The sequence below is a fragment of the Rhinopithecus roxellana genome, chromosome 17 (assembly GCF_007565055.1).
Source record: "Rhinopithecus roxellana isolate Shanxi Qingling chromosome 17, ASM756505v1, whole genome shotgun sequence".
Taxonomy (NCBI): Eukaryota; Metazoa; Chordata; class Mammalia; order Primates; family Cercopithecidae; genus Rhinopithecus; species Rhinopithecus roxellana.
In genome coordinates, this window is record NC_044565.1 from 35383657 (window position 1) to 35527835 (window position 144179).

A 144179-nucleotide genomic window follows, 5' to 3' on the forward strand; every position below is an offset into this window, starting at 1 on the left:
CCAGAAGAGCAACTCCAAGACACATCATTGCCAGATTCACCAAAGTTGAAATGAAGGAAAAAATCTTAAGGGCAGCCAGAGAGAAAGGTCGGGTCACCCACAAAGGGAAGCCCATCAGACTAACAGCAGATCTCTCGGCAGAAACTCTACAAGCCAGAAGAGAGTGGGGGCCAATATTCAACGTTCTTAAAGAAAAGAATTTTAAACCCAGAATTTCATATCCAGCCAAACTAAGTTTCATAAGTGAAGGAGAAATAAAATCCTTTACAGATAAGCAAATGCTTAGAGATTTTGTCACCACCAGGCCTGCCTTACAAGAGACCCTGAAGGAAGCCCTAAACATGGAAAGGAACAACCGGTACCAGCCATCGCAAAAACTTGGCAAAATGTAAAGACCATCGAGGCTAGGAAGAAACTGCATCAACTAACGAGCAAAATAACCAGTTAATATCATAATGGCAGGATCAAGTTCACACATAACAATATTAACCTTAAATGTTAATGGACTAAATGCTCCAATGAAAAGACACAGACTGGCAAACTGGATTAAGAGTCAAGACCCATCAGTCTGCTGTATTCAGGAGACCCATCTCACATGCAGAGACATACATAGGCTCAAAATAAAGGGATGGAGGAAGATCTACCAAGCAAATGGAGAACAAAAAAAAGCAGGGGTTGCAATCCTAGTCTCTGATAAAACAGACTTTAAACCATCAAAGATCAAAAGAGACAAAGAAGGCCATTACATAATGGTAAAGGGATCAATTCAACAGGAAGAGCTAACTCTCCTAAATATATATGCACCCAATACAGGAGCACCCAGATTCATAAAGCAAGTCCTTAGAGACTTACAAAGAGACTTAGACTCCCATACAATAATAATGGGGGACTTCAACACTCCGCTGTCAACATTAGACAGATCAACGAGACAGAAAGTTAACAAGGATATCCAGGAATTGAACTCATCTCTGCACCAAGCGGACCTAATAGACATCTATAGAACTCTCCACCCCAAATCAACAGAATATACATTCTTCTCAGCACCACATCGCACTTATTCCAAAATTGACCACATAATTGGAAGTAAAGCACTCCTCAGCAAATGTAAAAGAACAGAAATTATAACAAACTGTCTCTCAGACCACAGTGCAATCAAACTAGAACTCAGGACTAAGAAACTCAATCAAAACCGCTCAACTACATGGAAACTGAACAACCTGCTCCTGAATGACTACTGGGTACATAACGAAATGAAAGCGGAAATAAAGATGTTCTTTGAAACCAATGAGAACAAAGATACAACATACCAGAATCTCTGGGACACATTTAAAGCAGTGTGTAGAGGGAAATTTATAGCACTAAATGCCCACAAGAGAAAGCAGGAAAGATCTAAAATTGACACTCTAACATCACAATTAAAAGAACTAGAGAGGCAAGAGCAATCACATTCAAAAGCTAGCAGAAGGCAAGAAATAACTAAGATCAGAGCAGAACTGAAGGAGATAGAGACACAAAAAACCCTCCAAAAAATCAATGAATCCAGGAGTTGGTTTTTTGAAAAGATCAACAAAATTGACAGACCGCTAGCAAGGCTAATAAAGAAAAAAAGAGAGAGGAATCAAATAGATGCAATAAAAAATGATAAAGGGGATATCACCACTGACCCCACAGAAATACAAACTACCATCAGAGAATACTATAAACGCCTCTACGCAAATCAACTAGAAAATCTAGAAGAAATGGATAATTTCCTGGACACTTACACTCTCCCAAGGCTAAACCAGGAAGAAGTTGAATCCCTGAATAGACCAATAGCAGGCTCTGAAATTGAGGCAACAATTAATAGCCTACCCACCAAAAAAAGTCCAGGACCAGATGGATTCACAGCTGAATTCTACCAGAGGTACAAGGAGGAGCTGGTACCATTCCTTCTGAAACTATTCCAATCAATAGAAAAAGAGGGAATCCTCCCTAACTCATTTTATGAGGCCAACATCATCCTGATACCAAAGCCTGGCAGAGACAAAACAAAAAAAGAGAATTTTAGACCAATATCCCTGATGAACATTGATGCAAAAATCCTCAATAAAATACTGGCAAACCGGATTCAGCAGCACATCAAAAAGCTTATCCACCATGATCAAGTGGGCTTCATCCCTGGGATGCAAGGCTGGTTCAACATTCGCAAATCAATAAACGTAATCCAGCATATAAACAGAACCAAAGACAAGAACCACATGATTATCTCAATAGATGCAGAAAAGGCTTTTGACAAAATTCAACAGCCCTTCATGCTAAAAACGCTCAATAAATTCGGTATTGATGGAACGTACCTCAAAATAATAAGAGCTATTTATGACAAACCCACAGCTAATATCATACTGAATGGGCAAAAACTGGAAAAATTCCCTTTGAAAACTGGCACAAGACAGGGATGCCCTCTCTCACCACTCCTATTCAACATAGTGTTGGAAGTTCTGGCTAGGGCAATCAGGCAAGAGAAAGAAATCAAGGGTATCCAGTTAGGAAAAGAAGAAGTCAAATTGTCCCTGTTTGCAGATGACATGATTGTATATTTAGAAAACCCCATCGTCTCAGCCCAAAATCTCCTTAAGCTGATAAGCAACTTCAGCAAAGTCTCAGGATACAAAATTAATGTGCAAAAGTCACAAGCATTCTTATACACCAGCAACAGACAAGCAGAGAGCCAAATCAGGAATGAACTTCCATTCACAATTGCTTCAAAGAGAATCAAATACCTAGGAATCCAGCTTACAAGGGATGTAAAGGACCTCTTCAAGGAGAACTACAAACCACTGCTCAGTGAAATCAAAGAGGACACAAACAAATGGAAGAACATACCATGCTCATGGATAGGAAGAATCAATATCGTGAAAATGGCCATACTCCCCAAGGTTATTTATAGATTCAATGCCATCCCCATCAAGCTACCAATGAGTTTCTTCACAGAATTGGAAAAAACTGCTTTAAAGTTCATATGGAACCAAAAAAGAGCCCGCATTGCCAAGACAATCCTAAGTCAAAAGGACAAAGCTGGAGGCGTCACGCTACCTGACTTCAAACTATACTACAAGGCTACAGTAACCAAAACAGCATGGTACTGGTACCAAAACAGAGCTATAGACCAATGGAACAGAACAGAGTCCTCAGAAATAATACCGCACATCTACAGCCATCTGATCTTTGACAAACCTGAGAGAAACAAGAAATGGGGAAAGGATTCCCTATTTAATAAATGGTGCTGGGAAAATTGGCTAGCCATAAGTAGAAAGCTGAAACTGGATCCTTTCCTTACCCCTTATACGAAGATTAATTCAAGATGGATTAGAGACTTAAATGTTAGACCTAATACCATAAAAACCCTAGAAGAAAATCTAGGTAGTACCATTCAGGACATAGGCATGGGCAAGGACTTCATGTCTAAAACACCAAAAGCAACGGCAGCAAAAGCAAAAATTGACAAATGGGATCTAATTAAACTAAAGAGCTTTTGCACAGCAAAAGAAACTACCATCAGAGTGAACAGGCAACCTACAGAATGGGAGAAAATTTTTGCAACCTACTCATCTGACAAAGGGCTAATATCCAGAATCTACAAAGAACTCAAACAAATATACGAGAAAAAAACAAACAACCCCATCAAAAGTGGGGAAAGGATATGAACAGACATTTCTCAAAAGAAGATATTCATACAGCCAACAGACACATGAAAAAATGCTCATCATCACTGGCCATCAGAGAAATGCAAATCAAAACCACAATGAGATACCATCTCACACCAGTTAGAATGGCAATCATTAAGAAGTCAGGAAACAACAGGTGTTGGAGAGGATGTGGAGAAATAGGAACACTTTTACACTGTTGGTGGGATTGTAAACTAGTTCAACCATTATGGAAAAGAGTATGGCAATTCCTCAAGGATCTAGAACTAGATGTACCATATGACCCAGCCATCCCACTACTGGGTATATACCCAAAGGATTATAAATTAGTCTACTACAAAGACACATGTACACGTATGTTTATTGCGGCACTATTCACAATAGCAAAGACTTGGAATCAACCCAAATGTCCATCTGTGACAGACTGGATTAAGAAAATGTGGCACATATACACCATGGAATACTATGCAGCCATAAAAAAGGATGAGTTTGCGTCCTTTGTAGGGACATGGATGCAGCTGGAAACCATCATTCTTAGCAAACTATCACAAGAAGAGAAAACCAAACACCGCATGTTCTCACTCATAGGTGGGAACTGAACAATGAGATCACTTGGACTCGGGAAGGGGAACATCACACACTGGGGTCTATCATGGGGAGGGGGGAGGGGGGAGGAGGGAGGGATTGCATTGGGGAGTTATACATGATATAAATGATGAATTGATGGGTGCTGACGAGTTGATGGGTGCAGCACCCCAACATGGCATAAGTATACATATGTAACAAACCTGCACGTTATGCACATGTACCCTAGAACTTAAAGTATAATAAAAAAAAAAAAGGTTAAAAAAAAAAAAAAAAAAAAAAAAAAAAAAGAAACCTTTAATTCCATCCATACCAACTTTGAAATATGTCTCAAAGTCAAAGGTAAGCAAGTGAAACCATAAACTTGGCTAGAGGTTCTGTTCTCAGGAAGCTAAAAATAATCTTGCAAAGATCTTAACTCTACTTTGTCTTGCATGTGTAACCTTTAATAATCTAATTCTATCATACCATGTGTCTTATGATTTTCTTCTTTTCTTTCACAAGTGAACACACTCATTTACCTGATGTAATAGGCTGAATAAAAGAGAGTAGGGTCTCCACTTACAACATGGCAAAAGTGCTTCAACCCATCTCATTTATATTCACTCGATAAAAGTCACACATTTGCATTCTCCTGTTTTTGACATTTGCTTTAACTAATCAGGGGAAACATTAGATAAAATATCTAAATAATTGCATAGGCAAACATATTTACAGCTAGAGATTGAAACTGTTAAGACACTGGCAGGCAACATCAAAATTTTGAAAGTTCCTATTGGCTCTTGTAAGAAAGGCTAAGTTTGACCCACAAAAGAGAGTTTAGGGGAATCGACTACAATGTGCAGAAGTGCGAGGCTGCAAAAGCTGGGACTCACTGATGCTGTTCGCCCAACATTCAGGCTCATGTCCTGATGCCTCGGTAATTCCACTGCAGAGTGAAGAGGAAGCAGCTCAAGATCTCACACATGGTAGTTCTGGGTTTTCACAGAACTGAGAAATAACATTTAAAATGGTCTTCACTTGTATTGTTTCAACTACATAAGGGGCTAAAGAAGCTTTTGTTGTCTTGCCTAGGATTATGATAGTATTTTGTAAACAATAAAGTGTTATATAATTGCAATGTGTTAGAGCCTTGCTTATATTGCAAATTCATTCCAAATTTCAAATGACTTCAAAATGCATTTTAAAATGTGTTTCACTGTAAGCTCCTAGAAGGTTGGACCCATTTCTTATTTATCTTTGCATCCTATCTCCCATAATATTTTTAATATAAATGCTCAAAAGTTCTTGTTTTAAGCATGACAAAATGAATTGATATAGAAGAAGGAAAGCCGGAATTAACCAACAACAAGTCTCTGAAAATGTAATCACTTGGCATTACATTAAGCCTTTCTAAGTTACTTGAAATGGGACTATTTAAATCAGACTCCAAATAAGAAACAGAAAGCCTACAGATAAGAAAACAATTGTGTACATTTACATCTTCATCAGATTATATTTCCTCTCATGCAAATCAGCAGAATCAACTTGCATGGAATTTGACAGCAAGTCTTTCGGCAAAGGAAAATTATTCAGCCTCCTTGGCACAAACGCAAATTTGAGCTATGGCTAGAATAGAGAGGAAATAAAAGGCCAGAGAAGGCATCCATAGAATGTGGGTCCCTTTCACTTGGGGTTTTCATTCATTCCCTCACACTGGCCAATATGACAGCAGGAAAATATTTAACTCATGCCTTAAAATTATGCCTTCATTGGTACTCCCTGCGCTTGCTATTCAGGAAATCACCTAGCTTGAGACCTCTGTGTCCTCACTGAATGAGTATTATTCACACACTACACACACACACACACACACACACACACACACACACACACACACAACCATTTAAACCATCACTGTTTCTTCTGAATCCAGAGCTGGCTTCTCTACTGAGAATCTCGCCCCTGGGAGAGACATCAATGGAGCAAGGAAATTGCCTCTACCTCTGGGCCTGTTACCAGGGCTCCCTCTTTTCAAGGCTCGCCACAGCCATGCTCTGAGAAACATTGATCTATGCTCCCCTCATTGTCCCGCTGCACCAGAAACAAGGAGCAGTAAAAAAGAACAGTCATTATTTGTATTTGGCAAGAAAGGCGGCAGTAAAAACTGAGAGGCACTGGATATGTAAATGTCAAAGTGAGGATGTGAAGGAAGCAGGGACAGGAAGCACTGCGGAGCTGTCTCAGTGGAGAGGAGCTTCAGTTACAGAGAGATAAGTAATTGATGGGGAAGGAAGGAAAGAGGGAGAGAGAGAAAGATGGAGGAGTCTACTACACCTCAGAGCAAACAAACTTCAGATTCAGATGCTGTTTCCACCTCCCAAGATGAATGGCATAATGGCCAAGAGCCACGGAGGCACTGGAGCTGAAGGTCTGCAGTTCAAATCCTGACTCTGCCATTTGCAATTTCTATGATTTATATTGGTTAATTTTTTAATCTCTTTGTGCCTCCATTTCCTCATCTGTAAAACAGTGATGATGATAATAACTACCTAATAAAACTGTCATGAGGCTCAAATGAGCTAATACTTAGAATGGTTAATGTTAGAGCAGTGTCTTATTTCATCTTTTGTAGCAATGGGGGTCTCACTATGTCACCCACACTGGTCTCAAACTCCTGGCCTCAAGCAGTCCTCCAGCTTCAGCCTCTCAAAGTGCTGAGATTGCAGGCATACGCCACCACACCTGGCCATTTTTTTTTCCCCAAAGTGACAAGCTAAAAGAATTTTAATTTGTGAGCTACGCTTTAACTAGAAAATACATTAGATATAAAAACATGTTAGGCAGACTACAAGAAAATTGGCATGGAAACCAGCCTTATCCAAATATAAATGAAATAATGATGAGTAGAGTAGAATATTATGTGAGCTGCTATTATGATGATGATCTGATAAGTCATTTCAACACTTCTGGCTTCCTTCCCTTATTAAGAAAAAGAAAAGCAGCTAAACCGGGTACTTGTATCTTTAAGCTTCTATCACTCTGCCCACCAAGTATGAATAATTTGCCATATAACTTGGGAAAACAGTCACATGAGCATGTGGGTGAGAAGGCTCTGGATTTTCAGCATGCTGTTAAGTTGAGACCCTTGGTATCATTTAATACAAAACAAACCCTCTCTGGTGGCCAGAGTTGTCCTCACTCAGCAGTTATTGCCTTGGGGGTCTCCAGTGGACCAGATTCCTGCCTGGGGACTGCATTCAAGTCCCTGGGGAAGAAGGTTCTAGGAGGAGGAGTCACTCCCAAAATAGCACTTACTTCCACTAAGTGCGAATGCTACTACATGAAATAAGTATTGAGTGCGTTTTTTTCCTTCAAATTTGGCTTCAAGATGGGTCGTTTGTCAAATCAAGTAGAGATGAACTCTGTGATCGCTGAGCCTCCTTTGGTACCCTACTCCAAACCCATTTTAAGTAGAGGTGGATTAAGAGAAGGTAGACTGCAGGGACTGATTTGTAAAGTGTACTAAAGTATCACCAGGACACAGAATGTTGCTAGAAATGTTATGAAATGGCTAAAAATGTGCTTGTCAAAACTCTTTTTGGAAAGACTATTGTATGTGATCAGAAGAATACAGTAATTCAATGGTTCTTATCTGGGGTTTGATGCTCTCCGGAGATGTCTGAAATTGAGTGGAGAGAAGGATTTGGGTAGTCACAACTATTGGGAGATCAAAAATGGCATTTAGCATGTAATGGTTGGGGCCAGGAACAAGAATGCATAAAATAGAAATTTTCTATCTAAAATGCCATTGGATGTCTTGCTGAGAAACATACCATTAAGTGCTCCCAGAGATCTTGCACCTTCTGAGGAGGGCAGTCTAGCTAGCCCCTGGTTGCCCACTCCTACCTCCAGTACTGAGTAAAGTGAGCTGAATCTTCACATAATAGAGAAGCTGTGGCCTCTTCCACTCTCTGACCACTCTTTACTGGCTCCCAGGTCCCTGTACCTGGAATACAAGTCCCCAGGCACCTGGTTTGTGGAATGCAGAAGTGTACTTTGACAAGTATGCTATAACTGACTTGCACATGGTATCATATGTAATTCTCATGGCAACTCCTTGATAAGAGAGTAATGTTCACAGAATCTCTAGTGGAGAAGAGAAGACTGGGAGGCTATGTGCCTAGGAACCGCATTCAATATCTCACCCAGTCCTGGTCCACCTGGACCACCCTCGCAACCCTGGGGTCTGGAGCTTGCTGTGGGACTGCCATTCCCGCTGAGCCCAGAAACTACAGGCAGCTCCTCAGAGACCCCTTCTTGGCATCACTAATCCCCAAGCCCAAGTCCCACGAAGATGTATCTGCTGGGCAAACCACAGTCACATATTTGCACCCTAGAAGCAAACGGGTTTCAGTCAAAAGTGGGGAATAGTCCCTGACTCCTAACAAGATCCATCAGGCGCCAAATTCCTCAAACATGGCTGGGAAGCTCAGATTCCCAACAGTCAAAAGGAAAGGCAAACATCGGAACACAGGACTGTGGGAGAGGCTTCATCTTCAGGGACCTTGACTGCAATCCTTCACTAAAGCTAAGGCGACCGTGTGACCTGTTTGCCAAGCACGGTCTCGTGCATGGCTATTGTCCTGGCTTAAATACTAATAACATCTTTTCACTCTCAGAAGTGTTGCATGGATTTGCATGTGTGTATGCATACGTGTGTGCATAACTGTACTTTTGTGTGAATGTACCCAAACTGTCACAAATTGTGCTGCAGACACCAGGCTCCTGATAAAGCGGGCATTACCTCCTCTTCCAGGAACTGCTCAGTACAATCTGAGACTCTGACTTAAGAACGATTCGAAGGAACCACTTCCCTAATAACAGCATTGCCTTGACTTGGTATATGATTTGTTGCTTTGCAGTTGGAAAACCGGGAAGTGATAATTCCTGGAAAAGATTCTTTCCACTGTGTCTGTTCTGTTAAGTGCATTTCTCAGACTCCGTTATTTTATCTCACTTCCCTCAGGACTCTGCCCTTAGCTGGCTTCCAAGTAGCAATATAATTCACCTTTTTGCTTTAACTTTACAATGCCAGCATATTTTCAGTATTGTAGCTCTTTGGGGAAGAGTGACTGGGGAGGAATTAAAAAAAGAAAAAGAGAAAACCAAAAAAGAAGATTGAAAAATAAAGTAGAGAAAGGATGGGGTTAGAGGGAAGAAACAGAAAGTTAGAAGAGAAAGGAAGTAAAAAGGAAAAAGGAAATTAAATGAGAGGAAAAGAGAGAAGGAAGAAAAGAGAATCATTTTACATGATATATTATTCATATATTTATTTCTCTTGACCTGGAACACGTGTGGGTAAAAGCAAGCAATTCGGCAAGCTTGGTGGTCTCCACCGGATTCCAGTGGGTTTCTCCGGCTAAACTCAGTCCCAGTGTCTGAGCCAATAAGAGCTTCTGCCCCATGTTGCACCATCCAGCAAACAGTGCTATAGAGTGGAAGCAATGGATAGCTGGGTTTATTCAAGCTGAGGTTCAAAACAAACCCTGCACATGACCCCCCGTGATGTACTTCCCAAGGAGAAGCATGCCCAAGAATAATCTAAACCCCCATTTTTAGCCCCAGCAAAATTAAGACCCTTCCCAAGCTACAGATCAACTTTATCTGAAATACCACCTTCTTGAGAAATACTTTTCTCTTTTTGAAAAATCCTTGTATCAATTCCATTTGAGCATTCTGCTATTCCCAGTGATGTTTTAAAACAATGGTACCCAAATACATATTCCTAAACTGATAGATGGAGAAATCACACTTTGCAAATTAAGACAATGTCACTTCTTAAAATAAAACACACCCTATAACCCTGCTATGTCACTGGGTAGCAGAATCAGCATTTTCTCTTCCTGTTTACAGGTAATTAAGACCTTCTGGCATGTTATAATCACTATATACTGAAAGATTTTAAAGCATCTGTTTTAACCCACAACCTCATTCTAATTTGTACATGTCTACAAGGATAGATATGGGAAAAAAATATCACTTCTTCTGAATGATCCAACCTCACAATTAATAATTGAGAATCTCTTTTTCTCTTTCTCCCTTGCCTTTTTTCTCTCCGAACTAGAGTGCACTCTTCAGCTTGTTAAGCTCAGTTCACTCCCACTGATAATTCACTAGAGATCATAATTTATGGACAATTGAAGCTGCAGAAACATCTCTTAGAAGGAATAGAGCAGATCCATAGCAACAATTCTTCAGGGGAATATTAATCCCCGGCTTTATGTAGTGCTAAGTGTACAATAGTAATCAGAACTTGAGTAGAAGCTGCTAATCATTGAGGGAAAAGGCTGTATAAAGAATTCATAATGGAATTAGCCTGCGGCAAACAAAGAAAGACAAAATTAAATCAGCCATCAAATTGCACCAAGGAATTTTAATTTACAGGTTAATGTAGGATTATGTAACTAATCACAGCTAACATTTTCAATGAACAACCAATAAAATTCTGCTCTTTTTTTCCTTTCTAATCTTACTAATGGTATTCCAATAACATGCTTTTATTACCCTATAATATGTTGGAAATGATTCTCAAAAATTCTAAGTCTTCCAATTGTCAGAATCAGTGTAAAAATGGAGCTTTGAAATAATCCGTCAAAAGTGTGGATCTAGGAATATCCACCCCTCCGTTCAGCCCAGACCTAATAATGTGTGGGTAAGTTTGCGTAAAATAGATTTACATAACCATATAGCTTTAAAGTATATGCATGTTTTTCATGCAGTGCAAGGAGCTAAAATAAGGCAAAAGAGACTAAATTAAATATGTGAAACTAATTTGAAGCACAAAGTTTATCAGCTAATTCTAAATAAAACCACTGCCATAGACTTATATGTCAATATTGCAGACATATCCAATGACATACACACCAAGGACTGCTCTAACAGAGTTTTCATGGTTTATAAATGTGAACATCATAAAAAGAAATAAGGTTTCTAGGATAAAAAGTTGATTAGCATTTCCCATGGGAGGGGGTCAGAATCCTGTATCCTCCCCAGTTATATTTTGATTTCAACCAATGAATGGCAAAGACAGAAAAAAAAATACCCTCTACACAATTTGAAAAATTATATGAAATCCAACTGCTTCATAAATATAAATATATAAAAAGACAGCATAACTCTTTGCACATTGGCAAGGAGAAACTCCAAAATTATACTGTATGCTTAAAAAGACATCAGTTTAATCAAAAAGATCTTTTTCCAACATATGGCAGAAGGAAAATTATTATAAATGGAGTAAAAAGTATGTTCATAAGCTTTACTTCACAAGGGAAGAATGCTGGGAAGAAAGGCGATGGCATTCTTCTTGCATATGTTTTTCTTGTCGAGAACAATGTGGGAAAGTCTCATTTTCCTTTAATCTAAATGTTCATTTTATGGAAGCAGCAACATTCGGCCCAGTTATTAGCAAAGGAGTTTTGTTGCTTTATAAAGTCTAATTTTAAGATGCGCACTTCCAAAAAAACATTATGGTGTCAATTGCACTACCCTTCAGCAATCCTGTAATAACTTTATTCAACCATTTCTAATTATAATTATATTTTCAATTCCTTTTAGCTATAGAAACTCTTTATCAATCAGAGCACAAGACAGAAAATTACTTTATTACAGCTACAGCTCGTTAGGCTGAGTGCTCTTAATGAAGCAGCCTCATAATCAGATGAAAATCATGCTGGAGAAAACTTGCATCATTAGTCTGGGCCTTAATTACCAAGAAATATAGTCACTAACAATGATATTCCATTTCATGATATGGTGCATGCACCTTCTACACTAGTTGCAATTAATAATTCCACCGGCTGCTACAGAATCTTTTCTATTTATTCATAACAATGGAGGGGGGGAAATTCTAAATTTAATTGAGCGCTTCAGATTGTGCTCTCTTTCTCCCTCGCTCTTGCGTTCAGATTAAAATGTCACAAGGCTAATATTCTATCTTACAATAATTCATCATTTTAATTACATATTTTATGTATGTGAAATGTCTTTTTCAGCTTTATAGTTGAGGCTGACATTTTTGGGGATGCATGTAGGAAAATGGGTGATCTCTTGTAAAGGTGGTTCCTACCACCCAAGACCACATCAAGGAAATAAAAAAAAAATCACTGCCGTCAGCTCATCAACACCATCCATGTTGGGAAAAGCTGCCAACAAGAACAGGGACATTCACTGAAATTAATGTCAGCATCTTCTGATAGGCTTTGGATGGTAGAATGGCGATGTTCTGGGGGGAACAAGGCTGTGTCACTGGCCTCTTTGTTAAGCGTGATTGATCACAGAGAGAATCAGCAAATTTCCTTTGTGAAAGCCTGCTTTCTTCTACTCTGTTTCTTTTCACCCTTTCCTTGCCTTCCCTTCTCACAACATTCTTGCTTCTGACCTGAGAAATACCTTCGGTGGCTGGGGAAGGAGATCTGACCTCCTGCCATCTTCTGCACTCTGCTGAATCCCAGCAGATGCCCACCCAAATTCTTGATGCACTCTCCAGGCTGGCTGAAGGCTGGAATTCAAGGTGCTGTTGCAACTGCTGCTCTTTTTCAAATGCAAATTAGGTTACTGGGTGAGGGCAAAGAGCACTTGCAGGAGGGCAGAGGGCAGTGGGGTTGGCATAGATAAATGACACCCCCATTTGATCTCCAAACCCAAGTGTGCCTAGAGCTGAACTTCCTGCCTGACATCACCTCTCATAGCAAGAGTTGTGCCAAACAGCTGATTTGATTAATCAGGGCTGCACTTCCCTCAATCATCTGCCTTATGGACACCAAGCAGTTTGATAAGTGAAATTGATAGAAGAATGGCTTGGAAAAATCCATAAGCCACAGGAGGAAGAGTTGGCGCTGATATAAGAGAATGCCAAGTTTTTAAAGATCTTAGCATCGGATTTCTATGTCATGAATGTAGAGATCCCCTACTTAAAGATCACTGGCTTCACACTGATTAGGATTTAGCATGGGGTGTCACAGTTCTTGAGGCAGCATAAAGAAGAATACATTCTCCCCACCCAAGTGAGGTCCCTAAATAGATAAGCAAATGACTGAATAAATTAATCATTGAAAACTCTCCACAAAACCACCAGATGAGAATTAGCCTGAGGATGGTAAAGAACTGACTGTATCATTAGTGATTTATTTGTTTCTCCTGTCATGACTAAGGTTTGGAGGAAAGTAGTGGCAAGTTGTATTGTATATCACAGATTTCATAGGGGAAGTGGGTGTGGAGGAGGAATGTCTAAGTAAGAGTCAGTGGGACCGGGAGCAACATGGGACAGAGCAGGAAAATGGGGGTACCACCTAGAGAATAATACTAGGTGAACAAGAGGAGGTAGGCCTGGACCAATGACCAGAGATGTAGGAAGCAGCAGGAAATGAAAAGCAGCCCAAGAAGGCATTAAGCAGAAGAGAGGGCATTAATCAGAACCATACAGAGCACATTTCCATAAGAAAAATGCTTGGCATTTTGGACAGCCCAACAGCTTGCAAAACAACATGAGATGTGCAGTGATCCCCAAAGACAACGGGTTTGCAAAGTCCAGCCTGATACCCTTAGAAGCAGCCACAGGAGAGCCAAGGAAGAGTTAAAGGGAACCGGCTGAGTTTCCACATTCTCCTATTAATGCAATGCCCGGAAAAGACCTCAGCATTATTGTTCTTGCCTTCAATCACTCCTTAATGTTTCCTCCTAACAGCACTTCATTTAAGTTCAGAAGTCATTGCAGGTATTTCCATCTGGCAGGGGCTACCAACACAGACACAGTAGAGGCCCCTGGTAAAGCTCTAGACCTTTGGAGCTATGCCCTGCATTCTGATGTGCCCATTCTCTGTGTCTGGCAATGTCCACATCCAGTTCCACAATGGAAGAGAGACAAGAGCATACAATGCTGTATCTGAGGAGACTGGGGGCTCCTGCACCTTGGAGGGTTTTCAGAGGGAGGCACCCATATAACAGCCTAATCATCTTTCATGGGTACAGTGGCTACAGCATAGGATCTTCCTGGGCTGAGCCACATACTAGCAGGGTGACCTTAGGAGAGTGACTTACCTCCTCTGTGCCTCAGTTTCCACATGCCTGGAATAACGATAATAATAGAATCCACTTTATAATATTGTGGCAAAGGTAATCTGAGATGATTACCTTTGTGCTCATAACCAGATCTGGCACATAGTAAGTTTCGATAAATGTTAGCTTTGATCAACAACATCATTGTCATCATTATAATCACCAGCACAGATTTCAAACAGTGGTTTTCAAACCTGGCTACATATTAAAGTCAGCTGCCCTGGATTCCCCAACCCTGGACCAATTAGATCAGAATCTCCCAGGTGATATTGTTTAAAGCTCTTTACATGATTCCAGTGTGCTACTAGGGTTGAGACTCACTGATGTAGAGTCTTGAGGCTAATGCATGATATTTGAAACAATAAATGGCCAGCTACAAGGCCTGCATCTTGACACATGGCAAAGCCTTCATATGGGTCACCCGGAGAGCAATGGGAATCTGGAAGCTCCACTTTGAGATGTGAGAGTTTGGAGCATTTATGGCCCATGGATGAGCAGACACAGCTTTGGCTGAAACAATGTGCCTGGTGGCTTTTCCAGCTGACAAAGTAGTCCATTTCCAAGATACAGAATACACTGCATGCAGCCAAATGTTCCCACAGGATGACCACCAGTGACTTGCAAACACTTCTGTCTGGGGCCAGGACATGCACATGCCACAAGGCACAAGATCACCCATGAGCACCAGCACAAGGATTGCCTTCCCCCATGGTTTAGTGAAGGCAGCCCATGCAAAACCTGCCCAGAGGGATCCTGGGAAGGCCAGAGGGAGGAAATGCTTGCCATTCAGGTCTCTGAAAGTAAAGATTAACCTGTCAGAATGTACAAAGTTAGATTCAGGCTAACCCTGAATGAATGTGACAAATCTAACTGGTTAAATCCTTAGCTAGCTTGATGACTTTGGCAGCTGTTTGACATTTGCATTTACAGGATCTAGGAAAACTAGAAATTTTAACTACTTAGATTCCTTAAATCTAAACAAAGCCTCCAGGTGCTCAAAAGATAATCCTTTATTTATTTATTTGCTTTTAATATTTAAGACACTTCCGCCATAGAGCGGCCTCTGAGAGTGTATATGAAATGATAGAAAACCACAATTTAGAAAAAAATTAAGAATACTAAGCAGTATCTAAATTCATCATTCAATTTAACTCATATTTTCTTCCGGCAGGAAGGGATTTACTTAGACTGTGGTGGTTAACAGAAAACCGAAAGGGGCCTGGTTCTTTCTACGGTGTCTAGTGAGCACAGTCATCCCGTGGGTCCTCTCAGGGATCCGGAAAGCAGAGGAAGGGTCCATTGCCCTCCCATTCAGAGATAGCAAGTCCCCTTCTTTGCTTGCTGCTGGCTGCTTTTTCACCCTACAAAAGGATCCTGTGAGACAGACAAGAGTAACAAAGAAGAAAAAATTACCAACAGTTAGTCGGAAATACTCGAAGACTCCTTTACAACCACGAAGTTTAGAATGGAAACTTAAAAGTCAGAACCAACACACCAAAGAACTTAAAATCAAACACTGAAAAGGACAAGTATTAAGATTCCACTTACAGGAGGTACCAAGAACTGTCAGATTCCTGGAGACAGAAAGTGGGGACTGGGAAAGGGGAAATGATGAGTTATTGAATGGGAACAGAGTTATGGGGTTGTGCTTCAGGGATTTTTAAAAATCAATACAGATAAATAAATAAATAAATCAAGAGCCTAAGCTCTTCCTTAAAATGCTGAAAGCAGATCAGAAAAGAAAGATTTGAGGCATGAGAAACAGACTGAGTCGCTGAAGATTCTGACAGAGTGACCTAGGCCAAGTTACAGCACCTCTTAAAGCTTGGTTTCTTCATCACTAAAACAAAGGAGTTAAAGATGATCACTAAGTCCACAACAGTTCTAAGGTCCACAGTTACATATTTTCTTTCTTCTGCATCATTTTTTAATTCCACCTTGGTATCCATGGAAATTTTTTTTTTGAGATGGAGTCTCGCTCAGTTGCCCAGGCTGGAGTGCATTGGTGCAATCTCGGCTCACTGCAAGCTCCGCCTCCCGGGTTCACACCATTCTCCTGCCTCAGCCTCCCGAGTAGCTGGGACTATAGGCGCCCACTGCCATGCCCGGCTAATTTTTTTGCATTTTTAGTAGAGACGGGGTTTCACCATGTTAGCCAGGATGGTCTCGATCTCCTGACCTCGTGATCCGCCCACCTGGGCCTCCCAAAGTGCTGAGATTACAGGCGTGAGCCACCGCACCCGGCCTCATGGAAATATTTTTATAGAAAAGCCACACTAGCCATTACAGGCAAACATCAGTATTATTTTCCCTATTGGTTATAAGAGGAAGGAGTTGGGAAAGATTTGATAAAAATAACTCTTCGTTGTCAAATCTGCAGGTGGGGAACCCATAATATGCAAATGCAATGTTATTTTTTAATGTTTTAGTCTTCTATCAAAAGATATTTTTATCTAATGAAAGTGATCTTTTTTTCATGAGTATAGAATATCTGGTTAGAAGTCATTGAATCTAGGCCTGACCTTGAATTCGTGGCTGAGCCTGTCCGTTAAATCAGGAGACAGATGTGTTCAGGATCATGAACAGTACAAGTTATTACCACAACATGAATCACTCTTCCTGTGGCTCTATTTTCCCCCTGGTCTTTACTTCCAGTTTTCTTGAGGTCTCTCTCATTTTTGGGTTATTTCTAAACTCTCCTACCATCCAACAATCTTGGCATTCAATGCCATGGTTTCGAGGAACCAGTATCCTAACTGTAATCTGCATTCTGTATCTATTCATCCGACATTGTCCCTTTTTCCACTTTGACTCTAAAATGTCAAGAAAGCAGAAACTCTGCTATGCACCTCCTTTCCAAGCCCCATGGCATCTAGGAGAAGGTAAGCAGTTAGCCTCAACCAACCTCTGAGTGCTACGAGCCATGCAACCTGCATTCAATTTTTTAGGCCAGTGTTTCTCATTGTGGGACAATTTGCCCCCTCATCCTCCCCCAGGACATTTGGCAATGCCTGGATCCATTTGTGGTTGTCATGAATGAGGAAAGGGTTACTGCTGGTATTTAATGGGAAGAGGCCAGTGATGCTGCTGAACATCCCACAGTGCACAGGACAGCCCCCTACACAACAAAGAATTATTTGACCAAAAATGCAAACAGTGCTGAGAAACCTGCCTTATACCATTGAAAACTTCACAGAAGTTATGAAATAGGTTTTCTCATCCTCATTTTGCAGATAAAGGTCAAAGAGATTAATTTCTTCAGTCACCTAGTAGGAAAGTAGAAAAGCTAGGATTGGATCTCAAGTATCTGGGTCCAAAGCCCCACTGCTGCTTCTAGAAGGAGGGAGGGTGGGAGAATGAGCAGAGAATGAATATAGTCAGATCACTGCTCTTAGGTGGGAAAGCCAGAAGAAGAAGGGCAGATTGCACTGGAGGGAGACCTGAGACTGCCTCTGGGTATCATTCCTGATGCTCCAGGCCACATGTTCAGGCAAGATGTGCTCACCATCTTTCCATCACTACAGCTTGGAACTTCCCACCCCAATGGAGTAGAGAGAGTGAGGTTGACCAGTAGGACAATGTGTCTCCACAACACTCTATCTTCAGGAACCATCTGGGAAAGACACAGTTATCTGTCCCCAGAGAAGCTCCTCAGAAAGCTGAAAATTAGGGCTGCAGAGCTGCACACACAGGCCAAGTTTCTGGTCACTTGGGGTAGCCTCTACCTGCTGAATGGCCCTCTTAGATCCTTTCTTTCAGGAAATGAAGATGGATGGGAGGACAGTGACTGGGAATGGTCCCTGAGTTTCCCCTTGGGGGAAAGCCACCTCTCCATCAGCTAACTGCCTTCAGTCCCTTTGAAGAGCAAACTGTTCACTCAGCAGAATCACGCACAAGACACTGATGGTTTAAAAAAATAATAACAATAGCTCTGGCTGGGCACAGTGGCTCAAGTCTGTAAACTCAACATTTAGGGAGGCCAAAGCAGGAGGATTGCTTGGGCCCAGGAGTTTAAGACCAGCCTAGGCAACATAGCAAGGCCCTGTCTCTACAAAAAAAAAAAATGAAAATTAGCCTGACATGATGGTTTACCCTCCTAGTTCCAGCTACCTGGGAGACAGATGCAGGAGGATCTCTTGAGCCCAAGAGTTTGAGGCTGCAGTGAGCTATAATCACACCACCGCACTCCAGGCTGGGTAACAGAGCAAGACCCTGTCTCAAAAAGAAAAGAAAAGAGAAAAGAGAAAATAAAAGAAAACAAAAACTCTGATTTTGTTCCCATAAAAAGCCTGCTTCTTACTACTCTCTGTGATCTCCAAACATCTACAACAAACACCAGCCTTTATGGTGAAGTAGGGTGGGGAAAATGTGTTTCTAAAACCTGGTTGCTGGGTTCCAGGCTAGGGAGGCCCCTGTCCCGGCAGTGCCTCCTACCCCTCCCATCTTACCAGCCTCCCTTGGAAACCTGGGTCCACTGTGTGAGGCATAGCAGACTAGCAAGATGGATGGGGTAATTTAGGGTTGCTCTGTCAATCATCTCTGCTAAAAAGTCTTAAGGATATTTAATTCCCTCAGTCCCTGTACATTAATTAAGCCCTTTTTATCTGCACTCTCCAATTGTTCTGGAAGCAGAAGACTGCAGGGTGAGAAGAGGAGAAGTCCTATTGTATGCCACACGACAGACATTGAAATCAATCCATCAGGGTTTTAGAAAGCACCTTCAAGGTACCCAGCACCTCATCCACCTTTGAAGGCCCCTTTCTTGGGGATCAGACCATGGGTAACAGAGATGGATTGGAGCCCGCAGCAGTGTAAAGGGACACCACAAGTTTATCTGTGGTTCTAAGGTAACCTCCAAAGCACCACGGCTGGTGGAGTATTTTCCCCACTACTGAACAGAAGAAACATTTATTAAATAACATGATTCGATATTTTGGGACAAGTGCAGTAGCTCACACCTGTAATCTCAACACTTTGGGAGGCTGAGATGAGTGCTTCACTTGAGCTCAGGAGTTTGAGACCAGCCTAGGCAACATAGTGAGACCTCATCTCTGCAAAAAATAAACAAAAAATTAGCCAGGTGTGGTGGTGTGTGCATGCAGTTTTAGCTACTTGGGAGGTTGAGATGGGAGGATTGCTTGAGCCCAGGAGGTTGAGGCTGCAGTGAGCCAAGATCATGTCACTGCACTCCAGCCTGGGTGACAGTGTGAGACCCTGTCTCAAAAAAAAGTGTTAAATAACATGATTCATTTTTCTTTTACTGTTGCTTATTCGGATTTCACTAGTTCTTCATTAACGTTCTTTTTTTTTTTTTTTTTTTTTAGACAGGGTCTTACTCTGTCACCCAGGCTGGAGTGCACTAGCACAATCTTGGCTCACTGCAACCTCTGCCTCTTGGGCTCAGGTGATCCTCAGCCTCAGAATAGTTGGGACTACAGGATGCACCACCACACCTGGCTAATTTTTTTTTTTTTTTTTTTTTTTTGTATTATTTGTAGAGACACAGTTTCACCACATTGCCCAGGCTGGTCTCAAATACTTGGACTCAAGTGAGCCACCTTCCTTGGCCTCCCAAAATGCTGGGATTACAGGCATGAGTCACTGCACCCAGCCTAATGTCCTTTTTCTGTTCCAAGATCCAGTCCAGGATAACTGACTGCATTGAGTTGTCTCGTTCATCTCCTCTTGTATAAGTTTTCTCAGTTTCCTGGCTTTCCAAGATCTTGTTACTTTTGAGTACTGGTCAGGTGTTTTATAGAATGGCCCTCCCTTTAGGTTTCCTTGTGATTAGACTGGGGTTTGGGGGAAGAATATCACAGAGGTGCGTGCCCTCTTCTCCCATTGCCTCAGGAGGTACAGGATAGAGATCCCACACAGCATCACTGAAGATGTTCCACCCATCACTTGGTTAAGGCAGTTTCTACCACTTTCCTCCTGTGCAAACTTAAGATTTTTCTCTCTATTCTTGCAAAGCAAGACACTAAGTCCAGCCAGTACTCAAGGGGGAGTGGAGCATTATCACATTCTGCCTTTGGACTGACTCCTTAACAGGAAGTAGAAATCCATTTTGAAAAAAGCACCTTGTGGAAGCCAGGGCTTTGGGCTCCAGTCTCAGCTGTGTGACCTAGACCACATCTGTCACTCAGTTGCTTAGAGTGGGTTACTGCAGTCTCCCCTCTGTAAGATGTGTAAGGTGGTCCTGCCTCCTCCAGATAGCTACTAAGGGCTTGGATGTGGGGAAGGACTTTCAGCAGCCATGCTCCACCTCATGGCACCCAATTTGAATACCTGTCATCTTCCTTACCTTTCCCGGGGGCAACCAGGCACATAGCCCTGGTATTCCTGGATGCACCCAACACTTGACTGGCCCACATTTGGCCTCTGTTGTGGCCAATCCCTCTGCTAGAAATGCTCCTCCCTCACTGTTAGCAAAATTCTCTTCCTCACTTCACCTGGGTCTCTGCTCGAATGTCACCTCTGAGAAAGGTCTTCCTTGACCCTTCTACCTGCCTGCAACCTCTCCATCCCTTCGCCTGGCTGTGGTTTTTTGTGGCTCTCAGCACTGCCTGACATTATATTCTGTATTTTTGTTTCTATTGTTTGTCCCTACACTAGCTTTTTTGCTCTGTGAAGGACAGGAACTTGGCATGTTTTATTCCCCCACTGAATCCCCAGTGCTGAGGGCAGAGCTTGGCAGATAGTAGGCTGAGTCTCAAGATACATGTATTGAATGAAGGAATGTATGGGAAGTATATTTATTTTTTGCATCTCTGCAATGGCTGGGGCTCCTGTAGCTTCACAAACCCTTGCAATAACTCTGTTCCACACAACCTCCCACCAGGCTGAGACTCAGTGGGTGGACCTATTAGTAACTAAGTTGATAACTTTGGATGGACTGGAAATACATTAGATAGGAGAAAGACTACACCATGGAGATGAAAAATTGGATTTCTCTTCAAAAGATCTCTTCACCACCCTTTCCTCTCCATCTCCCCCAAAAGCAACAAGATCTCTAGAAAAAAATAAAAATTATTATTCAGCCCTTGTTTAATCATCTGGCTTCCTGGTCTAGAGTCCATGGAGATTATATATATGTCAACATTTTCCGGCACTTTAAGATTTATCAGAAATGCCACCAGTCACCAAATGTTTCATTAATTATTGCAAACATGTTTAGAAAAAAAAATGCCACAGTGGGTTTCTTTCACTGAGTGATTTATTTCAGACATAATTTTAGTTTAATTAATAGGGGATTTTGTTGTGACCTGGAGGGTGGGCAAACCAACAGAGAGCCTGTGGCTTGGTTAAGAAAGAGCTAGAAACCTGTCTCTCTGTAAAAGGAAAATTTTGCGGGGGAAAAAAAAAGCTGGCATTATTCAGTTGTGAATATCCCGCCCATTCCCTCATTAAGGGTACTAATGGATTATCTTGAAAAAGCAAATTCAAAGGAGGTGGGGGTGGAGCTAAGGGGTACAAATTAGAAGGAAAAAAGTGAGATTTGACTCATTTATACTGTGCCTGAAAACAATTCCATTTCTTAGCTGTATTGTGATCTGTATCTGTGCCATATGTCCTTACAAAATCCTAAAACAACAAAAGCAACAAATCAACAGGATGATTGATTAGGCACTGCCTGGCACCATCCAGCAAAAGTCAAAAGACACAGTCCCTGCATTTGAGGAGCCAAGTCTTCCTTAAAGTGGCTTCATTTGAACTTCTGGCATTCTAAAAACGTTTAATCACTTATCCAAGCAATAAAGCTTATTTTTTGAGGGATACATTTGGAGAGGAGATGGTTGTTGTTTTCAATTACCAATAAGCAAAATGCCTCGTCCACATTTCCCAAAACACCAAGTTACATTAGTTTCAGTTTTAATATCCTGCCAAAGAGAAAAAAAAGTCCCCAATATGGAGCAAATACATCTGTCTAATATTGCTGTTCAAAATGCCACTGCATTAAATAAAATTCCATGCTGTAAAATTTTGCAAGGTGATAAAACAAAAATGATATAATAAATTTAAAACATCTGCGTTTTTTTTAACAAGACATTTGGAAACTGATTTCATTTCTATTTAAACTTGTTTTGAAGTGTCCCTAGTTTCGAAAAACATCCTAGTTAGAATATATTAGTTTTCTTTTCTCAGGCCAAAGATAAAAGAACTGATGCCCAAGTGAAGGAGGATAAGAGAGAAGAAACTCAAAAACCTTGTATTAGAGTCTTCAGCTGGCTATCAGTCATAAAGAGAGGGGTACATGCCCTCCATCAGCAGTCCTGGAAAATGGATTCTCACATACACACAAAAATGTGTTAAAACAACATTAAGTTTCTGGCAACAGCTTAAGCACATATACCCAGGGAAGGGGAGAGTTTAACAGCGTCTCTGACTCTCTCCATGTGCCTAGGTGGGGCAGTTCCCCAAACACTGAGAGGATGGTAAGACCACCCACTGCTTTTGGCTGAGGCAGGCTTTGGTGTGGAGGGGTAGGTCTCAAATACAGGGAACTTTGCCTCCAACATCAGGCTAGGAAACCCAGAATCGGAGTATCTGGGCATCAGACCTATAACAATCCCAATAGGTCTCAGGTTTCCTTTCAAAAACCAAAGGAACAAAGAAAAATGCCATTTGAGGGAGAGTAAAAGAGGACAAAACATGGATATCCATTTGTTCTCCTCATTCTCCATTGCTAGAGAGGAGAAAGCATGAGACCTGAATCCACAGACAGGAGCTCCACTATCACCTATCCACCCACAACACCATTTTATCTAACACCCATCTTTTGACCAAAAATTCAGCTCTAGGATTGGCAGATCAGGAGTGAGCTCTTTGTTCATTTCATTGCTCATGGCAGAACGGATAAATTGTGCCTGGAACAACCAAGAGAAGAGAATCTGGGCTGAAGACCCTTATCAATGAGTTTTCAATATTAATATTTGCTAACTTTTTATTGAGCACGCTTTTGTGCTAGCACTTTACCAGCACTGCCACATTTCATCTTCACAACCACATCTATGATAGGTAATCATTATCATCACCTTCTAAATGAGGAAACTGAACTGCAGCGAGGCCAAATAAATTGCCCAGGGTCACACAGCTACCAAGAGGCAGAACAGGAGACTGAACCCAAGTGTGGATGACTGGAACATCACTACCGTCATTCCTCAGCATCTGGTAAGTGGGAATAGACCACAGCCCGGGTTTTCCATAGAAAGTTTACTGATTTCAGCCACTGAAGAGAGGACCTCTGAATGGACAAAAGTTCTACTTAACACAGCATTTGAAGTAAAATTCAGTTCTTAATATTTTTCTGGTAAGACTATATTTGGAACTAGGTTAACCACATGTTGTCAAGTAGAAGATGTTGGTGCCATAATGCACTTTTTTTTCCTGTCCTTTTTTTATTTTATTATTATACTTTAATTTCTAGGGTACATGTGCACAACGTGCAGTTTGTTACATATGTATACATGTGCCATGTTGGTGTGCTACACCCATTAACTCGTCATTTACATTAGGTATATCTCCTAATGCTATCCCTCCCCCTTTCCCCCACCCACAACAGGCCCCAGTGTGTGATGTTCCCCACCCTGTGTCCAAGTGTTCTCATTGCACTTTGTGTACAACATATGACACCGACATATAAATACATCTTTTAAGGTCATTTGCAAAGAATTTGCTCTCATAAACTCAACCCTTTCTGTATTCTTATTTATTAATTAATTTAGGAAATCTTTTCCTCATAACTAGTTCAAAAGTGATCTTCATTTCAACCCCTATAAAATTCAGACAAAAATGCTTAATGCACATTTCTTCCAACACCATCCACATACACAACTGTTCACTAAAATTTTCATTGCATAATACATGCCATGACATTTTCTCCAATTACCTAAATAATTCAAGGCTTTGTATTTTGTTGTTTTGGGTTTCATTGTTTCATATGACCATGAGGGACCCTGTGATCACCTCCATAACATCTGTTCCACGCTCCCCATGAAGTTTGGGTGGACTGACCAGACCTCCAGCTCCAGGAATCTGTTTCAGGCTGGCACGGTAATCTTATTTCTCTTGACATTCAGTCAACCTAAGGCTAAACCAGCCAGTGTGGGGCTCAGAGGCTAATCAAGGTGAAGCTCAGGAATCCTGTTTGATTCTCCTAGGAGGGGACTTTCCCTGTTTCCCAGATTTAGACAAGGAAGCAGGTGGCTCTAGTCATGGCTGTCTACTCTTTCACTGTCAAGATAGGGACCACCTGAAAATGAACTGAGAATTATGCCCAGTCCTCACACAAAAAAAGAGAGTGGAGGAAACCTTAGACAAAGAGAGTCAGAGCCCTGCCTGAGCTGTATACTGCAGCTGTACTTCTAAGTATGTGCAGCAATTAATCTCTGTATTGTTTAGGCCCCTTTAGGCTGAATTTTCTTTTTCTTGCAAGTAAAAGAATTCTAACTGGCACCCTGAATTTTCTAGAGCACTTGAAGAATGTAGTAGGTAACATCCAGCACTAAGTCACTAGTGTCTACCCAGTAGAGTTGCATCTTAAGTCAAGAGAATTTACAGTTTAATGTCATGACGTGAGAAAAATCACACAGAGCAAAATTTACTATGAGGAAAAAAAACAAAAGACACATGCAGTAAATATAGTACAGTAATTCTTATGCACACTAACATTTCAAATTCAAATATAGCAAGAAACACTTAAACTTATTCTATTTGATGAATTTGTACCCGTGGATTAATATACCACAGCTCAGATTCAGAATTCCTACATTGAAACCTACTCCCTAAAGAGGTATTCAGGGTCCTTCTTAATCTAACCCCATCTACCGCACTTGCCTCAACACATCTCATGTCTTCATGCTCTTGCACATGCTGTTTCTGTTGAAGTTCACTTTGCATTTTTCTTTACCTGGAATATTCCTACTTGTACTTCAAGGCCCAACCCAAACACTGCTACCTGCCTTAAGTTTCCTATCTCTTCTTTAGAGACTTAATTGCTCTCTCCTCTGGACTCTCATAGCACTTTGTTCACATTTCTATTAAACCACTTACTGTGTGGCATGGAACTTTCCCATTCACACATCTACCTAACCCATAGAACAGGAACAATTCTAGAGTGGGGGCATGTCTTACCCATCATTGTATCTCTTGCCTTAGCACATGGGACTGGCTCAGAGTAGGCACTTATTGTGTCTGTTGAATAAATCCCCTTAATTCAATTGAAGACATACCCTAAGTTTACCCACTTCTCTCCATGTTCACTAGCCATGAATCCAAGTACCACCATCCTCTCTTACTTGGTGACTGCAAATGATCTGACTACTTCCATTTTTACCCTTTTTCAGTCTCATCAGGGCCAGAGGTAGCTTCATAAGAATTAGAAAAAAGCACCTCTCTGAGCGGACAAGTTAGGTAAAGATGCTCCTTCTAGGCTGATGTGACCTATTGAGAAATTATTTTAAAAGAGGCCTTCTTTTGTCACTGGGGTTACAAAATTAATAGAATGAAATCCTGGGTTGCTGGTGGTCACTTTGCTGCTGCATTGGTGGGGTGGAGCAGGGGGTATTCCTAAGATTGAAATCAACCAGGAGAAAGAAAGATGCAAAAGGTAAGATTTATGATGTGTTGCAAAGCATCTAGGTACAGCCATACCTGAAAGAGTTATCCTTGAACCTTCAGTTACCTCAGCTGATTCAGTCACCTACGTGCTCAGGCTAATTTGAGTTGTATCACAAATACCACCTAAGCAGCTCAGATTATATACCATTGCTAAATGTTAAGAGCTTAACATTAAAACATGACTCAGGGAAAGTGATTTTGCAAAGACCTAAACTACAGAGGACCAGACACTAGACTGACAGGTACAGGAAGTCCTCATTTAATGCCCTCAATAGGTTCTTGGAAACTGCAATTGTAAGGGAAACAAGGTATAATGAAACCAGTTTTATAATAGACTCATTGATATAAATAAGAGATAAGCTCCTGCAGCATATTCCTGGTCATAAAAAACATCACTAAACTTCTATATAAAGACCAAAACACTTCTAGTAGTAAACATTGAAATGAATACGAGTTATATATACATTAAGAAGCATCATTAATAAAAACAAGTAAGATTATTCCAGTTCAGGGTTGGGAGTAGATGAAGCCTGTCTCAGCAGCTCAGGGTGCAAGTCAGGAACCAGTCCTGGACAAGATGGCATGCCATTGCAAGGTGCTCTCAGCCTCACTCACACTGGGATCATGTAGACACACATAGTCACCTAAAGGGGAACAGTTCTGGGATGTGAGAGGAAACTGGAGTTCCCAGAGAAAACCCATGCAGACATAGTGGGGGAATGTGCAAACTCCACACAGACAGTGACTTCAGCCAGGAGTCAATTGTTCCTCATCAATGTTAGAAGGAAATGACGTTGAACAAAATAATGTTATTCAAGGAGCCACTACCAGGCCTAGAATCTCCAAGGTCTGTAATTCAAATCCGTTTGTAGAAACTACTTATGTCAGGACTTTACACTGTAGCTCTATGTTTTGGATTCAGTGCGAATGAGTCCCAAATCACATTACACTAATTCGCCTTTACTTTTCAAACTGTTTCACCATATACATCATAACCAAAAGGAGATTCTCATGACAGGTCATCATAGACATCCCTCTCTCTCCCTGTAGGTCTGCCCTTAAGTCATCCCCAAACCAGAGGTACCTAATACTTTCCTCAAAGAGGAAACTGCATGAGCTTCTGAAAAGCATTTTAATGTTCATATAGTTTTATATCATTTTTTTAAATGCTCAAAGATATGGATACAATCCTATGAAATACTGAGAACAGAGCCTTGCAGGCAAGTCAAAAAGCATCCAACAGCCGTGCACAGTGGCTCACACCTGTAATCCCAGCACTTTGGGAGGCCAGGGTAGGTGGATCACTTGAAGTGAGGAGTTCAAGACCAGCCTGGCCAACATGGTAAAACCCATCTCTACTAAAAATACAAAAATTAGCTGGGCGTGGTGGTGGGTGCCTGTAATCGCAGCTACTCGGGAGGCTGAGACAGGAGAATCACTTGAATCAGGGAGGTTGCAGTGAGCTGAGATCGCACCACTGCACTCTAGCCTGGGCAACAGAGCAAGACTCTGTCTCAAAAAAAAAAAAAATTAAAAATCCAGCATCATTAGATATCATGCCCTAGTCTGACCAAGGTTGTGTAACTATGCCTAAAAAGTGAGAAATTAGGTCAATGATTGATTGATTGATTGATTGGATTGATTAATTGATTTTCTGCTACAAGCACATTTGTTGCCACCTTCCCATTCATTCACTCACCCTCTGAATGACTTGATCTAAGAGGACTTGTGGCATGGTGGATGGACATTGGGCTCTTTTCCTGGCTCGGCCACTTATTTGCCAGGTGACATAGGCCAGTCAATTTCCATCTCTTATTCAAGTTCTTCCTCTGGACCAATAGGACCTTCGTGTACAGGATCTTGTGAGGAGCAAATGAAGCACCCAGTTCAGGGCACCAAGAGCAGCATCAGAAACAGACCAGATGCTCCAGACATATTTGTTCACTTGCTTTTCATTTAACCAATTGTGCTTGGGAAAAGTAGTCAGTTATTTTGGCATCAAATAGGGTAATTTCACCCCTTCTTGCCCAAAGTGTTCTCTGGCTGGGTGAATTGTACCAATATCCACCCAGTTGCTCCAGCTAAAAGCAAAGCACTATCTTGAGACTTCTGTCTCCTTACACCCACTGTTAATCTATCAGTAAGATCTGTTGATTACATGCCTATAAATATCTTAACTCTGACCATCTCTTTCCTCCTATTCCTACCCTGTCCATGTCATCATCTCTCAGAGGACTCTAGCTAAACAGTCTCCTAACTGGTCTCCCTGCCTCCCCTCTCCTATCCCCCCATCCCTACAGTGTCCACACAGCAACCAGAGTGACCTTTTCTGAAGTGCAAATCATATCTTATCACTCTTCTGCTAAAATGTTCCCATACTTTCCAATAATATTATTAATAATAATAATATTTCTAATTTATTGAGCGCTTAACTAAGTAGAAGGCACAGATCTGAGCACTTTGCACATACCAAATTATTTAATCTAAAACAGCTCTCCAAGATAGGTATGATCATAGCCCCACTTTTTTACATATAAAACTCACACTATTAGTGGTGCAAGAGCCAAGATGAAGCTCAAACCATTTCCTTTCCTAAGAGCTATAAGACCTAGCTCTGCCCTCTAAAAGACATAGCTCTGCCCTGTCTGCCTTCTCATGTCACCTCATAACACTCTCCTTCCCCTTGCTCCCTAAGCTCTAACCACTTGGCCTTTTTCTGTTCTCAAACATACCACAGCTCATTTCTTTCTCAGGTTCAAAGACTCTTTGTCCAGTTCTTCTTGAAGGTAACTATCTTGGAGAAACCACCCTTGACCACACCGATGGGTAGAATGGATGTGTGTGTTTTTACCAATGCCATTAAAACAACCACCATCTCACAAGCTCAGAATTCCTTGAGGACCTCTTATTCTTTTTGCTTGAAAATCCTGGGAACCTAAAAATACAGGGAAGATATTCATTCAAAGTGCTATGATTTATCATTTATATCAGGTAGTTCATAAATCCCCTTGCTTCTGAATTTGATTCTGAACAGAAAAATGCCTAGGAAAGGAATGGAAAGTCTATGGAGTATTTTTGCAAATTGCTTCTTAGAACCCTGAAAGTTTTTTTGCCCCCTTAGTGAATGAACTACTCTCTGAAAAATTCTGAAGGCTGAAAACTGACAGTACTGAAAACATTCTCTTAGAAAAAAAGGGCTTATTTTAACTTTTTAAAAAATATTTGTGTTTCTTCAAATATTCCTACAGTTTTTTTTAAGGCAATTCAATTTGGGGGGAACGTTATGACAATATGCTACTTCTTGCCAAAGAAAGCTTTTTATTGGCCTCTCTCGTCTTTCTAGCTTTCTTTTTCCAGCTGTTATATCAGATATAATCATCCAAAACTGCGATTTGTCATCTCCATCAAATTTGGCTTATAATTCTCGATGTTACAGTTTATGTGAAAACATTTATGAATTAAAACTCAGAGTGAAATAAAGATTTCACAAATTATGGACAAGGTTAATAATCCTCAAAAGGTTGGATTGCAAGCAGACCTGAGAAAACACTGGAGTTTATCCCAGATGCTGACACGCAGTACTGGCTTTCCACTGAAATGTGGTGGAGCAGTGAGACAGACACGATCCCCACTGCCAAGCCAGCCTGAGGAGTTGCTTCCCTCCATCATGTCATGGGACAATCTCAGGCAAGGCAGTGGATAAAAATGAGTTCTTAAATCACTTGATCTACCAATTAAAATAGAAAGATCACCTTTAGGCCTTGATGAAAGCTGACTGAATTGTCATCAGACTCTGTCCAACCCACACCCACTGCCCATGGTAAGTACACATTGATGAACATAGCTACCATTTATTGAATCATAATTATGTACCAGGCAGTGCAGTAGGCCAATTTGCATGCCCTATTTTCTTTAACAAATACTCATTGAATAAGTGGAGCTTCTTTATATTAGGATGAATTATATGAAACTGACATTGTTGTAGATTAAAACAGTCCAATAGCAGCAATTCCATGCAGTTCAAACTAATATTTGTTCTGTCTCTCCCTGGACGCAGCACAATGCTTATGATAAACACACACAGTAGAGTTCAGTAAACTTTTATTCAATTTATCAAGTATTTTTTGTAGAAACAGCCTCTGAGAGAGGGGGAAAGATGGCAATATTTCAAGCAAGAGTCAATCCAACCAACTCTGTTGCATTCATCTCTGTTGGTTTCCTCTGAAATGCCTCAGAGTGCCCACCTGCCTCCACCTCCCCAAAGCTCACGTAGGAAAACAGAAAAACCTGCCCATGTGCCTCAGCCCAGCATAATGGCAGGGAGCTATGGGACATTGCCAGCCTCCTCTAATTTCTGCTGTTCCCCTCTCTTTTCAGGCAACCTGCTTTTTCCTCTCCCAAAAGTCACCATTAAAGGCATTTTATGGTTAAATAACAGAGAGCAGCATCCCAGGAGAACTAAATTTGGTCCTGAGGTTAACCTTAAAAATTGAATTCTAGAATCATTATGTATCTGAATTAGTAAAATGTGCATCATTTTTTAGGGAGTGAAAAGAGATCATTAGAAATAAGTGACTTAAGAAAACAATTTCACTCCTAAAGGAGCTGTGGGGGAAACGGCTCAAGAGCCCCAACTGAAACCCAAGAAATTGAGACTAAATGTGAATTAAAAGCAGATGAAGCCATTCCAATAAGGAGATGGGAAGTTGCTCCATTTTAAACCATTGCCAGAGGGAGTGAGAGAGTGCTTTGCCCAGCCCCTTCTTACCAAGGTCTTTACACTCTCACACCCCAACCAAGAAACAAAACTAAAGAAAACCAAAACATGCCTGAATCAAGAGGTTTCATTTCACCCAGATGCTAAACTTAAACCAAAGACCAATGGCCGAACAACAGAGTACGTTTCCATGCCTCCCACTACCTACTTTAATAATTGTAGCTTAGTATCATAGAAAACAATGGTGATAGTCTCGATCTGGTGTGTTTCAAATGAGGAATAATTTGCCATTTGGGGTGGGGGAGTGGAGAGTGTCCCTAAGTCAATCTTTCTAGCCTGCTGGTTATAGAACTCATAGACAGGGAAACATCTGCTTGCCAGCTGTGACCATGAAGCAGATGATTTATCTACAGACATCAGAAGCCCAACTGCCCCGACTACTGAAGCAGGAAGTAGGGGAGAGGTGGGAAGGGGAGTAGACGGGTGAGGAGGGAAGGGAAAGAGAGAGGAGCTCTTTCCAAAAGGGGGAGGAAGAGAAGGAAGGGAGAGGAGCACTTTCTGGAACCTGGAGTCAGGAAAGTTTCTTTAAGGGCTCATTGTGGCCCGTGGATATTTCTACCTCTTTTCTCCTCTTCCCCACTCCATGCCCCCATCCTCATAAGTTAACCTATAAAATGGATACATTCCAGGTTTTTAACCATGAGAAAACCAAATAGGAGGTGTGTGTTCAGCCCAAATGACAACATGAGCAAAGCGTATTATCTTAATTTTGTGAAAGAAAGAAAGAAAAGAAATGCACCAGTTGTGGCATAAATCTGTGTGGAAATGTGATATAGGTTGAAAGTTTGCGTGCACTGAGTGCATCCCCAGAGCTCCCCATTCTTCTGTCTGGAGAGTGGGCACCCCCAGTGCAGACAGGGTTCACAATGGCACAGGTTAGAGTATATTCTCCACCATCTCAAATACAGAGCCAATACCACGTGGGTAGGCACCAGGCTGAAAAAGGGTGTGTTTTCTTTATTAGCAAAGCATTCTGCCTTGTGAGCTAGGAAGTTCCACAACAGGAATGGGGATGCAGCATTCCTGCACAGGGGCAGCTGTCTGCAGTTAAAAACTGTTCATACCTCTCAAGTTTTACCACTTACAACATCCTGAGCATTATACATAAGTCTGGAAAGGGTGGCACTAGAAGAAATTTCATTAAATACCCTCAGGTCAAGACTTTTATTCTGCAACCCAGCCCACCCCCAAAACTGACCAAAAGTGTAGGCTCAATCTTAGTCTCCTTCATGTTCAAGCAAGACATTCATGGCTTATTCCAATAACCATCAACAAGACTCGCATTGTGGTTAGGAGCATGAGCTTCAGAACCTGATAACCCATTATTGAATGCTGACCTACCTCTTACCTTAGGCAAGTTGCTTCACTTCTCTGTGCCTAGTTTCTTCATATGTAAGACGGGGATAATAACTGCTAGGGTTGTTGTAGGGATTCAATGAGTTAACCTATTTAAAGGATTTAGAAAAATCCCTGGCACCTAGTGAGCCATAAGAAATGTTAGCGGCAATCATCATCATCATTGTCCATATTCCATTTTCAAAAAAGTGAAAAACTGTTCTTGGTATCCTGTAGTTCACAATCTGTTGTAAAGACAAGGTTGACAACAAAAACAACAGGAAAATGAAGCCAACCCCAAGTCAGAGGCTGATGATGTGATAGAGACCATATGTTCCATAGGGGTCCAAACCAGGAGGAGGGGCTGGCAGGAGAGCTAGGGGAGGTTCCTGGGGTTGTGGGGGAGTCTGTGGGAGCCTTGCACAACAGTGACATTTTGATAGATAAAAAGAAAGACAACAGGGAGCTTGTAGAGGTTATTTCCTTTTAAACATTATTGGTAGGGGAGTCCTTCTGTTGTTTATAAGGAGTGAGAACTGTTTGAAAAGCTCTTCTCTCAACTACCTTTCTGCAAAACTTTTAATGTGGTAAAACTGCACATTTAACACAGGCCCAACTGCAAATAACCAAGGTAAATTCCCACAAAAGCATTCTCTCCTACCCCACCCCCGGTCTAGTCAACACTGTAAATAGAACTGCCACGTTATTATTGAGAAGGGGGGTAGCTCCCATGCAAACTACATATTTGATTAGGGTCTGAACTCTTTGCTGAACCATGAGTTTGAAATAATTTAGGTGATACATATAAATTTAATTTCTTTGTTCAAAAACTCCACATCTGAAATGATGCCCTGCAAATGCAGAGCTCTCACCAAGGTCTGCAAAATGAGTCTCCTTCTAACTCGTCTATACTGTGTGGAAATAATCTTCAAGGAAAGGAATAAACCTATTTTAAAAACAGCTGAGTCCTTTAGATCATATACCCTAACCAATTTATGGAGATAGATGAAATTCAGTATTAAAGAAATATATTTTTTCCACTCCTCCAGAAAATGTAAATGCCAGCTACAAAATGGAGAGGGGAAAAAAAGGACAAAGAAATCAAGACTAGAACAGCAAAAAAAAAAAAAAAAGCCAGAAAAAAACTATTCCAGGACAATTGAGGATTCTCCTACCTTATTATCCCTTCCTGCTTGCCCACCCCCACCTCCTCCCATTTCCCTACTGGCCCAAAGGAATTGTATACAGGAACATCACAGAGGAGAGGGACTTCAGGGGAAAACAACTTCTGAAGAAAACAAAATTCATTGGCACCATCTGGAATTAGAAAGGCATCGTTCTCTACAGAAACAAACCCCCCTCTCTACAATGGGGAAGGACCCACTATGGCTCTCTTTCCTGTACTGCATCCTATTTCAATAACTCTTACATTAACCCTGGGCTAATTACTAGGACTGATGAGAAAATAACAAAGGAGAAAGAGCAAAAAGGGAAAACAAAGTAACACTGAGCGATTGCTTGTGTCCTATTAATATAAATGAATACAAAATACTTAAAAAAAAACACATTAGGCAGATATTGGCTTATGATGGAGTCAATATCACGATTTATTTAACTCTGGGGACAATAAATCTTGATATTGACTAAAAACATAAGTCAATATGTGTACTGTTGTGTGCATTCTATTACAAAAATTAGGTTTTTAACTTTAATGGCCACTTTTGCAAAGAAGAAAAATAAAAGAACTCTCTCAAAGACCCTCAAACCACAGCCACACTAACACCTGCAGGAATGAACTCACTCTCTGGCCCAGCTTCTCAGAATTATCTTAGTCAACTGGTCAGTCGGTCAAGTTAATGTAATGGATTGAATTATCGGTCCTAATTCTTTACCCCTCCCATATCCACAACCTGTGCTGTGCCTCCTACACAAGGCAAAAACCACCCCTAGACTTTAGACATGACTTTTGATACTTTAGCCAACAGAATGTGGACAAAAATGTCTACAGTTCCCAGTTCCCAGCCTAATCTTATAGAGGCATCATATTCTCTGTCTGTTCTCTTTTGACTCTGTTATCACAATTTTAAAAGCTTCCCTTCAAGGAGATGCTGCCCCTTTGGAGCATACCCCAAAATAAATCCACATGGAGCAGACCAGAGCCCCTGCTACAGTGCTCAGCCCAGCTGAATCTACAACTGGAAGCAGAGTTACCCATACAAGCTCAGCCTAGATTATTGCCTTTCAAGACAATCTGCAGATGTGTGAAAAATGAATGCATAAAGTGAATGCCCCTGAGATTTTGTGGTTGTTTGTTATGCAGCAGGAGCTGACTGATACAGTTAGCACGCACTAAGTAATCATTATTTTTGGAACACTGTATGTTACTCCCTTTGGTGGAAGGGGTCAAAAAAAGTTGAAGAGGTATGCTCTGACTCTAGAAATTCACAGTATAATAGGGAAAGCAGGACACCTACCTGATGGGCTATCTCCCTTTAGAATATGTTCCCTGTAATCCAGACCACTGTCAGATGTCTCCCTATCCCCTTAGCCAGGTATACCAACCGTCTCAGCTCCACACATATCCAGATGCAGGTCTCAGCCCCCTTACCAGTCCAAGAAAAATGCAGTAATTCCAATTGGGAGATTTTTGTAGGTTTTTTTTTTTTTTTTTCTGGAGTTCAGGAAGACTTCATGAGAGTACTATAGAGGTTTGCTCCTGCCATTCTTTTAAACTCTACATTAGATCTTTTTTTTCCTCAAATCCCTCCTCTGTTACATCCTAAGAGGGCTTCTCTCTTTCTCCTCTTCTCTGACTCAGTAGCCAGCACCCTGTTAGTCCCTTTTCCTTTCAGATTACTTTCAAGAGCTTTAAGTTCCTCCCCTTCTTGCTATTCAGAAAAAGCCAGCTATGCCCACCTCATAACCTCGAACTTGCATTACTCATCCTATCAGCAAACACCAAATCCTTCAACAAATAGAATTGCTTCTTTAGAAGGCAGCTCAACTATTTGAAAAGGTTCTTCAGTGTCTCAAGCCCATTCTGGTGACTGATAAATGTCTTTTTAAAACATCTTTGGGGTATGTGTATGTGTGTGGACATTTCATATAAATGACTTTGTTTCATTTATAAGCATTCATTCACTTTTTTTCAATAAGTATGGGTTGAGCCAGTCACTGTTCTAAAGGCTGGGGTATAGCAGTGAATAAAAGAGAAACTCTTTGACCTCATGGAGTGTGGTCTCTAGGTAGAGAGACAGACATTGACAATAAACCCATAGATGAGGTCACACTGAGCAATGGGAAGTACTATGAAGAAGAAACAGAGAGAGGTTGTCACCAGGGGCTTGGGGGTGGAGTGGGATAGAGACATTGGTCAAAGAATACAACATTCCAATTAAATAAAAGAAATATGTTAAAGAGATCTATTGTACAATGTGGTGACTATAGTTAATAACTATGTGTTTTATTCCTGAAAATTGCTAAGAGAATAGATTTCGAGTGTTCTTACCACAAAAAATAAGTATATAAGGTAATCCATATGTTAAATAGCTCAATGTAGCCATTTCACAATGTATACATATTTCAAACCAATACATTGTAAATTATAAATCTATATAATTTTCTATTTTTGAAAAGGAAGTACTATGAAGAAAATTAATGTAGGTTGATCCCTATCCACATACTATTCTAGATAGGGTGGGCAGGGAAGGCCTCCCTGAGGAGGTGATGTTTGAGTAGCAACCTGAATTGAGCCTAAATCTCTGCCTGTTTACTTCATTCCTCCATCCAAAAAGTATTTATTATGTGCCTGTCATACTGAAGAGATGGTGTTTGGTTGCTGAGGGGCACAGAGAAAAAGAAAAAGTGGATATTCCCCTCAAGGAGATATAGTCAAATAAAAGAAATAAGATATACACTTGAAGAAAACTACACTATACCTTAAAATAGAAAATCACTTGTGCTGCATAGGTAAAACACCAGGGAAACCAGCAGGTATAAGAAATCACACTGAGGGGCACCCAAGATGGCCGAATAGGAACAGCTCCAGCCTCCAGCTCCCAGTATGAGCAACACAGAAGACGGGTGATTTCTGCATTTCCAACTGAGGTACCAGGTTCATCTCACTGGGGCGTGTAACACAGTGGGTGCAGGAGAGTGTGTGTAGCCCAACAAGTGAGAGCCAAAGCAGGGAGAGGCATCACCTCACCTAGGAAGTGCAAAGGGGAAGGATATTCCCTTTTCTAGCCAAGGGAAACCGTGACACACAACACCTGGAAAATCGGGTCCCTCCCACTGTAATACTGCACTTTACCAAGGGTCTTAGTAAACAGCACACCACAAGATTATATCCCGCACCTGGCTCAGAGGGTCCCACACCCATGGAGCCTCCCTCATTGCTAGCACAGCAGTCTGAGATCTAACTGCAAGGCAGCAGCGATGCTGGGGGAGGGGCACCCACCATTACCAAGGCTTGAGTAGGTAAATAAAGTTGCCAGGAAGCTCGAACTGAGTGGAGCCCACCACAGCTCAAGGAGGCCTGCCTGCCTCTGTAGACTCCACCTCTGGGGACAGGACATAGCTAAACAAAAAGCAGCAGAAACCTCGGCAGATGTAAATGTCCCTGTCTGACAGCTTTGAAGAGAGTAGTGATTCTCCCAGCACAGAGGTTGAGATCTGAGAAAGGATAGACTGCCTGCTCCTGTGGGTCCCTGACCCCCGAGTAGACTAACTGGGAGACATCCTCCACTAGGGGCAGACTGACACCTCACACTTCACAAGGCTGGGTACACCTCTGAGACGGAGCTTCCAGAGCAACAATCAGACAGCAACACTTCCTGTTCAGCACTATTCTCTCTTCTGCAGCCTCCACTGCAGATACCTAGGCAAACAGGGCCTGGAGTGGACCTCAAGCAAACTCCAACAGACCTACAGCTAAGGGTCCTGAGTGTTAGAAGGAAAACTAAAAAACAGAAAGGACATCCACACCAAAACCCCATCAGTACGTCACCATCATCAAAGACCAAAGGTAGATAAAACCACAAAGATGGGGAAAAAGCAGTGCAGAAAAGCTGAAAACTCTAAAAATTAGAGGGCCTCGCCCCCTCCAAAGGAACACAGCTCCTCGCCAGCAACAAAGCTGGACGGAGAATGACTTTGAAGAGTTGAGAGAAGAAGGCTTCAGTCGATCAAACTTCTCAGAGACAAAGTAGGAACTACGAACCCAGTGGAAAGAAACTAAAAACCTTGAGAAAAGATTTGACGACTGGATAACTAGAATAATCAATGCAGAGAAGTTCATAAACGACCTGACAGAGATGAAAACCATGACACAAAAACTACGTGACAAATGCACAAGCTTCAGTAACCAACTCAATCAACTGGAAGAAAGAGTATCAGTGATTGAAGATTAAATGAATGAAATGAAGTGAGAAGAGAAGGTTAGAGAAAAAAGAGTAAAAAGAAATGAACAAAGTCTCCAAGAAATACAGGATTATGTGAAAAGACCAAATCTACGTCTGACTGGTGTACCTGAAAGTGACGGGGAGAATGGAACCAAGTTAGAAAACGCTCTGCAGGATATTATCCAGGAGAACTTCCCCAACCTAGCAAGGCAGGCCAACATTCAAATTCACAAAATACAGAGAACACCACAAAGATGCTCCTCGAGAAGAGCAACTCCAAACACATAATTGTCAGGTTCACCAAAGTTGAAATGAAGGAAAACATGCTACGGACAGTCAGAGAGAAAGGTCAGATTACCCACAAAGGGAAGCCCATCGGACTAACAGCAGATCTCTTGGCAGAAACCTTACAAGCCTGAAGAGAGTGGGGGCCAATATTCAACATTCTTAAAGGAAAGAATTTTCAACCCAGAATTTCATATTCAGCCAAACTAAGTTTCATAAGTGAAGGAGAAATAAAATCCTTTACGGACAAGCAAATGCTGAGAGATTTTGTCACCACCAGGCCTGCCTTACAAGAGCTCCTGAAGGAAGCACTAAACATGGAAAGGAACAACGGTACCAGCCATTGCAAAAAAATGACAAAATGTAAAAACCATCAATGCTAGGAAGAAACTGCATCAACTAACAAGCAAAATAACCAGCTAACATCATAAAGACAGGATCAAGTTCACACATAACAATATTAACCTTAAATGTAAATGGGCTAAATATTCCAATTAAAAGACACAGACTGGCAAATGGGATAAAGAGTCAAGACCCATCAATTTGCTGTATTCAGGAGACCCATCTCACATGTAGAGACACACATAGGCTCAAAATAAAGGGATGGAGGAAGATCCACCAAGAAAATGGAAAACAAAAAAAGGCAGGGGTTGCAATCCTAGTCTCTGATAAAACAGACTTTAAACCAACAAAGATCAAAAGAGACAAAGAAGGCCATTACATAATGGTAAAGGGATCAATTCCACAGGAAGAGCTAACTATCCTAAATATATATGCACCCAATACAGGAGCACCCAGATTCATAAAGCAAGTCTTTAGAGACTTACAAAGAGACTTAGACTCCCAAACAATAATAATGGGAGACTATAACACCCCACCGTCAACATTAGACACATCAACGAGACAGAAAGTTAACAAGGATATCCAGGAATTGAACTCAACTCTGCACCAAAGAGACCTAATAGACATCTACAGAACTCTCCACCCCAAATCAACAGAATATACATTCTTCTCAGAACCACATCGTACTTATTCCATAATTGACCATATAGTTGGAGGTAAAGCACTCCTCAGCAAATGCAAAAGAACAGAAATTTTAACAAACCATCTCTCAGACCACAATGCTATCAAACTAGAACTCAGGACTAAGAAATTCAATCAAAACCACTCAACTACATGGAAACTGAACAACCTGCTCCTGAATGACTACTGAGTACATAATGAAATGAAGGCAGAAATAAAGATGTTCTTTGAAACCAATGAGAACAAAGATACAACATACTAGAATCTCTGGGACATATTTAAAGCAGTGTGTAGAGGGAAATTTATAGCACTAAATGCCCACAAGAGAAAGCAGGAAAGATCTAAAATTAACACCCTAACATCACAATTAAAAGAACTAGAGAAGCAAGAGCAAACACATTCAAAAGCTAGCAGAAGGTGAGAAATAACTAAGATCAGAGCAGAACTGAAGGAGATAGAGACACAAAAAACCCTCCAAAAAACCAATGAATCCAGGAGCTGGTTTTTTGAAAAGATCAACAAAATTGATTGACCACTAGCAAGACTAATAAAGAAGAAAAGAAAGAAGAATGAAATAGATGCAATAAAAATTGATAAAGGGGATATCACCACTGACCCCACAGAAATACAAACTACCATCAGAGAATACTATAAACACCTCTATGCAAAGAAACTGCAAAACCTAGAAGAAATGGATAAATTCCTGGACACATACATTCTCCAAGACTAAACCAGGAAGAAGGTGAACCCCTGAATAGAACAATAGCAGGCTCTGAAATTGAGGCAATAATTAATAGCCTACCAACCAAAAAAAAAAAAAAAAAAGTCCAGCACCAGACGGATTCACAGCCGAATACTACCAGAGGTACAAGGAGGAGCTGGTACCATTCCTTCTGAAAATATTCCAATCAATAGAAAAAGAGGGAATCCTCCCTAACTTGTTTTATGAGGCCAACATCATCCTGATATCAAAGCCTGGCAGAGACACCACAAAAAAAGAGAATTTTAGACCAATATCCCTCATGAACATCGATGCAAAAGTCCTCAATAAAATACTGGCAAACCCAATCCAGCAACACATCAAAAAGCTTATCCACCGTGATCAAGTGGGCTTCATCCCGGGGATGCAAGGCTGGTTCAACATACACAAATCAATAAATGTAATCCAGCATATAAACAGAACCAAAGAGAAAAACCACATGATTATCTCAATAGATGCTGAAAAGCCCTTTGACAAAATTCAGCAGACCTTCATGCTAAAAACTCTCAATAAATTTGGTATTGATGGAACGTATGTCAAAATAATAAGAGCTCTTTATGACAAAGCCACAGTCAATATCATACAGAATGGGCAAAAACTGGAAGCATTCCCTTTGAAAACTGGCACAAGACAGGGATGCCTTCTCTCACCACTCCTATTCAACACAGTGTTGGAATTTCTGGCCAGGGCAATCAGGCAAGAGAAAGAAATCAAGGGTATTCAATTAGGAAAAGAAGAAGTCAAATTGTCCCTGTTTGCAGATGACATGATTGTATATTTAGAAAACCCCATTTTCTCAGCCCAAAATCTCCTTAAGCTGATAAGCAACTTCAGCAAAGTCTCAGGATATAAAAATCAATGTGCAAAAATCAGAAGCATAATTATACACCAATAACAAACAAACAGAGAGCCAAAACATGAATGAACTTCCATTCACAATTGCTTCAAAGAAAATAAAATACCTAGGAATCCAACTTACAAGGGATGTGAAGGACCTCTTCAAGGAGAACTACAAACCACTGCTCAATGAAATAAAAGAGGACACAAACAAATGAAAGAACATACCATGCTCATGGATAGAAAGAATCAATATTGTGAAAATGGCCATACTGCCCAAGGTAATTTATAGATTCCATGCCATCCCCATTATAAGCTACCAATGACTTTCTTCACATAATTGGAGAAAACTACTTTAAAGTTCATATGGAAACAAAAAAGAGTCCGCATTGCCAAGACAATCCTAAGTCAAAGAAACAAAGCTGGAGGCATCACACTACCTGACTTCAAACTATACTACAAGGCTACAGTAACCAAAATAACATGGTACTGGTACCAAAACAGAGATATAGACCAATGGAACAGAACAGAGCCCTCAGAAATAATACCGCACATCTACAGCCATCTGATCTTTGACAAACCTGACAAAAACAAGAAATGGGGAAAGGATTCCCTATTTAATAAATGGTGCTGGCAAAACAGGCTAGTCATAACTAGAAAGCTGAAACTGGATCCTTTCCTTACTCCTTATACAAATATTAATTCAAGATGGATTAGAGACTTTAATGTTAGACCTAAAACCATAAAAACCCCAGAAGAAAACCTAGGCAATACCATTCAGGACATAGGCATGGGCAAGGACTTCATGTCTAAAACACCAAAAGCAACGGCAGCAAAAGCCAAAATTGACAAATGGGATCTAATTAAACTAAAGAGCTTCTGCACAACAAAAGAAACTACCATCAGAGTGAACAGGCAACCTACAGAATGGGAGAAAATTTTTGCAATCTACTCATTTGACAAAGGGCTAATATCCAGAACCTACAAAAAACTCAAACAAATTTGCAAGAAAAAAACAAACAACCCCATCAAAAAGTGGGCAAAGGATATGAACAGACACTTCTCAAAAGAAGACATTTATGCAGCCAGCAGACACATGAAAAATGCTCATCATCACTCACCATCAAAGAAATGCAAATCAAAACCACAATGAGATACTATCTCACACCAGTTAGAATGACAATCATTAAAAAGTAAGGAAACAACAGGTGCTGGAGAAGATGTGGAGAAATAGGAACAGTTTTACACTGTTGGTGGGACTGTAAACTAGTTCAACCATTGTGGAAAACAGTGTGGCGATTCCTCAAGGATCTAGAACTAGAAATACCATTTGACCCAGCCATCCCATTATGGGTATATACCCAAAGGACTATAAATCATGCTGCTATAAAGTCACATGCACATGTATGTTTATTGTGGTACTATTCACAATAGCAAAGACTTGGAATCAACCCAAATGTCCATCAGTGACAGACTGGATTAAGAAAATGCGGCACATATACACCATGGAATACTATGCAGCCATAAAAAAGGATGAGTTCGTGTCCTTTGTAGGGACATGGATGCAGCTGGAAACCATCATTCTGAGCAAACTATCACAAGAACAGAAAACCAAACACCACATGTTCTCACTCACAGGTGGGAATTGAAAAATGAGATCACTTGGACACAGGAAGGGGAACATCACACACCAGGGCCTATTGTGGGGTAGGGGGAGGAGGGAGGGATAGCATTAGGAGATATACCTAATGTAAATGATGAGTTAATGGGTGCAGCACACCAACATGGCACGTGTATACATATGTAACAAACCTGCACGTTGTGCACATGTACCCTAGAACATAAAGTATAATTAAAAAAAAAAGAAAGAAAATGTCACTTCTCTCGAAAAAAAAAAAAGAAATCACACTATGAGAAACTCACAGGTCCTTTTAAAATTGTAAATTTTATTTTATTTTATTTTGTTTTATTTTATTTTATTTTGAGATAGAGTCTAGCTCTGTCACCCAGGCTGGAGTGCAATGGCACAATGGCTCACTGCAACCTCTGCCTCTAGATTTCAAGAAATTCTCCTGCCTCAGCCTCTGGAGTAGCTGGGATTACAGGTAGCACCTGCCGCCATGCCAGGCTAATTTTTGTATTTTTAGTAGAGACGGGATTTCGCCATGTTGGCCAGGTTGGTCTCGAACTCCTTATCTCAAGTGATCCACCCACCTCTGCCTCCCAAACTGCTGGGATTACAGGCGTGAGCCACCTCGCCCGGCCTGTAAATCTTCTTATGCTTAGAAGCACAGACTAAAGCTTAGAATAGGGATTCAAGCAGAGGTGGGATGATAGCTTCTCTGAGAAGTCCTAAATAATGTTCACATATCAGCTGGTGAGAGCCCTGGCTGCTCACCCCAGGTCTGTGACTGGTAGATTGACACACAAATAATTTTTCACAACCACATTTCAAATTCTTTCCTAGGATTTCTGTAGCTTTCTACTGACTGGCCAGATCTACAGCTCAATTCCCCTGCGCCTTTCTAAGAAAGGGTTCACATTTTCCTGCTGAGTGGATTTGGGGTGTGTAGGTTGAAGAGAAGGCATGAGTTTGAGGAATGTGGCAGACACTGCTAATTATTCATCAATATCCATCTCCAGGTTTTTATTGAATAATAAAACTCTGAAGTTTTTGCTGGGTCCATGGCCGTCCAGCTAAACTTGCATTCAGCTGGACATTCTTGCATCTGAATGTGGCCGTGTGACTACGTTCTCCTAATGAAAGGTGAGTGGAAATGATACATCTTATGCCAGGGTAGATCATGCACATGCACTCTTCTGACCCTTCCTGCTCCACTCTCCCCAGCTCTCACTGACTGGACATGGCATAAGCTGGAACATGCACTTTGAATCCAGACATGGAAGACACATATTGAGGGTGGCAGTGGTGCACTATCAAGTCCAGGGCCTCTAACTGTTGTGTTACAGAGAAATAAACTTCTATCATGGTTAATCCGTTGTGCTTAAGAGTCTCTTTGATACAGCAGCTTAGTCTGCACCCTAAGCAATACAGGAGGGATAATAATACGGTCGTCTTTAAAACCGGCAAAACTAACTGGCCCAAATGAGTATGCTCTTGGCCAGGTTTGTGGAAGCAGTGCTATCAGTGGAAGAAAGATTTGCCCGTCTGGACTTTGAGTTAACAACCTACCTATATCCTCCCTTGGCCACTGCCACATATTCACAGTTTCCACATGACTTGACGTTGCTCATGCTACATGGCCACTAACAACAGACCGTTCTCACCAGAGGAACCAAGTCAGTTAGTGACACTGAATGAGAGGAGCTGACATTCCAGGAGCCAGAATATGAGTCCTTGGAGACCCTAATAAGTGGAAACCTGTTTATTGCTTTTCAACTCTAAAATTTAATGCTTCTTGAGTTTCTTAGCTGATACTCTGCTCACATCTTGTTTCCTACTACAGAAGAAAAGTTGTTTTCTAGGCTGTAGTTTCACAAAAACCATTTCTCCTTAGACATAGAGGAAAGTAGAAGAGAGCAACTCAGGAGGACACAGATTTCTTTCACTTGAACACACCATCTCCATGGGGGAGTCCCCTTACAAAGCAGGATTTTCAGATTAGGTTTTTGAGATGGCCCAGAGTTTTCTTTAGAAATGGAAATACAATTGTATTGCAAGAAACATTTAAATTAACTCAACTAAAGTTGTAGGCTTTGGTGGCAAGGGAGCAGATATTTGAAAATGAGATCTCCTGAAATCTGAGGCCAGAAAATGGAGTTGCTGTAGATGGTAGACCCAGTAGGAACTGGGCTCAGTGAGTGCTTCTAGATTCAGGGTGGTTCCAGGACTCTCATTAGCAGATACACCCGGGCCTTCATTCTACTGTTCACTATTTACCTAACTAGGTGACTCCTATAGGAATGCCATTGGGTTTTGTCCATCTGTCAATGAACTTGGCCTCTCAATATACCAATTCTCAGTTCCTTTTAACAAAAGATTAGGAGCACAGGCAGTTCCCAGGGAAAGGCAGACTAAGGGTGAACGAGGAATCCCAAAACAAGCCCACTGTCCCAGTGTTTGGAGGACAATACAGATGCCTGAAATTTTCAGGACAAGTTAGAGGCAGAGGGCTGGATTCTTGAGCTGTTTTCTAGTTCTGTAATAAATACCTTTGACCAAGGTCATCTAAGCTAAGACATCTTAATTCATCTATTTATTTATTCATTCAAACATTCATTTAATAAACATTTATGAGCACTTACTCTGGGCTATGGACTAGGAAAACAGAGTTAAATAAAAAAAGGATCTTTTTCCTTCAGATGCTCACAGGCAAACACATAAACAGTTACTTCCCAGAGACCTTCAATACTTGAGAAAATCAGGGGAAGAAGGTCACATCAAGCTCAAAATGTGAATTTAAAAATAACTAGTTGAAATATAGTTTAAAATGGTTTTAATGTAAACTGATGTTTAAACTAAATGTGAACTCATTTACATAAGCAAACTTATTTGCAGAAAAAACCTTGCACGTCTCTAAAGGAGGTTAGCCAACAGTCAATCCGAATGTGCCAGTGTGATCTTGCTTTTTAGCTAGTGCCTCCTCATGGCAGAGGGTGTCTGCCATGCCACCCAGTATGTCACCATTGCTAAGGGTCTCAAATGCCAGTTTCTTAATCCCCTGCCTCATTTGATATTGTTTAATCTCCAAAATATGAATCAAAGATACCATCTGCTCCAACAGTGTCAAAGAAATATTTTCCTTGTCCACCACAGATCAATCCAGAGGGTTTTGTTTGTCCATTGCCAATGGCACTAAACTGGCACTGCCTTATCAAGGTTGTTATAAGAGGATCTATTTAATGGTCTTGCCTTTTTTTAATCAGTCAGCTTCATCAATTCACTGAGAATGCAAAATAAATTAATTCACCTTTTATTTTACCTTAAACCACTTACATTTGTATATGTGTAATTTAATTTGTTTGGATTTGGTTTTATATTCTACCCCTTTTACACATTTTTCAAAGTTTTTATAACATATAAAATATTGTGTAGGCGAGGTCAGGAGATGGAGACCATCTTGGCTAACACGGTGAAACCCCGTCTCTACTAAAAATACAAAAAATTAGCTGGGCGTGGTGGCGGGCACCTGTAGTCCCAGCTACTCAGTAGGCTGAGGCAGGAGAATGGTGTGAACTTGGGAGGCAGAGCTTGCAGTGAGTTGAGATCACGCCACTGCACTCCAGCCTGGCTGACAGAGCAAGACTCCGTCTCCAAAACAAAAAAAAAAATTAATTAAAAAAATAAAAAAATAAATTTTAAAAAAATGTGTAGAGTTTTTTTTTTTTTTTTCCATTTCAATGTCTTAGTTATTGGGTAGCCTCATTGTTACCCATATGTTATTTAAACATGTAACTATTCACTAACACTGCACTATTAAATTTTATACAAGTGACTGCCAGTGATGTACTTGCACATTTAATGGGAAAGATTTGGCAGGGGCGGGTAATGGCTATGTTACAGTGAATACCTTACCACCTTATAGTTCCAAACAAGAGAAGTCTACACAGTCTTGGTAACTATAATATTTTTTATAAGTATATTTAAAAACACAATCTACAAACTGTTCAGTGCAAACCTAGATAATCAAAAATAGATTACATGTGTATGATAAAACATGTACTAAGTATATTTCCAGAATGAAGGAGGGGATGCAGTGTCACAGGGAATGTGGGATTAGGTAGGATACTGTAGGGAAAGGTGGGTGTTGAGGAAAAACTTCACAGAAGTAACTGTCATGATATGACTATTAATGGAAATGAAACAGAAACTATACTTTCTTAAAGCTGAGGTAGGGAGGGTATAAGATTGCCTAATTGCCCCATAACATTTCAGACCTCTTGCAAAGCAGAGATGTTTTCCTCATAATCAGTGTAAGCTCAGGCTATCTCCACACCCATCATCTGATAGGCAGTGGAATGTGTCCTGCTGTTTTAAGGAGTATTCAAGACAAGATAATTCTATAAACTCTTCCTCCAGCCTGTTACCTCTCAAAAACACCTAAAAGCATTATAATAACTCGTGGGCCTTCAACAAAACAATTCCAAAGGTCCATTTAGCCAATTCACTTTTATCATCTTCCAATATAACCAACTAATGTGTTATCCATAAAAGCAGCATCTTTAAGCCTCCAATTTAACTTAGATACACATTAAAAAAAAAAAAAGTTACAAGTCAAAATACTGTTGGTTTCTTTTAATTAAAAAATAATACAGAAAATAGCCCAGTTAAGATTTGCTTTCCAAATAACTGAGGAGAAAAATGACAAAGCAAAAAGAAAACAACCATCCTTTGCAACACTTTGAAAAGCCCATTCTTTGCAATACTTTTTCTCATTTAGGTCACCATCTCTGATTTTAAGTCATCTCTAACTTAAATTGCCTTGCTTTTAAAACAAACACTTTCCAAGCAGAGCATTTTACTTCTTCATGCACCTGTGAACAGATGCAATGCAAAGAGAAACACAACAACATAACAGCTATTTATCCCCCTTCTTCTTTCCCAAGACACTGTAATGACCTGGATGTAAGAGGCAATGAAGAAAAGCCCCCTTTCTCTCAATCTCTCTCTCTCTCTCTCTCTCTCTCTCTCTCTCTCTCTCTCTCTCTCTCTCTCTCTCTTCTCCTTTCTCTCTCTCTCTCTTCCTTTGTCCCTCTCTCTCTCTCTCTCTTCCTTTCTCTCTCTCTCTTACTTTCGCGCACGTGCTCTCTCTCTCTCTCTCTCTGTCTCTCTCTCTCTCTTCCTCTCTCCCTCCCTCCCTCTTCCTCCGTGGTATCTTTAAAGACTTCCCTTAGAACTAATATGGGACTTATCATTTGATGATGAATTTGCATGTCGATCGGCAGCCAATGTAGCAGCCCTCAGATTAGGGACATTCCGCTGCACACTAAAAGGCACAAAGAACAAGAAGTGCATTTCCATCTGCCCTTCCTTTCCAATCAGTGCATTCCCAGCCGTGTCTATTGATGAGTACTTGGAACAATACCAAAATGCAGTGTAAGATCAATCCTGCTGTTTACTTCGCTGAGCTAAAGGAACAAAGAACAGAAGAAAGGCCCTAAACCCAGCCATCGTCAAGGAGCGGGGTGAAGGATGAAAATGGGTCTGATGGGCAGTTGAACAGAGTAAACGTATTTGGAGAAGCAGCAGCTCCAGCTGAGATAAAACCAATGATGATTTGTATTTTATACTGTATCTTCAGGGGATAAAAGCACTTCTATCAGACAGCCTTGCAGGCAAACTTGAAACACTGCAGTAAAGGGCTATGTTCTTTGCCAGGGAGAGAATAAAAACTCCCATAATTGCTGAGGAGTGTTAAATATCTGATTGTACATGCCTCTCTCCTCCCATGGTGAGGCAACTCAACCAGGCCCTCCTTTTAACTTCCTCGGCCCCCGCTAACCCAACAGTTGGCTGGGCCCTGCTGTCAACAAAGCAACAGGATACTGGGTTTTACTTGGATAAATACCAGTAATTGTAATTTGTGGGATTATTCCTCTTTAAAGTTATTTCAAATGGGAAGCGCAGTAATTTCATTGCTGCCAAAATAAGGGTTGAGGTTGAGTGGAGGTGGGATGGGGAGAGATGAGAGTGGAGAGGCAGAGTTCATGTTCAAATACAAATATTTTGAGAAAGAGAAGCCAGAGCAACAAGGCCATGGCAGCGAAGTAGGAATTTCCTCTTTCTGAATAAAGAGCAGATGCAGCCCATTGCTCTGTCACTGGATGAAACCTCATGGCACTGGCCAAGCGCAACAAAGGTGCACCCCAGTGAAGGACCTGAGGAAGGAAAAGTCCAGAAATGCACAATGGCGGTGTCCCCACAGTTCTTCCAGAGCTAGACACAACTCATCCCTTAGCCTCACAACTCAAGTGTAGTCCGAGGACCAGCAGCATAGCACCACCTGAAAGCTGATGAAACACAGAATCCCAGGCCCTCCCCCAGACCTGCTGATTGCTAATCTCAGGACGCAGGGCTCAGGTAACCTGATGCTCAGTAAGGTTCAGAACCACAGCCTTATATTAGCCCCCAGAAACCTTCCCTGACTCCTCCATCACTCAGCAAACCCTCCCTTGCCAGAAGCCTATATCTCTTATTGCTGTACCAGGCACAAGACATTGATATATGCCTTCACATATAGTAGGGGTTCAACAAATATGTTGACTTGCTTTGCCTTGTTACTGTTTTCATGTGCATTTATGTGCTCTGACTCACCCATCAGATGTCAAGTTTTTGAGGACAGGAACCCTCCTGGTTTTCCTTGAAACCTTCCCAATGCCTGGCATACACTGGTGCTCATTAATTGTTCAGGGGTTGACCTGTGCATTGGGACTTCCCATTCTACTGGAGGATATTAAAGTAAAGTAGATGGTGTTGAGTGGGTTCTTTACTGTAAAGGAGAGGTCAGCATTTTCATACTTGAGTTACTCTAACAAAAGAACGTGACAGCTTAAACTGAGAACAACTGGGCTCTATCTTCAAGTAACTCCATTTCTCCATTTGCAAAGTAGGCATGGAAAATTATAAACATGTGATTAATATTTTGCAGAGATATTAACAATTCATTGCAAAATAGGTATCCTTTGGGTGGGGAAGAAGTACTGAGTAGATGCAGTCTAGCATATCTATGAATTTTTAAAAAGTCAAATGTGTCCTTTTAACCTAGCTTTTTATGAGAAAGCCTATCACTGAGTTCCAGACATTATATAGAGGTGCTCAAATTTAATCCTCAGACAACTAAGCTAGTTCGATATAATTTACCCTAAAGCGACTTACGGAAACTAAGGCTCAAATAGATAAATAATTTGCCCAAGGCCACCAAGTTGAGAGAGCAGATTCTAGTACAGGTAGATTCCAGAGCCCATTCCTGCTCTCACTCCACACTGGAGGAAGGAAAAAAGGGGAATTAAATGATACATCGAAACGCAACCTGCAGGTTCTTCTGTGCACCTACAGGGAATGGAAGTGCAAGCAACAGACAGTAAGGACCTGAGTTTATCTACCAGAAGACAGATACACTCAATGTATGCTACTTTGTAATTATATAGGTAGGTGAAAGAAATATCAGAGCACAAGACTATGTCTATATAATGTCAAATAGCTGGATTTTTAAAATAAGAAGATTCCTCCATCTATTTATAAATTATATTCAAATATTTATAAATACTAGGTCCCGGAATTTTCCACTTTTTTCTCATATGTTTGAGAGACATACAGACACAATTTAAACATCCCAAACTTCTGAAGGAGATTTTCCTCCAAAGAACTTGACATTAACAAAAAAAACACATCAAGAACCTAAAATGTTTCTTATTGTTCATATTATCTGAGCCTAGAAAACACACTAGACACCATACAGAACATTAAGAGAGACTCAATTTCAGTTGAGAGGGCTCATAATATAAATAGAAAGACACAAGCTAAATTAAATAGACACAGTCTAAATTAGATAAACAAGATCATCAGAGTTCTGATTCCTTCCCAGCAGGGATTGTGGCAGAGGAAGTTTTTCAAGAGATTCTAATACATGGAAAGGTCCTCATTTCCCAGGTCAATAGGTCATTTTGCTACATTTTACTGTGCAGCCACTATGTCCAAGCACTGACCTGGGTTTTTTTCTGAATGAGTCTCCAGTAGTTAAAAATAACATTGACTTCATAAGGGGAGCAGAGGTGTTAAGGATGAGACTTTTACAGTTAATCAATCTGTTTCATAAAAGTTGGGGTTTTGTAGGAAATTTCCACATGATTGGAAAGTCTCAGTTATCATTCAGTCGGCTCCACAAGGTACAGTGCCCTGCCTTGGGTTCTTCCCTCAAAGAGTCTGCCTGGTACCGATGGAACAAGGCCTCCGTACATTCTTCCCAGAATCAGGAAGGTGTGGCTGCCTGCATCCCAGACATGTTCCGAAGTGGCTTTAGTAATGGAAATAAGACAATAGCATCTTGTAATTGTAGAGTAGTGTAACACTGTTGCTTCTTTCTTAGGTATCAAAGCCTCTGAATAGACTTTTCCAGAAAGACCTAAGGTGCAGAATGTTTGGGTGGCTTGTTCAAGATCATATGTCAAATTCTTGCAGAAGCAGGACTGAGACTAGCACTGGACACTTGGCCCACAGCTCCTTCCTCTATTTTGCCCCAAAAGTGTGTCCCATTCTAGGGCTGGCAGAGAGAAATATAAGGTCAGCACAAATGTGAGCCACATATGTCACTTTAAATTTTCTAGTGGCCACATTTTAAAGTGTAAAGTGAAAAAAATAAACCTGGTTTTAATCATAGATATTATTTAACCTAATATATCCAAAATATCATCATTTCAACATGTAATCGATATTAAAAATTATTAATGAAATATTTTACTTTTTTTTCCTACAAAGTCTTCAAAATCCCTTGTGTATTTCACGCTTTCAGCCCATCTCAGTTTGGACTATCCCATTTCAAGGGCTCCACAGCCACATGTGGCTACTTATTGACAGCACAGCCTCACAGTGTCTGCCTGAAATATTTCAACAGGAAAGCCCTGCCAAGTCCAGCCCTGGGGCAGACAGCTCCTTTGCAGTCAGGACTGTTGAAGTGAGACCCACATCACAGCTGTTGGAAGTAAGAGAAAGGTTTCCAGGCAGCCTCCAGCCCTGCAGAGGCTCCCATCCCTGATATAAAACCCCAGAAGCCTATTAACCCCTCCACTCCCTACAGTGCCAAGAAGACAGCACTTTCACACAACCTCCTGCAAGCCTTTGTGGGGTGGGGTGGGGGGGATCATAGAAGAGAGCTGCTTTACGCATTCTTGCAGATTATTATTTTATTAAGAAAAATAAAGAAAGCACATTTGGTGTTTTAGCAAATATCTACTGAGTGACGACTGTGCATCAAGCATTGAGCTATGTTGTGGAAATACAGTGCCAAGAAATCAATAAGCTCCTCATGGAGCTAATTTGCTAGTGGAAATGACCTGAGAAATAAACAAACACACATGCACAAATAAATATAGTCTGTGATAACTCCTACAAAGGAAATAAACAGGATAAAGAGAGAGTAGCATTTTGTGAATGTCCACAACACACTGCACTAGTCTCCTTTTCCTGTGGTAGTACTAACAATGGCCACCGTTAATTTGTGCTTAAAGCATATCAGGAAATATGCGAGGTTATTTATATCACCTCTTACTCTTACGATGACCGTGCAAGGCAAATCTTACACAATTATATCTTTGAGCATTGGGATAAATGCCCAATGCTCAAAGAGGTAATTGCCTAACATCACACCACTAGTAGGTGGAACAACCAGGATCCAAGCTCAGATAAGACATCACCATTCTCTCTTCTCTACCATGTGATGTCCATGTTTATATGACATGGATTTGTTGAATAGCAAAAAGGAATAGAAACTACACCAACCCTGTGTGGGCCAGTAAGGGTCTTTACTTTAAGGACTGAACTTCAAGCCATTGAAAAATAGGATTTCTAAGAAGCCCTGAGATGAGGACATCAATTCAAACATCAGGGTGTGGTGTGTTATGGATAACCAATAGGCTGCATCTCCCAGCTCAACTCTTGAGGCTGCCTGGGAATGGTGAGGCTACATCTGGACTCAAGGCTAAGTAGGCCATAATCAATTAGTTCTGCCTGCCATGGCTGGGGACAAGTAGAAGGGACACTCTTGCTATGAATCCATCACCCCTACGTCTGACTCAAGACTATCATGGACTTAGGAGCAAATCCCTGGATCCTGTACTGCCTAAGAAATGGATCCATCCCAAAATAACACTTGGTTCAATGTGAGTCAAAGTCAATGAGATCTGTCTGCCCTGGCATACAGGAGGGTGTACATAGACCCAAGATGCTCAGAGGACCCAAGGCAAACCCATGGGCCCTGGACTGCCTACAGGTTGGATCCAGCCCCAGATCACGCTTGGCTAACACTTTATCAAAACCCCAGTGAGGCAAGTTTAGTAGCTGACAACAAAACTATGCTGTGGTAATAATGTATTTGTAATTTACCAATGATTTATTTACTATTAAATTACTTACATGTAAACCGTTTTTAATCTGCATCAAAGTGTATATTTAGCCATTTTCCACTAATCATTTTGTTGTATTTTTAAAAACCTCAAGTTAAAAGAATTTCTTTCAGGTTATATAAGCACAAATACCTAACCAAGCAGAACCAATAGGTGTTTTCTATCCTAACTCTGATGTCCCTAATGGATAGGCCTGAAAAACATCATTTTATCAGCTGAATGTCAAAACTGGACACCAATTTGGAATGAACAATGGTACCAGAACCATTTTTCTCCCCCAGGGACTGGCTTTCATAAAACACATGTCCAAGAAAGGCAGAGAAGGATTTCCAAACACGAGAGGGATGGCACCTAACACAGCAGCACCCCCTAGGCAGCGTTTCTTCCTCCCACTATTTTCACTAATCCCGGAAAATGGTTATATTACCTTTCAATGGCAAAGAGACCCCCTCAAAATCTTCTGAAACTCCCACCTCCCCACCTTAAACCCTGATATTACTGTGTTTTCCACAACAGTCAGTCACAGGGGACGTGAAAATCTCTGTCTCTTCCGATCATGGCACAGTCACAGGGGGACATAATCTTTGGATGAGAAAACTTCCTCTTCAAACAAAGGAATATTTCTCCCTGTGCGGTGGGAGACATTTAGCCCTTCTAATATCCCCTGTTGTGGAAGGTGAGCCTTCCAGACTATAGTGATGGGGATAATTACAAGGGGATTTGCAGTCAGGGACTGCAGGTAGGAAGGAGGAAGGGAGGAAAAGAAGCAAGAATTTCAACTGCTTTTTCATGTACATGAGGCATATTCATGCTCAAAATGAGCATTGCTTCCTTATCCCTGACTTCTCTCTGAAATAAAGTCTTCTCCATTGTAAACAGATTCTTGTAAAAATAGTTCCCACAGTCAGAAATGTTGATATTTCTGAAAGCTTTTAGCACTTCTTGGCTTGACACACAAAAGTACAATTGCCAGGCAGATATTCTCACAGCCTCTGCCATCTTTATTGCACATTGTGATGTAAACAGTAAAGTTACAAGTTGACAGTCATTTTACAGCTAAAGCCGGTTATTTAAAAAATTGTTTTAAAGCAGAGAGCCTACTGTTTGGAGAGTCCAGGCAATGACCAGTCCATCTGCTTCAACAACCAGGCCACTCAGAAGCTTCATTCAAGGGCAAAACATCGAAAAGGAGAGAGATGTAAAAGGCAAAAAAGACAGATGACTACTGTCCAAGGTGAGTGTCTCTATGGACACGCATGTTTCCAGTTCAGTGATCTGAGCTGAAACCAGGACATGGGCTATCCTAAACAGCTTGTACAAAGCCATCTGCTCCAGTGAGCAAAGGGACACCCTGCCCTTGCCTAAGTGCATGGGGAAATCTTGTCAACTTCTCCACCACCTGGAACTTCTGTAGTGCCTGGGTTGATCATATGCCTATGTCCCATCCATGAAAGGAGTGAAAATGTGTTACTGGAACACTTCACAATTGACCTAACACTAGATGTACTTCAAAGTGCATTCAAAATCTCCATATTCCTTTATTTTGGTTGATGGTTGGTTGGTTGGTTGGTTGGTCAGATGGTCAATTAAATTCACCTTCTTTTCCATCCTTGTAACCAGATGTCAAGGCCTTCCATGGGAAAAAGCCACAAGAATAGATGATTCCTCAAAGAATGGTATATCAGGATTTATTATTTCAGACATAAAGCAATGTTGAGTCATAAGATGTAATGTTTTGTTCATTACTCAGAATAGCTGCAATTGGCATCTTTTCTCAGGAAAAATAAAATCCTCCCTGAGCCCTCCATGATGCAGGGGGGTTTAGACCTCTTTCCCTGCATGCCCAGAACACTGCACTTCCAACATATTAGTTGAGTAATCCTCACAAAGTGACCAGGAAAGAAGAAAAACTGTCATGGGACGTTTGCTATTGTATTGCACATTTTAAGATACATTTCACTTCTTGTAGCTCCGTTTTTCAAATATTATTCACAGACACACACACACACATTATTTAACAACATAAATAATATGTACCTTCAGTTACCTCTGACTGGTGTGCACATGCTGAAGAACAAAGTCTCTCATGCACGCAATTCATTTCTACCATGCAGATGGAGAATCTCAGCACGAGGGGCATTAAAAGACTTACCCAAAGATGAACAGGTAGTTCCAGCACTCAGGCTAAACTTCACCAAAATGTTTGAACTTGCAAGTAAAGGAAGGAAGAAAGGATACAAAAAGAGAAAGGAAGATAAAGGAGAGAAGAAGATAAAGAAAGAAGAATGCTTCTCAGTGCCTTACAGACTTTTCCCATTCCTGTCCTCCTTTTTTTCTGCATAAGTCACTGAAAACATAGGCAGGGACAGGGCCCGGGGGAGATCATGGACAGAAGAGTTCATAGCTACCCTCCTTTCACCACATGACCTTCCCTTCTACCAGTGTTCCTCCTACCAAACCTTTCTTTCTTCCCTTTGTTTCTCACACGCTCTCTCTCTCTCTCCCACTCTCTCAAATATTTCTTCTTGTGTCTACTACCCTCTTTCCTCTCCCCACATTTACTTCCCTTCATACCCAATTTCCAAAATTAGTTGCTTTTTCTAAACCAAGCACTGAACCTGGACCTAAAGTAATCTTAAGAATTGCCAATTCCTCTGTAGACTTTCTCCTTCTTCACATCCCCAGTTTCCCCACCCTATCTCCCACTCCACTCCCATGATAAGGTATCCTAAATTTCTGTGGACTGAAAGTCACCTACTTCCCTCCCAAGATCCTACATGTGCTCAAGCCAGGCCCCACCATCACTCAGCACAGATGCTCCCAGACAAGTATGGTAAACACACACTCGGATCAAAGATGCTATTAATAATAATACAATTAAACAGGCCCTGGCAGGCTGGGGTTAATCTGTAAACACGCATGCTTATCACACATGAAGCCCATAATACACGGATGAGGGAGAGTTTTAATTCTCCAACTCGCTAGCACTCATTTATATTCCAAAGTCTCTACCTCTCTCCCGACAGAATCATTCAACACAATAGGATTTTCTCTGCTCAAACCCACCTTCACTTTAAAAGAACGAAAAAGGATGGGCTTAGCTCCTGTCGCTGGCATAAAGGCTTTTTCCCTTTGACAACTGGCCCAGGGATCTGCGGCTTCATCTCTTCATCTTTTTTTTTTTTTTTTTTTTTTTTTTTTTTTTTTTTTTTCTGTATGCACTTTCGCAAAACCCAGAGTCTTTATTGTAAGTGATATGAAATTCTATTGAATTCACATTGACCTGGTGTTGAATGGCTTTGCAAGCTGAAATGATGGGATATGAATTTTTGACCAGTCTGGGCTAAAATGAGCTGGCAACCCTGGAGAAGTAATACAGAGGCCGATCTGTGTTACCTCGGGCTTCACTTCAGTAGAAGCTGCTTCTGCATGGCAGTAAAGGCTGTGACGGGAGCTTGGCTCAACAGTGGTCACACCTGGAAGCAGCCGCCCATAGCTCTCCTGCCAGCTAGGGGCACCAGGGAAGATATGTGTGTGTGACGTCAGTCGGAGGCAAAAGGTCACGCCAGCCAGTCAAGCAACCTAGAGCTGAACACACTGAGGGCTCCATGCCCTCTGCTACCAAATCCTACCCTGGAACCTCCCTGAACTCAGGCAGAAACAGCATCCTTAAAGGGCCCATCTGTTTCCTCATAAAAGTCATCATTTGCAGAAAAAAAAAAAAGTCTATGTGGGATGTCCCAACACCAACCTTAAGTTACCCAGAAACGTTCCCTGCCTTATTCTGCTGTTTCCCAATCTTGAATGTGCATAACTTCAAGGTGGTTTCCCTCATCTGAAGTATATTGAAAGTTTTTAGATAAAATTCTCAAGACAAACCTCCTTCCATTTCTCATCATTTTTGAAAGTTTTCTGCACCACATTTACGAGGAAATGGAGAGTAAATTATGCTAAGATTAAACAAAGGATTACTAATAGTGTGTCCTTCAAAAGAGTAAGTGGTACTATTAATATATGGGATATAGGACAAAAATATTGAGGCCACCTGATTTACTAGGGACCTGCTTAGCTTTAAAGAAGTAGTAGACCCAGGGATTTTAAAGTAAGTATTCTGCTTTGTATGTAGAAAAAATTTTTGCTGCATCAAACCACATTTTCTTACCCAGTCCAATCCAGCCATTCTTGTCCAGATGTCACCTCAGACCTTCAAGGACTTACACTATTGCCTTCTGTATTCCTTCTCCAAACATGTCTTACATGAATGCAATCTAGAAATAGATTCACTCCCCAGGGGTGACCACTGCCTGTGTGAAACAGTGGCCATTTCTGGAGATGAAATATAATTTCAGCTGCTATGTTCCTAGGCATGCCAATTTTTCATTCATTCATTCATTTATTCAACTAATAGGTATGGAACCTCTATTCTCTACCAGGTCTGTTGGTAGGTGACTGGGATACAGAGGTAAACAAGAGCAACCTGTCTCTCTTCCTGTGAAGCTGATATTCATACACAAGTGAACAGATATAATTGCAGGTTAGGAAAAGTGGCATGAAAAGACAAAGAAGGTCAAGAATAACTTCTACCAGGTAGGAATGACTGAACTTGGTGACGGCCTCTCCAAGGAGGTAACATTTAAGCTGAGACTAAAAGGATGAGAAAAAACTCACAATGCTAAAAGTGGGGGTATTAACTTCCACTTACATTTAAGGAGAGGAAAGAACAAGTGCAAAAGCCCTGAGGTTGGAAAGAATTTGGTGGGGTCAGATATTAAAAGATGCTTGACTTGTTGCCTAGTGCATAGACATCGAGAGATAATGGTACAGGGTGAGACTGTGTCCATTAACCTATCTTGAGTGTACCCAATTCCCTGCTTGCTCCCCCTTTGGAAGGAAATATGTTTTAGAATACAAGTAAGTAAGAGGAAGAAGTAAGAAAGGAATGCACAGAGATAGCCTTGAATCTGCTCTAATTTATAAGCAAAAGCAATCACAAACTTTGACCCTTGAACTAATATGAGTGATAAAGTGTTAGTGGCATCCCTCAGTCCTGAACATACCACACCATCATCTAGTGACCATGATTGAAAAAGCTGAGGCTCAGAGCACAAGTCTGGAGTCCTGCAAGTCCATCTTCTAATCCTGCTCCACGGCACTTATCCTCTCTGAGATTTGGTCTCTCACTCACACATGATGAGATCTACTAATGGAACTGATCTAAGAAGGCACGTCTTCACCAAATGGTACATAGTAGTAATCCTCTGGATATTTACATAAAAGTCACTAACTAATTGGTACTTCATCAAATAAATAACTTCTTAATCTATCCAACCCACTTGCCCAGCAAACACAAAAACAAGGGCTCTATGGCAACGCTCTCTGATAGAAAACAATGCAAACCACAAATGTGAGCCACCTGTGAAATTGTACATTTTCTAGTAGCCAAATTAGAAAAAAGTAAAAGAAAAATTAGTTTTAATAAAATGTTTAACTCAATATATCAAAGACATTATCCTTTCAACATGTAATCAATATTTTTTACATTACTGAAATATTTTACATTCCTTTTTTGGAGTTTTTGAAATTGACTGTGTATTCCATACTTATAGCAAATCTCAACTCAAATTAGCCACATTTCAAGTGCTTAATAGCCACATGTTGCTATTGGCAACTGCATTGGATGACACAGCTCTACAGAGGTGATTAGATTTTTAGACATTTGGACTCCATGAGATATCTTTAATATAACTACAAGATTAATGAAAGTTAAGAAAAAACAAGGCAATAAAGATAAAGCCAATTCCCTGCTTCAGAAGGCCTATTCTGGCTTCTAAGAGTGGATGAAACTGTCAAGTCTCCCACCTCCCTGAACTATCTGTGGAACATACATTTATTCATTCATTCAACAAACATTCATTGAGCACCTCCTACTGTCCAGGTAGCAGGTGTTAGGGGTATAGACACGAGCAAACATCATTCCTGCCCAGAAGATATTCAATATTTGGATGAGAATCTTTCAATCCAATGCGTAGTCAGCAGAACCTCAGGATTTCTCCCTCCCCAGCTGGAATTTGGGAGAAATAAATTCTGGTTTTGACTCCTCTGCTAACAAACTAAGTATCCCTGAGAAAGCATTTTCCGCATACAGGCTTTTGCCTCCATATCTGTAATATGTGTGAATTGATCGGAATAATGACAAAGTCTGCTTTCAGTCAGAGACCGCAACTTCAGCCCAAACCTCGTTACCCTGTGGCTTGTCCCAGTCATGTGCGGGAAGACGGAAGAACAAGCTGAAGAGACCCGTCCCCGCCTTACCCAGAAGAAAATGCAACTTCACTGGCTTCTGCAACTCATCACTCCTGGCCTTTTGTGGTTGCAAGAATGGTCTAACTTTGTTTTGCTCTCCTTTGTTTTAATTACATTCAAAATTAGCAAAACAATTTCCGTGATCCACCTTGAAGAATAATTGGCCCATTTGGTACATCTCACTGTGTGGTGAGAGCCCCCGCTGTCATCACACCAGAGCCTTACACACATTCTGCTCCCAGGTAGATGATGTCTAAGAAACCCAGAGAGCTCATCTAGCCCATCATTAACCTCATTTTGAGACAACCCCAGAGGCAGTCCTTTTGCCACCGGCACAGCCGGCTGTCAATTGTGTCAAGCCAGTAACATACTAGTTAGCAGGGGAGCAATCCAAAGAGGTAGCCATAGATCCAAATGCCTAAAAGGTATTCTGGAATGCGGTAATTATGTCCTGCAGCTGCCGAGGGGGTCCTCTGTGAGTTCATAGATAGTAGTTGTACCATGGAAAGAAGAGGATGGATAATAGCATCCAGGCTGTTAATAATAAACAACAGGTCTTGGTTCTAATTCACCAAAACAGTCCTCAAAACTCAAGTCATGATTCATCTTCAAGTTCGTACGACTGTTTCCAGGAGACTCTGATTCCATGAACGTGGGTGTTGTGTATTTGTGTCCCAGAAGGGAGGTATAGGGAAAAGTGGGTAAAGTTAAAAACAAATGAAAGGAGAATTTTAAAAAATAATAATATATCCCAGGTTTTATTAACCATTCTGTGGCTCGATTTTTACAAGCAAAGATGTGCTAACTTTGCTAACCATGATTTTTTTAATGGGCAATTTTTCATATTTTACCCCAGAATAGATTTTGCTCAGTTTGTTTTTAGTAAACTGGAATAACAGGATATCAAATGACCCAAAATTGCAAGTTAGTGGGATCACTGGACACGAGTGGAACCAAGGCCTTTAGGATATCCAAACATTTGGGTGAGGCCAATAACTTTCCCCTTTCAAGAAAGCCCAGTTGCATCATTCACTGAAACCCACATACCTAGGCAATCTCCATTTCTATCAGTGCCCACTATCGAGCTCATCTTTCAGAGCTGCAAGCAGTAGTCTGTTTTTAGGCTCTGCAGGTTATGCTCTCCCACCCACCCCAAAAAGACTTAGGTCTGAGGCACAGAAATGCCTCATTAGCAGTCATTGCTGATTGATTGTGGTAATGCTCTCACTGAGCAGACTCAGCCTCAGATTCATTCTTAACCCAGAGCCCTAGGCATCACCTGCCTATTGATCAGAGTTGACATGCATTCTGGCCTAGAGTCTCTCATGAATTATAAATTGACCATATGTATTAATTTCCCATGGCTGCTGTAGCAAATTACCACGATCTTTGTGGCTTAAAACAATAGAAATTTATTATCTCTCAGTTCTGGAGGTGAAGAATCTAAAATGGGTCCACAGGGCTGCATTCTATCTGGAGGAAATAGGAAAGAAATTGTTTGCTTAACTTCACCTTCTAGAGGCTGCCTGCATTCCTTGGCTTGTGGCCTCTTCCTTCTCTTCAAAGCTGGGTGGAGAATAACATCTTCACTCCTCTCTGATTTCTACTTTTATCCTTGTATCTTCTCTCTCTGACACTGATCTTCCTGCCTTCCTTTCATAAGGACCTTGGCGATTATATTGGGCTTATCCTAATCATCCAGCATAACCTCCCTACTGCAAGATCCTTAATTTAATCATATCTGTAGTCTTTCTTGCCCTGTAAGATAACATATTCACAGGTTCCAGGGATTAGGATGTGAATATCTTTGGAGGGACGTAACTCAGCCTGCCACACCACGACTTATAGAAAATCCCCTTGTAGAACTACAGAAGAGGTCTATTGTTAAGATTTATCTATAGTATCTGAGTACATAGCAATATGAGCTGAGAGACTGATTCACTACAATTATTCATGTACAATGGTTATCCTTTGACCAAAATCAGTGTCAAAATATAGCTCTGGATCAATCCACCAAATACACCATTAAAAAGCCATTTTTTTTTTTACCTCCAAGATATTAAGTTTGACATCATTTGCCCTTTGTCTGTTATAATAGTATGTCTTATATTAGTATAATTATTCTATTAATGTACAGCATTTTAAAAGTAAATTGTAACTGAAGTATCACTGAATGTCTTGTCTTTTAGGGTTTCAGTAACTACATAACAATTCGTCAAGACCTAAGGCAAAAAGAATGCAGCCCTTACTGTGCCCCTCTCTTGTTTAGGTTTATATTAAGAGTCCTATTTTTATTACATGTAATGGAGGTCAGCTTCATTACTGCCAATCTGCAAGCTGCTACAGTCACTCTGGGAGACATTAGCCTGTCACCACTGAACCAGCTGGGTCACAGAATTCTGCAATAGGTCTCTCACTTTTTAGCTTGAAGAACAAAAAAATTAACCACAGAGAGCATAGCATTACTTGACTTTCAACACCACCCGCAGGATGGTGGCAGTGATAAATTGGCATCATCCAATGCCTGCAGATGTACAATACCATGACCAGAGGCTGCATCCCTGTGGCAGACCCAATAAAACTTTCCACAGACACACCTACCACTAAACTTGGCATGGAGTTAAAGTGCTCTCTAAGAAGATGCTTACTGAGCGAAACTAATATTATATGAAGAGATTTGTCCAATATTCCACTGTGAGAAAATGATGCCACTTTTGTTTAACATGCGTATAAATAATTAGAAAGAAAAGAGAAGAAAGAAAGGAAAGAAGGGCGAGGGAGGGAGGGAGGGAGGGAGGGAGGGAGGGAGGGAGGAAGGAAGGAAGGAAGGAAGGAAGGAAGGAAGGAAGGAAGGAAGGAAGGAAGGAAGGAAGGAAACATAACAAAATATTGATGGTGGTTAGCACAGGGATGCTGTATTACAGCTACCTTTTAATTATTTATGTTTTTGCTTGTTTACATTTTCTAATTTTCTTCAATAAAAACATTACTTTTGTAAAATTTAAAAACTTTTAAAAACATAATAACAATAATTCACAGTACTCATCGTGGCAACAAGCCTGACCAAGTCATGTATGAGCCTTGAATAAATTAAAGAAGCACCATTGTGTTTGAACTTGTAGAAGCTTAAGTAAATTTCTTGATTTTCCTGAGCCATGTATTAGGCATGCACTAAAAGTCGGATACTGTTTGTTATTGGTGATGACAATACAGTGTTGAGCAAGGTAAGCAAAGTCCCTTGTCGGGGCAGAGGGAAGACAATAAAATACACTCTTAGGAAAATGTCAAATAGTTGTAAGTGCGGTGATAAAGATAAAACAAGGTACTGTGATAGGGAGTGAGTGTAGGGCTTCTGTAGACCAGAGAAGACCTCTCTGCAGAGATAGCACTAAGCTGATAACTGAAAGGCGAGAAGAAGCTGACTGTGGGGAAAGGAGGGAAGAGCATTTCAGGCAGAAGGAACAGCCACAGCAAAAGTCCAATGGCAGGAGTAAGCCTGATGTGTTCATGGGCAGAAAAAGGCCAGTGTGGCCAGAGCTTTATGGGCAAAGAGTGAGCGGAACAGTATGAGGTCAGAAAGGGAAGCAGCAGCCGCCAGGGCACAGAGAGCCCTTTAGACCATCATTAGGATTGAGAATTTATTCAAAATTTAATGGGAAACCATTGGAGGACTTGAACCATAAGAATGATAGGAGCTGACTTATATTTTCAAAAGATCAGTCTAGCTGCTATGAGGAGATTGGATTGAAGAGTGAAAGAGCACAGGGGGCAGTCTAGTTAGAGGTCACTGAAATAATGCCAGTTACAGGCAGCAGAAATGTGAGCTATGATGGTTTTAGTAGAGGTGGAGAGAAGCAGGTGGATATTGTGAAATAGATCTTACAGGACTTACAGATGGATCAGCTGACAGAGAGAGAAAGAATCAAGGATCAGATGTAGTGATTCAGCAAGTATTGATGAGCACCTAATATGTGCTAGGCACTCTTCTACTGCTGAAAGCCAATGAATGGTGGCATCATTTGCTGAGAGGAGCAAGAATAGGATGGGGCAGTTTTGTGATAAAGGGACTCAAAAGAGCTGCAGGGACAGATGCTGGTGAAGGTGCTGGTTAAGGTTAAGATGCTGTATTAATTTAGGTAATTTCCGTTGCTCTTACAGACAAAAACAAAATCTAACAGCTTAACACAATAAGATTTTATTTCTTGCTCTGGCGAAATCCAAGTCAGTTATTCCTGATTAGTGGGTAGCTCTCCAAACAGTGATGCAGGAACCCGGGTTCCTTCCATGTGGTGGCCCCTCCATCTTCAATATTTGGTTTTTGTTGTTGTTGTTGTTTTTGAGATGAAGTCTCTCTCTGTCACCCACACCATTCTCCCACCTCAGCCTCCCAAGTAGCTGGGAATACAGGTGACCGCCACCTTGCCCGGCTAATTTTTTGTATTTTTAGTAGAGACGGGGTTTCACCATATTAGCCAGGATGGTCTCAATCTTGTGACCTCATGATCCGCCCACCTCAATCTCCCAAAGAGCTGGGATTACAGGTGTGAGTCACCAGCGCTCAGCATTTGGCTTTAAAAGTCACTGAGCTCATATGCATCAGTCTATGAAAGACAAGGAATAGGGGAGAAATCTTGTAGGGGGTTTTGATGGGCCAAACCTAGAAGTGATACACATACTTCTGTTCTCATGTCATGGCTAGAAATCTGTCACAAGGCCACGCCTATTGGTATGAGAGGCTGAAATGTGCAGCCTAGGTACCCGTTCAGGAAGAGGATTTGAGTTTGGAGGACCTCCCAACAGTGTCTCCTACAGATACCTATTAGTCATCCAATGAAGAAGTCAAGCAGCATTTGAATATGCAAGGGAGCGGTCTGAACTAGAGATAAAAATTTCAGCACAGTCACTGCATAGAGGATGAGACTATCTAGCTATAGTGTAGAGAGGGAGAAAGGAAAGGCCTGAATCATGCCCTTATTCAGAGGTCAAGCAGAGGGTAAGGAGCCAGCAAAGGAAGCTAAGTCTGGGCTACCAGTGAGGTCGGAGCACAACCAGAAAGCAGCTGCCACAGAAAAGATAAGAAAAATTGTTTCAAGAAGGAGGGTGGTCAGCCATATCTAACACTGCTGAGAGGACCAGGAAGATGCAGACAAAATACTAACCATTAGATTCGAAAACCCAAAGGTCATTGGTGACCTTGACAAGGACTGTTTCGGTGGAAAAATAGAATCAGGAGTCAAGTAGGAGAGAGTGTGAGGTCAAGAAGCAGGGAGAGTATCTACAGACAATAATATCAATACAATCTCTGTGAAGATGAGCAGAGAAATGAGCCAGAAACACAAATGGAATGTGGAAAAAGTGAGTTTATGCTACGATGGAAACTATTAGAACATGTTTAGATGCTCATGGGAATTATCCAGTTTAGAGGAAGGGTGATACAGAAAAGGAGAAATCTGCAGCACAAAGTCCTTGAGAAAGGATGCAGGCAGGACCTAGAACACAAGTGGATAGGTTGGATTTAAATATGCACAGAACATGTCCCTGACAGGAGGGAAGAGGTAAGGTATCAGCATATTAATAGATACAGATAGCTTGGTGGATTTGGGTGGTGGGAGTAGGAGTTAAGTAATAAAGAAAAGCTCCTCAACTGGGAGTGAGCCAGGAGGAGAAAGCATGAAAGATTTGAGGAGAGGAGTGTTAAATAATAACTTGAAGGGACAGAGAACAGTTCCTTTAAGGAAATGCAGTAGGCATGCTTGTTGAATGAGAGCTTGTTTGAGATTTTGGTCCTAACATTAATGAGATCAGTTAGCCCAATTATACATTTTCTCCAACAGGGTTGACTCAAGTGAATACATGAAGGAGACAGGTGACGGTGTTAACCAGAGCTGGGTTTTATCAAAAGGACCACAGAGTCAGAGAGGAACAAAGGAGTGAGGGGTGTAAGCCAGCCTGCAGGGGAGGTGATCCTAATGATTAACCTGGGAATCCTACCTGGGAAAGGCAGAAAGTAAGAACACGAAGACAGAAAGAGATAGTGAAAAGAAGGAATTACCCCTGGCCTGGAGGTCTCAATGAATGTAGGGATAGTGGTGATGACAAAGTCATGAGTGTGACCATGTAAGTGGGCAAAGATATTGGAGGAGGCAAAGATTTTGGATATGAAGAGGTAAAATAACTGGAAGGCCTCAGTGTTCATGGATCAAATACCTGAATATTGAATTCACCATCACCAAGAATTGAGATAGGACTAGGAGAGGAAAAGGACAACAATGAGCTAAAGACTAGAGCCATTGGTGAGTTTGGTGAATGTACTGGATACTTTTCATTCCCCCCGCCCTGCCATCACCATTTTCCACCTTGCACGTTATGGAACACCTGAGCAAACTCCCTGGCCCTCTGGCTTCCCACTGGATGAGTGGAGATAGGTAGATGGATAACCTTGGGATATTTATTCCCCTTGCTCCACTGGGTTGCAAGATTGCTGTGGACCAACATTATCCCTCAGCAGAAAGACTCAACTCCTGTTGGCAGCATCCCCAAACAGCCTCCCCAGGCCCCATACCCACTCCCTTCCGGCCCTCTTCAATCTTAGGCTTATAACAAAGGGGCTCTACCATTAGTACTAGCCGCAGGCACACTATGTTTGAGATTTTCTGCATCCTAAGCACACTTTTGTAAAGAGTCCCTTTACTGGACTTTTTGCAAATTATCCTAATTTGAGTGGGCCATCTGTTTTCTGCTGGGAGCCTACTGATACAGTAGATGACAGGAATATGGATACCTACCTCACAGGGTTGTTGTAAAGATTAGAGAAAATATATGCAAGGCATCTAGCACTGTGTCTGGCATATTATACACACTCAACTGATAGCGGGGTGGAGGAGAAAAATAGCAGTTATTTCACTTGTTGTTAGTATAAACTGATATATTAAGATATAAACAGGTCCTCTAGTTCATAACCAGTTGTTATTCAACTAACAGTGAAGCACTTGGCTTCTGGTACTACCAAGGTACTCAGATTTAGCAGGAGCCAGCCATGTCAATCAAAGCATGTATGTGAACAAATACATCCAAAAAGAGAAAGGAGGACTTCAGGAAAAAGATTTCAACAAAATAGTTGCCTTCCAGGGCGATCTCTGTAGAGAGGCTGGCCAAGCATGATGGTAAATAAGAATCCATCCTGAGCAAATGGGGGATGTCTCTGGAGAACAAAGGAAAGCAGATTCCCCACACTTTGGCCTCACACACACCTCCCTGCTCCTGAACTCTGCAGCTGCAATCTTCTTCCAGGGCCCAACAGTAGAACTATATCACTTGGAGCATTGGACCCAGGCCCCACAACAGAACTGAGTGCTTCAAAAATCTTCACAGCCTAGGATAGGTCATAGGATATTGGCCAGAAGCTGATCTTACAGGAATGACAGCATCCCCACTTCAAAGCCAGTTTCTCATGAGGTTAATGAATGTTATGTCAGAAAAAAAGTGCTACAGAATTCAGAAGGCATTTTATTCATTCCTGCTGTATTTGTTGAGCCTTTGCTGTGCACGAGAAGCTGGAAATATGGCAGCAAGCAAGATTCTGGCCTTTAAATATCTCACAAATGCTCTCCTATTTGTAGCACCAAATGGAGAAATGAAGGCAGAATGGCATCCCATTGAGTTGAATTTATAATTGTTGGTCAATAACCAATAACTAGTCTTGGCTCTGCTATCACTAATGGGGATGAAATCCTAGAAAGCTTGTCACTGGGTTTTAGAAAGCAATTGGCATTGCATTTCAACAACCATAAAATCTACTTATCTTCGACCTCATAATTTGGCCCTTATAATTTACTCCAGGAAAATAATACAAAAGAAGAAAATACGTAAAAAAGGTTGTTGCTGTTTCTATATGGTTAATGTATAGAAAACAGCCTGATTGTCCAACAATGGAATAATGATCCAGTATAATATGGCCTAGACACATTACAGAATATTATGCAACCATTTTATATTTTCATTTTGAAGATTGTTGTAACCTGAAAAAGGTTTAAGACATGTTACTTCAAAACCAGAAAGCAAGATTTTGTCTATTTTAGGATTGCAAAGCTGTACAGGTTCTTTCTGTAATTGAACTAAGACAAATGAAATAACAGTAACATTAAGATTGTTAGGAAAGTTGTTTTGTGTGTGTGTTGTTGTTTTTGGTTTTGGTTTTTGTTTGTTTGCTTTTTTGTCTTGAGACGGAGTCTCATTCTATTGCCCAGGCTGGAGTGCAGTGGCGCGATCTCAGCTCACTGCAACCTCTACCTCCTGTGTCCAAGCAATTCTCCTGTCTCAGCCTCTCGAGCTGGGATTACAGGTGCCCACCACAACACCCAACTAATTTTTGTACTTTTAGAGAGACAGGGTTCGCCATGTTGGCCAGGCTGATCTTGAACTCCTGACCTCAAGTGATCCGCCCACCTTGGCCTCCCAAAGTGTTGGGATTAAAGGCATGAGGCACCATGCCTAGCTGGAAAGTTGTATTTTTTATTTTTTAAATTGTTACTTCCAATCTTAATAAAATGAAAGTATTTTTATTATAAACCCTTTTAAATGCAATATGGCTTATCATATTTGTGGTAGCCATAATTAATATACAAAAAGACCAAAACAATAATAAAGACATAAAAGGTTAACCTCTTATCTGTCAAGTCCAAAATGTCAGTTGTAGGGACACAGAAAGCTGGAAGTGATAGACACTGGAGACTCCAAAATGCAGGAAGGTAGGAGGGGAGTGTTAAAAAATTACCTATTGGGCATTATGTTCACTATTTAGGTGATGTGTTCAAACTTCATCATTACAAAACATATGCATGTAACAAACCTGTACTTGTACCCTGAGAATCTAAAATTTAAAAATAAATAAACAAATATGTCTATTGTAGAGAAAGACAGAGAAATAGCTTCTTGCCATTGACATGTAAAAGGCCAGGAGGTTTGAATTCCTGCAGGTTTAAGATCAGCAAGTAGTGCAATGTGACTATTAACAGGAGAGTAATCCAGAGTGTGCAAGTAAAGCAGCATGGGACATGTGTGTCCCCTGCACCCTGGGACAATCACCACCACATGTTGGGAATGTGCTGGTGCTCTGTGTGGCACCTACAGCGGAACCCTGATAAACCAGGTCTGTGCCACAGGGCGTAGGCTAAGACACGGGGAAGGCTGAAACCTCGCTCTTTCATTATGAAGAACTGTTGAGGAAAGAGGGGCTACTCACCTGCAGCAGGCATCACGTTTTTATGATGCTCATCTTGGGGATTGAGGTGTCATTAAAAGGCACTTTTTTCATCTAGTTTAAAAAAAAAAAATGGGGGATGGATATCTTTTCTTTTAGTCAGAAAGCTTAATTTCCCCAACCAAAGTAATTCTCTCTGGCTCGCTCTCTCTCTCTCTCTCTCTCTCTCTCTCCCTCCCTCCCAACTCTCTTGTGGCACATTTCTGACTCCATTAAAATTCAAAATGTCAAAAACTGAAGTCTTCCCCTCCCTTTCTGTGGAACTTATCTGTTTTCCATACTCCACCCTTCATCAATGTACACCCACCAGTCAATCTATCCAAATCACTCACAGATCCTCAGATGCACATCACCCTCCTCGGCCTCCTGCTGTTTCCACACTGTCTCACCCTGGCCACCCAGGGGGGCTTAGCCCTTCCTCCTCTGTGCTGTTATGGGGCCTGGTATGGGCCCCTACTGGAAAATACCACCTTATAGTGGATGGGTTTGGTCCTTACCCACCTTCACCACTGACTGTAAGTTGCCTGAAGGTAGATGCTTTGTCACTACTAGTCAATGAATTCATCTCCTCCACCTTTGCAAAATCCCTTTTAACCATTGTCCTGACACACAGATGTCTCTAATTGTAGAATACCTTGGGCAAGTATTGGAAAAACACGGCCTTTGTTGAATAGGTACAAGATGGCCTCTTTCTCCTTCCTTATACTCCTCGAGAGTCCCTTCAATGGCACAGCCCCCGAAACCACCACAAATGTCTGTAAATCCCATCAGCTTAAAATGCAAAACATAGGTGAGTGCTTTAACTCATGCTACGAACTCTGCCATTGCTGGGCTGTTGGTTTAAAAAAAAGAAAAACCATTCCATCTGCCATAAATCTACATTCCCCCCAAATGAAATATAATACCCCGCTTTCCTCTAGCAGTCAGATAATCATCTCCTTGTTTTACGGGAAATGATTTAGAAGAGAAAAGAATCAGTCTGACAGTCTCATAAGTTTCAGAGAGTGCTTACCCTGACAGCCCCTTTCTTCTCATCCCTATATATGTACATGCATACACACACACACACACATTCTTGCACAGATGTACACAAGTACTTGCGCATGCTCACACATGCATTGAGATCTGGGTCTCTGCCACACTATGGCAGAATTGGAATCAAGCTGTTAATAGTCTGTCTTAGACCTAAGCACATTCTTCTATCTCTAAATTGCTTCCTGGCTATTCTTTGTTTGCTGATTATTTTTCCACCTCTCCGTTGATAACCTAAGTTCAGGAGAATAAAGAGGACCCTCACTATTAAGCAGCCTTTCAAACACTGACAGTAGAAAACACTCACCTGGTTCATTTAGTATGGCTGGGGGCTAGGGAGACCCACTATGTTACTCCATTTGACCCTCCCTTCAATGTTTCCCCTGAGGCCACAGACACAATTGTCCATCAGCCTCCTGGCCAGCATAGCTCATCTCTAACAAGAGGCAGTCATTTCCTTAAACACTCCCACAAAATCCTCCTTCTGCCGATGCTTAGCAGTGTTCACCTTGAGACGGCAGGAGATGACACCGTGTAGGTGAAGGGAATATGACAGAGGCCACCACCACTCATCACTTCCCTGAGATGGAAAAGCCCTCAGGGTACCCAAGAGAATGAGAAACTTTTTTTCTTTACCACTGATGTTTATTGATTTGTCCAGTTCATAGGGAGCATCCCTTAATGTTCTGCTTTCATGTTTCTGCTTTGTTGCATGGGTGCAGAAAAGAATATTGCAAATTGATCTGTCTTCCCAGCCTTTGTTGGGAATGGACTCCTATTACTTTAGTTTCTCAGGCCTGTCATCGCATGCTCACATTCCAGGGCATATATAATCAGCCTGGCTAAACACTGAGAGCTGAGCTGATTAATTTCTAACATTCTTGCCTGAATCCATTGATGGCATGCCTGTTTGATGATCTCTGCAATAGATGGCCACCTCTGATTGTTTGACCTTTGCCCTTCACCCTGGAGCTGTCTATTCTAGTACCTGTTTAAGTTGACAGCATGTACATGGGGTCTACATCACATTTGAAGAAAACCGTAATGTCTTGGTGCTATGAAAGCTTAGAAAAAAGGCTTTTAAGGAAAACCCATTTCCATTACCAGTTGAACAGCATTTGAGAACCAATCATATATCCATTAAACAAAAAGAAAATACATTATCCATAACCTATGATATTATGCTTGTACTTTAGAATCTACCCATTTATTCTGATTTAGCTTATGTGCCAATTATGATCAATGGATTTCCACAAGGATGTAAAATTATATCAGTTTTTAATTTCTCATTCCACCACTTCCCAGAATTGTTATTTTAATTACTTTATATGCCATTTACTTCTAATAGCTCAGAACAAAAGGGTCATCATCGCCATCATCAATATGCATTTATATATATAATTTTAGGCATGTTGGCCCATTTCTAATGTAACCCTAATATTACATTAGATGGATTTGATTTTTAGTTTTTATTATAGAGGAGGAGCCTCTTTAACAATTTCAGAGATGTACTTCATTTATCCTAAAATACCTTTGGTTGTAAAATAGTTTGGGGTCTATTTATAGAGCGAAGTTCTCAAAAATGCACATAATTTACATCCTAACTCACTAAGAACCAAGTAGTTAGAGGGCTAATGCAGGTGCACTTGGCAGCCATTTTTTTAAGGTCACACCAACTTTTATTCACTCCATAGGAAAATGGAGTGTTACAAGAACACTAAGGTTAGCCAAGGACAAATCACATATGCATCTAGTTTAATGTGTCACATATGTATCCCGGGCTGAGTGCACACTGAACAGTAGACAGAAGTGAGGAGTGAGGAGAACCTTAAGCAGTAACGTAAATACACTGAAATTAAACATACAACTAAAGGTAGGCATATAATTGTATCAAAGCATGTCTCCCTTTGAAAATGGCACAGAAAAGAACACGTTAGGTTGGTACAATCACAGAATTCAGGAGCCTTGAGGGGCTATTGAGACCACACAACTAACCCTCCATTTGTAAAAGAGAAGTGGGACACATGGGGAAGAATGGATTTGGGACCTGGTACCTACCGGTGCTGGGACAGTGCTCTTGTCATTTCACCCCATCTCAGGTTACTGGGGCCCCTTCTCTCTTACCCCAGCTCTCTTCATAATATTTCCAGGTTGAAACAGGGAAAGATTTAAGTGCTGAAAATGTGTCATTCTTCATTCAAGTTGATCGTCTTGAAAGACAACATCATGAGCTCATGGCTCAGTTCCTGGGTCCTGAACACCATCACAAAATAAATACATTTTCTTTTCATTTGTGATCAACCTGATTAGTGAGATTGGCGAATTATTTTTAAAGGAATAATGACTCAAAGTAAGAAAAAATGCTTAAACAGCCTACCTGTTAGTTTTACTCTTAATCAAGTGAAATTCTATATGAGCTTAACATTATGTGAGTATAAAGATACCAAACTCGAACATATCTGTTTGTACCATTTAGCTTTTAGTGTGTATGCTATAAGTTTTAAAGGAGAAGTATCTTTAAAAACAAATGTGCATGTATACATACATACAATTTGTGTGAATTTCCAATATTAATTTTCCTTTATTTTCATATTATGAAATATTTGAAACACACAGGAAAACGTAGAGGACAATGGCACAGTTCTCACTCTCTCCCCACAGCTTGAATAAACATTTGTACTTTGCCATATTTGTTTCAGAATTTTTCATTTTATTTCAAATAAATAAAAAATTATAGATGTATTTCAAACCACCCGGGTACCCATATACACACATTCCTTTCCTGCCCTCCTAAGAGAAAACCAGTGTCTTGAATTTGGTGTTTATCATTCTCATAAATTCTTCCTTACTTTTACTGCTTACCTATGTATCCATAAATAATATATAATATTGTTTTGCATGCTTTAAAATTATATATAAATATACCAAAACTGTCTATGTCTTTATCTTGGTTTTTTTCATTGTTTTTTGTTGCTGTTTGTTTGTTTGTTTGTTTTCAGAGACAGGGTCTCACTCTCTTTCTCAGGCTGAAGTGCATGGCTGTGATCATGGTTCACTTCAGCCTCAACCTCCTGGCCTCAAGCAATCCTCCCACCTCAGCTTCCCTACTAGCTGGAACTACAAATGGACGCCCAGGTAAGTTTTTTTATTTTCTGTAGAAATGAGGACTCACTGTTGCTCAGACTGGTCTCAGACTCCTGGACTCAAGTGATCTCACCTTGCCCACCCAAAGTGCTGGGATTACAGGAATAAGCCACCAAGCCCAGCTTAATTTACTTTTTTTTAAAAATCTATCTTTAAGTTTTGAGATTTATTCATGAGACAAATTTAGCACTACTTCATTTTAGTGAAGAATTCTGTGTTTTATTTCATGAATACACAATTTATTTATCTGTTCCCCTCTTGATGGGCATTTAAGTTGCTTCGAGTTCTTCGCTGTTACACACAAAATTTCAATAAGTATTCTTGCACATATCCTTATGCATATTTACAAGAAACTCTCTATAGTACATTCTCAGCAATGGAAGCTCTGAGTTGTAAGGTATGTGCATTTTCAGATTTACTAGACATCATCAAATTACTCTCTTAATTACTGACACCCATTTTGAAAATTTACACTCAGACCAATAGTGTGTGGGAGTTCACGTGGTCCCACACCTTTGCAACATCAGACTTCTAGATTTTTTTACCCAGTGGGTATAAATTTACACCTTACCATTGTTTTAGCTTGCATTTGTGTAATTGCCAAGGACATTGGGCATCTTTTATATGTTTATTAGCCATATCGAATTCCTCTATTATTAATTTATACCTATTACTCCTTTTCTATTGGACTGTTAGTCTTAATAATTTAAGCAATTTTTATATATTCTGGATAATATTAGTAACAATGGCTAAGATTTTGGAGGTGTTCACTAAATGCAAGACATTCCCTCCCAGTTTCATGCACATTAACTGATTTAATCCTCACAACAACTCTACAACAAAGTCAAGGTTGTTATCCACATTTTTTAAAATGTAAAAGAATTGAGGTTAAGAGAAGTTAAATAACATGCCTAAGGTCACACACAGTTAAAAAGTGATAGAGCCAAGATTCAGACCCAGGAATCCACATCCAGAGTATCATAGTCTTCTGCCTCTGTTTCAGAGGATGCAAATTCTTCAACAGCTTTATGCATTGCAAATATATTCTTCCAGTCTACAACTTACCTTATCAATATATTCATTGTATATGTCCTTATTTAGAAGTATACACACACACGTAAATATATACATATATACACACATAATGTTATACATGTATTAAATTAATACTTATTTATGATATGTGCTTTCTGACCAGTTTAAGTAATACTTCCAAACCTCAAAGCCAAAAATATATTGTCAAATATTTTCTTTTAAAATTTTTGCAGATTCGTCTTTCACATTTTTAAACACATGATATAGAGATTTAATTTTACTTTTCACAATATGGATAACCACTTGCCTTTGCATCATTATCTGAATATCTTTCCCCAGTGATTTAAAATACCATGTCTATTAAATATCAAGTAACTATACATGTGAATCTGTTCTGAGTTCCTCATTCTATTCCACTGATCTATTTGTTCTTAATATCTAATAGGCCATGCCTTCCCACTTTATTCTTTTTAAATTGTCTTTGCCAATTGTCTTTGCCAGTTCACTATTCCTTATAAATTGTAAAATCAGATTGTCAAGTTCCATACAAAATCCAGACAAAATTGTTATTGTACTAGCATTGAATTTATAGATTAACTTGGAGTAAAGTATGATCTCTATTAAACCTTCTCATTCAGGAACATGGTATAATTCTACATTTATTCAGGTATTCTATGTCCTTAAATAATGTTTAGTAAAATTCTTCATAGAAGTCTTTTTTTATTGTTATATACGTTCCTAACTCATTCATGCTGCTTTTGTACCTGGGAGCTTTTTCCTATTATATTTTGTGATTAATGATCACAAAACTGTTTAATGATCTCTGCAATGGCCTCTTCTAATAGTTTGACTTTTGATCTTCACTCCAGAACTGTCTATCCTAGTACTTGTTTAGTTTTATAGCACTTACATTGCTTCTGCATTGCATTTAAACGAAGCTATAATATCTTAGCTCTAAGATAAGGAAAAAATGGAATGTAGAAAAAGCACATATTATAAATAGAAAGCACATATCATGAATAAGTACTTATTAATTTAATACATATATAACATTATATATGTATGTATACATGTATATCTGTACACACATGTGTGTGTAATTCTGAAATTCCATTCTACTGATTTTGTGTATCGATCTGTGATTCAACAACTTTGCTTAACTCTAGTATTATTTCTAAAAATTGTCTGCATATTGTCTTGAGTTTTTTATGTAGGCAGTCATGTTGTCTGGAAATAAGCTAGTTTTATTTCTTCCTTTACAGTTATTTTATCTTTTTTTAAATTGTCTTGCTTTATTGCATTGGCTATGACTTAAGTACAATGTTGACAGAACCAAGAGAGTGGATATCATTGCCTTCTTGTTAACCTTGATGAAGCTATTTCTAAAGTTTTTCCATTATATATTAGATGTGCTGTGAGTTTTATAAACATAGTCTTTATGAGGTTAAGGAGCATCCCTCTTTTGCTAATTATCTTAGAATTCTTACCATAAATGAGTATTGAATTAACTGAATAATTTTTCTGTATCCATGGAGCAGATTAAATTCCTTTATCCTTTTGTCTTAGAATATGTTACATTAATAGATTTTCTGATGATTAACTCATTTTTGTATCAAATATAAACCTTACCTAATCATAATCAGCATTTTCTAAAGATTGTTAAGTTCCATTTGGAGAAATGCTTCTATATTCATATTTGAAAATGCTCTAAAACTTCCACAATTATTTCCCTTGTTATGCCCTTGTCCATTGCTGCTAACAATGAGTTCCAAATGCATTCAATAGTATTCCTTCATTTATTATCCTCTGAAATCTGTGTGTAAGGTAAATATCATCCAATCCTTAAGTGCATATTAATATTCACCCCTGGAACTATCTATGCCTTGTACTTATTAAGAAGAGATACTCGGCCGGGCGCCGTGGCTCAAGCCTGTAATCCCAGCACTTTGGGAGGCCGAGACGGGCGGATCACGAAGTCAGGAGATCGAGAATATACTGGCTAACAGGGTGAAACCCCGTCTCTACTAAAAAATACAAAAAAACTAGCCGGGCGAGGTGGTGGACACCTGTAGTCCCAGCTACTCAAGAGGCTGAGGCAGGAGAATGGCGTGAACCCGGGAGGCGGAGCTTGCAATGAGCTGAGATCCGGCCACTGCACTCCAGCCCGGGCGACAGAGCGAGACTCCGTCTCAAAAAAAAAAAAAAAAAAAAAAGAAGAGATACTCAAAATCTAGGGGAGGAGGAGAAGGAAGGAGCCAAAAGAGAAAATGGGTAAAAGGGGAGAGGAATAGAAAATTACCTTCTAATTTTTTTAGAGTGGACAATGACATCTCTATAAATATTTTAGTAACAACAGGCAGTTTGCTATGCTTTCTTAACCCTGTGATATATTCTCGATCTCATTAAGACCCAAACCCATTGCCTCATAATTCAACTCATATTAACAAAATGTGTTTGGTGGAGTGGAGAAAAATCCAGGTATTTCTTATAAAAATAGACATCTTATCTTTGAAGAAGACTGGAGTCAAAATGCTACACAGTATTCCTGAGACATATGCCCAGCAATTTTTTTTATCAAACTGCATTGTTCTCTTTTGGTTTTGCTTTATCTGGGCTATTAATCCCAGCTACATTTAGTCCTATGTGCATGAAAGTTACCTTCTGTTACCTGCAGGTCTCATTTTATGACACAATGATGTCTCTCTATGAGAAAGTTCCCAGTTTCTCAGAAAAGCAATAAAATGCATCTTTGTTTTTAAAAAAAGAAGAGATACTCATAATGGTTATTGGTTTATTGGTGCTTATTATCACTTTTTAAATAAAATATTTATATTTTTCTAGAAAATTATTTGTCTAAGTCTGTAATTCACTACCATAAAGTTATTCACAGTATTCTCTTAAACTTCTGCTCTATGTATAGTAATAATTCTTTTTATTATGTATTTATACTTTTTAATCTTTCTTTTTTTAGAGGTGTCTTCAAAGAAGGTTATAGGTACCATTGAACTTGAACTCACCCTCCAAATAAATCATTTTCTTTTGCTGATGATCTTTATTTCCAGTTTTATCAACTTATGCTTTTATTCTTATTATATTATTTACTCTACTTTCCTTAGGTTGACTCTTTAAAAATAAAAAAGTTCTTTGATGTTCTTTTTTTATTATTATTATACTTTAAGTTCTAGGGTACATGTGCATAACGTGCAGGTTTGTTACATATGTATACTTGTGCCATGTTGGTGTGCTGCACCCATCAACTCGTCAGCACCCATCAATTCATCATTTATATCAGGTATAACTCCCAATGCAATCCCTCCCCCCTCCCCCCTCCCCATGATAGGCCCCAGTGTGTGATGTTCCCCTTCCCGAGTCCAAGTGATGTCATTGTTCAGTTCCCACCTATGAGTGAGAACATGCGGTGTTTGGTTTTCTCTTCTTGTGATAGTTTGCTAAGAATGATGGTTTCCAGCTGCATCCATGTCCCTACAAAGGACGCAAACACATCCTTTTTTATGGCTGCATAATATTCCATGGTGTATATGTGCCACATTTTCTTAATCCAGTCTGTCACAGATGGACATTTGGGTTGATTCCAGGTCTTTGCTATTGTGAATACTGCTGCAATAAACATACGTGTGCATGTGTCTTTATAGCAGCATGATTTATAATCCCTTGGGTATATACCCAGTAGTGGGATGGCTGGGTCATATGGTACATCTAGTTCTAGATCCTTGAGGAATTGCCATACTGTTTTCCATAATGGTTGAACTAGTTTACAATCCCACCAACAGTGTAAAAGTGTTCCTATTTCTCCACATCCTCTCCAGCACCTGTTGTTTCCTTACTTTTTAATGATTGCCATTCTAACTGGTGTGAGATGGTATCTCATTGTGGTTTTGATTTGCATCTCTCTGATGGCCAGTGATGATGAGCATTTTTTCGTGTGTCTGTTGGCTGTATGAATGTCTTCTTTTGAGAAATGTCTGTCCATATCCTTTGCCCACTTTTTGATGGGGTTGTTTGTTTTTTTCTTGTATATTTGTTTGAGTTCTTTGTAGATTCTGGATATTAGCCCTTTGTCAGATGAGTAGATTGCAAAAATTTTCTCCCATTCTGTAGGTTGCCTGTTCACTCTGATGGTAGTTTCTTTTGCTGTGCAGAAGCTCTTTAGTTTAATTAGATCCCATTTGTCAATTTTGGCTTTTGCTGCCGTTGCTTTTGGTGTTTTAGACATGAAGTCCTTGCCCAGGCCTATGTCCTGAATGGTACTACCTAGATTTTCTTCTAGGGTTTTTATGGTATTAGGTCTAATATTTAAGTCTCTAATCCATCTTGAATTAATTTTCGTATAAGGAGTAAGGAAAAGATCCAGTTTCAGCTTTCTACTTATGGCTAGCCAATTTTCCCAGCACCATTTATTAAATAGGGAATCCTTTCCCCATTTCTTGTTTCTCTCAGGTTTGTCAAAGATCAGATGGCTGTAGATGTATGGTATTATTTCTGAGGACTCTGTTCTGTTCCACTGGTCTATATCTCTGTTTTAGTACCAGTACCATGCTGTTTTGGTTACTGTAGCCTTGTAGTATAGTTTGAAGTCAGGTAGTGTGATGCCTCCAGCTTTGTTCTTATGACATAGGATTGTCTTGGCAATGCGGGCCCTTTTTTGGTTCCATATGAACTTTAAAGCAGTTTTTTCCAATTCTGTGAAGAAACTCATTGGTAGCTTGATGGGGATGGCATTGAATCTATAAATAACCTTGGGCAGTATGGCCATTTTCACGATATTGATTCTTCCTATCCATGAGCATGGTATGTTCTTCCATTTGTTTGTGTCCTCTTTGATTTCACTGAGCAGTGGTTTGTAGTTCTCTCCTTGAAGAGGTCCTTGACATCCCTTGTAAGTTGGATTCCTAGGTATTTTATTCTCTTTGAAGCAATTGTGAATGGAAGTTCATTCATGATTTGGCTCTCTGTTTGTCTGTTACTGGTGTATAAGAATGCTTGTGATTTTTGCACATTAATTTTGTATCCTGAGACTTTGCTGAAGTTGCTTATCAGCTTAAGGAGATTTTGGGCTGAGACAATGGGGTTTTCTAAATATACAATCATGTCATCTGCAAACAGGGACAATTTGACTTCTTCTTTTCCTAACTGGATACCCTTTATTTCTTTTTCTTGCCTGATTGCCCTAGCCAGAACTTCCAACACTATGTTGAATAGGAGTGGTGAGAGAGGGCATCCCTGTCTTGTGCCAGTTTTCAAAGGGAATTTTTCCAGTTTTTGCCCATTCAGTATGATATTGGCTGTGGGTTTGTCATAAATAGCTCTTATTATTTTGAGGTACATTCCATCAATACCGAATTTATTGAGCATTTTTAGCATGAAGGGCTGTTGAATTTTGTCAAAAGCCTTTTCTGCATCTATTGAGATAATCATGTGGTTCTTGTCTTTGGTTCTGTTTATATGCTGGATTACGTTTATTGATTTGCGAATGTTGAACCAGCCTCGCATCCCAGGGATGAAGCCCACTTGATCATGGTGGATAAGCTTTTTGATGTGCTGCTGAATCCGGTTTGCCAGTATTTTATTGAGGATTTTTGCATCGATGTTCATCAGGGATATTGGTCTAAACTTCTCTTTTTTTGTTGTGTGTCTGCAGGCTTTGGTATCAGGATGATGTTGGCCTCATAAAATGAGTTAGGGAGGATTCCCTCTTTTTCTATTGATTGGAATAGTTTCAGAAGGAATGGTACCACCTCCTCCTTGTACCTCTGGTAGAATTCAGCTGTGAATCCATCTGGTCCTGGACTTTTTTTGGTTGGTAGGCTATTAATTATTGCCTCAATTTCAGAGCCGGCTATTGGTCTATTTAGGGATTCAACTTCTTCCTGGTTTAGTCTTGGAAGAGTGTAAGTGTCCAGGAAATTATCCATTTCTTCTAGATTTTCTAGTTGATTTGCGTAGAGGTGTTTATAGTATTCTCTGATGGTAGTTTGTATTTCTGTGGGGTCCGTGGTGATATCCCCTTTATCATTTTTTATTGCGTCTATTTGATTCTTCTCTCTTTTCTTCTTTATTAGTCTTGCTAGCAGTCTATCAATTTTGTTGATCTTTTCAAAAAACCAACTCCTGGATTCATTGATTTTTTGGAGGGTTTTTGTGTCTCTATCTCCTTCAGTTCTGCTCTGATCTTAGTTATTTGTTGCCTTCTGCTAGCTTTTGAATGTGTTTGCTCTTGCTTCACTAGTTCTTGTAATTGTGATGTTAGGGTGTCAATTTTAGATCTTTCCTGCTTTCTCTTGTGGGCATTTAGTGCTATAAATTTCCCTCTACACACTGCTTTAAAAGTGTCCCAGAGATTCTGGTATGTTGTATCTTTGTTCTCATTGGTTTGAAAGAACATCTTTATTTTTGCCTTCATTTCGTTATGTACCCAGTAGTCATTCAGGAGCAGGTTGTTCAGTTTCCATGTAGTTGAGCGGTTTTGATTGAGTTTCTTAGTCCTGAGTTCTAGTTTGATTGCACTGTGGTCTGAGAGACAGTTTGTTATAATTTCTGTTCTTTTACATTTGCTGAGGAGTGCTTTACTTCCAATTATGTGGTCAATTTTGGAATAAGTGCGATGTGGTGCTGAGAAGAATGTATATTCTCTTGATTTGGGGTGGAGAGTTCTATAGATGTCTATTAGGTCCGCTTGGCGCAGAGATGAGTTCAATTCCTGGATATCCTTGTTAACTTTCTGTCTCGTTGATCTGTCTAATGTTGACAGTGGAGTGTTGAAGTCTCCCATTATTATTGTATGGGAGTCTAAGTCTCTTTGTAAGTCTCTAAGGACTTGCTTTATGAATCTGGGTGCTCCTGTATTGGGTGCATATATATTTAGGATAGTTAGCTCTTCCTGTTGAATTGATCCCTTTACCATTATGTAATGGCCTTCTTTGTCTCTTTTGATCTTTGATGGTTTAAAGTCTGTTTTATCAGAGACTAGGATTGCAACCCCTGCTTTTTTTTGTTCTCCATTTGCTTGGTAGATCTTCCTCCATCCCTTTATTTTGAGCCTATGTATGTCTCTGCACGTGAGATGGGTCTCCTGAATACAGCAGACTGATGGGTCTTGACTCTTTATCCAGTTTGCCAGTTGGTGTCTTTTAATTGGAGCATTTAGTCCATTAACATTTAAGGTTAATATTGTTATGTGTGAACTTGATCCTGCCATTATGATATTAACTGGTTATTTTGCTTGTTAGTTGATGCAGTTTCTTCCTAGCCTCGATGGTCTTTACATTTTGGCATGTTTTTGCAATGGCTGGTACCGGTTGTTCCTTTCCATGTTTAGGGCTTCCTTCAGGGTCTCTTGTAAGGCAGGCCTGGTGGTGACAAAATCTCTAAGCATTTGCTTATCTGTAAAGGATTTTATTTCTCCTTCACTTATGAAACTTAGTTTGGCTGGATATGAAATTCTGGGTTGAAAATTCTTTTCTTTAAGAACGTTGAATATTGGCCCCCACTCTCTTCTGGCTTGTAGAGTTTCTGCCGAGAGGTCTGCTGTTAGTCTGATGGGCTTCCCTTTGTGGGTAACCCGACCTTTCTCTCTGGCTGCCCTTAAGATTTTTTCCTTCATTTCAACTTTGGTGAATCTGGCAATTATGTGTCTTGGAGTTGCTCTTCTCGAGGAGTATCTTTGTGGTGTTCTCTGTATTTCCTGAATTTGAATGTTGGCCTGCCCTACTAGGTTGGGGAAGTTCTCCTGGATGATATCCTGCAGAGTGTTTTCCAACTTGGTTCCATTTTCCCCCTCACTTTCAGGCACCCCAATCTGACGTAGATTTGGTCTTTTTACATAATTCCATACTTCTTGTAGGCTTTGTTCATTTCTTTTTCTTCTTTTTTCTTTTGGTTTCTCTTCTCGCTTCATTTCATTCATTTGATCCTCAATCGCTGATACTCTTTCTTCCAGTTGATCGAGTCAGTTACTGAAGCTTGTGGATTTGTCATGTATTTCTTGTGTCATGGTTTTCATCTCTGTCATTTCATTTATGACCTTCTCTGCATTAATTATTCTAGCCATCAATTCTTCCACTCTTTTTTCAAGATTTTTAGTTTCTTTGCGCTGGGTACGTAATTCCTCCTTTAGCTCTGAGAAGTTTGATGGACTGAAGCCTTCTTCTCTCATATCGTCAAAGTCATTCTCTGACCAGCTTTGATCTGTTGCTGGCAATGAGCTGCGCTCCTTTGCAGGGGGAGATGTGCACTTATTTCTTGAATTTCCAGCTTTTCTGCCCTGCTTCTTCCCCATCTTCGTGGTTTTATCTGCCTCTGGTCTTTGATGATGGTGACGTACTGATGGGGTTTTGGTATAGGTGTTCTTCCTGTTTGATAGTTTTCCTTCTAACAGTCAGGACCTCAGCTGTAGGTCTGTTGGAGATTGCTTGAGGTCCACTCCAGACCCTGTTTGCCTGGGTATCAGCAGCAGAGGTTGCAGAAGATAGAATATTGCTGAACAGCGAGTGTACCTGTCTGATTCTTACTTTGGAAGCTTCCTCTCAGGGGTGTACTCCACCGTGTGAGGTGTGGGGTGTCAGACTGCCCCTAGTGGGGGATGTCTCCCAATTAGGCTACTCAGGGGTCAGGGACCCACTTGAGCAGGCAGTCTGTCCGTTCTCATATCTCAACCTCCGCGTTGGGAGATCCACTGCTCTCTTCAAAGCTGTCAGACAGAGTCGTTCGCTGTCTGCAAAGGCCTCTGCTGCTTCCTCTTTTGTTGTTTAGCTGTGCCCTGTCCCCAGAGGTGGTGTCTACAGAGACAGGCAGGTTTCCTTGAGCTGCTGTGAGCTCCACCCAGTTCGAGCTTCCCAGCGGCTTTGTTTACCTACTTAAGCCTCAGCAATGGCGGGCGCCCCTCCCCCAGCCTCGCTGCTGCCGTTTCGGTTAGATCGCAGACTGCTGTGCTAGCAATGAGGGAGGCTCCGTGGCCGTGGGACCCTCCCGGCCAGGTGTGGGTATAATCTCCTGGTGTGCCCGTTTGCTTAAAGCACAGTATTGGGGTGGGAATTACCCAATTTTCCAGGTGTTGTGTGTCTCAGTTCCCCTGGCTAGGAAAAGGGATTCCCTTCCCCCTTGAGCTTCCCAGGTGAGGTGATGCCTCACCCTGCTTCAGCTCTCGCTGGTCGGGCTGCAGCAGCTGACCAGCACCAATTGTCCGGCACTCCCCAGTGAGATGACCCCAGTACCTCAGTTGAAAATGCAGAAATCACCGTTCTTCTGTGTCGCTCCCGCTGGGAGTTGGAGACTGGAGCTGTTCCTATTCGGCCATCTTGCTCCGCCCCTCTGATGTTCTTTAAGAAAGACTTTGCTTCATATATTTTGAGACTGTATTGTTAGGCAATACATATTTATGATTATCATGACTTCTTGGTGGACTGTTTCTTCTATTATTATTCAGTGATCATGATTACACTTATTAGTGTATTCCAAAATTCTACTTTGTCTATTATTAATATTGCTATATAAGATTTCTTTTAGTTAGATTTGCTTAATATATACTTTTTCCCATCTCTCTATTTTCAACATTTTTTGGCTTTTACTTTAGGTTTCTAACACCTGGATATTGGTTTTATTTCATTTGGTTTTTATTCCAAGCTCATATATTACTTTCTAACCAATTTTTAACTGCTTCCCAAACACACAGACCTTAGCTTGCTGAACTACCCATTGAAATACCCTGATATTTAATTACTGTCTGTCATTCTACTTTGACTTGTTTTAAATACATATGCATAAAATGAGTATTTTGTTTTAACAAACAGATAAATAAATTGACCAGTATATTATATCAATGTTTCTTTCATCCTATGTCTAACACTATTACTGTGTCTTCCACCCTATGTCTTTCCTCTGGTTCACTTTTTATGTGTTTTTGACTGTACTAAAGTACAACCTTGAATAGGTCTCCGTGTATCAAACTTCCTGAGCCTTTGTATATCTTAAAATGTTTGATTTTGTTTTGTTTTCACTTTGAGTGATATTTTAGCTTTGTATAAAATTATAGAAGGACAGATATTATCACCAAGCACTTTGGATATAATGTGTATTCTGGCACTTAATTTTTCTGTTGAGAAATGTTCCTTTCGCTTGATTACAGTTCCGTTAAATTTAATAATGTTTTCAGTTTCCAAAACCTTCTTTAAATCCTTAATGTTCTGCAGGTTGAACAGGATGTGTGTAGATGTGGGTGTATACTTATGTATATAGTTTCATTCTCAGTATATTTTGATCTGAGAATTTTTGTCTGTATTTAATACTAAAACTTATCGGCTATTATCTATTAAAATGTTGCTTCTCCACTATCCCTTCCATTCTCTTCTTTGGGAAGTCTTATTAGATGTATTAACTAATACATCTCCAGCCATTTTTCATGTCTGTCTCTTCACTGCTTTGCTTTAATTTTTTATTTTTAATTTTTGTGAGTATATAGTAGGTGTATATATTTATGGAGCATCTGTGCTGTTTTAACACAGGCATGCAATGTGAAATAAGCACATCACAGAGAATGGGGTATCTATCTCCTCAAGCATTTATCCTTTCTGTTACAAACAATCAATTTATACTCTTTTAGTTATTTTTAAATGTACAATTAAGTTATTAATCACCCTGTTGTACTATCAAGTGATAGGTCCTATTCTTTCTTTCTTCCTTTTTTTCTTTGATTATACTTTAGTTCTAGGGTACATGTGCACAATGTGCAGGTTTGTTACATATGTATACACATGCCATGTTGGTGTTCTGCACCCATTAACTCGTCGTTTACATTAGGTATATCTCCTAATGCTAAGCCTCCCCTGCCACCACAATAGGACCTGGTGTGTGATGATCCCCTTCCTGTGTCCAAGTGATCTCATTGTTCAACTCCCACCTATGAGTGAGAACATGCGGTGTTTGATTTTCTGTTCTTGCAACAGTTTGCTGAGAATGATGGTTTCCAGCTGCATCCATGTCCCTACAAAGGACACAAACTTATCTTTTTTATGGCTCCAGAGTATTCCATGGTGTATATGTGTCACATTTTCTTAACCCAGTCTGTCATTGATGGACATTTGGGTTGATTCCAAGTCTTTGCTATTGTGAATAGTGCCACAATAAAAATACATGTGCATGTGTCTTTATAGCAGCATGACTTATAATCCTTTGGGTATATCCCCAGTAATGGGATGGCTGGGTCAAATGGTATTTCTAGTTGTAGATCCTTGAGGAATTGCCACACAGTTTTCCACAACAGTTGAACTAGTTTACAGTCCCACTAACAGTGTAAAAGTGTTCCTATTTCTCCACATCCTCTCCAGCACCTGTTGTTTCCTGATTTTTTAATGATTGCCATTCTAACTGGTGTGAGATGGTATCTCATTGTGGTTTTGATTTGTATTTCTCTGATGGTGAGTGATGGTGAGCATTTTTTCATCTGTCTTTTGGCTGTATGAATGTTTTCTTTTGAGAAGTGTCTGTTCATATCCTTTGCCCACTTTTTGATGGGATTGTTTGTTTTTTACTTGTAAATTTGTTTGAGTTCTTTATAGGTTCTGGAGCCATTTGTCAGATGAGTAGATTGCAAAAATTTTCTCCCATTCTGTAGGTTGCCTGTTCACTCTGATGGTAGTTTCTTTTGCTGTGCAGAAGCTCTTTAGTTTAATTAGATCCCATTTGTCTATTTTGGCTTTTGTTGCCATTGCTTTTGGTGTTTTACACATGAAGTCCTTGCCCATGCTAATGTCCTGAATGGTATTACCTAGGTTTTCTTCTGGGGTTTTTATGGTTTTAGGTCTAACATTAAAGTCTCTAATCCATCTTGAATTAATTTTCTTATAAGGAGTAAGGAAAGGATCCAGTTTCAGCTTTCTACTTATGGCTAGCCAATTTTCCCAGCACCATTTATTAAATAGGGAATCCTTTCCCCATTTCTTGTTTCTCTCAGGTTTGTCAAAGATCAGATGGCTGTAGATGTATGGTATTATTTCTGAGGACTCTGTTCTGTTCCACTGGTCTATATCTCTGTTTTGGTACCAGTACCATGCTGTTTTGGTTACTGTAGCCTTGTAGTATAGTTTGAAGTCAGGTAGTGTGATGCCTCCAGCTTCGTTCTTTTGGCTTAGGATTGTCTTGGCAATGCAGGTTCTTTTTTGGTTCCATATGAACTTTAAAGCAGTTTTTTCCAATTCTGTGAAGAAACTCATTGGTAGCTTAATGGGGATGGCATTGAATCTATAAACTACCTTGGGCAGTATGGCCATTTGCACAATATTGATTCTTCCTATCCATGAGCATGGTATGTTCTTCCATTTGTTTATGTTCTCTTTTATTTCACTGAGCAGTGGTTTGTAGTTCTCCTTGAAGAGATCCTTTACATCCCTTGTAAGTTGGATTCCTAGGTATTTTATTCTCTTTGAAGCTATTGTGAATGGGAGTTCACTCATGATTTGACTCTCTGTTTGTCTGTTACTGGTGTATAAAAATGCTTGTGATTTTTACACACTGATTTTGTATCCTGAGACTGCTGAAGTTGCTTATCAGCTTAAGGAGATTTTGGGTTGAAACAATGGGGTTTTCTAAATATACAATCATGACATCTGCAAACAGGGACAATTTGACTTCTTTTCCTAACTGAATACCCTTTATTTCTTTCTCTTGCCTGATTGCCCTAGCCAGAATTTCCAACACTATGTTGAACAGGAGTGGTGAGAGAGGGCATCCCTGTCTTGTGCCAGTTTTCAAAGGGAATGCTTCCAGTTTTTGCCCATTCAGTATGATATTGGCTGTCGGTTTTTCATAAATAGCTCTTATTATTTTGAGATACGTTCCACCAATACCGAATTTATTGAGCGTTTTTAGCATGAAGAGCTGTTGAATTTTGTCAAAGGCCTTTTCTGCATCTATTGAGATAATCATGTGGTTTTTGTCTTTGGTTCCGTTTATATGCTGGATTACATCTGTTGATTTGTGTGTGTTGAACCAGCCTTGCATCCCAGGGATGAAGCCCACTTGATCATGGTGGATAAGCTTTTTGATGTGCTGCTGCATTCAGTTTGCCAGTATTTTATTGAGGATTTTTGCATTGATGTTCATCAGGGATATTGGTCTAAACTTCTCTTTTTTTGTTGTGTCTCTGCCAGGCTTTGGTATCAGGGTGATGTTGGCCTCATAAAATGAGTTAGGGAGGATTCCCACTTTTTCTACTGATTGGAATAGTTTCAGAAGGAATGGTACCACCTCCTCCTTGTATCTCTGGTAGAATTTGACTGTGAATCTGTCTGGTCCTGGACTTTTTTTGGTTGGTGGGCTATTAATTATTGTCCTCAATTTCAGAGCCTGCTATTGGTCTATTCAGGGATTCAACTTCTTCCTGGTTTAGTCTTGGAAGAGTGTAAGTGTCCAGGAAATTATCCTATTTCTTCTAGGTTTTCAAGTTTATTTGCATAGACGTGTTTATAGTATTATCTGATGGTAGTTTGTATTTCTGTGGGGTCCGTGGTGATATCCCCTTTATCATTTTTTATTGCGTCTATTTGATTCTTCTCTCTTTTCTTCTTTATTAGTCTTGCTAGCGGTCTATCAATTTTGTTGATCGTTACAAAAAACCAGCTCCTGGATTCATTGATTTTTTGGAGGGTTTTTTTGTGTCTCTATCTCCTTCAGTTCTGCTCTGATCTTAGTTATTTGTTGCCTTCTGCTAGCTTTTGAATGTGTTTGCTCTTGCTTCACTAGTTCTTGTAATTGTGATGTTAGGGTGTCAATTTTAGATCTTTCCTGCTTTCTCTTGTGGGCATTTAGTGCTATAAATTTCCCTCTACACACTGCTTTAAAAGTGTCCCAGAGATTCTGGTATGTTGTATCTTTGTTCTCATTGGTTTGAAAGAACATCTTTATTTCTGCCTTCATTTTGTTATGTACCCAGTAGCCATTCAGGAGCAGGTTGTTCAGTTTCTATGTGGTTGCACGGTTTTAATTGAGTTTCTTAGTCCTGAGTTCTAGTTTAATTGCACTGCGGTCTGAGAGACAGTTTGTTATAATTTCTGTTCTTTTACATTTGCTGAGGAGTGTTTTACTTCCAACTATGTAGTCAATTTTGGAATAAGTGCGATGTTGTGCTGAGAAGAATGTTTTTCTGTTGATTTGGGGTGGAGAGTTCTGCAGATGTCTATTAGGTCCGCTTGGTGCAGAGTTGAGTTCAATTCCTGGACATCCTTGCTAACTTTCTGTCTTGTTGATCTGTCTAATGTTGACAGTGGGGTGTTGAAGTCTCCCATTATTATTGTATGGGAGTCTAAGTCTCTTTGTAAGTCTCTAAGGACTTGCTTTATGAATCTGGGTGCTCCTGTACTGGGTTCATATATATTTAGGATCGTTAGCTCTTCCTGATGAATTGATCCCTTTACCACTATGTAATGGCCTTCTTTGTGTCTTTTGATCTTTGATGGTTTAAAGTCTGTTTAATCAGGGACTAGGATTGCAACCCCTGCTTTTTTTGTTCTCCATTTTCTTGGTAGATCTTCCTCCATCCCTTTATTTTGAGCCTATGTGTGTCTCTGCGTGTGAGATGGGTCTCCTGAATACTGCCAACTGATGGGTCTTGATTCTTTACCCAGTTTGCCAGTCTGTGTCTTTTAATTGGACCATTTAGTCCATTTACATTTAAGGTTAATATTGTTATTTGTGAATTTGATCCTGTCATTATGATATTAGCTGGTTATTTTGCTCACTAGTTGATGCAATTTCTTCCTAGCATCGATGGACTTTACATTTTGGCATGTTTTTGCAATGGCTGGTACCAGTTGTTCCTTTCCATGTTTAGTGCTTCCTTCAGGATCTCTTGTAGGGCAGGCCTGGTGGTGACAAAATCTCTCAGCATTTGCTTGTCTGTAAAGGATTTTATTTCTCCTTCATTTATGAAACTTAGTTTGGCTGGATATGAAATTCTGGGTTGAAAATTATTTTCTTTAAGAATGTTGAATGTTGGTCCCCACTCTCTTCTGGCTTGAAGTTTCTGCCAAGAGATCTGCTGTTAGTCTCATGGGCTTCCCTTTGTGGGTAACCCGACCTTTCTGGCTGCCCTTAGCATGTTTTCCTTCGTTTCAACTTTGGTGAATCTGACAATTATGTGTCTTGGAGTTGCTCTTCTCGAGGAGTATCTTTGTGGTGTTCCCTGTATTTCCTGAATTTGAATGTTGGCCTGCCTCACTAGGTTGGGGAAGTTCTCCTGGATGATATCCTGCAGAGTGTTTTCCAACTTGGTTCCATTTTCCCCGTCACTTTCAGGCACACCAATCAGACGTAGATTTGGTCTTTTCACATAATCCCATATTTCTTGGAGGCTTTGTTCATTTCTTTTTACTCTTTTTTCTCTAACCTTCTCTTCTTGCTTTATTTCATTCATTTGATCTTCAATTGCTGATACTCTTTCTTCCAGTTGATCGAGTCAGTTACTGAAGCTTGTGCATTTGTCACATAGTTCTCGTGTTATGGTTTTCATCTCTCTCAGTTCTTTTAAGGTCTTCTCTGCATTGATTATTCTAGTTATCCATTCATCCATTCTTTTTTCAAGGGTTTTAGTTTCTCTGCGCTGGTTACGTAGTTCCTCCTTTAGCTCTGAACCATTTGATCGACTGAAGCCTTCTTCTCTCAACTCATCAAAGTCATTCTCCGTCCAGTTTTGTTTCGTTGCTGGTGATGAGCTGTGTTTCTTTTGGGGGGGAGATGTGCTCTGATTTTTTGAATTTCCACCTTTTCTGTACTGCTTTTTCCCCATCTTTGTGGTTGTATCTACCTTTGGTCTTTGATGATGGTGATGTACAGATGGGGTTTTGGTGTGGGTGTCCTTTCTTTTTTTTAGTTTTCCTTCTAACAGTCAGGACCCTCAGCTGTAGGTCTGTTGGAGTTTGCTTGAGGTCCACTCCAGACACTGTTTGCCTGGGTATCAGCAGTGGAGGCTGCAGAAGATAGAATATTGCTGAACAGCGAGTGTTGCTGTCTCATTCTTGCTCTGGAAGCTTAGTCTCAGGGGTGTACCCCACCATGTGAGGTGTGAGGTGTCAGTCTGCACCTAGTGGGGCTTATCTCTTAGTTAGGCTACTCAGGGGTCAGGGACCCACTTGAGCAGGCAGTCTGTCCGTTCTCAGATCTCAACCTCCGTGCTGAGATATCCACTGCTCTCTTCAAAGCTGTCAGACAGGGGCATTTACCTCTGCCGAGGTTTCTGCTGCTTTTAGTTTAGCTATGCCCCGTCCCCAGAGGAGGAGTCTACAGAGGCAGGCAGGCTCCTTGAGCTGTGGTGGGCTCCACCCAATTCGAGCTTCCCCAGGGCATTTGTTTACCTACTTAAGCCTCAGCAATGGTGGGCGCCACTCCCCCAGCCTCACTGCTGCCTTGCAGTTAGATCTCAGACTGCTGTGCTAGCAATGAGGGAAGCTCCATGGGCGTGGGACCCCCTGGGCCAGGTGTGGGATATAATCTCCTGGTGTGTCATTTGCTAAGACCCTTGGGAACGGGCAGTATTAGGGTGGGAGTTACCCGATTCTCCAGGTGTTGTGTGTCTCAATTTCCTTTGGCTAGGAAAAGGAATTCCCTTGCCCCTTGCACTTCCCAGCTGAGGTGATGCCTCGCCCTGCTTCAGCAGTTCAGGCCGCACCCAGGAACCAGCGCCAACTATTCGACACATCCCAGTGAGACGAACCCGGTACCTCAGTTGAAAATGCAGAAATCACCCATCTTCTGTGTCACTCACGCTGGGAGCTGGATGCTGGAGCTGTTCCTATTTGGCCATCTTGGGACCATATTCATTCTTTCTAAGTAATTTTTGTGCTCATTAGCCATCCCCACTTCCTCCCCACAGACGTCTGCTACCCTTCATATCCTCCAGTAACCATCCTTCAACTCTCTATCTCCATGAGTTTGATTGTCTTGATTTTTAGATCCCACAAATAAGAACACTTCAGTGTTTGTCTTTTTGTGCCTGGCTTATTTCACTTAACATAATGATCTTCATTTCCATCCATGTTGTTGCAAATGACAGGACCTCATCCTTTTTTATGGCTGAATAGTATTCCATTGAATACTATGGATAAAATCCAACCACATTTTCTTTATCCATTCATCTGTTGATGAACACTTAGTTTGCTTCCAAACCTTACCTATCGTGAACAGTGTTGCAACAAACATGGCAGTGCAGCTATCTCTTCAATATAGTGATTTCCTTTCTTTGGGGTATATACCCAGCATTGAGATTGCTGGATCATACCTATTTTTAGTTTTTTGAGGAACCTCCAAACTGTTCACCATAATGGTTGTACTAATTTACATTCTCACCAACAATGTATGAGGCCTCCCTTTTCTCCACATCCTTGCCAATATATGTTATTGCCTGTCTTTTGGATATAAGCCTTTTTAACTGGGGTGAGACAATATTTCATTGTATTTTGATTTGCATTTCTCTGATGATTAATGATGTTGAGCACCTTTCCATATGCCTGTTTGCCATTTTTGCTTTATTTTAATACTAACTTTTTATTTCTCTTTGCTACATTCTAGGTGACCAGATATGGGTTGACTTTCAATACACTGAGTATTCCATCACCTGTTTTATCTAGAGTTTGTCTCAACTACTGAGTGTCTTATTCTGATGATATTTTTACTTTTAAGATTTATTTCTAATTTTGGAATTGATTCTTTTTCATATGCAAACAGTTTTATTTCTGCCTATTCTTGTAAAATGTCTTAAATTTTGATGGCTATCATTTCCCCCCTAATTAATGTAAGCTTTCCCAAAATACTTATTTAAACAGTTCTTCCAGCTATAATAAAAAGTTATTTTATTTGAATTAGTTAATTTTATGATTGTTGGTTTTGTTGGCTATCTTCCTCAGCCTTTAGTTTCTTCATATGATTTGAAATTTAGCTTTTGAGGCTTATTTAAGTGAGAGAATTTTTGTAATTGCTCCGTCCTCACACCCCTTCTCTGACTTTACCCATCTCTGTGTTTTCCTGCATCTGACCTCCTATAGCCACCATCCAGAACCTGGTTTGATCAAAGCAGTTTGAGGTCATTATCCCTCAATGATCACAGATATCCCCAAATCACCCAAAGAACAGCTTGATTTGGTTCAGGATCTCAAGGCTCTGTCTTAGACTCCAATCTTCCCTAACTTTGCAGATCCTTTTAAGCTATAGTCCTAACAGCAGCAAGTGGTAGGTTTTTTCTATTCTTCTTTTACAACCAGGTGTTGGAGTAGAAAGACCCACAGCCTTGCCTTTGGCTTCAAGCAGTAAACCTAAATCCAACCTCCCATCCTCCCACTAAGTGTTTTTAGTCCTGGTTGGAGCCTAATTCCCAGCCAATACTATTTGCTTCTCAACCTGGGGCTAACCAGGCCTGGGTTTCATTTAGTTCTGCTCACCACCTTAGGTAGCTGCTCTATTACTTGTCTTATTTCTGAGATTAGCTATGTCTTTTCGTTTTTGTCTTTTATAGTTTATATACAATTATTATGCGTATACACATAATTGTTATGAAGGTAGGTCAAAGCATAGACTTCCTCTGAAGTCTTGGCCTGTGGACTCACTGTCATGTTTACAACTTACCACAAAGTATACGTCACAAGGGCAGGGCCCCTAGCTGGCCAATTCCAGTACTGTATGTTTCATAATAGGTGCCTAATAAAAGTGTGCTGAATATATAAATGAATACAAATCATTTTCCTAGAAAGACGGAAATGCCTTCAGGTACCATGTTTCAGTTTTTCCAGTACACTACAAAGTCTTAGGGACAAAAACTATGTCTAATCTATCACATTGCCTAGTTTATTACCCTGCAAATGGTAAATAGGCCATAAATATTTCAAAGGGCCACACGTTTCTCCTGTGGATTTTCCACAGGTAGTGACACCCCAGGTATACACAGTGCTGCTCTAAAGGATTAATATCATCATCTTCTCAGTTGTTTTATAACATGTTCGTTCTTCCTTGTAAACTATTTTTTAAATGAATGCTTCTTAAGGAAAAATGTTTCATCTAAGAGCAGAGATGGGCATGCTGAAGTGGAATATTTTCACTAGAATAATGTAAAAGTGGGAAATGTCTAACTGTAATTAGTCAAGAAATCAAATGAAAAACCTTTTCCTGCTATCTTACAAGATCAAGGACCAAACGTAGAGGAAATGCTAAGTGATCACAATTCCTCTAGCTGAAATACATTTTTTATACCACAGACCAAAGGGCAAGGGGGACAAAGAAGTTGTCCTTGTTGATTAATTACTTTTGGAACCAGGCCCAGCCTGAGGAAAGAGGAGAGCCTAGTGATAAAGCGACAGGTCCACTCTTTGTCCCCTCTGCCCTCCCAAGAAATGATTCACTGGTTTTCTGAAAGAAAAATGCACTTAGGTGCTTTAAACCATGATATCCATAAAGAGGAGACATTTCCATATATTTCCCAAATGAATTCACACCCTTCCAATCAACAAACTCTTTATGGCTATATGTATTGAGCACTTACTACATACCAGGTGCATTTACTATATACTTTGGTGGTTACAGAAGAGTTAGAAAACCATCTCTTGAGAGGAGCAAGTTATACTCAGGCAAAGCATGCCACGTAAGTTGTATGTTAATAAGTGCTACAGGCAAGTAAGGGAGGTGGAGGTCTGCAGGAGCAAAGTGGATGCTGATGACTTCAGGAAGAGGCTAGAGATTCAAAAGACTTTGGTTAGCCTTCCTATGGAAGATACTTAACATCTGTGGGCCTTAGCTTACTTATCTACTAAGTGAAGGATTTGTGTTAGTATTTATAAGTTTCTTTCCAGTAGAAACATTTACTAGTTCTCTTCTTTCCTGTCCCTCTCAGTGGGACACCTGTAACCTAGTAAACGGCCTCCATTGCCTAGAAAATCCTTTAGAACAGAGTGAGAGCCACTAGACAAAGAGAAACCACTCTCCTCCTCCAAAAAGATTCTAGGAGGGAAGGCCGAGAACACCCAGACCTAACTGAAGCACTAAAAATGGGATTCCAGGGACCAAAGACAGAAAATAAGCAGCAGAGAGCCACACAGCAGCATAGTCTCAAATATGTAGGGGGATCACTTGCTTCAAATCCCTGGCTCTGATATGCCTCCGTGGAAGGTGCTCTATGAAGAAAAATGGCATTTGAGATTGACAACTGATTAATATACAAAGCTTGATTATATGCAAATCATCACTTTCTGTTGAGTTAATTGTGATCTGATGTAACATAATTAACACATGTATTTAAAATAAATGTATATTTAATTGATATGCATATTTATAAAATGAATATTTACATTTATATTTTGTCTTTTTTTTAAATTGGGGGGTGAATTTCTTTCCCAAAGAAGTGAGGGGCTAAGGGACCCCATCATGAACTAAGACAGAAAATAGCAACAAAGGAGTGAGAACTTGCCTTTGGTGCATGTAGTAGAGAAAGTAATGAGCTAGCAATCAGAAAGCCTGATTCTAGACTGGCCCTATCCCATGCTGTGTAACTTTCTATAGCCTCAATTTCTATAACCATGAAAGAAAAGTTTGGACTATTTCTAAGCTACCTTCTAGCTCTACAATTCTATTATAATCTCGCAGAATGACTCTTACTTACAATTTCTTCTGTCAAAATGATTGGACTCTAACCACTGACAGCCCAGACTCTCTGCTAGTAATTAATGGACCTAAAAATTGTACTCAGAAGGTTCCAAAACAGTTCTGGAGCCTGAGGTCCCCCATCCAACCCCACAACACTCAGAGAACAGCCTGAGAACAGAAACATGTATCTGTGGAACAAGAAGGCATGGATAGTTCACCAGCAGAGGGCAGGGTGCTTGGAGACAGGCACCCGGGACTGGTCCATTTTGAAGGAAAGAGAAAAGGAGGAATTATATAAGGCTTAAGGCCTTGCCTAGAGATACTAGCTAAGTGTATGGGGTCTCTGATGAGTGGCTCTATGAAGAACAACATAAAAAAGAAAATACAATAGGCAAATGTATAATCTCCATTTCCTTCAGCAGACAAAACTACATAGAAAAAAAAAATCAATGCCCCTTTCATCATTAATGTAAGCAAAATCATTTTTTGCTCAATCTTTCACAAGTAAAGTGACTTGTAAAATAGTGTATGAGCCAACTGAATAGGAAGATAGCACTTCCATAAAAGTTTTTATAGGAGACCAGGGCCAGAGGATCACTTGAGGCTAGCTGTATGAGACCAGCCTGGGCAACATAGACACTATCTCTACAAAAAATTCAAAATCAGCTGGGCACGGCAGATACTGGAGAGGCTGAGGTGGGAGGATCACTTAAGCCCAGGAGTTCAAGGTTGCAAGAAGCTGTGTATTAGCCAGGGTTCCCTAGTGTGACAGAACTAATAGGATAGATGTATATATAAAGGGGAGTTTATTAAGGAGTGTTGACTCACATGATCACAAGGTGAGGTCCCACCACAGGCCATCTGCAAGCTGAGGGGCACAGAAGCCAGTCAGAGTCCCAAAATCTCAGAAGTAGGGAAGCCAACAGTGCAACCTTTAGTCTGTAGTTGAAGGACCAAGAGTAGAAATTGGAGTCCCATGTTCAAGGGCAGGAAGCATCCAGCACGGGAGAAAGATGTAGGCCGAGAGGCTAAGCCATTCTAGTCTTTCCATGTTCTTCTGCCTGCTTTTATTCTGGCCATGCTGGCAGCTGATTAGATGGCACCCACCAAGACTGAAGGGGGATCTGCCTTTCCCAGTCCACTGACTCAAATGTTAATCTCCTTTGGCAACACCCTCACAGACACACCCAGGAACAATACTTTGTATCCTTCAATCCAATCAAGTTGACACCCAATATTAACCATTACAAGCCGTGGTCAAGTGACACAGCAAGATGTTGTCTAAAACAAAAAAAAAAGTTTTCAGTATGCTAAGTTTCTAGTTATTTCCTGCCAATGTGATGGAGTGAAAAGAGCCTGGCCGGGCACGGTGGCTCACGCCTGTAATCCCAGCACTTTGGGAGGCTGAGGCAGGCAGATCACAAGGTCAGGAGATCGAGACCATTCTGACTAACAGTGAAACCCCGTCTCTACTAAAAATACAAAAATTAGCCGGGGTGGTGGCAGGCGCCTGTAGTCCCAGCTACTCAGGAGGCTGAGGCAGGAGAATGGCATGAACCCAGGAGGCAGAGCTTGCAGCGAGCCGAGATCAAGCCACTGCACTCCAGCCTGGGCGACAGAGCAAGACTCTGTCTCAAAAAAAAAAAAAAAAGAAAAGAAAAGAAAAGAAAAGAAAAGAAAAGAAAAGAGCCTAATGACCTTGGTATGCCTCTCTGTCCCACTCCTGGCTAAGCAGTAACCTTGTATAAGTTGCCTTTTTCATTCCTGCCCTCTCATCCCTCCTTCAACTACTTTCTTTTTGAAAAACACAGCTTAACCATCATTAAGCACATGTTCAAAAGACTGCCCCAGATTCAATGCTAGAATTATAAACACGAATAAGTCACTGTGTCCAAGGAGATCATAATCCAAGGAAGAAGAAACTAATCGCAATGCAAAGAGAAGACAGCTGCTGTAGCAGTGTGGATTGTGTTCAAGGGTAGAGAAGGGGAAATAAGTTAACTTACCTGGAGAGGGACTGTTTAAAATTTGGGGTCTTGAAAAATTAGCAACTTTTCAATGAAGGTGCAGGTGAAAATGTCAACATGGTATGAGTCATCGTTATTTTAGTTGCCTTCTAGACCTCACCCTTCCGTCTATGATGCTTCTACAACTGACTGGGTGCAGTAGACTTCCCTCTGCTCCTGGATGCATTGAGAAAACTAACTGCATTGGGGCCTCTAAACCAGCCCCTCTCTGCACACTATTGTCTGAAGGCATTTGATCCTTGACCCAGCCATTTCCTTGCTGCTGAAATGCATCAGATTCATTACTTAAGTATAGAGGGGACTTTTTTCATGGCAAATGCCTACACACAATGAAAGTTGTATTTTAGCCACTAAGCCAGGCCACAACTGGGCCACTGTCCATGTTCCATGGAAACTGGCTTACAGATCAAAAGAACTCTAGTGACAAATTCTGTTGATTACATGTTACTAATTGGCACAAGCACCAGAAAAGAACAGCACACAACCTTGTACACACACACACAGAGACACAGCATCTTACTGTATGCTTCTACACATGCATTTCATCTGGGTAACAGTGCCTTCTGCAAGCAGATAGGGGAGAAAGAGACTTTAAAAGATGGATTCCTATTGTTCCACCAAATAACTTAAAACTGATCGAAACCTCAGAGGAGAGAAAAACAAAGCCAGCTCTCTGAGGCTTTCCATCTACCCCTTCAGAAAATCACTGGCATCCCGGGCAATACTTAGAAAAGTATTAAAATTTGAGCAACACTGGTTTACTTGTTTATATGCATCCCCATAGAATCCCCCACCACGTCTACAGAAGCTTCAAAGGCTCCACAGCGAGACCCGTCAGGATGTGGGGAGAGGGAGAGAAAGACACTGCTTAAGCGTTTGGAGACCCAGCCCAGACATGCAGGCTCTCAGGCATCTGGTTATACCAGCCTGACACCGCGCCTGCGATTTCAGACTGTTTAATTAATTCTGATAATACCACATCGCAGGTGCTGCAGGAAGTATGTTAATTTAAGATCACATCTTACCAATTCCCACAGGTTTCATTCGAACCTAATAAATGAAATAATCTCCACTGTGAACCCCTTGCTTACCTAATTAGGCATAGGACGATGAAGCAGTCACACTTGGGGCACATCAGTACCACTGGTCACCTTCAAAAGCATAACCGTGACCTGCCCATGGGCTCCTTCCCCAGGCTTCTATCATACGCAGATCAAAGCCAAACAAATAAGCAAGCACGTTACTCTTTCCCTACTAGAAACCCTGTTTTTTGTGCACTCACGTATTTTCTTTCCTTGTCTTTTTAAATGCACCTATAGTGCTAGATTCTGTGAAACCTCATTCTGTTTGACATAAATGAACTGTACTTGTGCTTTCATATTATTTAATCATTACCATAAGATTCAGGTTATTTTTAACCAAAGGGTTATTTCTAACCATCAGATTTTTTCCACATTGATGAGGCATTCAAGGGGCCTAATTCTCTCTGAACCAGTGTGCTGGTAGCAAGATAAGTACCATTACGCCTTCCCTGTCTCCCACCCACCCACCTTCAGAAACCAGTCTTCTGTTGTGAGGTGGGTGTAACGCTGCCTGGAATCCTCTTCCCTCCTCCTCCACCCCTTTGCTCACTTCCTTCATGTCCATGTTCAAACGTTACCTGAGCAGCCAGACCTTTCCTGACAATCCAAGAAAAAGAGCAACTTCATCCCTGCATCAGCACCCTGGCCTCCCTACATAAAATGATGATTTGGCAGCCACAGTACCTTGCTGATTGGGATAGAGTCGGTGAATGGTTATTAGCACTGGCGGCTCACTGGATTCACCTGGGGAGCTTCGAAGTCAATGTCTAGGCCCCACCCACTGAGCTCCTAATTCACCTGGTCTGCTTGGAGTAGGCTGCTAGCATGAGCATATTAAATCTCCCCGAGATCAGAGGGGAGAAGCTCCAATGCTGTGAGTCAAACAGACTCAGCCAGGCCTGAGGGCTCATTTGATGGAGATGCTTTATTTTGAGCATCCATATAATCAAATAGGTCAATTATTTCCCCAATCATCATTAGATTGAGATATACGTTATTTTTTAAAAGTTTAAGTTCTGGGATACCTGTGCAGGATGTGCAGGTTTGTCACACAGGTAAAGGTGTGCCATGGTGGTTTGCTGTACCTATCAACCCCTCACCTAGGTATTAAGCCCGGCATGCATTAGCTATTTATCCTGATGATCTCCTTCCTTTCCCCATCCCCAGCAGGCCCCAGTGTGTGTTGTTCCCCTCCCTGTGTCCATGTGTTCTCATTGGAAAATGTTATTTTCACTTCACTTTGTTTTCCATAGACTCAAATGTCAGAACTCGCTGGTAGGAAGAATGTATCTTAATTCCTGGCTCCCAGCCTGTCTTCCCAGTGGCCACTAAACGGTAATGACACTAGCCAATGAGTATTTCCCTTTGCCCCAGTGTTACAACTTACTAAAGAAATTGAGGCAAGATATAAAAAATAGGACCTTCAATACTCAGATGCCTTGTCAAGAAGGCAAAACACAAAGAAAAGTTATCCAATTTCTGGGTAAGTTTGAGTCTTCAAAGTGCCACCTTCTCTTAACAGTTAGGTCCTTATTCTCTCCCCGTTGGCCCGAAATCTGATTCTCCCCACTCCTTCCTTTAAACAGCTGAAGTGAGATCTGGCACAGAAAGTCAGTCTTTGCTGGAGGCAGGGCCCCAGGTACTTGTTTTTCCACTGGAGAGAGGATTTTCAGAGTGGCCCAGTCAGCAGCATCCCTCTCCAAACGGGCATTGACCTGACCTCAGTGTGGCTCCTTTTCCACACTGCTTGCCAGAGAGTCACTGCAAGTTGCTGGGCCCAGTGGCTTCTCCCATTTTCCAATCTCTGAGCTTGGCTTTGAACCAAAGTTGAACAAACCTCCAAACCTCAGAGGGGAAACCCAGAATACACAGCCAGATTTTTCTAACCCCTGCTTGAAGTCATCAAGCCCCCAGCGTATGCCTGAACTCAGCCAATGCTGGTTCAGCCACCAGCCCCAGCCTTGCTAAAAAATTCATAAACCACAGAACAGCTGGGCCACAGTCTGCTTTCAGAGTAAAGCCTCCACTATCAGGTTTTCATCTGGGCACTACTGAAGAACTGAGTATTTATTCCTGACAGAGACTTGAAAGAGGAAATCTTACTGGCTGTCTACTCAGAGTCACACGAGGACAGACTTGATGGGAATCCCATGCATATTCCAACGAGATAAAAGATATTATTCATTTCTAAAATGTCTTCAGAGACTCCATTAATGGAGAAATTCCAAGTGACAGCTATAACCCAAAAAAATTCCCTCATATCTGCATACAATTGCATTAGAATGAATCAGGGGAAAGGATGCTTAATATTTAGGCCCTCCTTAAAATCGTGTTTCTTTCCTTTACGTCGCAAAAGATAAGAACTAGCTGGAGAAAGTGACAGAGGGGAAAAGAGATCCCCTGGAAAACATGTGGGACCAGTTAAACAGTCCTTTTCCCCAATGGGAGACATTTCCTTAGGAGTTTGCCATATTTAGATAATTTCTATGGAGACTTATTCTCCCAAGAATTTCCTCAGTCATGACAAGCTTGGTAACTATTACCTTGCTAACACGGTGAAACCCCATCTCTACTAAAAAATACAAAACATTAGCTGGGCGTGGTGGCGAGCGCCTGTAGTCCCAGCTACTTGGGAGGCTGAGGCAGGAAAATGGTGTGAACCCAGAAGGTGGAGCTTGCAGTGAGCCAAGATCACACCACTGCACTCCAGCCTGGGAAACAGAGCGAAACTGTCTAAAAACAAAACAAAACAAAACAAAAAATTACCTCGCTATTATGCCATCAAGGTTCTAGGCATGGATGATCTTTCTAAGTAGGCATTTTAAAAATTTATCCTTTCTTCAAAGACTATGTCTTAAGGAAGAAGGTGGAGAAACTAAATCTCTGAAAGCTTGTGCCCAACCAATGGGCAGCCCAAAGCAGGATTCTCAGATTCAGGAAAACCAATTTTCTGATATGAGGGTTTGGTTTTGGGTTTTTTTTTTAACAAGGAAAGGTAATTTTCTTGCAGTTCGCCAATCACAACTCTCCGATAACTAGCATATCTATTATTATTGCACTACATTGGTAGTGCATTGGTAGTGCAACAATAATTACTGCCCATGATGGTGATCTTGAAGCCCTACAAGACTCTTTTTAGTTGTAACAATAAGGTAATGTACTGTGCTTTTGATTGTGTTCTCAGTCTTTGAAAACAAACAAAGCAATAATATACAAAGTGATTCTAAGTTAATTGTCTTAATTCCATTCTACGTATATTTTAAGTAATGTGCCCAACTCAACAATATTGGATGAATGGCAGGAAGGAAAGAAGGAAGGAAGGAAGGAAGGGAGGAAGGGAGGGAGGGAGGGAGGGAAGGAAGGAAGGAAGGAAGGAAGGAAGGAAGGAAGGAAGGAAGGAAGGAAGGAAGGAAGGAAGGAAGGAAGGAAGGAAGTTTATTACAGCATAGAAATACCCTACCTGCATAGATAAACTGGCTGAGGGCAAAGCTAGTTAACTCAGGATCAGAAATTCCATTCTCCATTTTCATAATTCTAGTAACCCACATAAATTTATTGCTTATTTTCACAATCTACAGAAAGTCCCTAACAAAAATAAAAGGTGAAACAAGCAGGGTACAAGCTTTCAATTAGACCAACACTAGTCTGTGTGCCATAGACAGTGCTTTACATTTGTGTCAGAACTTTATGTTTCAAATCACCTTCACAAACACTACTCTGGGTTCTCACAACAACCCTGTGAGATAAATGTGACAGGTAAATCATTACCATTTTCCAATAAGGTAGCAGAAGCCAATAGAAATTAAATGCCTTGCTCCAGTCACATGGCTAGTTTGAGACAGGATCAGAATTAGATCTAGGAATCTTCATCCCAGTGGACTTCTCCAGACTGAGGAATTTCTTGTGTTCACTGGAGAGTATGTCCTCTGGTCAGGAATAGAAGCAGGGGTTGAGTACAAGCTGAGGAGTCCACAGAACCCTAGGCACACACAAAGTCAACCAATTTCCCAGAGTTAGGATACTATGATCTTGCTTATCCCTCTGCACACCATTGTTCTTGCTCTTTTCCTTCTGGTTCTCCCTCATCCTTCACCACGTCCTCTCTCCTCTGTCAAATTCTTCCACAAGTTCTTCCCAGTTACCCTAGTCCATGCACTTCTTCCTCTTTGAGCTTTTACAGTGGTACTTCTTGGGGCATTTGTCACATAGAACCTTGCCACATCTCTCACAGAGAAATTTTTAATTTCAGTTGACAACTTGAGTTGTCATTTTACCTCACTGTGGGTATGCCCACAAGTGAACTGTCCCTCCTCCAGGACAAGGAAGACATGTAGAGGACATCCACTGTTTCTAGCATACAACTCATGACTTCCATCTTGATCAGCATCCAAGTCCCCTTGTTCTATTATTGCACCCCTGTTGAGAATCACTCCTCTCCACTCTCAGTCCCTATGACTTGGGGGTACCCAAAACCTTCTTAATATGCCAGAAATGGACTAATGATCCAACTCATGATCTTCCTGTACCAGAGATGGACACATTATCCAACCAAACAATTGAATCTCAGAATGAGACTCAATTCTGAGATTTTTGATGGAAGTGGAAAAGAGAAGCTTGCTTTCTCCTGAGACTGCAAACAGAAATGAAGATTTAGGCCCAAGGGTGCTGAAAGCCTCATGTAGGGCCAAGCTCTGAATCCAGCACAGCACCGGAGAAAGCAGAAGCAAGAGATGAGCAATTACAAAGTCTGGATGAGAACATTTGAGTGTCTGGATCCAGCCATATCTAACCCGTGGACTTACGTGGATACATGAACCATGTATTTCCTTTTATTGTTTAAGTCGGTTAGAACTGGGTTTCAGTTAGGATACCCTCATCTCTTTATAGGAAAGTCTTTGGAGGGCAATCTAATTTGGGGAGAGATTGTGGGACTTTCTTAGAACTGAATATGAATAGTAAGCTTGTTGATTACAGATCAATAAACATAGGAAAGTTTGGGGAATTGGGGGACTTTGTTTTATTGTGTTTTGTTTTTTGCAGAGAGGAGGTCTTGCTATGTTGCCCAGGCTGGTCTTGAACTCCTGAGCTCAAGCAATCCTCCCACCTCAGCCTCCCAAAATGCTGGGATAACAGGTGTGAGTCACCATGCCCAGCCAAGAAAACTCTTAAAATGCTTTTATTCACAGTTTACAGAAGATTCAGAAAAATTTCACTGTCCATAGCAAATGAAAAGAATAATTACATAAAATTATGTTAATATATGAGTCATGAAAAGCATTATTATTACTACTACTGTTCATCAATTCTTAGATGCACATTATTCTTACATTTTTATAATCCCTAAAATCAGAATGCATCACGTAATCAATAAGATTTTATAATCTGTGGGCTTGAACTAAAGTCAAATTCTTCCAGAAATGATTTTGCATTTGTTTCTGCCAAAGTTATCTAAGCCCGCTGGAAATTGATTTCTCTGCTTGAAAATTATTGGACCCCACCAATGGTGTAAATTCAGACTTTAGACCTGTGTGACTACAGGTTGACAGGTTGAGTATCCCTTATCCAAAATGCTTGGGACTGGGAGTGTTTTGTATTGCAGATTTTTTCAGATTTTGGAATATTTGTATATACATAATGAGATCTCTTGGGAATGGGACTCAAATCTAAACACAAAATTCGTTTGTTTCCTATACACCTTAGACACACAGTGTGAAGATAATTTTCTGCACTATTTTTAATAGTCTTGTACACAAAACAGTTTTGATAACATTTTGACTGCAGTCTATCATATGAGGTTTGGTGTAGAATTTGCGTTGTGTGGTATCATGTTGGAGCTCAAAAAGTTTCAGATTTTGGAGCATTTAGGATTTTGAATTTTCAGATTAAGGATGCTCCATCTGTACTAGATTATGGCTCAGATTCTCAGAGAGATTTGCATTTTCTTCCCTCTGCAGAGGCCCAAGGCTGAGACATGCAAATTTCCTTGCTGGCCCTGCTAGAGAATTTTCCTTACCCCTTTCACTGAGTGTATAGCTCTTTGGTGTCCTGCCTATGAAGAGGTCTCCTATTAGACCTCCCATCTTAGATATTTTGTCTTTATGCAAGTGGTACATAAAATAACAGTTTTTTAACAATAGAGGGCATCTTAACGTTGATAAAACATTGTATTGTTTTTAATATTAGAATTGGTTTTGGGAAACGATGGAGATTATGAAGTTGAAAAGATAGAATCCCACTGAATTACCTCCTTGATGCTGCCAAAAGTTCCCCTTCAGTGAAGGGAGCAAAAAGTCTGGACTAACAGCAAACTATGTTGTAATCATCTTTCTAAACATCACTGAATCTAGAATAAGGCCAGAAACATAGTAATTGCTCAACAAATGTTTCATTTCTGAATTGACAATTAAATTAATAACTAATTAGAACTTGATGAACCTAAAGGCAACCAAAGGGGCAGAGGAAAAACTCACGAGGGCAGCTCTTGAGCTGAATGTCTTCTAAGCACGAGCCCAAGATGTAGTCCCTGCTGAGAGGGGCTCTCTTTTCAAAAGTGCCCAATTAAATATCTCTCCTTATTGTGTGTCACCACTGGGAACACAAGTGCCCACATGTCTAGAAGCACTAGATGATGCAATTAAAATGGTTTTCTGCCATTTCATTTTAACATTACTGGATACTTAGGTAGATTTTCAACTGCCCACCTTGCTAATAGTGGTTCAAGTACCAAATAAGTATTTCTTTTTATTCTGTTAAGCATCCAGAAATGCCACAAAATTACTTGCCAGCATTATAGAAAATGATTCCAGAGAAGGTTGAACAAGATGCAACCTTTCACCCTCTAACTCTATTACCACTGGGGTGAAACCTTTGTTAAATCCAGATTTATAACCCTTCTCGTTTTATATTACCTAGTGGTTCTGCAAGCACGAAGCCTGCATTTGTTGCCACAGAGAAAACATTTGCTCAGTGAATTCTCTTGGTCTTTATCTCCTTTCTCTTGAGAATTGTTAGAAACTAGAGCATTGACTCCCGGTCTCTCTCTTTCTCTCTTTCCCCTTAGAGCCTCTTGCCGTATAACAAGATTGTTAAAGACAAATTGCTAACCATCCCTCTTACACACACACCTCATTAAATTGGTTGCACAATTTTCTTTCTTTCTCCAGGGTTGCCGTAGGAATATAGCCATTTATAATAACTGCCACTGTTGAGTGTAACTGCTGGGCTCAGGTGAGAGTGCGTATATACTCTTTGTTTTGCAAAAGGCTTTCTTTCAGGTACAAGTAATTTAGTTCTGTTTCCTTAGATGAATGATTGGCACATTAGGAGACCTGAGGTCACCTGGGGTTCATGTCGGTTTTTAATGAATTCCTCGAAATGCTGGAAACTACATGAGAGACTTCTGAATGGGCATATCTAATAGGTGATTTGTCATCATCGTCATCATCTTCAGCATTATTGAAAAGCTAATGTTAAAGGACAAGAGTAAGCCTCCCTCACCACCTCAGCTCACTCAATTACAATACCAAGTTTCCAAAAAAAATAATGAAAATCCAGGGAGGAAGCACATATGTGCTGCTGGACACTTGCTCACATGTCAAGAGGCCTGGAGCGAGACTTTTTCTACTCCTCTCCTGTGTTACGGCCCTTGAGCCTCAGTTTCCCAACGTATGAAATGTAAATAAAAATATCTTTCAATCTATATAACAGGAATTCTAAAATCATTCCAAAGGGTGCTTTGCATGAAAGTGTTTTGGAATGTACAAAGCAGCAAGCACGTGGAAGGTATTATGACTGACATACTAATGGGCTCACACAATTTGGCAAATAGCCTCCTCTATGTGACTTGAAGGGGCTTAGGAATCATAAACAAAAAGAACAGGAAGAGAAGGAATTCAGGTAGCAATATGCTTGCTCCAGAACCCAGTTCTGAACGTCGTAACCCACAGCATTTAGCGCCCTCTGCAGAGTCAGAGCCTAGTAGATATACCAGGTCATCCACCAAGCAACCTACCCGGAAGCCCATGAAACCGAAAACGGTCGCTGCAGATTGAGAGGGAATTATCACCAAACCCAAACAAGGTAAATGCCCGGACCCCGCCTAACGCGCACAGCAGTGAGAAAACAGAGAGGGAAGCAAAGCCTGTCAGTGCTCAGCTCAGCGCCCGGGCCCTTGCCGTCCCCAGCCCAGCCCTCCAGCCTGCACGTAAGCGTTCAAGCATCCGTCTCGGCGCCATCCTGTTCCTGAGCCGGTGCTTCCACGCGCCCATGTTCAACAGCAGGTGAGGGACCCTGCCTGATTAATCCGTGTGACTAGAGCTGGCCTTGCTGCCCTGGGGTCAGGGCACACTCCCTCAACAGCAGCATCCCTCTCCCCACCCACCCCACCCCCATCTCGTCACAGCTGTCCTCCACTTGATTACTATTGCAGCCACACAACGGGCTCAACCCAGCCAAGGCCAGGTCCCACACTCTGTGGATATCCCGAGGAAAATCACTTTGGAGCCTGTCAGTCCGCCTGGCAGGTCCTGCCTTGCTCCCAGTCCACTGCCCCGTCCTCACCAACTCACCAGTCACGCGGCCGGCCGTGCCTCGCCACCATCACAGTCTGGCTGTGAACCACCCACAGCCACACTTCCGGCCAGCGGGTTCCTCAGGCAGCCGTATTATGGTGGAGAGCCCTGCTCAGCAAGCCGGCAAGCCCAGATTTCAAACCCCACCATTCGTTAGTGGGTGGAATTCTGAGTGGAAACTTTTTAAAATTTTATTTTATTCCCTTGAAAAAATGAAATAACAGCACCTACCAACAGAGACGTCCTCAGCGTCGAGTGAATATATTTGAAAACGCTATGTAAAGTATAAGATGCTATAAAACTTAAGATTTTGTTTTTTCAGTTGTCCAGAAGTGAAAATGTAGAATTCCTATTATTGGAATCTAGGCTCTCAACAATAATTTGTTAAATAATTGTGTGAATGAATGTAACCTTTATTTCCTTTTTTTCTTAAATAAAAGTTATAGGCCAGGCCCGGTGAATCATGCCTGTAATTCAAGCATTTTGGGAGGCCAAGGCAGGCAGATCATGAGGTCAGGAGATCGAGCCCATCCTGGCAAACACGGTGAAACACGTCTATACTAAAAATACAAAAAATTAGCTAGGCGTGGTGGCACACACCTGTAGTCCCAGTTACTCAGGAGGCTGAGGCAGGAGAATCGCTTGAACCCGGGAGGCAGAGGTTGCGGTGAGCCGAGATTGTACCACTGCACTCCAGCCTGGGCTACAGAGTGAGACTCCATCTCAAAAAAAAAAAAAAAAAAAAAAAAACTATAAATCAGATGAAAGTATACATTATACATTAATCAGAGAGAGTTCTATCTACCTAGGTTCCTAATAGTGACTTACATTTGTTTATTTGAGACAGGGTCTCATTTTGTCATTTTATCACCCAGGCTGGAGTGCAGTGGCGCAATCTGGGCTCACAGCAGTCTCAACCTCCCAGGCTCAAGCAATCCTCCTGCCTCAACCTGCCAAGTAGCTGGAATTACAGGTGCACACCACCACGTCCAGCTAATTTGTGTATGTTTTGTAGAGATGGGGTTTCATCATGTTACCCAGGCTGGTCTTGAACTCCTGAGCTCAAGTGATCCACCCACCTCAGCCTCCCAAAATGCTAGGATAACAGCCATGAGCCACTGTGCCTGGCCTTAAATTTTTTAATAAATAACTTCTTACATACTTACGGCAACTGTTCTTTCCTCTAAAGCCCCACTATCAAGATCTATTGTAGGCCCCTCACAACACTCTCATGATTTATTTTTATGGCCATCACCTCCTCCCTTGTCTCCATGGCTCCTGCTGGGCTTGATGAGGCACATGGCCAGGGGAGGCAGCCAGGCTTGTGAGTCGTGAGTCTCAATAAACCTGAGTAACAGATGGAGGCAGGTTCTGGTCGAGGCTAAAGCCAGCCAAGGAAGTGGCCAGGAAAGGAATGCCAAGTCATGAGGCTGAGATCAGGCTGGGTGAGGAGATAACCAAGCACATCCAAGCTGAAGGAGAAATCAAAATGGGAGGTGATGGACAGAAGATGGGGCTGAGCGATTGTGGGGAGCTGACACAGAACAGAGGGTACCAGTTTCCCAGGCCATGGTGTGAGGCCAAGTCATATCAGCCTCAGTCTGATGCTTTTGAAGACCTTCACTCCACCTCTCCCCAGGGCTAAAAATTGTCTGCCTTTTGCAGGTGGTCAGCCAGCAGCCCTCTGACATCATGGGTCTGCCCTACAATCTGTTCTATATTCAGCTCACCCTCTTAGGGACTACCTTGCTTACATCCCACCTTTGTGCCAAAGCTTCCAATGTCTTGCCCCAGCCTCTTATTCAAATTCCACTCCCCTCACCTTAGTGCTCAGGCTTTCCACATCTGGCCCCTGATGACCTATCGGCCTTTCATCCTATGGAGTACCATGTCTTCTGCTCCAGGCATCCATCCTCCAAATCATCTGACCCCTTCCCATTCCAGTGCTTGTTTACACCATCCCTCCCATCTGGAAAGCCATTTACCTTCTCTATGCCTCACCAGATTCCATGTGTTCTTCAAGACTATCAAAGAAAAATCAGAGTTGAAGTGATTAAAAGAATTCATTCAAGACTATTACTATAGGGAAAAGATAGCTCAGTATAGAGCTGGTCTCAATTCTGAACACAGTGTGGGCAACTCGGAATTTATAGCCAAGGAGCAGGGTGGGGCTTGGTGGATGGAAAATGACTAAGAGGAAATATCAAGGGTAAGGGAGACTCTGACTAAACAAAACTCTTGCTGAAGATAGGCCAGGGTGATCAGACATCACCTGGGGATGGTAAAGGAACCCACTCAGATATGGAAGGCGATTAGATATGGAGGGTGGGGGATTCCAGCTAAACCAATTTAGCACGGTTTTTGTTCAACTTGATTTTACAAGGAAGTGCACAGAGGGACTTAGGGAAAAAAGATTTAAGAGCCTCACTAATGTTTGGTCAAGCAAAGAATTTTTGTCAAGACACAATGCAAACCCCTCCTCCTCTGTGAAGCATTCCAGGATTGCTGGACCTACAATTGTTGATTCTTCTCTGAATCTCTATAGCTCCAATCCAGTTGTCAGTTTGGGATAAATGTCACTTATAGAAGATTGCTGCATGATTATCTTTTCTCATTTATATTATTTATATCAATGAAAATCTTGTCACATTATTTTTTGTATCTCTCAAGTACCCAGGAATGATGCCCCGTTTATAGCAATCTTTAATAAATATCTATTAATTGGCCTATTGAAATTGTTGGCTTTACCCTTCTATCTGGCCTCAAAAAGATAATTCTAAGGCAGGAGACAGCACAGTAATGGAACTGAACACACTCTGGTGTCAGACTACTAAGGTTCAAATCTTGGTGGCACTGCTTACTTACCACCTGTGTGACCTCAGGAAATTACTTAACCTCTGTATGCCTAAACCCCACCCATAGAGTTGCTGTGATACCTAAATAAACTAACCCATATAAAGTACCTATATTCTTACCAACGTGCAGTAAACACTTAATAAAAGATGCTATTATTATTAAGGTAAGGTTTAAAAATACATTTGATGTTTGAGAGTTTTATATCTTTTATTTGGAGTTGTACAAAGAGCTGAAAGAACCTATAAAAATGTGAATAGCTCGCCCTCCCAGCATGCCCCGCGCTGCCGCCGCTGCCGCTGCCGCTGCCGCCGCCGCCGCCGCCGCGCCGGGGCTTGAGGGCGGGAGGCTGGGGGAGGGTAGCGGACCCGGCGCCGCCGCCATGTTGGGTCTGAAGCGGCTGCTGTAGGTGTCGACGGAGCTAGCGGGCGTGCGGAGCCGGCGACAGTGGCGTGGGATCTGCCTCTCTGCGAGCAGCCGGGAGCGGCCGCGGCGCGCCATGAGCAGGGGCACCCCTTACATCGGCAGCAAGATCAGCCTCATCTCCAAGGCGGAGATCCGCCAGGAGGGCATCCTCTACACCATCGACACCGAAAACTCCACCGTAGCCCTTGCCAAAGTTCGTTCCTTTGGTACAGAAGACAGACCGACAGATCGTCCAATACCACCTCTAGATGAAGTCTTTGAATACATTATATTCCGTGGGAGTGACATCTAAGACCTTACTGTTTGTGAGCCACCAAAACCACAGTGTTCTTTGCCTCAAGACCCAGCTATCGTTCAGTCCTCACTAGGCTCATCGACTTCTTCATTCCAGTCCATGGGTTCTTATGGGCCTTTCGGCAGGATGCCCACATACAGTCAGTTCAGTCCAAGTTCCTTAGTTGGGCAGCAGTTTGGTGCTGTTGGTGTTGCTGGAAACTCTTTGACGTCCTTTGGAACAGAAACACCAAACAGTGGTACCTTACCCCAAAGTAGTGCGGTTGGTTCTGCCTTTACACAGGATACAAGATCTCTAAAAACACAGGTATCTCAAGGTCGTTCAAGCCCTCAGACTCTTTGAGAAAAAGCCCAACCATGGAACAAGCAGTGCAGACCGCCTCAGCCCACTTACCTGCTCCAGCACCTGTTGGGAGAAGGAGTCCTGTATCAACCAGGCCTTTGCCATCTACCAGCCAAAAAGCAATAGAGAATCAGGAGCACAGGCGAGCTGAAGTACACAAAGTTTCAAGGCCAGAAAATGAGCAACTCAGAAATGATAACAAGAGACAAGTAGTTCCAGGTGCTCCTTCAGCTCCAAGGAGAGGGCGTGGGGGGTCATCGGGGTGGCAGGGGAAGATTTGGTATTCGGCGAGATGGGCCAATGAAATTTGAGAAAGACTTTGACTTTGAAAGTGCAAATGCACAATTCAACAAGGAAGAGATTGACGGAGAGTTTCATAATAAACTTAAATTAAAAGAAGATAAACTTGAGAAACAGGAGAAGCCTGTAAATGGTGAAGATAAAGGAGACTCAGGAGTTGATACCCAAAACAGTGAAGGAAATGCTGATGAAGAAGATCCACTTGGACCTAATTGCTATTATGACAAAACTAAATCCTTCTTTGATACTATTTCTTGTGATGACAATAGAGAACGAAGACCAACCTGGGCTGAAGAAAGAAGATAAAATGCTGAAACATTTGGAATCCCACTTCGTCCAAACCGTGGCCGTGGGGGATACAGAGGCAGAGGAGGTCTTGGTTTCCGTGGTGGCAGAGGGCGTGGTGGTGGCAGAGGTGGTACCTTCACTGCCCCTCGAGGATTTCGAGGTGGATTCAGAGGAGGTCGTGGGGGCCGGGAGTTTGCAGATTTTGAATATAGGAAAGACAACAAAGTTGCTGCATAGTCTACAAACAAGTCTCTGAAAATAGGTGAATTTCTAGCTCTTCATGGTCCTGAAAATTGATTTCAGTCTTTGCGAAGAATGAAGAAGTGAATTCGCTGTACATTTGTCACCAGCACTGGGTTTTCTTTTTTGTTTTTCCGCTTAATTTCAAAGATAAAATACAGTTACTTTTGGGGGTGGAAGGCTCATCTTAAAACATGAGCATTAAATCTATTTGGAATAGCAGAAGGTTAAGTAATTTCTTATGTATAGTTAAACTGAAGCAGTACTTCAGTGGGACTTAGAAGTATTTTTTCATCACTGAAAGGTTTTTTTGTTTTTTTTTTTTTATCACTAAATTGTATTTGGCAATTGCAAGTTGCCTGCAGATAGGGCCGTGATACTGTGTTTTGAGCCACAGAAGGTAATGTGTGTGCGTGTGTGTGTGTACGCGCGCGTGTATCTCTTTCTTCCTTTCTTTTGAGGAATCCTGTAATATGAGGTAGCTTATTTCATCAATTAATTAGGGTGCTGGATGGTAGAGAATTTTGTCCGTCAACTATGTACACACAGTAAATACTGTTTCTTAGGCAAAGGTAACTTTTTTATATAGTTGTAAAATTCCATTATATTCCATTGCCAAAGAAACATTAAGAACTTTGTATAGCTGTATAAAAAGCGACTAATTTTTTAAAGAATAAACATTTTAAAGTCAGCAAAAAAAATTTTTTGAATAATTAAATTTATTATGTCTCTTTGAATGCCTGAATCAACTCAAAATGTTTTTCTTGCATATGGACTGATATTGTGCAATTTCTCGAGGCTCATTAAACATATTTTGGTTGGCTCTCCAGAGTTCAGTGTAAGTTTTACAGTCTCGGAATCTATAAATGAACTAAAGTCTTCTGATTAAACAAAAGAAGCTATGAGAGACATGGAGGAGGGGGGAAGCAAATCTCCCTTCCCACTATCCTTCAATTGTTCACACTCCCCAAAATGGGGTTTGATTATTTTTAATAACGAAAATGTTGCCATAGACCAATTCAAAATCGATTTATTAAAATTGACAGATTATCCAATCCTTTACCATAAAAGGATGCACCCACACTGTCTGCAAGCTTTTCTCCAAGAAACCTGGGGTTGCAAATGCCTTCCTAGAATGTTATCAATTTAAATGATTGAAAAAAACAACACATAATAAGTGACAGATTTTTCAAATCAGATAAAGATGGGAACCAGATTATCTGTCCGGGGGTGATAGATTGCAGCAATAATAAATTCACTTGAAGACACTGGATCAATTTTTAATCAAGCCAAGAATTATTATTGCAGAAAGATAAAATGACCCATGAGAAGATGCCTTAATTTTCCACCAATCAAATTATAGCCTTTCTAAATAAGATGTAATGAGATCCATGGAATATCCAGGTTACACATCCCACCTAATTACCCACGTTCCCTGTCATGTAGTGATATACTAGTGGTAAACTGACCTCTGAATTTGCCCAGATGAAAAGGTAATTAGTTTTTCCACCAAGCTGTAGTGAAAATAACAGCAGTGACACATGTCATCTCCTTCTACCAAGTCACAGTCTCTGAGGTGTTTGTTCTTAAAATATACAGGATATGACCTACTGGGTAATAAACTACACAGTCATTAAGTGAAGCTTGTGTCTGACAGAAAAACAGCCGCCATCCCTAAGTTGAGAAAAAAAGGGCCTGGAGGTAAAGCAAATCAGTCTACACTTGACATTAAACTTTATCAGCAGGGAACGAAGCCCCCTCTCACCCTCCCCCAGGAACCACCAATCAGGAAATGGATCTTGTGATTACCGACCATTGTGAAGACCCTTGTGAAGAGGCCAAGTCTGTGTGCTTCATGTGCCCACTTGCTCTCTCCACCCTTTCGGGCTAAAACACCTCGATTTGGGGTGTCTCCCAACTCAATTTCCTTTCCTCATCCAAAGGCTACTGCTGAGAAAGAGCATCAGTGTACATCTAGGTATTCCCCTGAGCAAATCCCCATTGCACTGGTCACCATTCATGCATTCATTCAACAAACACCCGCCATTGAGAGTAGATATGACTCCTTTCTCTGATTCTTGAAACAGATCATCTCACCAGCCTGGGTCAAACTTCATCAAATGTATTCGTTCTTCATCTCTGTTGTGAAACACATAACCAAGCCCTTCTGGCATGAAGATTGCCTATATTTATCAGACATTCATTCAGTACATCACTTCTTGCAATCCACTCTTAATCTTTGACTAATGCTTGTGTGTGCCTGTAAAGAGACTACTGGTAAATTAGTGACCCAGAGTCATGTTTAGGCATCCATTGTTAATGGCAATCAGCTACTGATTTGAAATGAGGTCTCTTTAATTTATTCCTGTCATTAAATCTTTTGAAGAACTGCTGACATTTCACCAAGAGGATGCAAATTGCAAAGATCTTGCGTTTTCAAACACAGTGCAGGGCCACCACAGAGTTTCCCATTTGATAGCTCTCAAAAAAGACATAGACTCTTTTACGCTAAGGAATGGTAAACTTTCACAAGGCTTACTATTCAGAACTCAATGAATGCATTTGCTATGAGATTTTATTTTCCCCCAAAATGATGTTTGTCTAAGTTTCTGTCTTTCTAGTCACTAGATATACATTTAACTCACTTTTGGTAATGTGTGATCCTTCAAACCATAAATGTCAGGGCATGCTTAAAGTAAAGGAAAAATAATGGTTAAAAAAAAAAAAAGATTGCCAACTATCCTAATGTAACACAAGATGTCAATTGTGTTGACATCTTGTTCAATTGCAGATCTCAGCACTAAGAATCCCAAAATTTATTTAATAATAATAACATATATTAGTTTTGTTATTTTTTATTATGTAATATATTTCATACATCTAGGACTGAACTTTTATCCCTTCTAAAATTCATATGTTGAAGCCCTAATCCCCCATGTGATAATATTAGGGTACGGGGCCTTTGGGAGATAGATTTAGATGAGATCGTGAAGGTAGAGGCCCCATGGTAGGATTATGCCCTTATAAGAAGAGAAAGAGACACCAGAGCTTTCTCTCTTTCTGCTATGTGAGAATACAGCCAGAAAGAGAGCCTTCACCAAGAACCAAAACTGCTGGCATCTTGATCTTGGACTTCCCAGCCTCCAGAACTGGGACAAATAAATGTCTGTTGTTTAAGCCACCCTGTCTATAGTATTCTGTTATAGCAGCTCAAATACATTATAAATATATTACATAACAGTTATACATTATATTATACTTAATATATAATAATGTATAATGCGAAATAAAATCAACTAACACTCTTTAAGGCATCCTGTTAACAATTTTATATTCATTGTCTCAACCCAACAGCTCAAGAGGTAACTACTCTAATTTTACAGATGGAAGAATCAAGGCTTGAAGAGTATAGCTAAAGTGCACAAGGTTTCACACATAATGAGAACCCAGGCAATCTTCACACTTAACCACTAAAATACAAAGTGAGCTTTCTGGGATATTGGGCAAGTTCATTTTCAGTTAGCCTTTAACTAGGATTATAATTCCTAGATGACGGTCACTGCTATGATATCCCACTAGTGTTTTTTGCCCCATTTTTATGATATCTTAGCTCTGGATATTACTGCCTCCTACCAAGCACTCTATCTTAGAAATAATTGGCTCAAGCACAAAGAGAGTTATTCTCAATTTAATGAATTCCAGCAATTCATCGTTTTGCTACCTCTTCCTTACTAATTTATTAATAAGAATTACAATGAAATTGGCATGCTGTATAAATTCTTCCATATTCTCTTTACCTTAAAATATCATCCCTGTTGGTCTCAAAAGGTGATGCATTGAGATTTATGGTTTATTACCAGTAACATAGCTATAGCCAATTGATCATAAAAGTCAACTATTTTTAAGTAATTCAAAATGCCCATTGTAGTGAATGTAATATTTGCCTGAATATGGAATATTAATATTTTCAAATATTCATTTTTATTCTCTGTATTAATTATCTGGATATAGGCAAGCAGCTCATTAATTTAACAGTAAATACTTTCACAAATCTGTATCTTCTATCAGTGAAAATGCTTTTAAATGGTACAGCATTACAAATCTATTGATTCTCATTATCTAAACAAGTTAATATAAAAATAGTATTGTCACTCTTATGTGTTGATATGGCCAAAAAGACTTTATGTCAACCAACAGATTTTCTACACATCACTTTCATTGACTTTCTTCCTATTCTTAAAGTAAGGAAAACATTCCTTCATAGGATGACCAGCCATACCAGCTTGCCCAAGCCTGTCCTGGTTTTAACACTGAACATTCTGTATCCCAGGAAACACCTCAGTCCCAGGCGTTTCCTAAATCTTCCTTCAGCCACCCTCCCCAGAGTTAATCCACTTTAACACCATAAGTCTACTCTTAAAATGTGTTGAAAACACCATTGATACACACTGCAAGAGGCTTTTTCCAAAATGGTATGATTCCCAGTATGTACAGCTCTTAAGAAATTGTTTCAAGCATACAGAACAACACAACAGAACCTGCTAGCCAAGACCCTGGATGCCGAGTGCCTTTCACCTGAAAACTAAGACAGGATGACAGCAGTGAAAAGAATTCAAACTTGTTCAAACACACTTCTCTTTAACTCAAGAAAGTCCAATGAAGGAAGATTTTAGCTTTTCACCAAGAAAGTAAAAGTAGAAAGATATTCATATTTAGAGTGAGAAAAGACAAAACAAATTTAGTACTGAATAAGGTGAATTTGAGGTATCTTTGGGAGAGTCAGACAGATATATCCAGTAGATATTCATATATAAGGCTCTAGGGCTGAGATGAGAGTTTGGACTCGAAAGATGGGTTTAAGGATTATTGGATTATAGGTGCAAGTTGAAGTGGATGAGAAGAAGTGGATTGGACAAGAATATCTGGGGAGACTAAATGAGAAAGACGGGGCAGATGATGCATATCTCATCTAATTTCTTGAATCATATTGGTTCTTAAACTGCCTTACCCTGGATTCTACTCAACTGATTTCCTCTATATTCACCTTGCTGAATTTGAATTTGAATTGGCTGGTTATTCTTCTGCTGGATGGACTACCCTGAACCACTCCTGGGAGTCCAGTTTTTCTGACTTACTCAAGGCATCCTTTCTGTAAGCATACTCTAAGGTTTGTCCTGGGAGCCCTGTAGTAGTTAAAGCTCATATTTGAGAAATTTTTTATTCCTCCTTCTCTCTTTTTTATTTCTTTGTTTCAACAAATATCTATTGAGCACCATTCACATGCCAGGCACTACTCCAGGTACGAGAAGCTATGAACCAGAAAGCACGGCATTACAACACATACTCAAGGGTTATATTTAACAGAAATGAGCTAATGTTATTTTTAGTGATTTTTCAATTTTGCTTTATTAAGAAAATAGTGGCAGAGCTGTTGACATCTCTGGAACTTGCTCTTCTAAAGAGAAACTGAAGAGTACCATATGGCTACTGAAGGTGTAGATGTTCTTTCTAAGTCATTAAGCACTAAAGCATTGAATAAACATGAAATGTGTTGTTAACAGAAAACTCTAGAGTTTACAGCGAGCTCAAGTCTCAAAACTATACCAATGCAGCCATCAGACCTCACTTTTTCCAATGTAACTATCCATTCATTCAGCATTCCTTAGAACAAAACTATATCATCCTTTATAATACCCACATTTCCCCCATTCAGTAGTTTGAAACTTGCTGTCTAGTGGCAATAAGTGTTTCCATGGGCTATGGTGTCAAGGTCATTGGGAGGCTTTCTGTAATGCCTCTACTTGTTAAGGGAAGTTCACTGAGATAAGAAGGCATATGGTTGGCTCTTGTCGAGAAACCTAGGCCGTTTGAATCACATAGTAGTAAATGTCTTCCTCACTTCCAAGAAGGAAAGAAAAATGCTTCTTAATTAAATGTTTAATGTTTATTATAGCTAGAATATTAGTTTTAGGTCAAATTTATGATGCACTAGATTTGTACTTTTTATGTTATATAGATTTTATAGTTCATCGAAATTTCTTATATAATCAATGTGTATAGTATATTTGAGCCCATTTATATGACAGAGCGTAATTTTATTCTTTAAAATTATTACAAAGGTTTACAGCTGTCGCATCTTTGCTTTTATGACATATTTTTACCACATCTGTGGTTTATTTAATGGCAAGTCTTTGGTCAGGATTGCAATGCCCAATTATTATATTGTTCTTATGGGAAAATGTGACTGCTTTATAACAGAATTTCCAGGAATGGATTGTGATGAAAGGCAAAGACTGTTACGCCCTTGAAAGGAACAACTCAAGTGTGTATGTGCACGTGTGTGTGTGTGTTTTGCATATATAGAACCCCTCTCTAACCACGACATATCACCAGGCACCCTCTTCCAACAGGCTTTGATGGACAGGCTCTGAACTTTTTTGAGATTTTTTTTTTTTGCACCAGTGGAACAGAGCCCACCCGAAAAATCCACAACTACAAAGTTCAAGTCAGAGTCCTCAGTGTGACTCTGGATGTTCCTTGATATGCCTGATTCCTCAAATGTCCTCACTTTATTTACTCCTCTACACATACATTCAATTCTTCAGAAAAGATTCCCTTAGAGATACTATTTAATACACCTAGAAAATTGCATATGCAGCCATTTTTGAAATGAAAAGTGCCTGATATGGCTTGGCTGTGTCCCCACTCAAATCTCACCTTGAATTGTAATAATCCCCACATGTCAAGGGTGGGGCCAGGTGGAGATAATTGAACCATGGGGGCAGTTTCCCCGCATACTGTTCTCATGGTAGTGAATAAGTCTCATGAGATCTGATGGTTTTATAAATGGGAGTTCCCCTACACAAGCTCTCTTACTTGCCACCATGTAAGACATGACTTTCCTCCTCATTTGCATTCTGCCATGATTATGAGGCCTCCCCAACCAAGTGGAACTGTGAGTCAGTTAAACCTCTTTCCTTTATAAATTACACAGTCTCGGTGTGTCTTTATTAGCAGCGTGAGAGCAGACTAATATAATGCCCTTCTCATTTGCTTAAAAAGGTAATGTTTTTAAAATACGATAAATGAATGAGTGAACAATTTCAGATGTCTTGAAAGTTTGGGATATCTAATAAGAAAGAAAGGTGGAGAATTTCTGATCAGCCTCCAACACACCAATGCATTTGAAACATCCAAAAAGGATTAGGCCAGGAAACTAAGTAAACTCATAGATAACTCATCCATTCACATCCTGAATTTAAGCAATTTCTGTTCAGTACCACCTTTTGATTGTTCAAGCCCCAGGACATGGCTTGATTGGCAGTGGTAGCAGCAGAGTTCATGCCAGGAAATGTACCTGAAAATAAGGGGGAAGACCCCTATCAGACCAAAATAACAGGTGCTGTAGTTCTAGTGGTAAGATTGGCTTGCTGGCCAAGAATACAGGTGTGAAAGCTGGTGAATTATATTGGGGAAGATAGCAAGTATCCAGTCAGTATATCAGTTAGGATTCAGCTTCAGCCAATAGAAACCACTCTAGCTAGTTTCAGCACAAAGTGATTCATTACTAGGCATTAGGTAGCTTAAAACACCGATGCAAAGCTTCCAGGAATAATTCTCAATGTCCTGCCACAATGGAGGAAAATATCACCACTGCAGCCAGCAGGAAGGTGTGAGTGTAGAACATGGTACCCCTGATCTACACCAAAAAGTGAATGCCTCATACCCTGCCTCTCACTCCATCCTACTCAGCTTTGAAACCTACTCTTGTACATAGGTAGAAACAACATAGTACACAGAAACTGAACTCTAAGGGAGTCTTTTCAAGTAGCTTTTTGTTTTCCAGCATCTGCAGTAAAAGAGGTTAGAATGATGAGATGACAGATGGGAAGGTTGGAGTCAATATTGGAAATCTAAATCAGCAATGCAGCAAGGGAGAGTCAGGAACGAGGATAATATGCAAGAAAGAAGAAGACCTGTTCTTATCCAAGAAGGTGAGCTAACCCAAGGAGGGAAAAATCAAGGATGGGAATTTTCATAAGAAACCAGGAGTCAGCCGTGGAGGGTATGTGATAGAGTCAAGAACTGTGATTTCTCCCTAAGAGGAAAGACTTGCTAGCAGGGCTGCAGTCAAATATCATTTGTTTGTTTGTTTGTTTGTTTATTAATCTAAATGGGCATATAAAAGTTTCCTAGTAAGATGATCTCTCACATCCTTTAAGGAGCCAAAGCTGAAGCAGGGAATGTTGGTTGGTGGTCAAACAAGAGATGGTCTTAACTGAACCCCTAGCCATAGACTTGTTAAATTCAAGTCATGGTATCTTCTTAACCCTTTATGACCTGCCCTCCCTATGGGACAACCTGCTATGGCATTCAGGATACAGACAGCGCTTGGCAGGTGGCAGAGGTTCCATTAAAGGGAAACTGAGGACAAAGTGGCTTGCTCATCCAGTGAAAAAGTTGGCGTCTGCTCTCTGCAAGGTCAGCTGCAGCTGTCACTGCCTCAGGCTTCTCTCAGCAGTGTCTGACCTGCTGAACATTGAAAGGAGGTTGCCAGTCCCCAAACTGCAGAAATTAGAAACAGCCCAGACCTTCTTCATGTGTGTATGCCCAGCCTTTATGAGCCAATGTCTTCACAACCATTCTCAATAAAACCTCACCAGTCAGAGTTTAGGGAGCAGACATCTGACACCAGTGCACTCCAATTTCTCTGAAGACTGCTCTACTCTTGCATCCCAGGGGTCTGCCCAACAGACAATGATAAAACTGACAATGATAAAACAATGTTGTTGATATTCAAGGCATCTCTCCATATTGTATTCACTACAACCTTGGAATAGAGGCAGGAAAAATATAAGGATTCCCCTTTAAAGATGAGGAATCTGCCCAAGGTATGTTAGTCCCGGACCAGACACCAGGCTCACTAATTACAGCACCAGAGGTGACACCCTTCACTCTAAGCTAGAGCACCTGCTGTTTAGAGCCAGATCCCAGGAGCAAACAAAGAGGATTCAGAGGCCCACCCTGGCTGGACCCGGTCTTCAGAAGTTAGAGCACTGAGCCTCCCCCAAGAAACCTTGAAATGCTTCATCGTAAAGAAAACTTCTTAAGGCACATCAATCTTTTCTAGGTCATAGTTGGGCAAAATAATCTAACAAAATTCTGAAAACAATTTTAGACTTGAATGGGAAAGAGTGGGAAAGGGGAAGGGGAGAGAGTCTAATGGCAATCCCCAACTTTTTTTGGTGTCTACACCCTATTGAAATCTGCCTGGCTTTAAGACCTTCTCCCATAGCGCTTTCCAAAGTGCTAGTCAGATGTGCTGCTATGGTTTGAATACGGTTTGTTTGGCTCCACCAAATCTCAAGGTGAAATCTGATCTCAGTGTTGGAAGTGGAGCCTGGTCGGAGGTGTTTGGGTCTGGAGTGGATTCCCCATGAATGATGCAGTGCCCTTCTCTCAGGAGTAAGTGAGTTGTCACTCACCGCTTCCATGAGAACTGGTTGTTGAGAGAACCTGCCACTGGCCCCTGCCTGCTGCCTCTCTTTCCCTGTGGTCTCTGCACACACAGGCTCCCCTTTGTCTTCCTGCAGGAGTGGAAGCAGACTGAGGTCCTCACCAGCTGCCCAGTCTTGAACCTTCCCGCCAGCAGAATTGTGAGTCAAATCAACCTTTTTTCTTTATAAATTACCCAGCCTCGGGCATTCCTTTATGGCAGCACAACGGACTAAGACACATCTTTCAATTTACTACTAATTTTGCTTTCAGAATTTCCCCACACTGCCCCAAGATAATTGAAGATGCTTTAGTAGAAGACTTATATGATAAAGTGGGTAAAATAGGACACATATTGCCCTCAAACCCACAACAGTCACTCAACATTTGTGGGCCTGAAGAAACTAGAAACCCATAAAAGATGAGCTTAAGGGCAAAAAGGGAAGGAAAAAAGTGAAAATAAAGTAGAAACACACAAATTTTACCTTTAACAAACACGTTACTATTAGGAGAGAACTTGCTGGCTCTTCCATCCCAAATCAGCTTAATAACTTTAAGTGGTAACATTCATTGGGGGCACATTTTGTGCCAGGCACTACTGCTAAGCCCTTGACATGCATTTCACTTGAGAACACCCTGGGAAGAAATAAGTACTATTCCCATTTTACAGAAAATAAAAATAAGAAGTGAAACTAAGTCGTGCTTATCAAATTTAATGTGTAAACGAATGATCTGAGGATCTTGATAAAATGTAAATTTTGAAGCCGGGCGTGGGGGCTCACACCTGTAATCCCAGCACTTTTGGAGGCTGAGGCCAGCAGATTGCTTGAGTCAGGAGTTCAGACCAGCCTAGCCAACATAGTGAAACCCCATCTCTACTAAAATAACAAAAATTAGCCAGGTGGTGGCACACGCCTGTAATCCCAGCTATTCAGGAGGCTGAGGCACAAGAATCTCTTGAACCTGGGAGATGGAGGTTGCAGTGAGCAGAGATCATGCCACTGCATTCCAGCCTCAGGGACAGAGTGAGACTCTGTCTCAAAAAAAAAAAAAAAAAAAGGGGGCGGAGCAAGATGGCCGAATAGGAACAGCTCCAGTCTCCAACTCCCAGCGCGAGCGACACAGAAGACCGGTGATTTCTGCATTTTCAACTGAGGTACTGGGGTCATCTCACTAGGGAGTGCCGGACAATCGGTGCTGGTCAGCTGCTGCAGCCTGACCAGCGAGAGCTGAAGCAGGGCGAGGCATCGCCTCACCTGGAAGCGCAAGGGGGAAGGGGATCCGTTTTCCTAGCCAGGGGAACTGAGACACACAACACCTGGAAAATCGGGTAACTCCCACCCCAATACTGCGCTGTAAGCATACAGGCACACCAGGAGAATATATCCCAATCCTGGCCGGGAGGGTCCCACGCCCACGAAGCCTCCCTCACTGCTAACACAGCAGTCTGCCGCGATCTATCCCCAAGGCAGCAGCGAGGCTGGGGGAGGGGCGCCCGCCATTGCTGAGGCTTAACTAGGTAAACAAAGCCGCTGGGAAGCTCGAATTGGGTGGAGCTCACAGCAGCTCAAGGAAGCCTGCCTGTCTCTGTAGTCTCCACCTCTGGGGACAGTGCACAGCTGAAGACCAACAGGGGAAGTAGCGGGAGCTGGTGCAGACGCGAACGACTCTGTCTGACAGCTTTGGGGAGAGCCGTGGATCTCCCAACGCGGAGGTTGAGATCTGAGAACGGACAGACTGCCTGCTCAGGTGTGTCTCTGACCCCTGAGTAGCCTAGCTGGGAGAAATCCCCCACTAGGGGCAGTCTGACACCCCACACCTCACAGGGTGGAGTACACCCCTGAGAGGAAACTTCCAAAGGAAGAATCAGACAGGTACACTCGCTGTTCAGCAATATTCTATCTTCGGCAACCTCTGCTGCTCATACCCAGGCAAACAGGGTCTGAAGTGGACCTCAAGCAATCTCCAACAGACCAACAGACAGTCCTTCTGACTGTCAGAAGGAAAACTATCAAACAGGAAGGACACCTATACCAAAACCCCATCAGTACGTCACCACCATCAAAGACCAGAGACAGATAAAATAGCAAAGATGGGGAAGAAGCAGGGCAGAAAAGCTGGAAATTCAAAAAATAAGAGCGCATCTCCCCCTGCGAAGGAGCGCAGCCCATCGCCAGCAATGGATCAAAGCTGGTCAGAGAATGACTTGGACGAGAGGAGAGAAGAAGGCTTCAGTCCATCAAACTTATCAGAGCTAAAGGAGGAATTACGTACCCAGCGCAAAGAAACTAAAAATCTTGAAAAAAGAGTGGAAGAATTGACAGCTAGACTAATTAATGCAGAGAAGATCATAAACGAAATGACAGAGATGAAAACCATGACACGAGAAATACGTGACAAATGCAAAAGCTTCAGTAACCGACTCGATCAACTGGAAGAAAGAGTATCAGTGATTGAAGATCAAATGAATGAAATGAAGCGAGAAGAGAAACCAAAAGAAAAAAGAAGAAAAAGAAATGAGCAAAGCCTGCAAGAAGTATGGGATTACGTAAAAAGACCAAATCTACGTCTGATTGGGGTGCCTGAAAGTGAGGGGGAAAATGGAACCAAGTTGGAAAACACTCTTCAGGATATCATCCAGGAGAACTTCCCCAACCTAGTAGGGCAGGACAACATTCAAATTCAGGAAATACAGAGAACGCCACAAAGATACTCCTCCAGAAGAGCAACTCCAAGACACATCATTGCCAGATTCACCAAAGTTGAAATGAAGGAAAAAATCTTAAGGGCAGCCAGAGAGAAAGGTCGGGTTACCCACAAAGGGAAGCCCATCAGACTAACAGCAGATCTCTCGGCAGAAACTCTACAAGCCAGAAGAGAGTGGGCGCCAATATTCAACGTTCTTAAAGAAAAGAATTTTAAACCCAGAATTTCATATCCAGCCAAACTAAGTTTCATAAGTGAAGGAGAAATAAAATCCTTTACAGATAAGCAAATGCTTAGAGATTTTGTCACCACCAGGCCTGCCTTACAAGAGACCCTGAAGGAAGCCCTAAACATGGAAAGGAACAACCGGTACCAGCCATCACAAAAACATGCCAAAATGTAAAGACCATCGAGGCTAGGAAGAAACTGCATCGACTAACGAGCAAAATAACCAGTTAATATCATAATGGCAGGATCAAGTTCACACATAACAATATTAACCTTAAATGTTAATGGACTAAATGCTCCAATTAAAAGACACAGACTGGCAAACTGGATAAAGAGTCAAGACCCATCAGTCTGCTGTATTCAGGAGACCCATCTCACATGCAGAGACATACATAGGCTCAAAATAAAGGGATGGAGGAAGATCTACCAAGCAAATGGAGAACAAAAAAAAGCAGGGGTTGCAATCCTTGTCTCTGATAAAACAGACTTTAAACCATCAAAGATCAAAAGACACAAAGAAGGCCATTACATAATGGTAAAGGGATCAATTCAACAGGAAGAGCTAACTCTCCTAAATATATATGCACCCAATACAGGAGCACCCAGATTCATAAAGCAAGTCCTTAGAGACTTACAAAGAGACTTAGACTCCCATACAATAATAATGGGAGACTTCAACACTCCACTGTCAACATTAGACAGATCAACGAGACAGAAAGTTAACAAGGATATCCAGGAATTGAACTCATCTCTGCACCAAGCGGACCTAATAGACATCTATAGAACTCTCCACCCCAAATCAACAGAATATACATTCTTCTCAGCACCACATCGCACTTATTCCAAAATTGACCACATAATTGGAAGTAAAGCACTCCTCAGCAAATGTAAAAGAACAGAAATTATAACAAACTGTCTCTCAGACCACAGTGCAATCAAACTAGAACTCAGGACTAAGAAACTCAATCAAAACCGCTCAACTACATGGAAACTGAACAACCTGCTCCTGAATGACTACTGGGTACATAACGAAATGAAAGCGGAAATAAAGATGTTCTTTGAAACCAATGAGAACAAAGATACAACATACCAGAATCTCTGGGACACATTTAAAGCAGTGTGTAGAGGGAAATTTATAGCACTAAATGCCCACAAGAGAAAGCAGGAAAGATCTAAAATTGACACTCTAACATCACAATTAAAAGAACTAGAGAGGCAAGAGCAAACACATTCAAAAGCTAGCAGAAGGCAAGAAATAACTAAGATCAGAGCCGAACTGAAGGAGATAGAGACACAAAAAACCCTCCAAAAAATCAATGAATCCAGGAGTTGGTTTTTTGAAAAGATCAACAAAATTGACAGACCGCTAGCAAGGCTAATAAAGAAGAAAAGAGAGAGGAATCAAATAGATGCAATAAAAAATGATAAAGGGGATATCACCACTGACCCCACAGAAATACAAACTACCATCAGAGAATACTATAAACGCCTCTACGCAAATCAACTAGAAAATCTAGAAGAAATGGATAAATTCCTGGACACTTACACTCTCCCAAGGCTAAACCAGGAAGAAGTTGAATCCCTGAATAGACCAATAGTAGGCTCTGAAATTGAGGCAACAATTAATAGCCTACCCACCAAAAAAAGTCCAGGACCAGATGGATTCACAGCTGAATTCTACCAGAGGTACAAGGAGGAGCTGGTACCATTCCTTCTGAAACTATTCCAATCAATAGAAAAAGAGGGAATCCTCCCTAACTCATTTTATGAGGCCAACATCATCCTGATACCAAAGCCTGGCAGAGACACATCAAAAAAAGAGAATTTTAGACCAATATCCCTGATGAACATTGATGCAAAAATTCTCAATAAAATACTGGCAAACCGGATTCAGCAGCACATCAAAAAGCTTATCCACCATGATCAAGTGGGCTTCATCCCTGGGATGCAAGGCTGGTTCAACATTCGCAAATCAATAAACGTAATCCAGCATATAAACAGAACCAAAGTCAAGAACCACATGATTGTCTCAATAGATGCAGAAAAGGCTTTTGACAAAATTCAACAGCCCTTCATGCTAAAAACGCTCAATAAATTCGGTATTGATGGAACGTACCTCAAAATAATAAGAGCTATTTATGACAAACCCACAGCTAATATCATACTGAATGGGCAAAAACTGGAAAAATTCCCTTTGAAAACTGGCACAAGACAGGGATGCCCTCTCTCACCACTCCTATTCAACATAGTGTTGGAAGTTCTGGCCAGGGCAATCAGGCAAGAGAAAGAAATCAAGGGTATCCAGTTAGGAAAAGAAGAAGTCAAATTGTCCCTGTTTGCAGATGACATGATTGTATATTTAGAAAACCCCATCGTCTCAGCCCAAAATCTCCTTAAGCTGATAAGCAACTTCAGCAAAGTCTCAGGATACAAAATTAATGTGCAAAAATCACAAGCATTCTTATACACCAGTAACAGACAAGCAGAGAGCCAAATCAGGAATGAACTTCCATTCACAATTGCTTCAAAGAGAATAAAATACCTAGGAATCCAGCTTACAAGGGATGTAAAGGACCTCTTCAAGGAGAACTACAAACCACTGCTCAGCGAAATAAAAGAGGACACAAACAAATGGAAGAACATACCATGCTCATGGATAGGAAGAATCAATATCGTGAAAATGGCCATACTTCCCAAGGTTATTTATAGATTCAATGCCATCCCCATCAAGCTACCAATGACTTTCTTCACAGAATTGGAAAAAACTGCTTTAAAGTTCATATGGAACCAAAAAAGGGCCCGCATTGCCAAGACAATCCTAAGTCAAAAGGACAAAGCTGGAGGCGTCACGCTACCTGACTTCAAACTATACTACAAGGCTACAGTAACCAAAACAGCATGGTACTGGTACCAAAACAGAGATATAGATCAATGGAACAGAACAGAGTCCTCAGAAATAATACCACACATCTACAGCCATCTGATCTTTGACAAACCTGAGAGAAACAAGAAATGGGGAAAGGATTCCCTATTTAATAAATGGTGCTGGGAAAATTGGCTAGCCATAAGTAGAAAGCTGAAACTGGATCCTTTCCTTACCCCTTATACGAAGATTAATTCAAGATGGATTAGAGACTTAAATGTTAGACCTAATACCATAAAAACCCTAGAAGAAAATCTAGGTAGTACCATTCAGGACATAGGCATGGGCAAGGACTTCATGTCTAAAACACCAAAAGCAACGGCAGCAAAAGCAAAAATTGACAAATGGGATCTAATTAAACTAAAGAGCTTTTGCACAGCAAAAGAAACTACCATCAGAGTGAACAGGCAACCTACAGAATGGGAGAAAATTTTTGCAACCTACTCATCTGACAAAGGGCTAATATCCAGAATCTACAAAGAACTCAAACAAATATACGAGAAAAAAACAAACAACCCCATCAAAAAGTGGGGAAAGGATATGAACAGACATTTCTCAAAAGAAGATATTCATACAGCCAACAGACACATGAAAAAATGCTCATCATCACTCGCCATCAGAGAAATGCAAATCAAAACCACAGTGAGATACCATCTCACACCAGTTAGAATGGCAATCATTAAGAAGTCAGGAAACAACAGGTGTTGGAGAGGATGTGGAGAAATAGGAACACTTTTACACTGTTGGTGGGATTGTAAACTAGTTCAACCATTATGGAAAACAGTATGGCAATTCCTCAAGGATCTAGAACTAGATGTACCATATGACCCAGCCATCCCACTACTGGGTATATACCCAAAGGATTATAAATTATTCTACTACAAAGACACATGTACACGTATGTTTATTGCGGCACTATTCACAATAGCAAAGACTTGGAATCAACCCAAATGTCCATCTGTGACAGACTGGATTAAGAAAATGTGGCACATATACACCATGGAATACTATGCAGCCATAAAAAAGGATGAGTTTGCGTCCTTTGTAGGGACATGGATGCAGCTGGAAACCATCATTCTTAGCAAACTATCACAAGAACAGAAAACCAAACACCGCATGTTCTCACTCATAGGTGGGAACTGAACAATGAGATCACTTGGACTCGGGAAGGGGAACATCACGCACTGAGGCCTATCATGGGGAGGGGGGAGGGGGGAGGAGGGAGGGCTTGCATTGGGGAGTTATACAAGATATAAATGATGAATTGATGGGTGCTGACGAGTTGATGGGTGCAGCACACCAACATGGCATAAGTATACATATGTAACAAACCTGCACGTTATGCACATGTACCCTAGAACTTAAAGTATAATAATAATAAAAAAAAAGTAAAAAAAAATAAAAACAAACAAAAAAAAAATGCAAATTTTGATTCAGCAGGTATGAATAGGACACCGACCCAGGACTTCAAGGTCCCAGGTAACATTGGTCCAAGGAATTAGGCAGTAAGGGATTAAGGAACGTGCCAAAGGTTACACAGCTGGAAATGGTGGAAGCCAGATTCAAAATCATTAAGCCTATGTCTACCGACTATGCCACTGGTTCTCAAAGTGCAGTCCTGGGCCAGCAGCAGCAGCATTCCCTGAGAACTTGTTAGAAATGCACATTCTAGGGCAGCACCCTAGATCTACTGAATTGGAAACTCTGGGGATGAGGTCCCGCAATCTGTGCTTTAACAAGCATGCTAGGAGAGTCTGATGCATCCTTTGATTTGAAGCTACCACCCTACACCATGCCGTGGTTCTGCTGGTTTTCGAAATCTTTCCTATCACTTTGCATTTGAGTCTTGGTATGTCTTTGGGGTTTTGACATATTACAACCCCTGTGTGCTAATAACAATCATGCAAAAGGTCGTTTCTTCAGATAAGGCTGAAAACACATTACCCCTATAACTAAAAATGCATTGCTTTTATCTTCTCCATACCAGAGGAGGATGGCAAAACAACTTACGCTGTCGATAAGATGGAATGCAAAGGAAGAACTTAACTGGCTTTCCAAATCAAATTGTTTATATGCTCTGGGGTTATAAAGTATAACTGAGCTGCTGCAGGCATGTGCTTTATACCTAGGAAATGATCATTCTCCTAGGCCTAAGCACAGAACAGATTTCTACGAAGGAATGGAAATGTTTCCCCAGAAAATTCCCCAGCATGGCAACAACAATGATGCATCATTTCTTTTTCACATTCAGAACCACAGAACTCCAGTGCTTCCCCAAAGCAGGTCTCTGTGGCTGCCAGAAATAAAAAATATATATAACCCTAAAACAGAGACTAAATGCAAGTCAAAAAATGGAAGAAAAGATAAGCATAGTAACGTTTTTCTACTTATTGAGCCAAAAATAATAGTATCCCATTCTGTTCAATTTATAGTCTACTGAAGATCTGCTTCAGTCCTTACTTTATCTGACCCAATACATTCATCCTCACTAAAGTTTCCACCTCATACTCACTCTGGCCAGACTCCAGTCAAGATATTTTATAAGTTGAAAGTGTGATAGGCTCTTGATGACAGCACATATTTTCCTGCATCTGCACTAAATTCAAACCATTCTTCACAGCCCTACTAGACATGAGCAAAGTTGCTTGTAGCCAGTAGGTGTCCTTTGATTGTATTTTTAGAATAGCCCATGAATAAAATAGAGTTGGAGTGCCCAAAGAAAGCCAGTAACTAAATATGACAGTTTGAATGTATCAGGAGAATTCCAACATTTTATCTGGAAAACAGTCTCCCTGATGTCTTTGGAAATTATATGTTATATTCTGATTCCCAAATTTGGATAATCCAAGAGTTGCTTTAGGCATTGAAAGATACAAGAAAGCAACAGAAAAGCCCAGTAATACTTAGAGTAAATGAGCAAGCACGTGTGCATGAGCATGCACACACACACGCACACACACACACACAAGCACACACACACACACACCACGCAAGACCAGGAAAGAAGGCGTCAGTGGAAGAAAAAACCAACCTCACAGTCTCTTGCTACACAATCTTCTCTCCCTGAGTTTCAGTCTTTTCTCTAAAGCCCAAATTTCCTCCATGGTTATCTTTAGACATTTAATTAATTTGCACCCATGTCCCCAGAACTCTTATACCTTAACTTCCATCTGAGCCTGAGCCCAGAGAATCAAATACATATTCACACTCTCAGAAGCTGGAGATCTTACCATATTTAACAAGAAGCATCTCTGACAGTAATTGGAGTTTTGTATCAAGGTAAATAAATGGCAAGATCATAAGAACATACTCCAGTGGCCCTGTGCATCCTGGAAATGCTAACATCAGAGAGCAAATTTAACATAAGGCCTCGGTGGAGATGAATTTTCTACAAACAAACAATGTGAAGAAAGCCTCATTTTTGTCATGTGTTATTCCCATTGAAGAAAAGATGAATATTCTGTTTCATATGTTTGTTTGTTGTATGCTTGTTACCAGAAGCTGCTGCTTCATTTATTTAATAGATTTTTCACTTCCTCACTGCATAGACTAAGTTGTCATCATATCTTGGCCAGCAGTGGCTTTTAATGCTAATTGTCCAAATTATTATATGTGCTGTGATGTTAACACTTCAAAAGTGAGTCAGTTTAAAGGTAGCTTATCTTTTTCTTTTATCCACATTGAGTGAAGGACCCAGCTTCTAAGACTAGAAAGCTTTCTCTAAGACAGGGTTTCTCAACCTCAGCACTCTTGGCATTTGGGGCTGAATTATTTTTTTATCTTGGGCTGTTTAGACAGAATAGTAGCCCCACAAAGTTGTCCCTGGAATCTGTGAATGTCACATCACATGGCAAAAGAAATTCAAGTTTGCAGATGGAACGAAGGTGGCTAATCCTTAAAATAGGGAGGTTATCCTGGGTTACCTGGGTCAGCCCAATGTAATCACAGTGGCCCTTAGCCATGGAAGGAGGAGGCATAACAGATGGTCAGAGAAATGTGATCATGGAAGAGGCAGGAGAGATTTGAAGCACGAAAGGGACTGGACTCAGGATTGCTGGCTTTGAATACGGTGGGTTGGGGGGCAGGCCCAAGGCTAGGAATGCGGGCAGTCTCTAGAAGCTGGAAATGGCAAGGGAATGAATCCTCCCCTAGAGTCTCCAAAAAAAGGGAGCCCTGATAACACCTTGATTTTAGCCCAGTGAGCCCCATGTCAGACGTCTGACCAACAGAAGTAGAAGATAATAAATCTGTTTTGTTCTAAGCCACTAAGTGTGTGGTAATTTGTTATGGCAGCAATCACTAAAACCATCCTTGTGTTTAAAAACGAATGGGAGCTATCCTGTGCATTGTAGAATGTTTAGCAGCATCCATAGACTCTGCTTGCTAGATGCTAGTAGCACCCTCCCCCTGGTTATGACAATCAAAAAAATGTCCCAGACATTGCCAAGTGCCCCCTGGGAGGTGGGGTTTGCAGGGGAAATCACCCACAGAGAACCACTCCCTAGGTCTACCAGACTTATTTATTTTCAGGATTGTATTCTCTTCTGACCATTAGGACATAAATACATACTCAACCTCAAACTTTTGGGCCAAATCATTTTAATATTCCAATATAGCACAAAAAAAGTTATTTATATTTTGAAAAATATTAAAGAAATAATTAAACAGAAAAAAATATATATATCATTCATGATTACACTAGGAAAAAAATGAGCCTCACTCTACAGGAAGGCAAGAGAGAAGGTGTGAAAGATACATGGTTAAGGTCAGATCCAAGTAGGCAGTTGGCCCATTACCAGTAATGATAAAAATAATAACTTTAACAAAAATAACTAAGGGCTTAATATCTATTACTTCATTTAATCTCCAAAACTATTAATATCCCCATTGTGAACCATAACTCAGGGATGCTGAGACATTCTAGTCGTTTGCAAGTTACTATAGCCTTTACTTCAAAGGTAGAGATGGGGTGATCTTGTTATCCATGGTCAGAAAAGATGGAGTGGTCATTCTAGGAAAGGAGGCCCACCTTGCCCCTGTGTGTACTGAATGTTCAATAAATGTTTGGAGGTTGATGGCAGAGTAATGAGACCCACACACACAAATATCAAAAAGCAGCTCTTTGTCTCAGTCTATTCAAATACTAAGACTCACCCTATTTAACTGGGTATTCTAACAAAAACGCACACACACAGAGATCTTGGGAAATTCTTTAAATGAGAGTTAACTATGAAAACTCATGATGATCCCTTAAAGTCAAGGCTATTCCCTTCTCCCCCACTAAACCTATGTTACTGTTATCCCTGGATCAGCCCCAGGAGCTTTAAAAAATTGTGTCATGGCTGAGGGCAGTGCTCACACCTGTAATCCCACTACTTCTGGAGGCCGAGGTGAGAGGATTGCTTGAGCCCAGCAGTTCAAGACCAGCCTATACAACATAGTAAAAAAAATCTATAAGATTTTATCTTATCAGACAGGAGAGAGAGGTTCCTTTGCTGACTTTGAAGAAGTAAGCTGCCATGTTATAAAAGGGCTGTAGCACAAGGAACTGCCTCCAGGCAGCAGAAAAGAAGAAAATAAGATGAATTCTGCCCACAATCTTAAGTGGAGCATGTAAGCAGTTCTTTCCCCAACAAAACCTTGGATGAGACCACAGCCCCAGCCAACACCTGTATTAATGTCTGGTGAGCCCCTAACACAAAACCCAGATAAACCTTGCCTGCACTTCCAGCCCGCAGAAACTGTAACATAATAAAGGGGTGTTTTTTCAAGACACTAAATTCGTGGTAATGTTTTATGCTGCATAGAAAACTAATACATTGGGTAAATAAACATTGAAAAGGTTTGGCATTCAAAATCAGAGCAGGGAAGGCATTAGAATCATGCTACAGAAACAGAATCAACCATTTGACCCAGCCATCCCATTATTGGGTATATACCCAAAGGATTATAAATCATTCTACTATAAAGACACTGCAGCACCGTTCACAATAGCAAAGACTTGGAACCAACCCAAATGCCTATCAATGATAGACTGGACAAAGGAAATGTGGCACATATACACCATGGAATACTATGCAGTCATAAAAAAGGATAAGTTCGTGTCCTTTGCAGGGACATGGATGAAGCTGGAAACCATCATTCTCAGCAAACTAACACAGGAACAGAAAACCAAACACTGCATGTTCTCACTAATAAGTGGGAGTTGAACAATGAGAACATATGGGCACAGGGAGGGGAACATCACAAACCAGGGCCTGTCAGAAGATGGGGGGCTGGGGGAGAGATAGCATTAGTAGAAATACCTAATATAAATAATGGGTTGATGGGTGCAGCAACAATACACATATTATACACATAGGCACATGTATACCTATGTAACAAACCTGCACATTCTGCACATGTATCCCAGAACTTAAAGTATAATAAATAAAAAGAAAGAAACACTGCTCTCCTTAGGTCTTAAGCTTTTGAGAACTTTGAGAATCCAAAGAAAATTACATACTAACCATCACTGAAAAAATGTGTGTGTGTATATATATATGTGTGTGTGTGTGTGTGTGTGTATACAACATTTTGCCTACAGTTTAAAGGGGCCCTCAGATGAGAACTAATGTCCTAAAAGAATATGGAGAATGTGACACATTAAGATAGGAGGGAGAGTCACCTGAAAACCACAAGAGACAGTACACTTCAGACCTCTGATTTTGCCCTCCTCTCTGATGCCAAGACATTGTGACTATCTTCTTTGGCCAGTACCAGTTTTATGTTTAAATACCATGGAACCCTGTCCAATCAGGTGTTGTTTCTGAGGTAGAGATTATCCTCACTCCTGGTGCTTTTAAGAATGAATGATGGATGCCTCATGCCTCCAGACTCATCACTGATAAGACCTACAACACACTTGGTCTTCCAAAGCCAACCACAGCAAATTCTCCCCAGGCTTCCTACATATCCTATGGGCCATCTACGGAGTCTAGCAAGGCCGTGTCAATAGCCCCATGAGTTCCACCCTTCTCACGAGGCACTGCTGTGTCTCAACTCTGGTGAAAATGGCAAATGAAAACTAAGGAGGTTAGCTCAATCTCATAAGAGTCCACAGCACACAGTTGTAGTCAAAGTCTCCCATGCTACAATGAATGCATTCATGTTAGTCCAGTTATAAATGCAAGCGTCAGAGACCACCTGATTCAGTTTGTTTAAGTTGACAAGGTTGTATTCCTGGGACTGCAAAGCATTTACAGTTAAACTAGAATTTTAGCTTCCTGCCTGGGAAAATTTTTTTCAATGGACAGGGAAATATGATGAACAATTGTGTGGACCAATAAGCAAAAGATAATGTGCATGGAATTAGTGAAAAGTGAAACTCATGCTTCCATTAACACATTCCATTCAGTCGTTCTGAAATATATATTATATATGTATATATATGTATGTATGTATGTATGTATGTTACATTCACATAGTGGCTTGAAATTAATAATCAAATTTGCACATCATTTTTAATTAAATCCACATCTTTCCTGTCTCCCAGCTGTTGGCCCGGTGTTTATGTGGACTACATCTGGCAGTCCTCAGCATTCTCCACAGTCACCCGTCCTCTCTGTCCCCAGATACACCTGCTTTCTGCAGCTGGTCCACCAACAGGTGCAGCGGAAAGCCTGGTTGATGGGCATTATAAACACTCCTGCTGTTGAGCATCTGCGAGGTTACAAAGGGCCCAATTCTAACTTCAGTGTTCCTTCCTCCAGGAGAAGTAAAAAACACCCTGTGTGATCTGAACATGCTGGAGTCTCCATCAGTCACTTTCCCACCCTGGGAAGAAATGCTTTGGGTCAACTTGGTGTTAACAGCTGTTCCACCTTCCAGGTTATTAGCAAAGGACAAAAGAGCTGGTCCTTGGTCATTCTTAGTTTGTCTGAGATTCTAGGCCCTCAGCCAGTGGCCTGGACACTCCATCTCCATTTGCCCTAATGAACAAGGTATAGTTCCCCTCATGGTCCCCCAGTTTGTGACCATTACTCACCTGGTTTTTATTGGGGAGCTGGCCAACCAAAGTGTCCCACAGTACTGCCAAATGAAAAACATGTGGGAGCAACACATATTGTGAGAATTACTATTTTGCAAATCCTTGTTGATAGAGTAGTAGGTATTTCAAAGTAAGAAAAGTTCAGAATAATGTTCAGGGTCTTTTGGATTTGGTTTGGTTATTTCCCAAACCCTGAAGTTTGGAAAGGGGTTCAGATGATTTTTACTGTGATTATCTGAAAAATATCTCACCCTATAAGGAAGCATCCATGCAATTAGTCCAGATATAAATACAGGCTCTAAAACTATGCCCCGTGGCACCCAGGTTAATGGACTAATGCAATAAAGCAATAGGTTACAATAAGAAATTCCAATACAATTAAAACCATAAAGCTAATGATGATCTGTTTCAAATGAAGCTCTAGACAAAAATAAAGCACTAAAAGTCACTTATTCATTAAACAGTTTTGGTTCCACTTGCAGAAGTTCACAGAGGGCATTAGTCACCTAAAGCACAAGATGCACTGGAAGTTAAAATACATAAAAATGGCCTCCATCCTATTTATTTCTACGCTCTCACCTTCATGCCAATGGACTACACCCCATGTGCCTGTAAGGCAGAGTTCAAGTACCACTTCATTAGAATCTTCTTGTAGTTTTGTGTATCCACATTCCAAGCCACTATACACAGCACAGGAATTAAGTTGGTCACCTGAGATGCAGAGGCTAAGTCAAGATCCAGACTACTGTTAGCTGCAGTGATGTCCCCACTTGCTTGAAAACGCTATTGCATCACACTGTGATCTTTAAAGAACCTTAGGCTTCACGTGGGGGCTTGTGCCTGTAATCTCAGCACTTCAGAAGGCCGAGGCAGGCAGATTCCTTAAGACTAGGAGTTTAAGACCAGCCTGGGCAACATGGTAAAACCCCATCTGCATAAAAAATACAAAAACACTAGCCAGGAGTGGTGGTGTGTGCCTGTGGTCCCAGCAACCCAGGAGGCTGAGGTGGGAGGATCATGAGTTCAGGGAGGTTGAAGCTGCAGTGAGCCATGATCGTACCACTGTACTCCAGCCTGGGCAACAGAGTGAGACTCCACCCCACCCCCCCAAAAAAGACTTGAGTTTTCCCCAAGTAGTTCTGATTACCCTGAGTGAATCTAGTCCCTGCACGAAATGACAATTCCATTTCAGCTTCTTTCATTTGTGTAAAAACCCTTTTAGTCTTCTCGTGGTTTTCTTCCACCAGAATTTCTAATATTGCTGCAAATCGAAAGAGGTAGACTCTGGAGATGAAGGGACCTACCCATCATCAAAACACTTGACAGTTACGTTCAAAGAGCAAGAGCTAGAAGCTCAAGAGTGAATCTATGATATTTCCAAAGGCAATACTGCCATGGAGGAGGAAAATGACGTTCCACATTCTTAGTGTCTGTTGCCTGTGTCTCTGGGCATAAAAGACCAAAAAAAGACAACCACATCCAATTGGAGCTTTCAGCAGAACATATCCATTGACAAGTGAAAACTCCGTATGTGGTTTTCCTTTGACAAAGTGGTTTGTAATTCTTGTCTTTTATAGACATTACCCACCTAAAACCTTAATGCTTTGACAAGAAACTCATGGGGGGAAAAATGCTGCTTGCTGTCTTCTCCCCGTCTGTGTTGTGAGTCAAAGACAAAGATAAAGATGTTACCAGAAACCGGATTCATACACTTAGCCAATGTGTTGAGACTAGGAAGACCAGAAAGCAAGAGCTGCTTCCATGTTATTCTTGCTGTCATGGGCTCATTGCTGCTATGCTGGGTTTTGTCTCTTATGGCTCCAGGTGCACTCGCCACCTTTCCCCTCCCTCCTCTGTGCCCCAAGAGCCTGACATACATGGGCTACACTTGGGGCTCCCTGGCCCACTAGCTTCCGGTTGGTTTGGCTTGCAGAGACACTAACAGGAGGTGGAGAGGGAAAGCAAAGTGGTTATTCCCTTCCACTTTTTCCTGCCAGGTGCCTCTGGATTGGCTGTGTGCTCTAATCAGGTACCTGGGATTTATATTAATCAGGTGTGGTTAAGGCATGCAGGCATGGAAATAACGGTTGTGACAGAAGAAGTGTTTATACTCACAGCTCCCTAGAAACCGCAGATATGGCAGGCCACAAAGGAGAGTTATATGAGAAAGCACCAGGGTCACTCAGGAGCCAGAGAGAGCTGGGGACACATGGGCAACAGCTTTCATTGTGGTTTCCACTGGAAGGCTCAGGAGAGGCAAGTTAAGCAAGTTTAGAATGGGCTCATTTGAATAATTTCAGTGGGCTCTGGGGCATAGGAGCCGTTCCTAGTTGTCTGGTACCTGGCCCTAGAGTAATCATGTCAGGGGGATGGTGGCCCGGAGTGTAAAAGCCCAGTAAAGGGGGTGGTTGGAGTTTGGGATCTGGATGGGTTGGTTTGCATACAGAAGATGTACTCCCCGTTGAATTGCTTGCCAACTCCAGGAATTGCTAACCCTGGGAGAGGCAGTCTCTCAAGGGTCAACAAGGCCTCATGCTGTCAATGCGTCAGAATACAGAAAATAAAGACCGACTTAATGCATTGCATTTCTTTACTAGGCTTCAGCTCATATGAGGAAGCCCTCTCCAAGGGACATTGCCCATCTTTCCACCCTGCTTTTACCCCTTACCTCAACCTCAGGGTGGTAGCTGCCCCCACTGTTTCTTCCCTGTGGCTGGTTTCCTTTAACTCTGCCTGGCACCTTTGTAAATAGTGCTTTATTAAACTCACCTTGAATTCCTAATTTAACTTTGCCATTTATTTTCTGCCAGCATCCTCATCAATACAATCAAAATCATATCTGACAATAAATTTCTAAGCCAGTGAAACCTGGATTTAGGGAACCTAAAAAATATTTCTTACCTAACAACAAACAGTATAGAAACAGAATGTCAGGGTGTAGGTGTGCAAGCCATAGGAGTTGCTGCCCACTTTCTCATTCCTTCAACAATATCCATCAAGCTTCATGTGCCAGGTATCGTTCTCAGAGGAAGGAATGCTATCCTGGCTCTTAGGGAGTATCTAGAAAGTACCCTCAGTGGCCTCCGTATTGCAAATGCTATATGCGGTTTTTGGCATGATTGTTCAATATAAGACATAAGGCAATTCATTAAATTAACTTGTGCTGTGGAAGGCAGTAGATAGAGAGGTTAGCAGATTTAACAGGAGCATCACATTATATATCTGTTGTTCTCATGTTTGGCTGTAAATCAGAATCACCTGTGAGCTTTCTAAAACTACAGATAATCTGCCTCCACCATCAGAGAGTCTGTGTGCCCTGGCTAAGAATGTTTTCTGTTTAAAAAAAAAAAAAAGAAAAGAAAAGAAAAAAATACCCTATAATGAATCTCAGGGGGGAATTGCTTTCTCCTATACCTGAACAAGTCTTCTCAAACTTCAGTGTGCACAGGAATCACCAGGGAGACCTGATAAAATGCAGGTTCTTATTCATTATGTCTCAGATGGGGCAATGCGACTGGTCTTTGAACCACACTCCAGGTAGCAAGGTATGTATACCATAGTGTACTCAACCAGTTTCCTATTGTTGGATATTTAGGTTCTGCAATAGCTTGCTATTATAAATAACAATGCAATGAACATCTTTGGATATACCTATTTGTAGAGATTTCTGAATAATTTACAGTAGCCCCATAAAAGAAAAATTATTGAGTAAAAAAGGATGTGAACTCTTTTTAAGTTCTTAATACATATTGCTAAATTGATTTCTATAATGCTTACGTGAATTTACATCCCAAACAGCGATGTCTGCAAATGTCTTTCACTGCATCCTTATCAACACTGAAGAATATCTTTATTTTTGCTAATTTGATAGGTGGAAATGGTACTTCATTTCAATCTGCATGTCATTATTAGTGAAGCCGGCCTTTTTATATTAGTCATTTACATTTCTTCTGCAGTCTATGCCCTTTATTGAACCACTCTTAAATTATTTCCTTGTTAAATATTTTCAACTCAGTCTATCATTGATTTTTTTCCTCTCTTTATGAGGCTAGATCTTCAATTTTATAATTGAAGTAGGAGGGAAAAATAAAAGCTCCCTTAAAGAATTTCAGTTTATTGCTAAGTTGTGAAAACATATTTCTACACTGACTTCAAGGAAGAGCTTTTTCTGGTCCTGCAGACAAAGAGATTTAACCATAAAATTGGAACCGTATACTTTTTCTTTGCTATAACATTTTTGTGTTTCAACTTGTAACAGGAAAAGGCAAATTATGTATCTCATTCATTGAGGGATGATTGTTTGCTTGGCAGTTTCTAAATTTAAAAAAAAAAAAAGGAATAAAGGAGAGAAAAAGAAATAGAGATAAAACTCTCATCCACAATTCTCCACATAAGAATAAAACAGCCACACAAAACCAGAGATATCACAAACATTAATACCACTGTATATATGTATGAAATGCCACAGCCACAAAAAAACTAAATTTAAAATACAATAAGGATTTTATACTATGAATGCAGAAGAGTGTATTCTCAACATTATAAAACAGATATTTAAACCTTCTGTAACAAATGTAAGCTGTGAACACTGAATTCAGTAGTGAACAATATTGAAAGTTAAATTAGCAAGAGCTCATTAAAAAATTACTATGTTCTCTTTTTATATATCTCATTTATTCCAAGAAATACATAACTTGATCTCACCATTGACTATCTTAAAATCACATTACCCAGCTCATGATTTTTAAGATTAACTTTTGAGGGCAATTTCATACACTGTCAGTGAGAATGTAATTGAAATAATCTCTTGGGAAAGCAATTTTCAGTATATATCAAAAGCTTTAAATTGCTTATAGTTTTAAATTAATTATTTCACTTCTGAGAATTTATTTTTTAACCCTAAATAAAAGAGGAGTTTTATGCACAAAGATATCCATAGCAGTGACACATACACAATGAAAAAATGCCAATTTACAAGCAGTCTGCAAGTTTATCCATTCAATATGATCACAACTATGCAAAGGAAAAAACCAAGCATAGGAAGAAAAAAAATTGAAAGGAAATAAAGCAAAATATTAAGAATTATTTACGCCTTCAACTTTTATGTACTTTTCCAAATTTCCTATAATGAACATTACTATAATAATAATGGAGTGGAGGCGTTGTTTTTAAAATGAATGCATACATTGCCTATATTGTGCCTGTTTGATTTGGTTTTGCTCGCTTAGGGCATGGACTAGAATGGAAAGGGAAGATTTTGCCAAGGAACTCTGACCAGCCAGAGGTTTTCTTCCCAGTTTAAGCCTCTAGGAAAGGAGGCTCAATTTAGGGCTCTGTATCTTCATTTGGCTCTGTGGCCCCCTCCATTTTATTTAATAATTACTCTGCCCATGTGGATTTGCTCTAAGTGTTGTCTAAAGGAAAGTAGTTAGGTCCAAAAATTCAGAGAGCATTCATCAGGGGTACTTACGTTCTTGGGGGCACTTATCACAACGTATCAAGAGTGATCCACCACCACCTCCTCCCCACTCCCGGACCTGGAAAAGGAACCCTTAGCAAGCAAAAAAAAAAAAAAAAAAAAAAAAAAAGTTTAACTTATCTGTATATCCTCTACATCAGGGTTTATCAGCACTATTGACTTTTAGGGCCAGATAATTGCCAGGGGCTGTCTTGAGCATTGTAGGATGTTTAGCAGCATCCCCGGCCCCTACCCATTAGATACTGGTAGTACCCACCCAGTTGTGACAAGTATGTCATTAGACATTTCCACATGTCCCCTGGATGACTTACCCTGCAATTGAGAACCACCGTTCTACATCTAACTGACTCCAAGAATGTGGTAAATACTCAATAAAAACTTGTTGAATTGAGTGGGAAGAGAGGTTGGAGGAGAAGTTGACCAGGAAATGACTGGGCAAACAATAGACTGAATTCAACTGTTGACAGAGAAGCCCTAAATCCAAGTCTCTGTCAAAGAGATCCTAATTTGGTAGCCTTGAGCAAAACATTTCACCATTTGGGGCCTCAGTTTCCTCAGCTGTAAAATGAGAGGATTACACTAGAATTGTAATGATCACCTCACAGTTTGACAACTCTAAGAATTTTGCAAAAGCCTGAGGCATAGTAGATGCTCAATAAGTATTTAATAATAGACTTTGCTGAGTACCTATATGAGCCTTGCTTCGGGCTAGGTCTTTTATTTTTCGATTTAAAAAAAATTTTAATTTCTGTGGATATATGGTAAGTGTATATATTTACGGGTTACATGAGATATTTTGATACAGGCATGCAATGTGTAATAATCACATCAAGGTAAATGGGGCATTCATTCCCTCAAGCATTTATCCATTGTGTTATAAACAATCCAATTATGTACTCTTTTAGTTACTTTTAAATGTATAATTAAATAATTTTTGACTATAAAATTATTTTGACTATAAAATATATAAATTATTTTTGACTATAGTCACCCTGTTGTGCTAGCAAATACTAGGTCTTGTTCATTCTTTCTATTTTTTTGTACCCATTAACCATCCCCACATCCTCATCCCTACTACCCTGCCTATGAGCTAGGTTTTTAAAATACATTATTTCATTTAATAGTCACAGCAACTCTCTGGGGAAGGTACTAAAATGTTTAAATCAATTTTACAGATGATAATAACAAGGCCTACAGAGGTCATAGAGTAACTGTCTGGTGTTGGGATTGGAACTAAGATAAAACTGACTTCAAAGCCTGCATTCAAAGCCACCATCCATACCATAGCATGCATGACCCCAGAACAGGCTGGTGGTGGAAAGATCCTAGAATAAATGAGAGCTTCTGTTCTGGAAGTATCGGTCAAGAAAATGAAAAATCTCCATTTTAGCAATAAAAATCCTGACTTTCTTGTCCAATTCCCAGAGACAATTAGAATGTCCTCTGTGACATTCCTAAAAAGTCTAGGAGTCATAAACTCAATGCCTACAGGGTCAAGAGAATGAATGGGACTAGGCAAAAACAGAGGAAAACCAAAGAAGAACCAAAGAAGGTTTTTCTCCCTGAGGGGCACAGATGCTTCTCACACCTGACCAATGGGTACAGTGCAGGAAGGTGGGTCTGAAGCGGTCAGACCTTCCCTCTTGCTCAACAGAAACAAGAATCCCGGAATTCTTAAGCTAATTTTTTGAAAGGCTGACAATTTGTTGAATAATTAAGGAGTGGAGAAAAAAATGTGAAAGTCAAAGAAAACAACTGATGAGCCAGATGTAGCTCACAGACCTCCAGTTGGTGGCCTCTAATCTGGTTCTTGTTTGAATGCCTCCTGTGACATGGAGATCACTCCAGGAGTCAGCCCAGTCATATTTGAACAATAGGGAAGAAGGCCAAATCTGCCTTCCTACTCCTTCTTCCTTTGGATCCTCACCAAAAATGAAATGCAGAGCCCCACATGCATCCTTCGGTATGCACTCCCTTAGTTAATAAGTCTTTTCTTTAGCTATTGCTCCTATGCATGATATGAAGTCCCCAACCCTCGGGAAGGGTAACCCTACCAGAACAGCATCAGATCACACTGGCCTTTGGAGTTGGGTGGCTCTTCTTTGTTTCTAGCAGTGACACCACACTCTGAGGAATGCTACATTTGCACCTGATTGCTTCATTCCCCGCACACCATATCAAACCTTCAATAAAGCTCAGTGCCCCTACCTCCCAAAACACTATGAGTCCTTGGATTCTTTCCAACTTCATTATTGTCATCCTACTCCAGGTCGCCATCACTTCCTGCCTAAAATACTGGCACTCTTGCTTCTACTTTTTCCTTTTTAAACAGAATAATCTTTTAAAAATTTACATTTGATCCTGTCACTCACCTGATTTATAGCCTCCAATGACTTCACATTGCCTTACAATAAAAGCCAAACTCCTTGCTACAGCCTGTAATGCCCCCAGACTACTGGTCCTGTCACTGTTCCTACCTTAGGACCTTTGTACTTGGTGTTTCCTGTGAGTGTAAGGCTCTCACCCCAGTTTTCTTAATGTGTGGCTCCTTCTTGGTGACTCAGGTCTCAGATCAAATGGCACCTTTACAGTGAGACTTTCCCCAACCTCACAATATAAATGACTCTCCCTCCCCACAACCACTCTGTTGTATTTTTATCACTTCACTGCATACTAAGTGAAAAGATCTTTTTTATTTATTTGGCTACTTTTTATGATTTATCTTCCCCCTGTTGGAATGTATCACCCTAAAAGAATGGTGCCTGGCACCTAATACGTGCTCAATAAATATTAGCTGAATGAATGAAAGAAGACAGAAACCTTGTCTGTTTTATTCAATTTTGTGTACTCAGAGTCTAGAGGAGCACTGCTCAACAGAAATGTAATGTGAGCTATATATGCAATTTTAAATTTCCTAGTAGGCACATGAAAGAGAAACACATGAAATATATTTCACTATTTATATTATAGCCAATATATTCAAAATAATTATTTCAACATGTAATTATAAAAAAATTAATGATATATGTTCTCTTCATATCAAGCCTCAGAAATGCAATGTGTATTTTATACTTACAGCACCTACAATTTGAACTAGCCACATTGTAAATGTTCTATAGCACTTCAAATGTTCAACTGTAACTCCCTTATTGGAGAATGCACCTCTAGAATAGTGTCTGACACATAGGAAGTGGTGAATAAGTATTGGCTGAATGAATGAGTGAATTAAATCCTTTCCTTTCCAACTCCTTTCCAAAAGAAATTCTGTTAAGCCACTCCTCCACACTCCATGCTTATATCATTTGTTGATCGGTTGGTTGGTTTTGATAATATAAATGTAGGACTTTGCCTTTATTACTATCAATGTGATTTTTTTTTTTAACATTCAATTCCTGGATCCAGCCTGTTAAGATCATTTGTCCCACATTCTATCCATAATCTTAAATATTTGCTAATCTTCCCAGTTTTGTGTCATGCTCAAATACAGAATTCACACAAAAACATGGGAAGGTCAGGTCTAATTTCTGCAGTATGCCTCTAGAGGCTTCATTTATTGTATTGATCGATCCACCATCTGTCTTTCAGATTCTTCTACCTTCTATACATCTGCCTAGCTGAACAATCCCACACTTCCAATTTCTCCAGTTTTTTTCCCACAAGAATATCATTTACAGATTGGAAATCATCTAATGCCTCAAGAAGCTGTTGGTTCAGTGTAGTACCTAGTATTATTCTCATCCACTTGTTCTACTCTGTAATCATATTGTCATCTCTATACAACTCAATAGATTCATTTTTTAAAAAAAGAAACAGGCAGAACAATAACTAAATAATGATACAAATATTTGGCATTTGTGGATTTAACAATCTTAATTTCAAATATTCCTTATCAACCTATTTGGTCATTCTCAAGTATGCTGTTCCATGAATTTGAATTTTGGGTATTAAAAGACTAGTACGTGAATAGAACTTATTTAGCTAATCAGGAAACCTAGCTGATACCTTAGCATGCCCATTTCAATTTATTTTATAGTTTCTAGTCTTCAACTACATAGTAACTCTATAACTTTAAACAATAAATTTGCATATAGTAAAAAATGATCTCAAAAAGGAAACTAGAACATTGTGATGATGAAGAAAAAGTAAAAATGTATATTAATTGATATGATTTGGATCTGTGTCCCCACCAAATCTCATGTCAAATTACAATCCCCAGTATTACAGGTGGGGCCCGGTGGGAGATGACTGGATCATGGGGTGGATCCTCCATGAACGGTTTAGTACCATCCCCTTGATGTTGTTCTTGTGACAGAGTTTTCACAAGATCTGGTTGTTTAAAAGTGTGTAACATCTCCCCCTTGCTCTCTCTTGTTCCTGCTCCCCAATATGAGATGCCTTTCTCCTCCTTTGCCTTCCACCATGATTGTAAGTTTCTGAAGGGCTCCCCAGAAGCCAAGCAGATGCCAACATTATGCTTCCGGTACAGCCTGTGGAACCATGAGCCAATTAAACTTCCTGTCTTATACAATACTCAGCCTTAGATATTTCTTAATAGCAATGCAAGAATGGAATAATACAGACAATTGGTACCATGGAGTGGGGCATTGCCATAAACATACCTGGAAATGTGGAAGCGACTTTGGAAATGGGTAACAGGTGGAGGTTGGAAGAGTTTGGAGGACTCAGAAGACAGGAAGATAAGCAAAAGTTTGGAATTTCCTACAGACTGGTTAAGTGATTGTGACCAAAATGCTGCTAGTGATATGGACAGAAAAGGCCAGTCTGATGAGGTCACAGACGGAGATGAGAAACTTATTGGGAACTGAAGCAAAGGTCACTTTTGTTATGCCTTAGCAAAGAACTTGGCAGCATTGTGCCCCTGCCCTCTGGATTTGTGGAACTTTGAACTTGAGAGTGATGATTTAGGGTATCTGGCAAAAGAAATTTCTAAGCAGCAAACCATTCAAGATTTGGCCTGGCTGCTTCTAACAATCTAGGCTCATGTGCATGAGCAAG

At 40.7% G+C, this 144179-nt stretch overlaps 1 pseudogene; it reads left to right on the forward strand.

The window, feature by feature from the left end:
* The first annotated feature begins 108911 nt into the window (after nt 1-108911).
* On the forward strand, nt 108912-110418 carry LOC104656184 (annotated as a pseudogene).
* Nucleotides 110419-144179: the final 33761 nt, after the last annotated feature.